Genomic DNA, 144,179 nt, shown 5'->3' with positions numbered 1-144,179 from the left:
TTTTTTAATTTAATTATGTCTAATGGAAAAAGCAAGAAAAAAATGAAAAAAAAAATTAGTATTCAGCGAGTTATGTTGTTGTCATTATTATCATGTAAACCAAGTAAAAGTGATCAAAAATTAATTTTTTTTTTAAAAAAAAAGGAAAGAAAAACAAGGAAATGAATTATTTTAATCAAATATTCGACTTCTATTTTATTAAAACAATAATGTTTTTTACGATTATTTTTATTAAACATCTGAAAATATTTTAATAAAGTTATTTTTTCTAAAAAATTATTTGAAGGCACTTTTATACTTTATAATAGAAACTCATTTAAGTTACAATTATATAATTATATTACTCTTTTAGTTGTATAAGCAGAATTATTTTTATAATGTGTGTAATGACTTGGAACTTAAAAGCAAATAAATTATAAATTGAATGCGGAAGCGAAATAATAAAGTTAGAATTTATATTTTTTTACACAATAATTTAGAATACCCAATAAAATATGAAAATGACATTTCTAAGAGAACAAACGAAAAATTAAAGAAAGAGATGGAAAGTAAACAATTGGGGCATCCTTGATCTGAAATGGTTAATAAAAGAGTGAATTACACTAGCCTAGTAAGAATGTTACATTACTCATCGATACATAAATGAATATTGGTAAAAATCATAAAAATAACTAATGGAACTCTTAATTTAAGTAAATTCATTTATTATAAATAAAATCATTTATTACATATTTACCGTAGCGAGATTTCTAAAAACGACCTATAGAGGTAATAATACAAACAACATCATAATCTCATATTCAATTAATCAGAACAACAACTTTTCTTTTTTATCTGCTTACTGGTATCCATTAGGGTCCATAAGGATGTCCCCACTATGCGTGAACCCTTATTCAACATTGTCAATTAACTGGTGGTCCCTATACCCCGTCCGGTATGAGCGCCAAAAATATTATTCCTCAATACACCATCCGATATGAGGGTGAACCGGGCCCATCTCTATACCTCGTCCGATATGAGCGCCAAAATATCAATTCTCGATACCCCGTCCAGTATGAGGGTTAGTTCACGGTTGTGTTCCCTATGTACTCGATATGTCCACCATCTCCTAGGATATCCAGTAAGGATACCATTCATTCATTCATTTAATCAAGCAATTCTCCGTTTACATTTAATTTTCGGTTTCACAATTTAACTGAAAATCACGTAAAACAAGCAATACATGCATCAAGAAAACACAACTGAATTATCTTACTAACTCTAGCGTATTATCATGCATTTAAAACTGTAAAATCAATCGATTAGTTAAAACAGGATAAACAGTGATAAATAACTGGTTCCGGCTCCATTAGTAACCTGTAATTAATTATCGAAATTTTTAAAATTACGCAAAATATCGTATTATTTATAATGAAACTTCAATTCCATAAAAAGGAATAAGGTGAAAGATTCTTATCCAAATCGGTGTTCGAAACACTAAACTCTTAACTACGCTTACTAGCGGTCCTCGGATAATTGCGACAAGTCCTCAAGGTGTGGATAATTGCGACAAGTTCTAAGTCATGGGTTATGTAGTTTTTCTCGTAACTCATCGACTTCCTAGACCCATAGGCTATGATTTTCTCATACTGTATCAGAACACAACTCAAACCCAGGTAGGAGGCATAACTATAAACTATATATCCACTTGTCCTACTCGGCAAAGCCAACACAAATACAGTAGTCAACTACTTCTTTAGTTCTGAAAAACTCCTTTCACAGTCCTCGTTCCACTCAAACTTGATGTTCTTCTTTGTGAGCCGAGTCAAAGGAGCAGCTAGGCTAGAAAATCATTCCATAAACTTGTGGTAATAACCTGCCATCCCAAAAAACTACGAATCTCCTTGATCGAGGTTAATTTTTCTCAGGCGAACACTTCTACAACTTTTTCGGGATTCACTAACACTTCATCCCTTGATATGATGTACCCTAAGAAGGTAGTCTACTTGAGCCAGAATCCACAGTTATTCAACTTTGCATACAACTTCTTTTCTCTTAGAACCTGCAAAACTTGAGTTAGATGGTGAAATGTTCCTCTCTGTTTTTTGAATAGATTAGGATATCATCGATGAATATAATGAATAACTGATCTAAAAATTATCTAAAAATCCTATTCATCAAATCCATAAAGATGGTTGGTGCGTTGGTTAGTCAAAATGGCATGACAAGGAACTCGTAGTGTCCGTACTTGGTTCGAAAAGCTATTTTGGGAATGTCTTCTGCATTGATCTTTACCTGATGGTAACCTAAACGTAAGTCTATTTTGGAGAAGACCTGGGCACCCTATAACTGATCAAAAAGGTCATCGATCCTGGAGAGGGGGTACTTGTTCTTGATCGTGACCCTGTTCAATGCTCTATAGTCAATATATAACCTTAACATCCCATCTCCCTTCCTTACAAATGTGACTCTGGCATCTCAAGGGGACAAACTATGTCAGATAAATCCATTATCCTACAATTCATTAATCTGTTTCCTCAACTCCTCTATCTCAACCCGATTCATGCGGTAAAGGACAACCGAAATAGGCTAGGCGTCTGGCTAGAGATCTATAGTGAATTCAACTTCTCTATCCACTGGTAGTCCGGGTAGTTCATTCGAGAACACATTCAGGAAGTCTCAGACTATCAGAATCTCTTGAATATAAATTTCTTTCTTAGGTTCGCCTAGTTAAAGAAAACAGCCAAGTTAAAGCACTTGATAATAGAAACAATTGCCATGAGGGAATAATATTTAAAGAATTTTATTAATTTATAAATGACTCTTTATTAGGAGGGTTGAATACAAGTTTCTTATGAAAATAATCTACGGTGGTATAATACGTCGTTAGCCAGTTCATTCCTAGGATTACATCAAATTTTTCCGTGTCAATCTCTATTAGGTCCATACTTAATTTTTTATATGTTATATCTATGACACATGCTCTGTATATAAGCTTTCCGATTAGTGTCTTACTCCCATGAGTAGATACAAGCAACACATATTCAAGTCTTTCAAGTTTGATATAAAAGCATGTGAAACAAATAAATGTGAGGCACCAGTATCAATCAAAACATGTGTAAGATGATTATAGATAACGTACGTACTATGTATCATGTCTGGGTTGGCTTATGCATCTTACTGAGTGAGGTTGTAAGCTCTGCCCTAGATAGGAGGTCTGGTTTGGTTCTGATTTTTCGGGTACTCTTTTGCGTAATGCTGGGCACTCCCACATATATGACAAGTTTTGTTGAGGCGATATTAGGGTCGGTCCCCATGATCCTTACCACAGTGTTGGCAAGTCTTACCGCATCTTGTTGCTGGAATCTAAGGAAAAGCCTGAGTCATTGGCCTAGATCTCTTATTCTGCTGAACAGGTGCAGTAGGTGCTGGTCTGCAGTGTGAAACCATGGGCCTGAGGTTTCCTACTGCTGAAGGAAAAATGCAAAGGTTTCTCACCACTAACTGTGCTTTGGCCAGAACGGGCGAGTAAGTACTGAGCTCGACACATACAGCTGCTATCTAATATTAGGACGGAGGCCCCACTCAAACGTTTTTACCTTTTTGCCTTCATCCATCATGCTCTTAGGGGAATACCAGCCCAACTCTAGGAACTTTCGGACATATTCTGATACAGTCATGTCACCCTGGACTAGGTGTGCAAATTCTATTTCCTTCAGATGTTGGAGATGCTCTGGGAGGTATTTTGCATTGAAGGCCATCAAGAATTATTCCCAAGTGACTGGAACGAGCAGAGTGGCCTATTTGAGTTACCATTAACGACCTGTTTCTCCCACCAGCATGTAGGTGGCAAGTACGACGCTCTATTTGGGAATCACCCCAAGAGTCGTGAAGGTCTTTTCTGTCTCAGCTAACCAGTACTCGCCCTCTTTAAATAACGATCCCCCTACAAAAGTAGATGAGTTTAGTCTTTTATATCTCTTAATGTAGCATGGGTCCATCATGGGAGGAACTAGGTCCCGTGAAAGAGGAACTGGATTATGCTAGGGATGGACTGGATGGCTCTGTGGTGGTACTGGATGATACGATGGAGGCATTGAATTGTATTGTGGTGGTGCCGGGTGATGCGGTTGGGGCACCGAGCTATACTATGGTGGTGTCAGGTGATGCGGTTGGGGCACCGGATCATACTGTGGTGGTGCTGGATAGTATTGTGGACGAGCAAAGTCATACCGGGGTGGCTCAGGATCCTCCCACTGCAGGGGTGGCTCAACCTGTGGTAGCAGGGGAGGGTCAGGTAGCTCCCTCCTTTTCTCCCTTGCCTGTTGGGCAGTGATGAGTCTCTCCAGCATTTCGAATAATCAGTCAACATCCTCTCGAAGCGAACCCTCCAGGGCTGTTCAATTTAGTGGGGGTCTTCCTCTCCTCATCTATCTGTATCTATGTTTCATAAGGAATGGATGAGTGATAATTCATTTTTTTGGTGTTTCCTAGGGTTTTTATGTAAGGAATGGTTTCGATGAATGCGACTCTAATACCAACTGTAACGACCCAGAATGTAAAAGGAAATAAATTATAAATTGAATGCGGAAGCGAAATAATTAAGTCAAGGTTTACATTTCTTACACAATAATTTAGAATACTCAATAAGCCTACGAGAATGATCTTTCTAAAAGAATAAAAAAAAATTAAAGAAATAAATAGAAAGTAAACAACTGGGCATCCTATCGCAACCTTCTTGTGGATTGGGATCTAGATCTTGATCCTCTTGATCTAAAATGGTTAATGAAAGAGTGAACTACACTAGCCTAGTAAGAATGTCACACTTGTAATACCCAACTTTTTTTTTATTAATTATTATTGTATGAATATAATTGTTATTTATGTAATTTTATATTGAATTTAATTTAGTTAAATTTATTTTAATGATAATAATAATAATAATAATAATAAGGGGTAAAAAATTGTTATGGATTTAATTGAAAATAATTTTGGGAAAAATTGGTGAAAATTTAGATTTTGGGGGTATTTTTGAAAGAAAAATCAGAAACCAGATGTCAAAACGTAATTTAGAAAAGTTGTGCCATGTCAGCTGCCCGGTCAGCAACTCCGGCCAACAGGACGCGCAAGGTGGCAGAGACATTGACGCGGGAGAGAGCCACGTGGGCGATCCGCGTGCGCGTGATCGAACGACTGAGATCCGTTTTCCGCGCGCACGAATGATCTAGATCAAAAACGCGCACGGACAGCCCAGATTGCATCGCGCACCGACGGTCCAAATTGAATCGCGCACAGACAGCCCAGATTGAATCGCGATGAACGGTCTAGATTCATTGCCTATTTAATTACGATCGGACGGTCCAGATTAAAAGCGACAGATGGCTCAGATCAAAAGTGGATGGGTATAAATAACCTCATCCGCACCCAAATCCTAACCCTAGCCGCCAGAGTCCCTCGCCAGAGAAGATAGCTCGGCCGCCGAGGAGTCGACCGCCGCCACCCACCGTCGTACTTGAGCAATTTTCGGCTACCAAATGAGGTAAAAATTCTACTCTTTGCTCAGAATTTGATTCTAAACACACCTATGGCCAAATTGGAGCGACAACACCGACCAATTGGCTAGAAAATGCCACTGAAGCTTAGCGACGCCGCCGCGGGGTGTCTCGATTTTTACCTCCGATGAGACACTTTCCAATTCCCGTTCGATGTGATTTTTCTACCGTTGTGATCATCGTTTCCTCCTCTACAGGTTGATCGGAGCAAAACACCCAATCGCGACGTGAGCCAGAGGAGCCGCCGCACTGGAGAGCCACTACGCTAGTAAGTTTCAATTTTCTGTATTTTTTTTGGCCTACCGAGGGCTCTAAGTGTGTTTTCTCACAGCGACCGATGCAAGTTTGGCTGAATTTGGCTGAAAATGACCGAAAACAGCCAACTCGAGGCGGATCGCCGCCGCTCACAAAGACGCCATCGCCGGAGCACGGGGGAACCGCAGTGCCAGAATTCTAAAATTGGCCGAGTAGGCCCTGGGTTTGATTTTTAGGTTATTTGGGACATGTGTAGGTACCGTAAGCGCGTTTCAGTTCCCGAGAAAAAATTCAGGGAACCGTGGGACTGCCCGTAGGCACTGTGAAAATTTAGTTTTCGTCGTCAAATCAAGTAAGGATCCCTAATCCTATTTCCTATCATAGAATTGAAGTTTGAATAAATGATAATACTGTATTTTGTACAAATTAAATAAATATGCATAATTAATTACGGTTGCTAATGGAACTCGAACCGAACATTATTCTCTGTCGATTCCTGTTTGATTTATTTTACAGTTTAAATCCATTATGGTATTTAGTTTATCTATTCTATAGTTTTAAATGTATGTATCACTGCTTAGTTCACTACTGTTTGATTTTGGGAATTTAAAATATGTTTGTTTTGTTGGATGCACGTTACTTGTTTATGTATTTATGTTTGAGTTGGTAACGGAGACTAAGGACAAATAGGAATGGGATGTGATTTGATAAATGGATAAGATGACAGCCTCACTAGATATCCTGGGAGATGGTGGACGGTCGGGTTCATAGGGAACCCTACCGTGAACGTTGTCTCATATCGGACGGGGTATGGAGACTGTCATTTAGCGCTTATATTGGACGGGGTATGGGGACGACCCGCTTCACCCTCATACCGGACGGGGTATTGAGATTTATTATTTTGGCGTTCATACCGGACGGAGTATGGGGACGGCCCTGGAATTAAAATTGTTAAGGGAAATAGTTCACATGTAGCGGAGATCCCTATAGATCCCCATGGATACTAGTAGGCTGGTGAAAACGGAAAACGGTGATAATCAGTTATTGTTAATGAGTACGGATTTATGATATGTTTTATGTTATTGATTATGCATGAAATTGTGATCTGTATGATATTATTATCTCTATAGGTTGTTTTCATAAATTCCACAATGGTAAGAAAAAGGGTAAATGGTTTTATTTTAAATAAATATATTAGTTTAAATCTACTGTTCCATTGGTTATTTTAATTTTCTACCAACCTTTGCTTCTGTGACGGTGATTAGTGTGATGTCCTTACTGGGCTAGTGTAACTCATTCCTTATTTAACCATTTCAGATCAGGAAGACCTGGTTCCCGAGCCCGATCCACAAGAAGATGGCGAGTAGATGCTAGATACTTTATAGTTGTCTTTATTTTTCTTATTTCTCGTATTTCTTTTAGATAACTTATTCTGTGATATTGTTTAGTACTTTTAAGTTATTGTGTAAGGGATATTAACCTTAAATTTTTATTTCACTTCCGCGCTCAGATTATTATATGTATTTCCTTTTGATTTTTCGGGCCCGTTACAACACTACTCACCGATACAAAAATGAAAATTGGTAAAATCATAAAAATAACTAATTGAGCTCTTAATTTAAGTAAATTCATTTGTCATAAATAAAATTATTTATTACATACTTACCGTAGAGAGATTTCCAAAACTGACCTATAGAGGCAATAATACAAACAATATCATAATCTCATATTCAATTAATCACAATAACAACTTTCCCTTTTTATCTGCCTACTGGTATCCATAGGAGTCCATAAGGATGTCCCCACTACGCGTGAACCCTTATTCAAAATTGTCAACTAACCGGTCGTCCCATACCCCGTCCAATATGAGCGCCAAAAATACTATCCCTCAATACTCCATCCGGTATGAGGGTGAAACGAGTCGTTCCCATACTCCGTCTGGTATGAGCGCTAAAATACCAATCCTCGATACCTCGTTTGGTATGAGGCAATGTTCATGGTAGAGTTCCCTATGTATCTTATCCGTCCACCATCTCCCAGGATATCTAGTAAGGCTACCATTCATTCATTCACTCAATCAAGCAATTCTCCGTTTATATTTAATTTCAGTTTCACAATTTAACTATAAATCACGCAAAATAAGTAATACATGCGTCAAGAAAACACAACTGAATCATCTTACAAACTAAATGTATTATCATGCATTTAAAACTGTAAAATCAATCAATCAGTTAAAACATGATAAATAGTGATAAATAACTGGTTCTGCCTCCATTAGTAACATATAATTGATTATTGAAATTTTCTAAATTATGCAAAATATCGCATAAATTTATAATTAAATTTCAATTCTATAACAGGAAATAAGGTAAAGGATTCTTACCCGAATCGGTGTCTGAAATACTAAACTCTCAACTGCGTCTACTAGCGGTCTCCGGATTCCCTGAATTTTCTTTTGGAGATTAAAACACGTTTCAAGTATCTAGAAATACCCTAAAAATCCAAAAATCAATGTCAAAAACTTTTTTCGGTCAATTTCAGAATTCTGGCACGGTAGCACCGTCGTGTTCTAGCAATGGTACAGCGCCCACAGTGGCAATTTTCCTCAAACTGGTCATTTTAGACTTATTTTGGCCAATTTCGATCGATTTTATACTCATCTCTGTGATAAAACACGTTAAGGGGCCTTGATTGGCCCAAAAAAATTGAAAAATAGAAACTTACCGGCGGTAGGATTTTTCGATGCGACAGCTCCACCGACTCACCTTCGAGGTTGGCCATTTTGCTTCAGTCAACCTGTGAAAAACAAAATGGTGAATACAATAGTAGAAAAATCGTACGAAACAGGAATCAAGAAAGGCCTCATCAGAGGTATTTTTGGTTTTTCTTGCGGCGGCACCACCGGACTTTACCTGCAGTTTTCGGCTCATCTGCTGGCCCTTTTGCTCCAATTTGGCCATGGGGGTATTCAAAATCAAATTTCGAGTGAATGAGAAAATTTTTACCTTTTTTGGCAGTCAGAGGTGGCTCCGACACTACGGCGGGTGGCAGTTGGCTCCATTCTCCGGTGACTGGCTATTTTTCTCCGGTGGAGGGCTGGCAACTAGGGTTAGGGTTCGGTGTGAAGTGAGATATTTATATCCGTCTCCCTTTAATCTGAGTCATCTATCGTATTTGATCTCGACCGTCCAATCACGTTTAAAGAGAAAATAAATATGGACCGTTCATCGTGATTTGATCTAAACCGTATGATCGCGTTTAAAGAGAAAATGAATTCAGGTTGTTCATCGTGTTTAATCATGACTGTCCTATCGTGCCTGAGGAGGGATCGAATTTGGACCATCCACACGCGCGGGATCAAATCCGAACCATTCGATCGTGGGCATGCAGATTGCCAGCGTGGCCTCCTGCGTGACACCAAGTCAGCGTGTCTTACCACACAGTGCGCTTTGATTCGTCGGGGCTGCTGATTGGGCGGTTCTACGTGACATATTTTTCTTAAATTGTATTTTGATACCCAGTTTTTGATTTTTCTTTCAAAAATACCCCCGAACCCAAATTTTTACCTATTTTTCTCAAAATTATTTTCAATTTCATCATACACTTATTTTTTTCTAATTTTTACATTAAATAAAAATTTATAAATTTAAAAAAATATATTTTTATATATTAATTTTAATTTTTAAAATTAGTCCTGAGCCAAATTTCAAGACTGGATATTACAATATGTCTCACTACAATTCTTTGTTTACTTAAAAAAGATTATTAGTATCCTTGCAAGAATTAAAAAAGATTATTAATATGGTTACAAGAATCCTCTCGTCCAATTTGAATTCAGTATTAAAATTTCAAATTTTAAGTTGATTTATATCAATGTAAATGTAATATATATAATTATATAAATCTGATTACAACTTGTGGAATTAGCAACTAAAAAATAATCGATAAATAAAAAATTCGGCTGATAAATTCATTTAAATGTTATTTTTGTAAATTCGTTCTATTTATATTTTTAATTAATTTTTTTATATTTAATATATATTAGCATGTTAGAATTGAATTATTATTAATTTTATATTTTTAGTTTACGTTTAAATCTGTTATACGTATAAAAATGAAAATGAAATAAGCTTATTTTTGGAATAAATTGTAAATTTTAAAATAAAATATTTGTATTATATTTATTAGATAATTATTTATTTAATATATACTCAAATATAATATTTAAATTATTTTTTATTTTCTTATATTATTTAAAATATAATATTTATATTATTGTTTACATAATTCTATTTTTTTTTTCTAAAATTATATCTTTCCTGTAACACATGCTAAAAATCTAGTTTCGGATTAAGATTACGATTTTATTGTCTTATATTTAGTTACCTAAATGACGTAACTAGATAAATTTGCCTTATAATGTTACGAGAACGAATTTATTCCTTACTTTATCAACTTTTGTGATTCTTGACATCTATTGTAACGGCCCCGGAAATGTTAAAATGAAATGAGTATTTAAACACATAAAATGCGGAAGCAAGATCAAAATTTCAGTTAACATCCCTTACACGAAAACCAAAAACGTACTTAAAATATAAAAGATTAAACTAACTAAAAGAGAAACTCGAAAATAAAACTATGAGTATGACTACAGAGTCTCTAGGCATCCCCTTCGTCGTCCTCCTGCGGAACGGGCTCGGGAACCATGTCTTCCTAATCTGAAATGGTTAAATAAGGAGTGAGCTACACTAGCCCAGTAAGAACATCACGATATCTCACCGTCACGGAGGTAAATGTGGGTAGAAAAACACAAAAGACCAATGGAGCATGATTTACAACAAATCCTTTTATTTGTGATAAAACATTTACCATCCACTTACCTCGGTGGAATTCATGAAACAATATAAGAAAAACAATAACATTATCACAATCATGGAATAATATAAGCTGTAAAACGTAGCACTTATCACGCCTTTTGTAATTCAATCATTATACAACATATCCTTTTCTCATTTACCAGCCTACTAGTATCCATGGGGGTCCATAGGGGTCCCGCTACCCGTTAACCTTTAACATTCATAATCAGTTTCCAAGGCCGTCCCCATACCCCGTCCGGTATGGGCGCCAAAACCATAAACCTCAATACCCCGTCCGGTATGAGGGTGAAACGGGCCGTCCCCATACTCCGTCCGGTATGGGCGCCAAAACCATAAACCTCAATACCCCGTCCGGTATGAGAGTGAAACGGGCCGTCCCCATACCCCGTCCGGTATGGGCGCCAAAACACATAAGATCTCCATACCCCGTCCGGCATGTGAGACCACAATCCTGGTAGGGTTCCCTACGGACCCGGTCCGTCCACCATCTCCCAGGATATCTAGTCAGGCTGACCCCATCATACAATTATCAGTCTACACAATCTTTCATTTTCCTCTTCCTCAGTAAGCATTATCAATTCACATTTTAAATAAGCAAATCGTAATTCATGCCAAACAGACAACATACGGTATCAGTTTTTCAGTCATTCAACCCATAACCAATAAAAACGTAATATATGCACACGAAACTATAAAATAAACACATCAAACCTCATACAGCATTTAAAGCTGTAAAACAGGCCAAATAACAGTAAATCATCAATCACACTAGACTCGGGCTCCATTAGCAACCTTAAGCAATTTCACACATTCATTAATTCAAGAAATACCGTTTTATCATTTTGAACTTTAATACCGTGATAGGAAATAGGGTGAGGGGTCCTTACTTGTTTTCGGGATCCAAATACGATTCACAGTGCGCCTACAGGCCATCCCTAATTTTCCCTGAATTTTTCCCGGGGAACTGAAACACACTAACGGTACCTGCACGTGTTCCAAAAAATTTCAAATTAGGCTCAGGGCCCCTTTTTCGCCAATATCGCAACTCTGGCACGGCGGCTCCGTCGTGCTCCGGCGACAAGCGGCGGCGATTCACCTCGGGTTGGCTGTTTTCGGCCGTTTCTGGCCGAATTCGGCCACACTCGCATCGGTCCCTGCGAGAAAACAACCCTAGGGCCCTCGGGGGGCCAAAAAATCACGGAGAAGCGGAGCTTACCGGCGGCGGCGCTCTCGGGTGCGGCGGCTCTCCGGCGAGGTTCGGGGTTTGGTGATTCGGCTCCGGTCAACCTGTAGAGAAAAGAATGGTGATCACGGTGATATAAAAATTGCATCAAACGGAGGCCGGGAAGGGCCTCGTCGGAGGCAAAAACCGAGAGGGAGCGCGGCGGCGCCGCTGGTCTTCGGCCGCGTATTCCGGCCGTTTGGCCAGGATTTTGGCTTCGATTTGGCCACAGGAGGAATCAGCGTGGAAAAACAAGTCGGAGGTATGAAATTTACCTCGATCGGCGGTCGGAAATTTCCCCGGTCCGGGCGCTACATCTATTTCTGACCATAAAACACAAGAAAACATTTTTTTTTATTTAGTTTAATCCTATATTGTCTTCTTTATATTTATGAGTAGAAAAAGTTATTAACTTCTTGTGTTTAGAAGTAGTGTTTATCGATTTAAAATCAAACTAGATCAAATTGGGTTGTGCAAAACAAAATAATTTCTATACGGATGAAAGATCGAAATCGTGATTAATTCAATATGAACCAAACATGACTAGTTTGGATGGAAAATTGGATTTTTTTTTTGGTAAAAAAAATAAACTTATAATAAAAAATAATTAATAATATTAGTAAAACAAATTATACATTCCAACATATAATGAATAAAATAAAAAAAAAAATTATTTAATCTTAATATAAATTCATTCATCTAAATCAAATCCATAACTCTAGCCAAATGATTCACTATAAATTTAAAATCACTTATTCAATCTATAATGTTTAATTTTAGCCCAAAATTCATCAAATAGGACTATTAGTCCAACATCATTTATATGAACTTGTTTAGAGTTAGAAGGTCGGTCTTTAGTTTAGATCGTATTAAATTTTTTTACATTTTTATCATTTAGATGGAAGATTAGATTAAACACAGTATTATTTAATCTCATCTAAACTGTTTAATTAATCAAATATAATTTTGAATCTCAATCAAATTCAGGGATATTTCTTTTAGTTATCTTATTGACCATCTATATGGTTGGAATTTGAACTAGGTCTCCCAACAAAAAAAATAATAATAATAAAAAAAAAATTTGACCATTCAATTAGCCTATCTCTATCCATAAGATGGTTAACACTTTCCACTGGGACAAGGTTTGAGTCAAAATTAGATATTTTTTCATTATATATATATGTATATATTAATATGACTTGATTCTGATATATTTTATCTATATTTTAAGATATATTTTAATGTATATTATAAAAGAGATTTTATATTTATCATAAAAAAGATTTTGTATTTATCTTGAGAATATTTTATGTACATTTTAAAAAAAAATTTGGAAAGAAAACTCTCATAATTTGAAGGACATACAACCCTATTGAAGATTTACTCTCAAATTATCATAGTGAAAAATATTATCGATTTTACCCGTATATATAGACATACTCACCGAACTACGTTATATTTTGTATTTTTTTTTTCTTTATGCTCTACTTTATTGTGATTATGTGCATTTGGGGATTAATTTTACTATATCAGGTCCATGCTATTAGTGGAGATCTCTATTGTTCTCCTTGATAGAGATTAAAACGATAATGTATGATGAAATTAAAAGTCTAAATGTATGTGTGTAAATTATAATTGAAAGTTATAGTTGTAATAAGTGAATTGTATCATATTGTACCATTAATATCATCGTATTGAAATTATGATTATAATAATTAATTATATTGTACTATATCGTACCGTATCCGAAATAATTTGAAATGGTTGCATTGAAAAATATTGTTATTTCTCTTATGGTATAAAAAGCTATATTATCTTTGTAGACTATGAGGGAGAAAGTTAAAAAGAAAACACTTATATGATATCGTTAATGGAGATTGTTAGAATTAAAGACTAAATATACTAATTTAATTTAATAGACATAAAAATAATAATAATAATAATAAAATAGAGTAAAATTATTTTTGGGATTTAATTAAAATTGATTTTGGAAAAAAAAGAGGTGAAAATTTGGATTCTGGAGGTGTTTTTAAAAAGAAAATCGAAAACTAGGGGTCAAAACGCAATTTAGAAAACACCGCTGAAGTCCAGCGGCGGCGCCGTGGCTTCTCTCGATTTTTGCCTCTGATGAGGCCCTTTCTGGTTCCCGTTCGATGCAATTTTTACACCACTGTGATCACCGTCCTTTTCTCTACAGGTTGATTGGAGCAAAACATCAAATCACGACTCGCGCCGGAGAAGCCACTGCACTCGAGAGTTCCGCCGCCGGTAAGTCTAAGTTTTTCGTGATTTTTTGGCCCACTGAGGGCCCTAGGATTGTTTTATCGCAGGAACCAATGCAAGTTTGGCCGAATTCGGCCGAAAACGGCCAACCCGAGGCAGATCGCCACCGCGAGCGGCGGTACCATCGCCGGAGCACGGCAGAGCCGCAGTGCCAGAATTTTGATATTGGCTGAAAAGGGGCTTGGGTCTGATTTGGGGTTTTCTGGGACACGTGCAGGTACCAGTAGTGTGTTTCAGTTTCTCGAAAAAAATTCAGGAAATTTAAGGACAGCTTGTAGGCACAGTGAGAGTCACATGTTTGGGCCGCCTGACAGTCCAACCCGAGTTAATCCAAAGAATAAGGGAAGCTCAGTCAGTCGACCCCGCCCTGGTAGCCCGCAAGAATGATGCAGAACAGGGAGTGAGCTCAGAATTTCGAATCTCTGCCGATGGGTTACTCCATTTCTAAGACAGGGTGTGTGTCCCAGACAACAGTGAGTTAAAGAGAGACATCATAATAGAGTCCCACAGCTCGAAGTTTGCCATGCATCTCGAAAGCACCAAAATGTACCAAAGCATGCGACCCCGGCTTTAGTGGAATGGGATGAAAAGAAACATAGCTGACTTTGTATCCAAATGCTTGGTATGTCAGCAGGTCAAGACAGAGCATCAGTGCCCAAGTGGGCTACTTCAGCCTTTACCGATCCTGAAGTGGAAGTGGGAACACATCACCATGGACTTCGTAACGGGATTACCCAAGGCACGTTCAGAACATGATGCCATCTGGGTAATCGTTGACCGGCTTACCAAATCTTCTCACTACCTAGCCATCAGGATGACCGACCCCTTGGACAAGTTGGCAAGAACGTATATTTGGAAAATAGTCAGATTACACGGAATTCCAGTGACAGTGGTATCCGACAAGGACCCCAGGTTCACTTCTTGATTTTGGAGTAGCTTTCAGCAAGCTATGGGAACAAAGCTGTCTCTCAGTACTGCCTTCCATCCTCAGACTGATGGACAATCAGAAAGGACAATTCGTACACTTGAGAATATGCTTCGAGCTTGTGTCCTTGACTCCGGGGGCCATTAGGACGACCATCTACCCCTGATAGAGTTTGCCTACAACAACAGCTACCAAGCGAGCATCGGCATGGCTCCATATGAGGCGTTATATGGGCGCCAGTGCAGATCACCGATTTGTTGGGAAGAAGTGGGCGATAGAAGATTGTTCAGTCCGGAGTTGGTAGAGGAGACCACGTTTAAAATAGTTAAAATCAGAAAAAACATTCAGACGGCTCAGAGTAGGCAGAAGAGTTATGCGAACACCCGAATGAGAGATCTAGCGTTTGAGAAAGGCGACCGGGTGTTTCTTAAGGTCATTCCTTTCAAGGAAATTAGTAGGTTCGGCAGGAGGAGAAAACTGAACTCCTGATTTATTGAACCTTTTGAGATTTTAGACAGGATTGGTACTGCTACCTATAGACTAGCACTACCTCCAGAGCTCTCCAAGGTCCACAACGTGTTCCACGTATCCATGCTACGTAAGTACAACCCGGACCCTTCTAATGTCTTGGCTCATGAACCGCTTCCACTCCAAGAGGACTTATCTTATGAAGAAGTACCAGTCGGTATCATGGACCGAAAGAGCAAGATTCTCCGAAACCGGGAAATATCATTTGTAAAGGTCGTGTGGCAGAACCACACGCCAAGGGAGGCTACCTGAGAGCTAGAATCAGACTTTAGAGCTCAGTATCCCCATTTGTTCAACCAAGAGTAAGAGGCAAATTTGGAGGACCAAATTTCTTTAAAGCGGGGAGAGTTGTAACATCCAAAAATAAAAAATTATTATTTTTTAATTTATATTAGAATCTTTTTATTTAATTTTTTACTCTATTTTAATATTTAATTTATAAGGTTTTAATTTAATTTAATAGAAATAAAAATAATAATAATAATAAAATATGGTAAAATTACTTTTTGGGATTTAATTGAAATTGATTTTGGAAAAAATGGGTGAAATTTTGGATTCTAGAGGTGTTTTTGAAAAGAAAATCGAAAAAGGGGGTCAAAACGCAATTTAAAAAAGTTGTGTCAGGTCAGCAGCCCCAGCCAACCAGAACACGCCGCGTGGCAAGGACGCTGATGCGGGAGGCCACGCGGGATGAAGCCACGTGGGCGATCCGCGTGCACGCGATCGAACGGTCCAGATCTCACGCGTATGGATGGCCCAGATCTCACGCGCACGGATGGCCCAGATCTCACGCGTGCGGACGGTCCAGATTGAATCACGCACGGACGGCCCAGATCGCATCGCGAATGACGGCCCAGATTTATTCCCATTTTAATCGTGATCAGACGGCCTATATTAAATCGTAATGGACGGCTGAGATTAAAAAGGGAAGGTTATAAATAACCTCACCCACACCCGACCCCAAACCCTAGCCGCAAGTATCCTCGCCGGAGAAAAAGAACCAGTCACCGGAGGAGCCGGCCGCCGCCACCCGCCGCCGCACCGGAGGATTTTTTGATTGCCAAACGAGGTAAATTTTTTCCCCTTGGCTTGTTTTTCGATGCTGAATCTGCCTATGGCAAAATCGGAGCCAAACCACCGGCCAATCGACCGAAAAACACCGCTGAAGTCCAGCGGGATGCCTCCGATGAGGCCTTTTCTGGTTCCCGTTCGATGCAATTTTTACACCACTGTGATCACCGTCTTTTTCTCTACATGTTGATCAGAGGAAAACATCAAATCACGACTCGCGCCAGAGAAGCCACTGCACCCGAGAGCTCCGCTGCCGGTAAGTCTCGGTTTTTCATATTTTTTGGCCCACTGAGGGCCCTAGGGTTGTTTTATCATAGGAACCAATGCAAGTTTGGCCGAATTCAGTAAAAAACGGTCAAAAACTGCCAACTCGAGGCGGATAGCCGCCGCGGGCGACGGTGCCATCGCTGGAGCACGGCAGAGCCGCCGTGCTGGAATTTTGATATTGGCCGAAAAGGGGCCTGGGTCTGATTTGGGGTTTTCTAGGACACGTGCAGGTACCGGTAGTGTGTTTTAGTTTCCTGAAAAAAATTCAGGAAATTTAGAGACAGCCAGTAGGCGCAGTGAGAACCTGATTTCAGACCCCGAAATAAATAAGAATTTCTCACCCTATTTTCTATCTGGGTATTAAAGTTCAATAAATGATAAAATAGTTTTTTTGTGAATTAATGGATGTGTATAATTGCTTAAGGTTGCTAATGGAGCCCGAATCTGGTGTATTTGTCGGTCAGTTGTTGTTTCATCTATTTTACAGTTTAGAATGCAGTATGGTATCTGATGTATTTATTTTATGGTTTCGTATGCATGAATCACAGTTTCGTTTGTTATGGTTTGAATTATTGTGAACCTGTTGTTGTCTTGTTTGGTGTTCATTACTGTTTTACGTCTTTATGTTTGATTGGATAATTGAGACCAAAGAAAATGGAAAAAAGGTTATGTGAATTGATAAATGGATAATATGGACAACCTAACTAGATATCCTAGGAGATGGTGGACGGACCGGGTCCGTAGGGAACCCTACCGGGAACGTGGTCTCTCATACCGGACGGAGTATGGAGACCTTATGATTTGGCGCCCATACCGGACGAGGTATGGGGACGGCCCGTCTCACCCTCATACCGGACGGGGTATTGAGGTCCATGGTTTTTAGGCGCCCATATCGGACGGGGTATGGGGACGACCCTAGAATTAAGTTATTAATGTTAATGGTTCACGTGTAGCGGAGGCTCCCTATGGATCCCAATGGATACTAGTAGGCTGGTAAAAGAGAAAATTTGTTGTCTGATTATTGAAGTGCAAAAGTATAGCATGTGTTATGTTACAAAGTGTATATGATTTTATGATGGTTATAATGTTATTATTTTCATATGTTATTTTCACAAATCTCACCGAGGTAAGTGGACAGTAAAGGTTTTTATTATTAATAAATGAGTTTGTTATAAATTATGCTCCATTAGTCGTTTTTGTTTTCTACCAACCTTTACTTCCGTGGCAGTGAGATAGTGTGATGTCTTTACTGGGCTAGTGTAGCTCATTCCTTACTTAACCATTTCAGATCAGGAAGACGTGGTTCCCGAGCCCGTTCCGCAGGAAGACGTGGTTCCCGAGCCCGTTCCGCAGGAAGACAGCGAGTTAGATGCCTAAAGATTTTATAGTTCTATTTATAATTTTCATTTCGAGTATTTCCTTTACTTAGCTTATTCTTTCATACATTAAATACGTTTTTGGTTATTGTATAAGATATGTTAATCAGAATTTTTATTTCGCTTCTGCACTTAGAATTTTTACTACATGCATTTTCTTTTAAATTTTCGGGGCCGTTACAACAACAATAGACATGTTGGAGGAGATTGTTTTCATGTGTAAAACCTTCTTTTCTTGATGAAAATGGCAAAAGCATATTGATTTGGCACCATTTCCTAAGAGTTCCATTTGGTGAATTATCTATATGTATTATTCATAAACTAAACATTTTCTATTCAAACTAAGCTTATTTATGAAGATTCCATAATATCATATGAATGATTGTATGTTATTTTATCAAGTTATTTTTTATAACTAGCTCGGAACTTTGTGTGTGAAAAAAAATCTTTGTTTATTCTATAAATGTCTAAATTGAAATTTGCGGAAAAAAAAAGGAAATCTCATCATTACATCTTATTCTTTGCCTTAATTAAGGTTCTACGAAAAAATTATGCTTATAGCTTACAAGGTCCTAAATTGCGAATAACAATAAAAATATTTAACTATCTACCTAAAAGAGTTTAAACTATGTATTACGAAAAAATTAACTCATAACTTAATTTCTTTTAACAAAGATTACTAAATAAACCCTATATTTTTATTATCAATTTAAAATAAATTAATTTACTTTTTAAAAGAAATAAATATATAATATTTTTAACAAAATATTTATAAACAATTTTTATAGTTTAGAAGTTAATTATCTTTTATAATACTATTAATTTTAGAAAAAAAAATTATGTTAAAGATTTATCTGAGTTAAACAATATATGTATGCTGAAAATAATAAAATAGAAATATAAAAAACTAATAATTTTATGTAAAATGAGATCTCAAAAAACTATGATTATTGAATTACTATAAAAAATTAGTATAAGATTGAATAAGATTAAATCACAATGGATGAAATTGTACTCTTGCTCTTTGTTAGACATAGGCTTAATTCCATTTTGGTTCCTCTATTATTTGATTTTATTTTATTTGGTCTTTATATGTATATTCTTTAAATTTTTAGTCTCCATGCTTTCAAAACTTGTTGATATTAGCCCTTATTTATTAATTTATGATAATAACGTTAACACATTTATCACATGTCACTAGATTTGGCCTATAATATTATTTGATTATACACTTTTCTACATCAGATACTATGTGACATATTGACATAAAAAATAATCTAATTTTTTAATTATTTTAATAAAAATGAAATAATATAAATATATATATATATATAAACTCTATTTTCCATATTCCTCTCCCCTTCATCACTACTTTCCTTTACAACCATAACTATCAACATATGCCCCTTAAACAGGGCCACGTGAATTAACAACTTTTCTTTCCTTGAGAAGCCCCTTATTGGCATATGCTTCCTCCTTCTAGTGGGCGTCAATTCAATTGGGTGCAAGCTTTTGCTCACACAAGTCCTCTAGGAGCTCTAGTACTCTTTTATTGCCTCTTCCTATGCCTCATTTTCTATTTTTACCAGCCTCTTCTTTTAACATTACATTTTGTTATCCCCATACTAGCCCATCTTTTGGCGCTTCAAGTAAGATTTTGTCTTATCTTCTCTTCTTTAATAATGTCTGCCATGAAATCTTGGATTTCTTTGGACCTCATAAAGTTCTCGTGATCTATTGAGACTATTGCCTCTGCGACACTCTCAACATGTATTATTTTCTTAAGAGATTTAAATTTTTAAATATTTTATTTGAGGTACAAGTAATAGATAAGCAAGAACATGATATGAAGGCATTTTAATTTTTCTCAAAAAAGCTTGCATTCTCAAAGTCCTCCACACTTAATTTTTAATGGGGATTAAGATATCCCAAATGGAATAAACATAAGCTAGAGAAAGAAATGGAGATGATGATGTTAGAGTGGAGAGGAGGCAGAGAATGCTGGTTTTCATTTTTAATATTTTTATTTTTTATTAAAAATAATTAAAAAATTAAACTATTTTTTTTATGTTAAATGTGATATGATATATGACATAAAAAAAATGTGGGATCAAATAATACCATATGTCAAATCTAATGACATGTGGAAAATATGTTAATACTATCAATAAAAACTAACGAATATAGAGTAATGCGAATAAATTTTTAAAATAGAAAAACTAAAAGAGCAAAAAATTGTATAATGACCAAACCAAATAAAATAAAATAATACAAAGACCAAAATGGTACTTATTTATAATTTCGAAAAAAAAAATATATATGAGTCTACTATCAATCCTAATCTACCCTGCTATATTTCATATATGTTATCTACATTAACTATATTTCCATATATAAAAATATGTAAATTATATTAATGTATTTATTATAAACATACCCAAATTGATTTCTTACTTATTCATGTGAAGGTTTGTATATAGACCTATGGATGCACTCTAAGTAATTCAACCTCCATCTCCACCTACTAAAAGCTCTATAAAAGATCCATGAAATCCTCTAAAATCCCTAAACCAACTCTTCTTGCTCTTGATATCTATTCAGCAATATTACACCTTTTCCTAATACATCTCCATGAGAGATCACTCATATCCTTTCCGATCAAGTTGTTTATTGTTAAATTAAGTTTCAAAAGGTACGTATGTTCGAGTAAAATCTATAATTCTGATATCAAATTTTTTTCTCTAATTTCAAAAGGTACGAATGTAAAAAGGTGTTTGGTGGTCTTTGTCTTGACTCCACCTCAATTTCGTGATTAGATTTACTATAGTTTTTATTTTATATATTACTTAATTACTTTTATATGTGAATGAGTTTAACTATATCTATATCCATTACATTTATAGTAAATCTAATTTGTAATATAATGCTTGTTAATCTCAGAAACTAATCCCTTTATTGTTTGTTATCACATTTGATTTTTGTTTTTAACCCAATAGTGGTGGTTGCTAGCATCCACCATATCTTGGTCGGAGTTGTTCGCACGCATTTAAGCATAAGCTGGGAGAATGCTTTAACTCACCATTGTTTCAGGGAGCATTGTAGTCTAATTGTCTACAAATTATTAAATTTCTTTTTGTTTATTATCAACGTGTATATATATATATATATATATATAGATTTGTTTATCTACTTAGATAAATACATGGATAGATACCACTAATTTTAATTTTATGATCCTCAAATTTCTTTTGTTTATAATAAATCTAATAATGCTAGTTGGCCTTGGAAAGTAATTCCTTAATTGGTTATTATCACGATCGATTTTTTTTTTTTTGAACCCAATAGTGTGTTTGTTAACATCCACAATATCTTGGTCTGACTTCAGCATGCATATAACAATAGGCCATATGCAGATTTGAAATTAGAAGATGATCATTTATACCTCTTCATGTTTTAATTTTCTTTTAGTTTGAGAATTTATATTCCAACTATTGTAATTATTATTATCGTTGTTGTTATCATAAATATAAATATCTAAATTAAGAATATATATGTACATTTAATTACAATTGAACCTTTTAATTTAGTTTATTTGTTATATACAAAAGAAAAAGAATGTCAAAAACTGATTCTTTTTATAAAAAAAAAAAAAATTTAAATTATTATTATTATTTTTTATCATTTTATGCAGAAAGTACAAGAAGAAAGATATTGCAACCTTACCCATTGGTGTTACCGTTGTAATCTTCGCTTTGCAGGCCAAGGCCAACTACCTATTTGACCTAGCTGCAATGGTAGATTCATAATGGGAAGCTAACTACTACAACCAACTTTTTGAGCCATTTGTTCGAGCTTTAACTTCCAATAATGGTGTTAGAAGAAAGAGATCAAGACTACAGTTGTTATTGATGCTTTCATACAAAATGTTATGGGTTTTCCAAATCCAGCAGACATATAACGACCTGTGAACTTGAAAGGAAATAAATATAAATTGAATGCGGAAGCGAAATAATAAATTAGGGTTTACATTCCTTACACAACAATTGAAAATACCAAATAGGCTTTACAGGAATAACTTTTCTAAATAAATAACTAATAACCAAAGAAATAAATTAAAAGTAAACAAACTGAACGTCCTACTCGTAATCCTCTTGTGGATCGGCCTCTGGATTCTGGTCCTCTTGATCTGAAATGGTTAATGAAAGAGTGAGCTACACTAACCCAGTAAGAATATCACACTACTCACCGACACAGAAATAAAAGTTGGTAAAAATCATAAAAACAACTAATAGAGCTTCTTGATTTAAGTAAATCCATTTGTCATAAATAAAATCATTTACCACATACTTACCGTAGCGAGATTACCAAAAATAACTTATAGAGTCAATAAAATAACACAACACATATCATAATTTCATATACGATCAATCGGAACAACATTCCTTTTTATCAATCTACTGGTATCCATAGGGGTCTATAGGGATGTCCCCACTACGCATGAACCCTCCTTTTTATATTTTCAACTAACGGGTCGTCCTCATACCCTGTCTGATATGAGCGCCAAAAGATACCATCCCTCAATACCTCATCCAGTATTAGCGTAAAATGGGTCGTCCCCTTACCCCATCCGGTATAAGCACCAAATTACCAAACCTCGATACCCCATTCGGTATGAGATAATGTTCATGGTAGGGTTCCCTATGTACCCGGTCAGTCTACCATCTCCCAGGATATCTAGTAAGACTATCGTTTCATCCATCTACTTAATCAAATAATTTTCCTTTTTCCTTTAGTTTTCAGTTTCCTAATTCAACATAGTCACACAAAACAAGCAAAACATACATCAAAGGAATATAATTGCATCATCATACTAATTTCAGTGTATTATCATGATTGTAAAATCAGGCAATCGGTTAAACATAACAACAATAGTAAATAACCGATTCTGATTTCATTAGTAACTTGTAATTAATTATAAATATTTTCTAAATTTTACAAAATACCATATTATTTAAAGTTAAACTTCAATTCCATAACAAGAAATAAGGTGATGGATTCTAACTCAAATTGATTTTCGAAATGCTAAACTTTTGACTGCGCCTACTGGCGGTCCTCCAGTTCCCTGAATTTTTTTTCGGAGATTAAACTCAAGTACCTAAAAATATCTCAAAAAATCCAAAATCAGTGTTAGGAACCCTTTTTGGCCAATTCCAAAATTTCAGCATGGCGGCTCCACCATGCTCCGGCGGTGGTTTGCCTCGGGTCAGCTATTTTCGGCTATTTTTGGTCAAATTTAGTTGATTTTATACCAATGCCTGCGAGAAAATACATTAAGGGGCCTTGGTTGGCCCAAAAAAGTCAAAAAATCGAAACTTACCACTGGCAGGGTTTTCCGGTACGGCGGCTCCGTCAGCTCACCTTCACGGTTAGATGTTTTGCTTCAGTCAACCTGTAGAGAAGGAAATGGTGATTACAATGGTGGAAGAATTACGCAAAAAGGGAATCAAGAAGGGCCCATCAGAGGCGATTTTTACATTTTCCTACGGTGGCGCTGCCAGGCTTTGCCCCTAGTTTTCGGCCAATTCGCTAGTCCTTTTCCTCCAATTTGGCCATGGAGGTGTTTAAAATTGAATTTCGAGTCGGTTGGAAGTGGCTTTGGCGAGACGATGGCAGCGATCGGCTTCCTTCCCGACGACTGGGTCTTCTTCTCCAGCTGGGGGGGGGGGGGGGGGTGGGGTGGAGGGATAGGGGGGAGGGGGTCTGGCAGCTAGGGTTAGGGTTGGTGTGAAGAGGGTTATTTATATATGTCTCTTTTTAATTTGGGCCGTCCATCGTGTTTAATCTGGACCGTCTTATCGCGATTAAATAGAGAGTGAATCTGAGTCATTCATTCTGATCTGATCTAGATCGTCTGATCAAATTTAAATAAAAAGTGGATCTGTACCGTTCATCGTGTTTAAATACGACCGTCCGTTTGCGTATGGGGAGGGAACGGATCTGGGTCGTCCGTGCGCGCGGGAACGAATCTGAACCGTCTGATCGTGGGTACGCAGATCGCCAGTGTGGCCTCCTGTATGGCACCGTGTCTGTGTGCCTTGCCACGCGGTGCGCTTTAGTTCGTCGAGATCGCTGACTGGGCGTTATACGCAGTAAAATTTCCTTCAATTGTATTTTGACACCCGGTTTCTGATTTTTCTTTCAAAAACACCAATAGAACCCAAATTTTTACCAGTTTTTCCTAAAATTATTTTTAATTTCATCCTTCAATTAATTTTTTTCATTTTTACATCAAAATAAAATTCAAAAAACTAAAAAAAATATATTTATATATTTTTTTTAATTACATGAAAATTAATTAATTAAGGGTATTACAAGACATGCGCCTACATATCGGTCCTGCACACTTCTTTTTGGATCGTGAACATGATAACGATAATAATAATGGGGTTATAACTAATACTGGAGCGAGTACAGATGATGATCAAGAGCCTTTCACTATTGGTTATGTGATTGATACGATAATAATAAATCGTGTCTTGAGACCGCTATCGATACAACACTAGTTATCAAGATAAGCAGTGGACGTCTCGAGGGTGACGCATACTCCCATTGTCTGGTCTGTAAAGAACTTGAGTTGGGGATAGAAGCAAGGATGATTCCCTGTGGTCATCTCTATCATGAGAATTGTATTCTTCCATGGTTAAGGATACACAATACTTGTCCTGTATGTCGATATGAGCTTCATGAGAATGACAATCGTCTAGCTAGGAGTCTGAGGGCCAACAATACTTCTGTTAGAGGACGGAACAATAATAGGCGTGGTTGGAAGAGATTGTTTTCAAGTGTGGGACCTTTGTTTGGTGCATTGAGTTCTAGTTCTTAATGAAATTGGTAGGAGCAGTTGATCTAGTACCATCTAAAAGAGTTCTGTTTGGTAAATTATTTATATGGATTGTTTATGAATTAAACATTTTCTATTTAAACTAAGCTTATTCCTAAAAGATTTTATAATATCATATGAATTATTGTATCTTATGAAGTTATTTTTCTCAAGTACGATTTCAACTTTTCTGTGTGAAAAAATCTGTGTTTATTCTATAAATGTCTAAATTGTCTTTTGCAACAACAAAAATCTCACCATCACAACTTATTTCTTGTCTTAATTAAGATTCTATGAAAAATTATACTTATAGCTTACAAGATCCGAAATTGTAAATAACAACAAAAATATTTCACTATTTATTTAAAAGAGTTTAAACTATGTACTATTTCTTTTGACATAGATTATTGACTAAACCCTATATTCTATTATCGATTTAGAAGAAGTTAATATATTTTTTGAAAGATAAATATATAAAAATAATTATCTTATATAATACTATTAATTTTAGAAAAAAAAAATTATACTTGTTTCAATTTTTAAAGATTTGTATGCAGAAATTGTGTTAAACAAAAAATATATAATATTGAAAAAAATAAAATAAAAGTATAAAAAACTAATACTTGATGTAAAATGAGATTTTATAAAACCATAATTATTAACTTACCATAGAAAATTAGTGTAAGATTAAATAAGATTAAATCACAATGGATGAATTGTACTCTCGCTCTTTGTTATACATAGGCTTAAATTCCATTTTGGTTTCTCTATTATTTTATTTTATTTTTTTGGTCTTCATATATATATATATTTCTCAATTTTTTAGTCTATGTGCTTTCAAATATTATTCATATTAGTCTTTATTCATTAGTTTTTATTAATAATATCAATGCATTTATCACATTTTACTACACTTAATACGTGGTATTATTTGATTAGACACCTTGCCATATCTAATACTATATGATACACTACATAAAAAATAATTTAATTTTTTAATTATTTTTAATAAATATAAAAGAATATAAATATAAATATAAAAAAAAACTCTAGTTTCCATATTCCTCTCCCTTCATCACCACTTTCCTTTACGGAAACAACATTATCCTTCTCCTCAGTTGCCACAACTGTTGACATATGCCCCTTGAACAAGTCATGTTAATTAAAAACTTGTCTTTCTTCAAGAAGCCCCTTATTGGCATATGTTTCCTCCTCCTAGTGGGTATCATGTAACGACCCGTTTTTCTATTGAGAAAGGAGCGCTACTCCATGTACATAACCTGATAAATTGCGCAGTAATATACTAAAATTCAAAAATTAACTATACATCCCTTATTCAAAGCTACAATTCATGAGTCTCACAAAATTCCTAAGTTACATTACTATAATACATTTAAGTCAACTTTATAAAATAAATTTCTAAAAATCATAAAAAATTCTTTAGAGTCTTCATTTGGCCTTTAACGTACTCCTAATCTAAACTAATCTACATTGAGGGAGGTGTGGATTTGGGTGAGCTTCATGGACTCAATAAGGAAAAGGGGCAGTGCTCAGAACAAAGACACGTGCACACCCAATCACACAAGATTTATAAAACAAATGCATATTTTCTTTAAAACCAATTCCCACGCAATACAGTATCCATAATTTAACATATTTCAATAATTTCCTCATTCACATATGATTTCATAGATATTCTGACATCACATTTATATAAAAAAGTAATATTTTTTATTGGTTTCATAACACTTGCACTTACACTTTCTGACAATCACTTGCACTTGTCACTGAATTACTTATCATTACATATGTCAATATCGCTCTCACTTTACATTGTTCACTTGTTATTTCTCAGTTATATTTTTATTAAGGTTTATAATTTCTATTTTTTGTTTTTTAAGAGTTTCATCGCGCAATATCATTTTCACCGGCATCAATAAAGCCACTAAGGATCCCCTTTACTATGGGGATACATCACTTATCATTTATCACTTCCCCAATGCACTGGAATACAGAACAATTATATGTTGGGTATCACTTATGACTTTCCAAATACACCTGAATACGAAACAATTGTGTATGAGACTTTCCAACCACGTCTGGCTGAGACTATATCCACAAGTAGGGTTCACCATATTTCACTTACCAAAATAGCTACACACACCCTCCCCCCATTGATACGGGTTAAATAAATTTTTTCGTCTTTTAAATATTCTTATATTATTCTTTTACTAATCAAATATATTACTAGATGACCTACTCATGCATGCACCTACATATATATCATATATATTATACATAAACATATTTATAAAATATGCATAACATATATATCTTATAGCACAGTCATCGACTTAAATATATATATATATATATATATATATATATACAAATACAACACATGCAATATAGGTATTCTTGCATATTTACATAAGGCATATATATATTTCATAACATGCACATACAATTTATTCACTCACATCCACTAACAGTATACATACATACGTCATACAACATATAACGAAATATATATATATATATATAAGCATTATGCACACATACAACTCAGTAACTGGATTGTAAAAAATCTACATAAACACACTAGTAACAATATGCTACATGAACGTAAATCATACATAACATCATAATCCCTAACCATATACAATTGTACCCACACACAAGATAAGTTTGCAAAAATCACGTTAGAAAACTTAAATAATTTATAAGGTATATAAATAATTCATTTTAATATAAAATAAAGTTTTATAAAAATATGAGTCTCTAAATGAGACTAACCCAATCCCTTACCTAGAATATGATCAAAGAAATGTCATAATCCTCATTGGTTCTGATTTACGGTCATCTTCTCGTCCTTGTTATTACCCAAACATTTTTCTTGTTTACGAACAAAAATTACGTGCATTAAATGATGAACACTTAGAAAATAACTATAATATAAAGGGAGATAGATCTTACCATTAACGTGCAGTTCAAGTCACCAGGGTCACTGCATGCTACCGTATGGTCGACACGCACCTCCATGCATTGCCATGCTCTTAGACACGCACCACTTGCTGGACCACCACGCACCACTGTAGGAATTGTTGTTCACTATTGCAACTTGATTGACAACCACCACAGAACGCTTGTGCATGTAGATCCAGCATGGATCTGGTAAAATCATGTCGAAAAACACCATGGACCCATGGAATTGCATGATTGGCCACCGCGTGCAAGTCTTCTTCTCCTGGCAGATCCACCGCAAGTCACATTCTTTATTGGTTGTGCATCGTGTCCCTTTATTTTCAAGATTTATGCTGCTATCAGTCACATAGATCCGGTTACAACACACACTAGACCTGCCTTGTTGCCGGTCTGGTTTGTTCTCTCCCTTTCTTTCTCTCCCTGAGTTATTTTCTCTCTCTTCGTGACCCACTCTCTCTCTACCTGTAACACCCAAATTTTTATTTTTATTATTATTGGAATTATTTTGATTTTATTTTATTTTAATAATTAATTTATTAGATAATAATTATATGGTTTTAATTTAATTAAATTTAATTTAATAGAAATTAAAATAATAATAATGATAAAAAGGGGTAAAATTATTTTTTGGATTTAATTGAAAATGATTTTGGAAAAAATGGATGAAAATTTGGATTCTATGGGTGTTTTTGAAAAGAAAATCGAAAATTGGGGGTCAAAACGCAATTTAAAAAAATTGTGCTACGTCAGCAGCCACGTCAACAGCCAGTTAGCAGCCCCGGTCAACCAGGACACGCCGCGTGGTAGGGATGCTGACGCGGGCAGCCACGCGGGACGGAGCCACGTGGGCGATCCGCGTGCACGCGATCGGACGACCCAAATCTGTTTCCGCGCGCACGAACGGCCCAGATCTCACGCGTGCGGACGGTTCAGATTGAATCACGCACGGACGGCCCAGATCGCATCGCAATGGACGGCCCATATTTATTTCTAATTTAATCACGATCGGACGGCTCAGATTAAAATGTGATGGACGGTTTAGATTAAAAGGAGAATGTTATAAATAACCTCATTCACACCCAACCCCAAACCCTAGTCGCCAGAACCCTCGCCGGAGAAGACAACCCAGCCACCGAAGGAACCGACAACCGTCACCCGCCACCGCACCGGAGCACCTTTCGGTTGCCAAACGAGGTAAAATTTCTCCCATTGGCTTGGTTTTCGATGATGAACCCGCCTGTGGCTAAATCGGAGCCAAACCACTGGCTAATTGGCCGAAAAACACCGCTGAAGCCCAACGGCACCGCCGCAGGTTTCTTCAGTTTTTGCCTCCGATGAGGCCCTTCCCGATTCCCGTTCGACGTAATTTTTACACCACTGTGACCATCGTCCTTTCCTCTATAGGTTGAACGGAGAAAAACACCAAACTACGACTTGTGTCGGAGAAGTCGCCGCACCTGAGAGCTCCGCCGCCGGTAAGTCTCAATTTTTTGGATTTTTTTGGCCCACCGAGGGCCCTAGGGATATTTTATCACAAGAACCAATGCAAGTTTGGCCGAATTCGGCCGAAAACGGCTAGAAACTGACCATTAGGATAAAGAAGGGTGAAAACGACATTGTTTTGATGAAAGAAAAAGGAAAAAAAGGGGACAACCAGAGGCGTGTACATCTTTGACAGCCAAAAAAATGAATAAGAAGAAAAGGCGTGCAGGACTCTCTGTCCTCCTGCCTATTATACAAAAAAACAAAGAAAAAATTAGGAAGTAGAAAGAGAGATAAAGCCAAAAGGGTAGTGTAACGACCCCGGAAATTAAAAAAAAATGTATATATTTATTCTAAGTACGGAAGCGAAATAAAATAGATTATGATTTATATCCCTTACACAATAATCAAAACGTATTAAAGATATGAAAGAATAAACTAATTAAAGAAAATACTATAAATGAATATTATAAGAAAAACTAATAAATTCTTAGGCTTCTACTCGCCGTCTTCCTGCAGAATGGGCTCGGGAACTAAGTCCTCCTGATCTGAAATGGTTAAGTAAGGAATGAGCTACACTAGCCCAGTAAAGACATCACACTATCTCACTGTCACAGTAGTAAAGGTTGGTAGAAAACAAAAACGATCAAAGGAGCATAATTTATAACAAATTCATTTATCAATAATAAAACCCTTTATTGTCCACTTACCTCGGTGAGATTCATGAAAACAACTTATGAAAACAATAATATTATAAACATCATAAGATCACGCACACTCTGTAACATAACACATATCATGCTTTTGTATTTCAATCATCAGGCAACAAATTTTCTCTTTTATCAGCCTACTAGTATCCATTGGGATCCATAAGGGGTCCTCGCTACACGTGAACCATTCACATTAATAACTTAATTATAGGGCCGTCCCCATATCCCGTCCAGTATGGGCGCCAAAACCATAAACCTCAATACCCCGTCCGGTATGAGGGTGAAACGGGCGGTCTCCATACCCGGTCTGGTATGGGCACCAAAACACATAAAGTCTCTATATCCCGTCCGATATGAGAGACCACGTTCCCGATAAGGTTCCCTATGGACCCGGACCGTCTACCATCTCCCAGGATATCTAATGAGACTATCGACTTATCCACTTATAAATTCACATACCATCCTTATCTTTCTTAGTCTCAATTACCCACTCAACATAAATACGTAAACCAGCAACGCACACCAAACAAGGCAACACAACATCGGATTCATAATAATTCAAACCATAATAGATTAAACAGTTATTCATGCATACGGAACCACAGAATAAACAATCAGACACTATACTGCTTTTAGACTGTAAAATACATCAAACAGAAATAGACCGACAAATACATCAGGTTCGGGCCCCATTAGCAATCTTAATTAATTATACATATCTATAAATTCATAAAATACCGTTTAATCATTTATTAAGCTTTAATGTCGTGATAGAAAATAGGGTGAGAGATCCTTACTCGTTTTGGAGTCTGAAATCGGGTTCTCACTGCGCCTACGAGAAGTCTCTAGATTCCCTGAATTTTTCTCCGAAAACTGAAACACACTTCTGGTACCTGCACATGTACCCAAAAAACCCCAAATCAGACCCAGGGCCCTTTCGGCCAATTTCAGAATTCTGGCACGGCGGCTCCGCTGTGCTCTGGCGACGACATCGCCGCCCGCGGCGAGGATCCACCTCGGGTTGGCCGTTTTCAGCCGTTTTCGGCTGAATTCGGCCAAACTTGCATTGGTTACTGTGATAAAACTCCTAGGGCTCTCGGTGGGCCAAAAAATTGATGAGTTCTTAATTACCTAAATACTCCAACACTATGGTATGTTTACCTTCCCTCAATTTTCATATGTCTTAAGTGAAAATTATTTGTTATCTGATTTTTAAAAATTACCTTTGAAAATTTTGAAAATATTTTAATACCAAAACTTCCTCTTTTTTCTCAACGAGTCTGGAGTCTAAATAAGTTACTCTTAGTTGAGTGAAATTGTACTTCTAACCCATCAAGGTTTGAATGATTTCCAAGGCACCTTAGTACTTGATCGGATTTTTCTTAAAGTCTTTTTAAGTAAACGATTATGAAATTCATCTTACTAAAAATTATTAGGAGTATTTGATAGTGGGGTCATATAATGGCCTAGCTAAAATTGATTATATTATCTACCTATTATATTCCTTTTATGATTAAGCACTACACCTTTCGCTTCCTAATATTGCAAGTGATTATTCTTAGGTATAACACTAAGATATAACTCGTGGGTTTATCATTTTTTCATTTAGTCTTTGTTGAATTGGAAAATATTTCTTCATATGTTTAATTTTTAATTTGAGAATGTTTACTTTAAAGATCCATCTTGATATATTTGTATAATGTACAAATTTTACATTCCAATTTAAGAATAAGCAAACAATATGCAATAATTATTCACACTAATGGTTTTGTTATTAGAAAATATCGCCACAACTAATGGCTACTAAAGTTTTGGTTGGGTTAATTCTAGTAATATGAATTTACTATTAGTCGTACTATGTTTAAAAATTTTATTTTTAAGAATGTTGGTTTATAGTATCTTGATCAAATGTCAATCTTGTTGGGTATTGGATTTACAATTGTCTTCTTTTTTTTTTCATTATTGGTCATATTCACCAAACATCCTTTTATCAATGGTTGAGAAAATTTAAGGTCTTTTCTAGATGAGAGAGTAGGGAGCTAATTTGTAGCAGTAGTAGGGTTGAGCATAGGGTTTATATTATGCCTAGTTCACTTATAGTGATTCTTATATGATTTAAAGAGAAATCTTTCATATGTAGTGGCTTATGGTCTACACCACACTTTCGTTGTGCCACTCTAAATAGTATTTACTTTGAAGGTTTATCCAGATGTATTGCATTATTTTTGCATTACGTTTGGCATGAGGGAACTATATTCTGAGTTATTATTATACAATTAATGATTTGTGGTTGAAACATGTCCTTAGGATATCCTCTTCTCCCATAGAAATTAAATTTAGGAGGGATAAGGAATTTCAGAAAGAAGAGTTCTAATTAATGCCTAACAGTTTTTGAAGTAGCATCATAACTCCTATATGACATCTCAGTAAGGATTTGGAATGGTTAGAGTATCTGTTCTTCTTAAAAAAGATTAACAAGAAATTTAATATTTTATGAAAGTACCAAATAATTATTTTATCTCCCAAAATGCTTTCTTTTGAGTCTACTTGTTTTAAGATTTTTTTCTTCTTGATCTTTAACGAATGTTGGAAAGACTCTTCCATCTCATAAGAAATCAATTTGAGGTAAATTACCAACTGGCCAAAATATCCACAATAATGTTTATTACTGAAAATAGCAATATTTGAGCATTAAGAACCTAAGTAAATGCAAAAACACTGGTAGGAGAAGTAAGAGATTAAAAGTTGTCTCAATTCAGAAAAATATCCTCTATGATGAAAACTCGAAAATATCCACGTGATAAGTAAATTAAGTAATTAAGTTGTGTCAAAACTCTCTAAAATGATAGAATGGTCCAGACCTCTAAACTCTCTATTATGTCATGATTTTGATGCAGATTATGACGTTATTAGCAATAACAAACTCTTTGGTCCTTTAGTTCATAACATAATAAGTTTATAACTTTAGTACTAATTGTAATCTTATATTTAATTTCCTTATGCAAACCGGGAATTGGTTGGGTGATTGGATATCGTTGGTTAAGAAAGACAAGGATTATCATAAATAACTATGAAGAAAAACATGTCTATAAATAAACATTAATGAAGAAAACTTGAAAGAAATAATTCGACAATGGACTAAATAGCATAACTGTTATAAGCAAATTTAATAGTAGCAAAAATCTAAGCCCAAAGAATTGGTTCAAAAGTGCATCTAAACAGGTCCTCAAACTATAACTAGATCTACCTCTTTAAACACATTATCACATTCCTAAAAAGAAATGGTTGGGAACATATCAACATGTTCTAAGTGCTAGACACTTCTTAAGGTGAAGTAGTTGACCTCAAGGATGAGAGCAAGTTTTTATCCTTTCGGACCTTTAAAATATTTCAGTAATTATCTTATTACATAAGAGGGTTTTTTCAAGACCCACTTACTTGAGAGGTTTTCCCATACTTAGGAGAATTTTCTCTTACCAAAGATTGTTCTCCCATTCAAGGGACTTTCTTCTCGTTTTGGGAAATCTTCCCCTTTTAAAATTTATTTCCCAACTCGAGGAAAATTCATGGTCCTTTCAAAAATTTATTCACTTGCTCCTAATAGGTAATTCCTTTAGTACTATTTAAGCTTTCTATAGTTTCATGTAATATGATAGATTATGGTTGTTGCTTATTCACCATCTCTAGTTGGCTTCGGAGTGAAGTCCTAATTCTTTTATCTCTAGATTTATCACATTCCAACCTTTATAACTTCTACTTTTTCAGGTTTTTGGAACTATCATCTTACTTCTTTACATCTGCAGATGTTTTAGAGGAAGTTCTAAAACATTTCATAAGGTATGTATTACCTAATATTTTTTTACTCTAAACCTCATAAGAATCCTAAGCCTCATCATATAAAGGATGGTTTTGAGGAAAGTGGGGTATGATACCAATTGTAACGAACTGTTTTCTCCGTTGACAAAGGAGTGCTACTCCACGCTCATAACCTGATAAATTTGTGCAACAATATACTAAAATTCAAAAATCAACTATACATCTCTTATTCAGAGGCAAAATTTATGAGACTCACAAAATTCCTAAATTATATTACTAACATTTAAATCTACATTATAAAATAAATTCCAAAAAATTATAAAAAATTCTTCATAGTCTTCATTTGGCCTTTAAAGTACTTCTGATAAGAACTAATCTGCATTAGAAAAGGTGCGAATTGGGGTGAGCTTTACAGGTTCAATAAGGAAATGGAGCAGTGCTCATAATAAAGACATGTACACACTCAATCACACCAGATTTATAAAACAGATGCATATTTTCTTTAAAATCAATTCTCGAGCAATATAGTATTCATAATTTCACATATCTCATTCACATATGATTTATGGACATCACAGATATTCTGACATCACATTTACATAAATAAATAATATTATTCATTGGTTTCATAACACTTGTACTTACACTTTCTGAAAATCAGTTGCATTTGTCACCGAATTACTTATCATTGTATATATTAGTATTGCTTTCACTTTATATCGTTCACTTATCACTTCTTAGTTGTACTTTCATTCTTAATTATATTTTTATTAAGGTTTATAATTTCTATTTTTTCGTCTTTTAAGAGTTTTATCATGCGATGTTGTTTCTACTAGCAGCAACTAAAGCACTAAAGATCCCTTCTACTATATGGATACATTACTTATCACTTGTTGCTTATCATTTATTACTTTCCCAATGCACCCGAACACAGAATGATTATGCAATGGATATCACTTATCACTTTTCACATACACTCGAACATGAAACGATTGTGTATAGGATTTCCCAACTACATCTGGCTAAGGCTGTATCCATAAGTAGGGTTCACCACACTTCACTTGCCAAAATGGCTACACATACACCCTCCCCTCGTATATACAGGTTAAATGAATTTTTTTATCTTTTAAATATTTTTATATTATTCTTTTACTAATCAAATCTATCACTAGATGACCTACTCATGCATACACCTACATATACATCATATATATTATACATAAACATACTTACAAAATAAACATAATATATATATCTTATATGCACAGTCATCAACTTATACATATGTTGCATGTGTTGCATGTATGTGTATATGTGTATATGTGTATATGTGTATATATATACACATATACACATATACACATACATGCAACACATGTAATATAGGCATTCTTGCATATTTACACAAGATATATATGTATTCCACAGCATGCACATACAAGTTATTCACTCACATCCACTAACAATATATATACATATACGTCATACAGCATATAATTAAATATATATAAGCGTTATGCACACATACAACTCAGTAACTGGATTGCATAAAATATGCATATACACACTAGTAGCAATATACATACATAAACATAAATCATACACAACATCATAATCTCCAATTATATGCAATTAGACCCACACACAAGATGAGTTCGCGGAAATCACGTTATAAAATTAAATAATTTGTAAGTTATGTAAATAATTCATTTTAACATAAATCCAAGTGTTATAAAAATATAAGAGCCTTTAAATGAGACTAACCCAATCCCTTACCTAGAATATGATCGAAGAGATGTCAAAATCCTCATTGGTTTTGATTTACGGTCATCTCCACATCCTTGTTATTACCCAAACATTTTTCTCATTTATAAACAAAAATTACACGTGTTAAATGATGAACACTTCGAAAATAACTATAATACAAAGGGGGGTAGATTTTTACCTTTGACGTGTGTTTCAGGTCATTGGGATCACTGCTGTCACCACATGTCCAACACGTACCTCTAGACGTCGTCGCACTCTTAAACACGTGCCACTTGTCGAACTACCACGCACCACTGTGATAATTACCATTCACTGCCGCGACTCGATTGAAAACCACCACAAAATGCTCGTGTGTTCAGATTCGACATGGATTTGATGGAATCACTCTGAAAAACACCATGGACCCACGGAATCGCATGATCAGCCACTACGAGCAAGTCTTCTTCTCTAGGAAGATCTGTCGCGGGTCACCTTCTTTATTGGTCGTGTGTTGTGTCCCTTCATTTTAGGGATTTAGGCGGCCGTCAGTCACACATATTTGGTTGTCGCACGCACCAAACCCACCTTGCCACCAATCTGGTTTGTTTTTTCCCTCTTTCTCTCTCTCTCCCCGAATTGTTTTTTCTCTCTTTGCAACCCACTCTCTTTGTACCCTTTTGACTTTGTCTCTCTTTCTTTTTCTCAATTTTTTCTTTTTTGTTTTTATTTAATAGGCAGGAGGACAAAGAGCTTTGTATGCCTCTTCTTCTTTTTTCTTCGGCGTGCAGGTCCAGGCTTCTTCTTCATCATCTTCTTCGGCTGCCAGAGGTGTACACGCCTCTGGCTGCCCCCCTTTTCTTTTCTTTTTTCTTTCATCAAGATGGCATCGTTTTGGAGTTTTCTAAAACGATGTCGTTTTGACCCTCTTTATTCCTGATGCCCAACTTCAAAATGACATCGTTTTAAAGCATGAGGTTATCCCTATTTCCATGAGCTGGGGTGTTACACATCCATTTAATTGGGTGCAAGCTTTTGCTCACACAAGTCCTTTAGGAGCTTTTCCTTAATTTTAATTACTTTATGTCATTCTTGAATCATAATCACAATCATTCCCTTTTTTAGTCATATTTTCTTAATTTTTTCTATATTCGATTCCCATGCATGAAGTCATGTGGAAGCTTTCAGGAGTAAACTAGGTCATTGGTGAAGAACAAACTTGATCATCCATAATAAGTAAGATTCTTAGTGCTTATAAAAGAAAAAACATGACAGAAATTATTTTTCGTAATAGTAAAAAATATATCTTGCTATTGAATTAATCACATATATGAGAACTATAAAGATAAAATATTGTTCCCTTGGAATCATAAAGAGAAAATTTAGGTTTGATATCATTATAAGACTTTAATGAATTTCTCATCAACAGGTTAATGAATAAAGCAAAAGAAAAATAAAAATGAGAAAAAAGAAATAAAAAATAGATTAAAAAAAAGAAAAAAAAAATATATATAAAAAGGGGAAGTTGAGAAAAAGAAAGAAAAAAAATAGAAATACAGCAAGGAGAAAAAGAGAGGAAAGTGAAATTATGGATTCCAAGAGAAACAAATATTTGTAGTTTATTATAAGAATAATATATGACGAAGATCGAGAGTTAGAAGAAAAGATAAATATGAGATTAATGAAAGGAACTTTATTATATCTTAGATAGGTAGAAGATGTTCTAAAGTCTAAGGCAAAAATTGAGACCGAGGCAACCTAATCCCCTTCACTCATCCTAACTTGCGCTACTTAGATAATCATTTGCATCACTAAGTAGGTTGAATGAAAATGCACATTCCTTCTCCAATTATATAAAAAGGGTTGTGTGAATGCGCTCAGATATGCATTATCATTTCATGAAGTAGGTTGTGAAAAAATGCATACCACTTCTCATACATGAAATAAGTGGTGTCAGTATACTCAACTTCTCATTTACATCATCACAAAATAGATTTTGTGAAAATGCATACTACTCCTCATATAGAAAAGAGTCGTATGAATATGTTTAACTCTTAGTTTGCATCGTCACACAGTAGATCTTGTGAAAATGCACATTCCTTCTTTAATTATATAAAAGGTTCATGTGAATATGCTCAAGTCCTCATTTGCATTATCAGGAAGTATGTTGTGTGAAAATGCACAATGTTTCTCCAATTACATGAAAAGGGTTGTAGAATATTTTTGATTCTTCATTTGCATTTCTACAAAGTAGGTTGTATCAAAATGCATACTGCTTCACTAGTTATATTAAAAGGATCGTGCAACTATATTTGCATCATCATAAAGTAGGCCGTGTGAAAATGCACACTACTTCTCCAATTACGTTAAAACGATCATATGAATATGCTAATTAATTATATTAAGTTATTATTATCATTGTTATATTTTTTAATAATTAATCTAATATATTTAAATAATTTTCCTAATTTTATCATTAATTTGGCTCTCTACATGATCAGGCAAAATTGGTTTACCTGCCAAAATTAAGGTCAAAGAAGAATATGGAGATCTACCACTCCCACAACAAATAATACATTGTGAGAAGGTAATATCCAAATTATTTTCATTATTTCTAAGAAAAAAAATTATTTTCATCATTAGCTAATTTAATCCACAAATACAATCTGTTCATTTGTGTCATTTTGTATTAATTTAAATTTTAAAAAATATCAATATTCATTGATTACTACATAATATCAAAATTAGTCAAATATGTCACTTTCAAATAATATATTGAATTATTTTTTACTAATTTAAATTTTCATTTTACAGGCATAACTTTGTTTTCCTTTTCAGAATTTTGAAAAACTCTGGAATCCATTAATTTTAAAAAAGGAAAATTACTTGAATGAATTCTGGAAAGTGAACAAGGGAAATACATACACATGTTATTAATAGTAAGTGTTGATGAAAATGAGATTGGTAAATACAAAGCTGATCATATATATATATATATATATATATACACGTATATAATACTTACAGTATTCCATGCCAGAAAAAGTCAGGGGACTCATCTGGAAATTCAATTAAGTTAGGGGTATATTGCAAATTCAGATCATCGTTATTAGTATTGACCCAGAAATTAGATTGCTGGTAATTACTACCAAAATCATTAGTGGCGTAATTAATATTAGTGAACCCACTAATATTATCACAGCGTTGATGATCAGAACCCTCTTCGCTTATCTTCCGTTTCTGGCAACGATTATTCCAACTGGCTGTAGACGATGTCGGATTTGGATCCTCTTCTTTTGATTCCTTACACGACAACGTTTTGCATGCTCCTTTCTTCACACCAAGTCTTTTGCTCAAGCGAGTGTTCCAGTGGTTCTTCACTTGATTGTCTGTCCTCCCCGGAACCCGGCCAGCAATTAAAGACCACCTATTATATATGCATATGTATATATGTGTGTGTGTGTGTGTGTGTGTGTGTGTGTGTGTGCATATAGTTAAAAAGAGATATCAGATTAAGAATATGTACACGTATATGTATAATGGGTGTGCATCAATATATGTATATACGTCATACATATATGATTTAGGATAGATTTGTTATCAATAAAAAGTTAACATGATGAGTACGTAATATGGGTTGTCAAGCACCAAGGTCAGAGCAACCAAAACGACGAAGTATAAGTATTCATGCAGAAAAACCAGAATTTAACTGGAAAAGGATAAAAGCCAAATTGATATATGCAAGTAGGGTTTTTGGTGATAAGAGATAGTGCTATATAAATGTGTGTGTTTCGACCTACAATTTGTCTTTCTTGTGCTGTTCTTATTAAGAAGAAACGTATTTCCTCTATACGTTTGAATATTGACATATATTATTTATGTCTTTTAATTAATCACGGAAAGAGCCAATAAAAATAGCTAAAGTTCGTGTGTGTGTGTACCTTAGTGTAAGTATTACAATATCATTAAGACTGATTTAATTAATTTTAAGTTATTAATTTTAATTATGTATTTAATTAATATAAATCCAATAAATATAAAAATATTCATAACATATAATTAATTTAATTATTTATATCTACTAGTCTATATGTACACTTAATGAATATATAATTAATTTGATTTATTTATATAGATTAAAATAAATATAAACATATTTATGATATATAATTATTATTTATTTTTTAAATAAAAATTGTACATTCGATATATAGAAGCTAATTAAAATGCAATAAAATTATACAACCTTTAAATGAGGACCAACATTTATATTTTATATATATATATATTATATACATTTCCTATTAGTTAATGTATTAATTGTATACTATTATACCCTTAATTATCACATGTTTAATAATTATTAGAATAGTTATTTTACTTAATATATTTTATTTATTTTGTTAGAAAAATGCATATTCGAATTCATAATTAGTAATATATACATTTATATCATATATGGTATTTTCTTTATTGTATATTATAACTAAAGCTATTTTAGTTTATGTAGAATAAAAACATGAATTAATAATGATAAAATAAATATAGGTAACTAATTTATATTATTTATATTCAACAAATATAATTTGTTATTATTTTTAGATTTTTTTTTCTATAATTATTCAAAAAAATGAAGATAAAATGGAAGAAATATATTTAATATAATTATATTAATTGTATATTTCATCGAATGGAAAAACAAAAGAGAACATGCAGAGCTTCTGTCACAATGCTAATAAACATATGTAGGCAGAAATTAAGAATTAAGAAAGAAAGAAAGAAAGAAAGAAGATACGAGAAGGGAATCATTAAAAAAAGATGTATGATTCAGAAAATGATACATACATATTTATATATATATATATATATACACACAGACAGAGAGAGAGAAAGAGAGAGAGACAGAGAGAGATAATACCTATTTCCTAGAAGGTTATGGAGGCGAATGATAAGATCTTCTTCTTCCTCAGAGAAATCTCCACGTTTAACAGTAGGGCATAGATAATTAAGCCACCTTAACCTGCAGCTCTTGCCGCCTCTCTTCAATCCTACAGGCCCTTTGCATTACTTAATATTGAAACAGTCTATGTTTTTTCTAATCAGAAACTAATCATATATATATATATATCATGAAACAAATTAATTATCGAATATCTAACCATATTAATTAATTAATTAAAAGATTATATATATATATAGATATATATATATATATACCTGTGAGTTTAGCAATGCGACTCCACTTGCCTTTGCCATGCAGGGTTATGTAATCGATCAGAATCTTGTCTTCCTCCTCGCTCCATAACCCTTTCTTATATTCACTCTTCCCGTCTTCCATTCTTAATTCTTGAAACTTCTCCTCTTCTTCACTTCAGATATTTACAGAGAGAGAGAGAGAGAGAGAGAGAAATCCTAGATAGTCTGAGAAGCTAATTGTCTTTGGAAGACACCGTTGTATCATACATACATACATATATATATATATATCATCATTATACTGATATATAGAAGGAGAGAAATAAGATTACAGCAAAAACTTATTAGGCACTCCAAAACATATATGAGTTGGCCCTGGTATACTTTTAAGTTTTTTTTTTTTTTTTATATATATTATTCTTTTAACGAAAATTTGAAATAAACAAATTACATTTATGAATTCTGTCGATTCAACTGGAGCACTAAGACGCTTTATAATTACTTTAAACGCAGCAGAAGTTTAACTAGTTATAACGTGGTTAAGTACAATACTCTTTTAGTATTTGTAGAAGTTTAACTATTAATTAATCAACATAATAACCATATATAATTGACAATTAACCGAACAAAAACAATAGTTATAGAATAACTACAGTGGGTAAAAATATAATAAAATTAATTAATTATAAGATTAGTTATATATATGATATAATTTTAAGAACTAATAATACTTTTTTTTTTTTTATACGTAATACGTGATACCCACCAACGTTTCACTAGAAATAAAGTAGGCTCAAATATGGTGCTATTAGTTTGCAAGATTTTAAAAAATAAATAAATAAATGGGGTCATATTATAAATAGTTAATTATATTTATTTAAAGCCTTTATCATATATATTTTTAAAATTAATGCATAATTCATATTATGATTAATTAATCCTATCTAAAAATTCAGCTAATATTTATCGTGTGTGTGTATATATAGCTACGGGGTATGTACCTGAGTTTTGGATATGTTTCTGGTTTTTGGTAATACACAGTGAAATTCAGGACTACAAGTCTGTAATATAAGTTAAAACTAATTTATTACGATAATGACCAATTATCAAAGGGCTACTTACACGAATGCATGTTTTACCAAGGAGACTATACATTATAAGATACTAAGAATTTACCATTGAAGGTATAATTTTTAACTCTAAATTTATAACGTTTTCATCTCTAATGTTATAAACAAAGTATGATTTATCGTGAATTGAATTGTCAGAATTGACTGTAAATTTAATATGATTCACTTGATTCTATAGAATTCATACTAATCTAATCAAGTATTTAAATTATCTACTAATAAAATAATTTTTTTTTTTTTTTTTTTTTACAAAATACAACAACTAATGCAGCATCTATTTGTTATCATTCTTGAATTTTTGTATCAACACCAATTTTGTAGTAATCACAGCTAGTACATATATACCAACCCGATATGATAATTAATTTTCCCATGAATATTACTCTCTCTCTCTCTCTCTCTCTCTCTATATATATATATATATATATAGATTGTTTGCCTTGTCTTATAAAAAAGAAATTACTTTGGTATATGACAGAAAACATATTTGTAATATATATTAAGATCTGTTAATAACAGCTACGTCTCGTGAATCATCAGTAACTTAAGTAAAAAAACTAGTGATTGCATGTATGTGTGTGTGTGTGTGTATCCATACAAAATAACATGAAAAAACACAGTCAGGGTGATGATGCAGTGCAAATTAAAACCCTGTAACTGATGATTGGAGGATGAAGAAAGAGATTGAAAAAGAAAGGTATAGGTAGGGTTGATCTTACTTGAGTTATACCAACCTCACATGCAGCAAGAAGCCAAGGTAACCCGTGATAACGTCATATTCAGAACCATCATCAATGCCATGCAAAGCTTTTGCGTACTTTCGTCTCAGAAAATGGATATAAGATATATATGTGTGTATTATATGTGCGTGCAATTAATAGTGGCTTAAGTGTAATTGTAGGAGTAACCTTCACATAAAACAAATCCCATTTAATGGCTGTTATGGACTAACCTTAATCCAAGATGCTCGTGTACATCACCAATATTAAATGCACTGAACTCATACCCATATATATATATACAAAGACACATATATACAATATCGTACATCAATGAATATCTTAAGAGTAATAAGGTACAAAATCTTGGTGTTACCTTATTAGAGTACTATATATATATACACACACACACACAACATGATCTTATACAAGTAATGCTCCAAAAATTAAAGCGTCAGCAATTGTTGTTTTTAAGTATGAAGAGTACGATATGAAACGAGTCTGGGGGTGGGTTTCCAGCTGAAGTTAGTAATTAATTGTACGAAACCCTCAATAATGCAGTCTTAAAGAGAGTGTCTAGGATTGCCTGAGTTGAAGAAAAATTAACTCATTATTTTTTTAATATTTATTATAAATAGCTGATTACTTGTATGTATGTATGTATATATGTCGTCAGGTGCTGATTTTTCTACTTTTCCCACCAATCAAAATATACTTTTTAATTAAAATATTTTTAAAAAAAAATTATATATTTTAGTATAAAGAAACTATAAATATGTTTTGACTCACATTTAAAATTGGTGAAAATGACAGAAAGTTTGGTCAAAATAGACGTCTGAAAAAGTCTTAATAATACATAAAGCTCATTTTATTGTGTTTTTTTTTTCTTTTTTTTTGCTAAACAACCTTTTTTGCCCCCTCTAAATATATCACTTTTTATCTTCTTATTTTTAAATAACAATAAAAAGGTAAACTATACTTGCGGACTAATTATAAAAGTTACAGTTCAGTCAGAAAACAAATATTACTTTATCAACTCAATCCAATTAATCAAACAGATGTTAAAATCGATAACTTGCCTTTTTATTCTCAAGAAAACACACAACAAACCCTCTGAGAAACATTAAGAGATCTTTTTAAAATGCAAATGCAAACTCAACACACGAATTATTGTGCATTTAAAAAAGATGCTTGACAATTTTCATCCATTGCATACAAGCATGCACGATCAACCAAACACTCCCAAGTTCTTAAGTCCAAACCAAGACCAAACAGAAAGACTCAAATAGAAAAATCACGGTACAAGTATGTATAAATGGGATGCAATATAACATTTGACATGTAGTAGTATAAAATGGAATTCTTTCATATGAATATAACTGATACTAGACCACCTATTTAGTTACTTATATGCTTCTAATCTTGTGAGAACTCCTGACCCACACACCCCCTTCCTTCCTCCCTTTATCACCAAACAAGAGGTCCATTAGGCTTCTTAGTTCTAAAGCCGAATATCAGAAGGATTGAGGAAAATTAAAGAACTCGAAACTATTTCCAGAGGCATAAGGAAATGAGATCAGCCCATCATCAATCTAATATTCTGGTATCTCTATACCTCGTCCAAGTAACATCTGTTTTTCCTCAATATAGCATCCTAGATCCTTTTTCCTGCATTGTGCAAAATCACAATTCCACTTGAGATATTGAAAGACTATGTTTCAAATACAGAGAGAACCATAATCAAATAATTCATTCGCAACTTATCAAGGCCAGTAAATAACAGACCTTTCTTGAGCAACTTCAACCTGTTATTTTATCCAGTAGTTTCTTGACCATGATTCTCTGCTGCACCCCACTCAAAGATTCAGAATTCATTATTGCATTAGCAACAATAATGGTCGTACGCGGATCAACACCTTTCACCTAAAACAAAAAGAAATATAAAAGTCAAAGAGGTATAATATTAGAGAGCATTCCATTTATTAACAAAATTTATCAAAAATTCAGAAGACAAAGTTGCGAAAAGATTTTAGTTTTGCAGGTCAGGCAAATAAAGACGCTGGCAAGAAATAGATATGGCCAAACATTTAAAAAAAAAAAAAGTATTCTGTAAGTGCCGCTTCAGAAATTATACCCAAACCCTGCCATTTAAGCCTACTGCTATCTCAAAGGAGAGTTTACTTCCAAGAGCCTCTAGAACTGGACAGCTTGGTGAACTCAGCAGCCTAGACAAATCAAGAATCACAAATTTAAAAACAAAAGAACTCAAAATGGTTTAATATGCATCATAGAATAAAAATCTGCTCAAATGGTACTTTCAAGCGTAGGAAAGCCAAATACTTTACATTCTTGATAGACCAGTAGAAGTTTCAAACATGAATCCTTCTTTAAGAGGTCCAAATTCTGCTGCTTTTCCACTGGCTGTTAAGAAGAGTATGTAGTCAATGCTAGTGATGAAAAAAAAAAAAACTGGAAATAAGCCATGATAACTACCAAAAATTCAACTAACCATCTGTGCATGATAACTCTGGATTAATTCCAGTGGTTGCCTTCACAACTCGAGCATATAGCAGAGTGCCTACCTGTCTAAAAAAGATTAAATAGAGAACCAGAGCTAAAAACACAGTCCATCTTTTGCTAACGGTATCGCATGGTCAGACGAAAATACAATATGGGTAAGTTTTCAGGCAAAAACTACCAGTTGTAAAAAGTTTGATATGTCAAAAGAACATTTATGAAGGCTACACACTTAAGATTTTAATGAACTACCACCTTTTTGGGTGAATAACTGACCCTTCTGAATACGGGATGTCACACAAGGAACTTTTCTACAGAACACTTCAAGTGGTTAGAAAGCTTCACCTTGTAAAATCACACGAGTCTACTCTTCACCTTTTGATAGTATAGCACTAACAAGGAGTAGGCAACTCAAAAATTATGGACGATCAGCACAGCATACTTGTCTTATTTCTGTCATCTCCCTCTTAAAAGTATGACAGAGATGAAACAAGTAGAAAAGAAACTGCCTATGGAAGAAGAAAAGGAAACAAAGATAGTAAGTTTAGGTCGACAAAAATGTCGAAGAAAAAAAAAACAATGGAACTGCTCTCTTAAAGAATCAGGATTCTGCCAAGACACTTCAAGAATTTACAGAAGCATCAGTGAACTCCCTACACTAGGCATTCCTGAACTATTCTTCACAAGGGTACATTTGGATGAAGGGCAATGGAGAAAAGTTATTCATCTCTCAATTTCCCCTTACTCTAATAAATATCTAATTCCCTGAATTAGGATCAAATGAAAGTAACAATAAATTTGGTTAATAAAAAGACCTCTTAATGCTAATAAACATAAAATTTATTTATTCCTGAACATGCATGAATTATTTATGTATATGAATACACACATGTTTTACGTTTACAGAAATGCATATAAATATACAGGATACATATACAAGATAAACACACAAGATTGTGCACATTCAGAAAATATGTATACTCATATTATACACTACATATAAGTTTGCGAACTGCATCACACCGTTTATACACTTTGCATACATTGCATATATAGTGTGTTTATATAGCGTACATATACAACAAAACTATGTACACTGCATATATACGGCATAGATACAATGCGCATCATATATACTGCATGTGTACAATGTACATTCACTGCATATATATTTTGGATGGCGGAACAATTCCTAAAAATCCCATCCTTGAGTTATTTCTGGGCTTTTTATCTAGACAGCCATGCTTCTGGTAATTTTAGATACTTCAGTGTTTTTCTAGGCATTTCAGACACTTGGGCAAGTGTACGGGTCGTTCAAGTGCTTGTACATGTTTCTAGACAATGCATAATTACATGATAATATAAATAAATAATTGGGGTTAAATAATGATAATGGTAAATTAGTAAAAAAACACAATTTTCATTTTTTTCCACCCAGTGACCAACATGGTAAATTGTTTTTATCTGTTTACTTTCCTCAATTTTTTTAGCACCAAAACAAGAGGACATTTCAATATTTTTTGCCTTCCTTTTCCTCCATTTCATTTCCTTGCCCTTCCCTCCCCTTCTATCTCTCAAACACAGCCGAAGGATACTGGAAATCCAAAGTCCGTGTCCTTGAAAAGATATTTTATCAGTAATTGATCTTTCATCATCAAGAAAAGATCATTATATGCATGGTTTATTATCTGAGTGCAAATCACAAGACATGCTGTAAGATATATATTTGTACGTATTTATATTTATATTGAAAGGGACATACTGCACAATCCCAAACCAACAAGAACATATCTCTAGCTATGACATACATCACATTTAAAATAAGTAAAAAATTATAAAACTCGAAGCAGTAGGCACCTCAAACTTTGGTATGTTTCTCCTGGTTCCTCCTTCAAAAGCAAGCACAGGCAAAAATGCAAGTTGAGGCCCTTTTATGTCCACCAGAAAGTTCTGTAATCAACTAAGGTATAAATAAAGCTGAAACAGATATCCTCATTCAACACAAATTGACATGCAACAAGAAGGAAAAGGAAGCAACTAAATTTTTATACATGAAAATATTATACAACATTTTCCAACACATTATGCTAAATGCCACAACTCATGCACTCATTGAAGAAATTAGAAACCACTGCAAAAGCAGTGATTCTTTGTCAGTTCTATTCATTTTTAAGTAACGATTGAAGAAATAATAATAATAATTCTTCATAAGAACAGGAAAAAAAAACCATCTATCCTCATGCATCTCTTTCTTTCTCATTCTTTATACTTTTACCAGAAAGGAAATTCGAAAATTTATTAGATTAAGATACACGGGATAATACTTCTGAGGCTTAAAGGCATCATCTTCTCTGACAATGTCATGCCTTTTCAGTCAAATAACAATTAAGTGCCACTAACCATTTATTTTTAAATCTCTGTAATCCTAATATTATCCATTAACCCTCCTCCATCCTATAAATATACCATTAGCATGTAACTTTTACTTTACAGTTTATGAAGTTATGGCAAGAAAACTCTCTTTTAGCATGCCCATAGGAATTGGTACGAACAAAGATGAGGGAACTGATTTTTACTTTTTAACGCCTTTGCTCACAAGAGAACAAACTATTAGCTCAGATAATGCAGCAATGCACCACTCCGCAGATTAATATCATGTACTTCCATACGGCAGAAAAGAATGACAAAATAAAAATCCATCTAAATTCAGACCAAACTTAAACTCAAATAGGAATTATCACAACACTAAACTGAAATTTTGTATGAGAAAAATATCAAACTTCTTACATCTGCTCTGGTATCCACCACAATTCCAAGAACGTGATCTTCTACACAGGGTACGTACTGTAAAATAGTGATAGAATATCAGAAGCTAGAGTAAAAAAACAAATAAAGAACATGACCTCTCTGACATACAACCTTACTGCAATTTTTTCAAAACTAAATACTAACAATAACACCATTTGAAAACTAGTGAAGTAGGCATAACTTGTTACTCACCCTTTTCTGAGAGTTTTCAACCCAGTATTTGTTTGGCTTCGAGTACCTAAGTTTTCCAGCCTTCATAACAGATATTGCATCACAATCCTGAAAGTAAGCAATACTGATTTTAATTACTCTATCATCGGTTCTAAAGAATGAAATCATCAAGCAATGTCTCTGACTATATTTGTTTTGCCTTTCAGTCTTTGTTTAAGAGTTAATGATTTCAGAAAAAGATGTAAAGCATCATGTATAAACAACTGCTTATAATCATATTCTTAAGGATGTATCCTCCAAAAAATCATCCTTGATGAAGCCCTTTCCTGAGCGTATAAACTATATTTTACACAGAAAAAGAAACCGCCAATTGACTCCAATTGACTCCCACAAACAACCCCCCCTTTCCCCATGGATGCGTGGAAAGTGAAGGGGAAAAAGATTCAATGACATAAAAGTTTACACACATTTGCAAAAAAAAAAAAAAAGAGATGGAAAAGCTGCTAATTTTTATATCTTAGAACCATGTAATGAAGGATAGAAAAATTTAAATAGAACCAAGAACCCAAGACATTAAACTGGAGAACGGGGATACTGTATGCAAAGATAGACAAAAACCAAACGTGCAAACACACACAGATAAATAATAGAGAGAGAAAAAGAGAGAGAGAGAGAGAGAGAGAGAGAGAAAGAGAGAGAGAAAGAGAGAGACCTGACGTAGACCACCACCAAGCCTGATGATCTGGTTAGTCATCGTTGAAAGGTCAAGTACAACATCTCCTGGAACCTAACAAGATTTTGCATAGGAAAATAAAGAAAATAAAGCTACGATCAAAACCATCTGGAGCTTTAAGCAACAGATAAAACCCAATTGAAAGAACAAAAAAAAAAATGGCTGAGGAAGTATACTTACTACTGTCTGATCGATAAAGATGGATAGGGGACTAGAGAGCTTATTTTCCATTTGTTATGCTCTCCGCAAAACAAACCAAATCTCAAGTTTAATATGAATCAGTAGAGGGTGCAGCTTCTATTGAGCAGAGAGAGGAGAACCCTCATTAACTGATTACCTGAAAGAAAATGGTACCCTTCTGTGTAAAAGCTCAAGGATGAATATCAAGCAGACAGGTAGAATGAGATCCAATGCTCCACCATCAATGAAGGAGTTGCGTTTGCAAAGAAATGAGTGTATCCTACTGATTTTTGCGAATGCTACAGAATCATGGCATAACTAAAATTACAAATTACGGCCAACATCATTGTAGCACTACCCAATTGAGTTTCACCCAAACTACATAATCATCTTCAAAGAATCAGACACAAAGGCCTCACCACATTCCCAAATCTAGGCAATATGAATAGTTATAGAAACAATAAATTTACCACAATAACATGAATTCAGCAGTCATTTAGAAATTGAATACAAGTTCTTTAATTTACAAAATTTTAAAAGCAACTTCACTTTATCTTGCAATTCCACTGTTCAGCTAGCCACGAAAAATGGTTATGCTTGTCTCTTCAGCCATGGCAATTTGACCATTACAGTTAACATGACTGAATAACCAAGTAAAAACAATAAGATAACTAACATCCCACTTAGTTCATTTCCCATTAAATTACTAGCTAATTTCATGTTATAGTCATCATAATAGCATTGCTATGCACATTCAGAACATGACATTTGGCAGCTGGGTTACCTCACCCCACCTTCAGGGTGGAGAGCGAACTAAGGGAACCTAACGGTATACACCGTATCCTAAACAAATAAAGCCACTAAATTTTATAAATATAAATAGTCATATCTATTTGTATTCCGCAAGAAAATCAAACAAAAAATGGACTTTTACCCCAAAAACAGGAAACAATGACCGACCACAATGGTCCAGTTAGTCTTATTTGGTCACCGTCATTTGTTTCAGTTTTCTCTGTATTTAATCCATGAAAAGAACAGCGGAAATTTACTGAAATGCTCGTCATGTGAGCAACATCAAACCATAAAAGTGCAGAGCAGATTACCAAACTAGCAGCACCTAAGTCAAACAAACATAATCATTTGAAATCATTTTAAACCAAAACAAAAAATCCAAAACACAACGGGGTAAAATGGCGCTGTCCAGACCAGAAGATGACGACGTCACAGAGAAAGCCGGAGGATCCGAGGGCGAGGCAGCGGCGCTGTGAAAGAACCAATGAACCAAAGATAAGAGTATGTGAGCAGTTTGTTAGCAACGACTCCCACGCTGCTGTTGCTGAGCGAAAAAGCAGAGACAGACGGGAGATAGTGGGTATGAATCAGAGCTGATAGAATTGAGAGGGAATTGGACTTGCTGCGGCCGTCTTGCGAGACTGAAATACGACCACCAGAGAGAGGTTAGGCATTAGGGTTTTTAAGTGATGGGCTGAGTTTCTTAATTATACAGGATGGGCTGGGCAAAAAAGTGAGTGTTCATATTCCGGTTCAGATGAAAAAATTAAATTGAACTAACTTGTTTGGTTTCATCCTGGATTCATGTAAAGGAGGATCAAAATATGTAATTCAATTTCTAGTCTGAATTTAGATAACCCGAAATACACCGGATTACCAAAAACAAAAAAAAAAAAAAGCATCTTTTATTAAAAAAAAATTTGAAGTTTAAAAAACAAAATTCGATTCTAATCAGTCTCAACCGTTTCTATCTAAACCAAAATTAAAACAGTGCGATCTTCAATCCCGACTCCTATCTTATTCAGTCATTCATCTATTTTATTCAATTATCGATCTAATTTCTTTTCGTTTCAAACTGATAAGCAGCTCACGACAAATATCGGGATAAATGAAGAGCAATTATAAAGTGTTCAAAAGGCAGATTAGTAATTTGCAAAGAGAACTTATGTTCTAAATTTTGTTGGAAAATTATATAAACAGAAGATATTTAAAGTGTTTAATTAAATCAAGTTTTGTGCTCCTATAACATTTAATAAATGTCCATTGATTAATGGTTCGATCTTCTAAAAGAAATCAATTGATAAGTAAAATTTTCCAATTCTCATTATTTAGGAAGTATCATCGTGTTTGGCTACATCAAAAGTGATACGATACTTACCCGTATACCACACGATACCCTTCATTTTTAAGCTCTAGGGTTAAAGTTTCTGTCATGGCATTTATCTCCTGTGACTGCGAGTCTGAATTATCACTAGCGACAAATATATGAAAAATTATTATTAACTTCAACCCAACTGCAACCCACCTGCTTTTCAAGTCCCAAATTTTTTATTTCAGACATAATTCTAACACTTCGATTCAATTTTCCAAAATCTTCGTATAAATTAGCAAGAAGGAGATGATAACCGGTGCTAGTAGAATCAAGTTGGAATATCCGACTAGCCACAAGTTCTGCCATCTTCTGATTTCTGTAAGTTCTACATGATCCAAGCAATGAACCCCGCCCGCATGTGATCATCAGGGACAAAAGGCACGGCCATGATCAGATTATAAGCTTCATTTACATGGCCAGCTCGGCTTAGAAGGTCAACCATACATGTGTATTGCTTCAGTTCAAGCTCAAGTTTGTATTTTTGAACCATATCTTCAAATAATTTCCAGCCCCATGTCCACTTTTCCAGTGTGACTACATGCAGACAGCAGAGCTGTAAAAGTTACACTGTCAGGTTTCACGCCTGCGTCTTTCATATTTTCAAATGAAACAAACATATCTTCTGTGAGACCGTGTATCCCAAACCCCAATATGATTGAATTCCATGATAGTGCATTTCTTTCAGGGCTTTTCTCAAATATTCTCAATGAGCTTATTATGTCACCGCATTTGGCATAGGCACCTATCAGAGAATTGCTTACTAGAACATTGGTCTCTAATCCTTGCCGGAATAAGTAACAATGAAGCTCCTTGCATAGTTTCATGGCTGACATCTGGGCACAAACAGAGATAACACAAGAAGCTGTTATGTTATTTGGTCTAATTTGTTCAGATTGCATATCATGAAATGCTTTTAAAGCTTCATCACGAGAGCTGTAATGTAAAAATCCAGATATTACAGCATTCCATGAGATCAAATCCCATGATGACAACCGAGAAAAAACTTTCTTAGTCGATTTCATATCTTCACATTTAGCATACATATCAACTAAGGCACTGCCAACAAAAGTATCAGATTTGAGTTTCATTTTCACTTCTAATCCATGGATTTCCTTACCTCTAGTCAGAAGACTCAAGAATGAACATGCCTGCAATACAGCTAAAAGGATAACAGAATCTGGGGAACCCTTTTCTAACATAAATCTACGGAACAATTCTAGTTTCCTAGCAGGGTAACCGTTCTGAGTACAATTGGATAGTACTGCACCCCACATGACCAAGTTATGATTTACAGACCTTCCGAAGATGTTAAAACCAGTTTCAGGATCACCAAATTTAAAGTACATCTCCATGACGGCAGTTTTAACTCTTACATCATTTCCAATCCCAAGTGCTAAAACAAGTTTATGGATTTGCATTCCAAAAGTTAAATCTGCTAATTGTGAGCAGAGAACTAAAGCAAACACAAGCGTTGAAGAATCTGGACTTATCCCTAATTCCAACAGCTCGATTAACAATTTGAATGCTGATTGAAAAGACTCATTAGATATATAGCCCGCAATCATCACGTTCCATATTACTATGTTTCCCCTGGTCAATTCCCTGTCAAGGTCGCTCTTAAAAATAAGCTCAGCACTTCTAGTATCTCCACAACCCATGCACATTTCAATCAATTGGCTAACTGAAAACTCATCAAAGTCCAACCCACTTTTCAAGAGAAATGTATGAATTTCTTTCCCGTGAATCAATGACTCAATGGAAGAACAGGAAGAGAGCGCTGACAAGCATGAAACGCGATTGGGATACACACCATGTTCCTCGATCATCCTGCTAAAGATCGTCAACGATGCAATATAATACTCTTGATTGGGAAAACCCAGATATCATGGCATTCCACGACACTATATCTCTCTCACGCATTTTCTCAAACACCTTAACGGCATCAGCAACAGCCCCGCATTTCCGGCAGATACTTAAAAGCGCATTCATAATGTAAATATCATTTAAAAAACCTAATTTCAAGACATGTCCATGAATCTACCTGCTCTTATTGACATCAGAAAGCCCACCAAATGCCTTAATTAAACGAGAAAAGCATCGGAATTCCTCGACCGGGAAAGCATATTCAAGCATATCAATATAAGCCACTACAACACCTTCAAATAATCCGCAATCTGTGGATTCTGTAATCATCTTGCAAATCGATGAAACATTGGTTTCAGGATTATTGCCCAAACACCCATCTCGAATCACCGATTTTCTAGACGGGTTTCCAACATATTGTGTCAAAGTAGAACAGTTCTGAGAAATGAAAGAAACTGAAAGCATTTCAGGGCAGTAGAAATTAGCATTGGGAGTGTGAGGTGCCTTACATAACAATGGCAGATCTGATCGATCTTTATAGTGAAAACATGGATGAAGCGAACGTAAATTTAGTAGCCTGGAAGTGTCCATTACTGGGATGGCAGGAGTCGGAATGCGGGAATCGTCCTTAAACTTCCTGCTTTTGGGTCCCGGCCATTGCATCCTGAAATCATGTGGGCACTGAGTCAAACGATGTCGTTTCGCACTCCGGCGGTTTTTTAAATTTTTTTTCCTCTCGTTTCGTTTTTTTAATGGTAGAAAAAGTTCATCATGTTTGAAGAAATTGAAACGAATCTAATCATAAAAAATAAAAAATCAAATATATACTCTTCAGTATAGAATTTTAAGAATCCCATCCATACTTTTGTGAATAACAGTTCATCCTATTTTTTTTAATAAAAAAAAGGTTGAAAGAAGGAATCCATTAAAGAAAAAAAGCTAAGAGGTGGAGAACACTTCCATATACGTAGCACCATATTAACAAATGAGTTATGGAAATGAATCTTTACCATTCAAAAATATATATTAACTGTAACGTGCCACTGTTTTAATACAATAAATTTAGGTGTAGTACATGATAAGTTACGGTATACAGCAGAAAAGAACAAGTACAAATGAATAATACAGCCAAATCTCAACCCGCAGTTACTTCATTCACTGCCAAAGCACAAATCTTAAGAACAAATCCACACACCTATCCCGTTTTCCATTTTCTTTCTCTTTTGGGAGCCGTATAGTCCAATTCAATCTTAAATATATGTATATATAAACGATCACCCGTATCATACCCTAACGCTGTCATTGTTTATAATGTGAGAATTGGCATCAAGGAGGGTCTCTAATGATTTTGCTTTTCTGCTTCGTACTCTGCCTGCCTCTTTCAATAACTCAGATAACCTCCTTTTCTCATCATCCACATCTGGATTTGCTGTCCCAAGCTTTTCCTCCCTCATTCCAACAACATGCTCCAGGATTTCAATTGCATCATCCAATCTATATTTGAAGCAAATAGCAGAAAATCAATAAGAAACCAATAAATAATTCTGTTATACAACTAACAAGTAGCCTCTATGTCAAATCTATCAGTGGTAATCGAATGAGTTAGTAGGAATGCAGTAAAATGTTTATGCAGGTGTCAGTCTAGGGCTTATTCTGGTAAAAAAAAAATTTATAATTTTGAGATCAAATATACCTCCTGCATCTATCTGAAATTTACTGGCACAGAAAACATGAAGAAAGAGAAAACACAAGATATATGTTTCCATGTGCTCACATAGCACCTCAACTGACTTGGTTGAAATCTTAACATCTAGGCAAAGGAAAGAAATCATATATACAGTTATAACATGCTACATAATATAGGCCAACCAAAAATAGTAGCGTAGATTTTTGGTTACATGGAAAAGAAGCACTTGGGTAAAATCAGAAGGAACCCAGAAGAGTTTGCTTGAAAGAATGTCAGTGGCGTAAGACTCAAGAAATGAAGAAAGAATGGTATACATTGCATACCTTCCAATTGCATCATAAGTGCCAGCTAGATTGCTATACACTCCGAGCGTGTCAGGATGATATGGTCCATACTCTTGCTCCAAGATACTCCTGGCCTCTTCAAACAAACCAACAGCCTCTTGTATGGCATAGCGTTGAACACAAGCCAACCCCATTTGGTTAAGAGCAATGCCAAAGAAAGCAGATTTCTTCTCTCCACTAGCGCGGAGCTTCGAAATGGCTTTATCAAAGCAGATGTAAGATTCAGAATAATTTCCTAACATGTAGTGGAGGACCCCCATCTGGGCTTCAATTCCAGCAATGGTGCTTTGCTGACCAGGGGCATCATCGTATGTCTGCAATGCTTTTTGTAATAACTTGATTGCCTGCTCAAGCTCATTCAGTGATTCATAGATGGCCGAGACATCAGTGAGACCACTAGCAATCTCTTCTGGAGGGATCCCAGGTAAAGGCTTCTCATAGATTCGAAGGGCATTCTCACAGTAAGACTTTGCATCTCTTACTTTCCCTGTCCTGTTGTACAAGTCTGCCAACCGAACAAACACAGAAGCAACAGTGGGATGATTCTCTCCCTTGGTGGTCTTAAAAGCTGTGAGTGCTTTCTGGTAAGCAAAAACAGCCTCATCATATCGAGATAGAGATAAGTACGTGTCTCCAATGCTGCAATCAACAGAAGCCACCTCTGCCTCCTGACCATTTGCTACCATTGCCATACTGGCTAAAACAAGATGCTCAAGGGCAGCTTCATGATTTCCCTTTGCTTCACATATAAGACCCATGAGCCTCCTATCTGCTGCTTCTTCAAGAGAGGCTGGTGAACCATTTTCTCTATGAATATCAAGAGCCATCTGACATAGCTTTTCAGCCTCATCAAATCTCAGTGCTTGAACATGAGCTTCAGCCAGATATCTACAAGTTTCACCAACTCTTGAATCTGTTTCACCTAGAACATTTTTCTGGACTTCCAACCCTGTTGTATAACACATTATTGAATTCTCAAGCTGGCCCAACATTGCATAAGTATCACCTAACTGCATATGACCAGCAAATTTAGCAAGGGCATGTTCTTGACCTTTCTCAATCACTGGAATTTGAATTGAATGCTCAAGAACTGGAATTGCCTCACTGTATTGGCCTAAGCTGCAGTATATTGCTGCGGTGACATGCAAGGACATTACAACATCCAAATTGGGTTTCCCATTTGAGCATTTTTCAAATGCATTTGCTGCTCGAAGAGCTAATTCAAGAGCTTTCTGCAGATTTTCCCCTGAAGAAATCAAATCCCTGGTTTTCTTGAGCAAAAATGGCCCAAGATCTGGATTTTCTAATCCATCTGAATCTTCATGTCCATTTGGTAACTTTGATCCTCTGCGTTTCTTCAAGGAAACGACTCCTCCATGTGCTTTTTTTAGATTCTTATCATTCCTCTTATCAATAGGAGGTTTCTCAGGACTCTTTCCCTTGGGGCTATTTTTCAATGATGGGCTATTTCTTGGTGATGCCTCTGAGTCCAAATGCAGACGAGTGGTTTTCTTTGAGTTCCCTGTAGAAACAGATTCTGTACCAGAAGATTGAGACTTGTCCAACTTCCCTGACTCGTTACCCCCAGATGAATTTCCCTTCTTAGGAGAGGAGATACTACCAGTATCATCTTCTGGCTTATCCACCTCTTCCTCCTCCATGATTTCAACCTCCTTCATCTCTCCTCCAACAAGATGACGCAACTCAGAATCAATCCTAGATTCCTCACCATACGATCCAAAGCTCTGCCTTGACTGTGACTGATCAGTACTCTGCATGTCACATACATTCTCATAGAGCTGCTCAATTGAAGTGTTAACCACCCCATCAACGGGAACATCCGGATGCATGCTATGAGGGCTTTTTGGACTCAATGTGCTCCTCGGAGACATATTGGAAACCGAATTTTCCTTAACAGGTGTAGAATTTTCATTAACTTCTTTCACTATCCCTTCTTCACAGATTTCATCCACGACAATTCCAGGCATCTTAATTTCCACAGACCCAATAAAAAAACTCTGAAAAGTCCAAGAAAGTGTCTGCAACGAAAGTCTCAAATACCTAACACACAGGATTACGAACAAGCAACAGTCATTACAGATCTACACAGAAGTAACATGTATTTTTTACAACCAAAGCAAGTACACGCACGAGCTGCATAATTCAAATTTCAACTCCAACCTATTAGGAAAACGAAACAAAAGCAAAGCAGAAATACAAAAACAAAACCTGACGTGCAACCCTCGTACAAATCAAGAAACAAGCTCGGCCGTGAAAATTAAAAAAAAAAAAATTTCCTCCTTGATTAGGTCTTCCAAAAACAAAAACGAATGAAGGTACCATTTAACTCCCCATAGAGTTAAACAAGCCGATTATGCAAATCGATGCAATGGAAAAAGAAGCACCAACGCCCATAAGAAAAGAAAAAAAAAACAGAGTATAGAGAAGAATCAAAACAAAATGTTATCGCAGTTGACCTCTCAAAATAATCCGATACAGATTCAAACAAAAGAAAAAAGTGGTATAAAATGCGAAAACACAGAGTTTCAGCATAGACAGAAGCAATACCTTAAAAATCAACCGTTAGATAAGTCATGAAGGTGATACAATCTTGAATAGGTTTTATATACAACTAAAAGAAACGAATACACACACAACACACAAAGATAAGATGGACGAAAATTCTACGATTTGGTGGAGTAGTATATATATTGAAGGGCGGAGGAGAAGAGAGAATTTTTTTTATAAAAAAAAGAAAAAAAAAAAAAAAAGAAAGGAATTGAGGGAAAGAGGGAGGGCAAAAAGGGGAAATGGGAAGGTGGAGGTGTGGAGATTTTTTGTTGCAGAGGTGGAATGTCAGAGAAGAAGGCGACTTCTCCCCCCAAATCGAACCGGGCGCGGCCTGCAACTGCCGATCCGTACTTTTGTCTTCGTCCTCTTCTTCACTTGTGTTTTGGATGCAACTCGCCACGTGGCATTCGGTGAGTGGGCAGGATGATGTAGAATGACGATAATGTCCCTTTTAGAATTAATTTTAATGGTGGTCAAAATTGAAAGGGTTTGACTTTTCCGGAAGTTTGGGTAGAATGTTAGATTTATGTGGACAGAGTGTCGTATTCATCAAACTTTGCTCTGTCTTCTTTTTAAACTTGATTTTGATTCCTAATCTTTTATTTATTTATTTATTATTATTATTATTATTTAATGAAGTAATTTAATCAACTTAAATTAAATTCTTCTTATATATTAAATTAGGGACGAAATTATCTTAAATTTACATTTAAGTTGATTCCCAAGATCTTTGGAGTTAGAAGAAAGTAGTAATTCATTCATTATGAATACTTTTTAACATAGAAAAGAATTAACAACTTTAATTAAGAAGAAGATAATAATGAAGTAAAAAAGCAGACAAGTTTTGGAGGATGTAAAATCAATAATTGCATTAACCCCTTCATCAAAACTTAGTGTCGGTGGATTAATTCCAAAATCTATTCATATAGATATAGATATTATATATATATATATATATATATAGAGAGAGAGAGAGAGAGAGAGGGTGGGAGGTCAAATTTCTTTTAGTATTATGAAATTCATTTAATTATCTCAAGTTCAAGTGATTATTTTAATTATTAAAAATCCTTGTTACCCATTTCAAAACAAAACAAAAATTCATTATGATTATATTAAGTGTAAAGTTAGATTATTAATGAGAATTAAAAGATATAATTATTGAAGCATGTAGTATCCAATGATAATGGATGATTAAATTTATATATTAATATTTATTTACTTATAGAAGATATTAACCATTCAATATTATTGTTATTAACAAAATCACAGGCTTAAAAGTTTTTGTTTTTATTATTATTATTATTTTTTATCCATTGAAAAATAAATTTTATTATGTGGATATCAATTTTGATTTGAGAGAATTAAAAAAAAAAAAAGGGAATATTAGGTGACTTGTTTAATCATAAATTAAAAATCAAGATTAATCAAATTTTTTAGTTTTTATTTATTTTTTTTATTTTTTTTACAAACACCGTATACTAAAAACATATTTTAAAATTAAAAAAAAAAGTTAGAAAATTTCATAATGAACAATAAAAAAAATATATGTAAGTTATAAGAATACCTAATGGCCTAATATTATAATTTATTTATTCACAATTAATCTATTATAATACTTAAAGTCTTAAATCTTACAATTTATTTAACAAATTATTCATTGGTTGAATGGGTATTACTTTTATATTTTTAAAGAGTACTAAAATATACATACATACATATGTCTATATGAAACTACTCAGAATTATTTGCCCATCAAAGTTGGCGAGGACTACTTGAGAAGCCCAAAATGCTTGCATTACACTTCAAGAGATGTGTACTTGTTCTCAATACCCAATAATCACTCCTCCTGTCAAATGAACATCAATGGCCGACCTTACAAAACTTCTGCACTACAAAGAACATGAAATGATGATACATAACAAACTTTCAGCTCTTCAGCTTCGAGCCAAATAATCATCTCTAACATCTCCAAAGAGAGAGAGGGCTCCTGTTCGAATCCTGCATAAATTGCAAGTTCAGATAGTTTTTCATTCATTCACCATTGATTTGAGCAAAGTGATTTTTTCTTTTTTCAAGAAAAATGAGTTAACTACAAACAAAGAAAATAAATTTCTTTCCAATATATTCAACACAAAGAAGGAAAATATTAAAGCCACTAAGTGGCCAATGTTTCAATCATCCAAGTCTACAAAACCTACACAGGAATATGATACACTTAAGAATCTCACACAAGCATTCCTAATTAAGCTTTTAAAGGAGAGTGCTGATGGCCACCAAAGCAATTTGGAAAGCATTTTAAAATGGTATACTTGGAGGAAGGTTTATATTTTGAGAAAAAATCTGGATCCTGTTCAAGAGACTCTGCATAGTGTTCCAAAATTAAAACTATCTCATCAAAATGTGGTCGTTTATCCGGATTGCTTGACCAGCATTGGTTAATCAGATGACTAAATGCTGAAGGACAATTGGAGGGCAAAGGAGGCCTTGCGTTCTGCACGGAAAAGAAATAAGCAATCAACTAATATGTATACGAATGAGGAATAAGAGAAGAAAAAACAAAATTCTAATTTCAGTATAAACCCTTTAGCAAGAAATATCAGAATGGATCTGCAAAATGGCAGATAAACATCTAAATATCTGTATAACATACCACACGCACATCGAACTGTAGAAAAAGTTAAAAGGGAACGTAAACATGGACTCTTTAAGAGAATGCTGCATAGGCAACAAGCTGACCAATGTTCTGATTAAAATTATCAGAGACATAGCAACTGTACCAGGAGCCATGTGCTGTCTCATCGCCAAAACAAATTAGGGAAATTAACATGAATGTTATCCATTAACTGGTATAGCTTGGATGAACTTGCTGAGGAAGAAAATGAAATCACATATGAAGAATATGGAAAATAGCAGGCCCTTGCAATGAGACAAGCCATCATTGGATATAAAACTAAGGAGATTTTAGAGCAAAGGTTGAGCCAAATGGGAAAACATGTAAATATATCAGCCAGCCTTGTTTACCGAAGAGCTGTGAGGCTGAATGACCCTTAACCACAGCCCAGCCCTGAAGGTAAGCATGTCAGGGATCAGACAAAAACCTGCTCTCAAACACCCACAGACCAGTAAATGTACAATATAAATTGACTGCATCATCTTGGAAATCAATAGACCAAGAAGCAATTTACCAATAAATTGGGATTAGCCAAGAAAACCTCCATCAGAATCATACTCTTCTTTGAAGCTATTCTCTGTCAAACTAAGAGAGGTCATATATTCGTTCTTAACTTCAATCCAGATCCCTCCTAGCCTTATACTACATCGAACCACTTCTGTGGATATATGTAACTAATGCCATCTGAGGCAGTGGAAATACTCCACCCAGCGTTCTATCAGTTAATAATTACTATTCTAGAGTAAGAAAATTGTAACTTACACACTGTTGGTCCAGGCCATCTGATGCAATGGAGTAGTGCATCCAATATTCTACCACTCAATAATCACTATTCTAAAATAAGAAAACTGTAACTTAGATATTCTTGGTCTTGGCAAGCCTAAACACCCAAATAAAGCAAGAGCATAGTTTATCTTCCCCACCTTTTTTGGACTAACTGACAATGAACAAAACCATGCCTTGATAATCTCCAATTTGTTAGATATAAAAAATAGTAAAGTTTGAATATTTTTCTATCAACTAAACTTCTGGTTAATTGGTTACTCAAACTAATTATTACATGTTCAACCCGATTCTTACATCTAATATCGAAATCAAGGTTGACGAGTTTCAATCTTCCACTAAGATGAAATTTCAGCCCAAGATACAATGGACTAGTTACTTCTCCATGCTTTCCACTTTGTAGACTTGCAAGCAAATAGTGTATGGGAATATAAATAGTAAATTCGAGTAATTTTATATCATCTTATTTTTTTTCAGATAATCAGTGACCAAACATTATTATTTCACACTATTAAAGCTAGATGAACAAAAATACTGGAAAAATTCGGGATCGACCAAGCAAACCTTCATTGTAATACTACTCTTATTGGGAGATATAGAGACGTCATATCTTTCTTCTCAACCTCAGCCCAGATTTCCTCTATCTTGGTACGCCATTCAAATGACTTTTATAGACACATGCAAAATAATGGCATCCGCTGCATTTGGAATATAGTCCTTCAAATATCTAGCACTCAATTATTAGTATTCCAAAATAAGAAAATTTAAATGTTCTTTGTCAAATCCTTAAAGCCTGTCTCCAAACAAGTGCAAGGTTCATTTTATTGGACTATCTGAATGGTCAAGAAACAAAAGAATACCTCACACACTCATATTTACTAGGATGTAAATAATAAAGCATTTTTTCTATCTACTTAAGCTTTTCAAATAATAAGTTATTTAATTTAATTATCTCACATAGTATTAGTTATTCCAATCTGGTCATCTGGCGGCTTGCATGCAAGAAAATATGTTAGAGTATCTATAATAAAAAAATTGAGTCATGTCTTGTTAAGTTAAACTTTTCAGATAATTGACATCCACCTTAGTTAATCATCACTATTAAAGAAAGTAAACCAAATAATCACCGGAATATTCTTCAATGTTATGGTTAAGTATCACGTTTCTTTCTGTTGGAAAACATAATCAATTTGCATTTGCATTTGCATTAGGCTCTAGAAACACTTCGTACTAGACCGCTTCAGCCATTTATATGACTGCAGTGGTTGGAATTCAAAGTATAAATCTATCAGAATTTTCAAAGATGCATATAATTCAATGGCACTAAGCCACTGTTTTTTTATTAAGTCATTTCCATATCCATTTTTCTCACAGTTTAAGAAAACCAGTAGTCAGGAGAAATCATGCCTCATATGCCAAAAATCATGTAATTGTAGCACGTGAAATTCATTATAATAAAGAACAATCATGCAAAAGATGAATCAGGTTGACTCTACCTTCTCAGAGACTGCAAATGCTGCCTGTTCAGGAGTCATGTTCTCGAATGGCGTCAATGCAGTTAAAAGCTCCCACAAGACAATGCCATAACTGTATACATCTACCTTCTTTGTATGGTGCTTCTCTCTGATCATCTCAGGGGCCATCCAGCGATAAGTGCCCGTAAATCCCTTTGCACTACCACACTGAGATTCTAAGCATGAAATACCAAAGTCTGCTACTTTGACACACATATCTTCTCCAAGCAGTAAATTTTCGGATTTGAGATCTCTGTGGAGTATACCTTGAGAATGAAGATATTGCATTCCACGTGCAATGTCAAGGGCTAATTTCAAAACTAGACTGAGTGGAATTGAATGTGGCTCTTGTTGATGAAGATATTTTCTTAAGGAGCCCCCAGCCATATACTCTGTAATAATACAGAACACTGGAGGTTTCTTACAGGCTGCAACAAACTGCAAGAGAAGAAGTGGAAGCTATAAGTCAACAAAACTTTATCCTGCTCCAAGACCCATTTAGGCACTCTCCTTACACAAACTCAACAAGGTCAAAATATAGCAACAACTTCCGCCATACCCATTAAAACAAATGAAGTCAAAGCCACAAACAACTCAATATGCAATAGTAAAGAAATAAAAAAGAGGCGAGATATAAAATAAACATGGTCAAATTTAGTGGAAGTGCAGCAATTTTATGACCCAGTAATTAAAAAATAGGTAGCAAATGAGTTATGGTAGCAGAAAAAGAGTTATGAAAGAACAAGAGTTTAGATAAGTCCAAAGTTACTAAAGTCAGAAGTCTCGCCAATGAGTCATAAAAGAGTAAGAACAATAAATATGCACATGTGTAATGGGTAGCAACATAAAGGGTATGACGAACATGTCTCAATAAATGCTTGATGGAAGTAGTTCAACAATGCAACAAAGCAGAATACCTGGGTAGGTAAGAAAATTGCTAGTAATCAAAGAAGAGAAAAAAATATAGGTGCAGAGACCAGGCTTTTTGATAAAAGAATCTATTTCATGGAAGCAGCAGATAACAAAGACACTAGAAATTTATCTTTTTAACTATTTAACTTTCAGTAAAAGTCTACAAAAATGCAAGCAAGAAACAGTAAAAATCCTTTAAAGAAATTAAGGAAGAACTTACGGTGATGATATTGGGGTGTCTCAAACGGAAAAGCAAAGCAACCTCTGAGGTGAACTGGTTCTCAAGAAAATTAGCCAAGCTCTCATCTTCCTCAGGTTGGCTTATAAGCTTAATTGCAACGTCTCGCTGCTTATATATCCCTCTATAAATCCTACTATGCCTACCCGAGGCAAATTTACTTCCAATAAACAACTGTGACATATCTGCACTCCATTCGCCTTCTCCTTCTCCCTTTATGGCCGCACCAGACGACACCAAGTACTTGGACCAAGACACTGCTCTCTTGTATTCTCCAAGAGAGAGCCTTCTCTCGGACTTGACATTGTTAGAGATTTGCGCAAACCAGGGAAATTTCTTCATGGCTCGGTGCCAGAATTTGACAAAATCATCAAAATTTTAAGGTCCCAGATCAGGCTCTTAAATCCAATGTGCACCCAGAATGCGGTTGACAATACCCAGTTGGAGGAAAAGTACAGGCGTAAGCTTGAAAATGTTGCACTACATAACTACATCTCGAAATTTTCAAGATTAATGGAGTGAAAATAGAGAAATGACAAAAAGCTGGCTAAAATCCGAATGAAAGTTGTATGATTAGCAGAGAATGGAGCAAGGAGTTTTCAGCTAAAAACACCAGAGCATTTAGAACCGAAAGTGGGTCGAAAAAGAAGCGGGTTTTGATTGAAGAAAGATAGAAGGACGGAGTTAGGGTGTGTAGAGATGCAAAGAGGACCTGGCGGTTTTAGTGTCTTTCTCCACCTCTCATCCATCAACATTCATAACGTGCGAAGATCCGCTTGGGAGGAGACAAACCGGGTCTTGTTGATTATGACTCGTGTTTCTTTCTTTTCCCTTTTTGCCCTTATCATTTCTCTCTATTTTCCGTCCACCCTTACCATCTTTTATTTTATACTTGCATATAAAATAATTGAAATTGTAGTTTGCTACTTCTCTCCTTTTTATAAAATATTATAGTTTCCATTTAAATTTTATATTTTATTTAATAATATGTATGTATATATATATATATATCAATTAGTTAATAAAATGTATAAATTTTAAAAAAATAATAATAAAAATTAAGTGTTAAATTTTTTATAAAACTTAATTTATAAATTCAACAATTTGGGTGGCACGAATTGGGACAACTAGTGAACATTTTGTTGTGAAATAAACAAATAGTCTCTCTGGGTTGGCAAAGAATTTTTGGTAGGGTGATGGCAAAAATCAATGACCGACCGAGGGTAGAATGGTAAAAACACAGCTCGAACGCAAAACCCATAAAAGGGTAAATATGTAATTTCAAAATCTCAGAGGTTAAGCCTTCAACTTAGGGGGGGGGGGGGTAGGAGAGAGAGGTTAAATTAAATTAAATAAAAAGTTAAAAATAGGGAGAAAAATGCATTGAATAATATAATTATAGTAATTAAGTAATTTTTTTTTGGTTAAAAATGTTCAATAATTAGATTTTAAAAATTGTAATTAAATTAAAAAAATAAAAGCAGTTATTGTTGGGAGAAGAGAAAGAGTGTGGGACCCGGGGGGTGGTGTGTCGGACAAAAGCCGTATGGGTATGGTCCTCTTCCGTATACGGTCTATACCTTCTCTCTTATTTCCTATTTTTAATATTTTGTTTTCTGACAAATGACAAAAGCCATTAATTAAATAGGTCTGATCTGAGTAAGGCCCACCCGCTGCTTCTAACGCGTGAAGCACGCTCCATCACCCTTTAGCTGTGTTCCCGCTGGCAAACCCCATTTCCCCTTCTACCCACAACAATTCTTGCTCCATCATCCATCTATATTTGTATCTATACATACATGCACGTATACACACACACACCCCACCCCCACAATAATCAAATTAGGTTCGATAGAGAAGGAGAAACCAAATGTAATCATCAGGTTTTTTATTTTTTTTCTCATTAATCTTTACATATATTTCCTCCACAAAAATATGTTCTACAATTCATATAATTACATTTTTTTTTTTTTTACTTTTTTATGTTTCGTTATTAATAAACTTAATAATATATAAAATAAAAATATACTGATATTTTATCATATTAACTTATCTTACGAGACAAAAAATAAATTATTAATGTATAATAAATTTATAAATTTGTGTCCAAACAAAACAAAAAAGTATAATTTCTTTTTATTCGAAAAAGAAATACTTTTGCATGAAAGTATATATGAAATGTTATATATTCAATAATTAAAAATTGATATGATATACACATGTGACAAATAAATACGTAACAATGAGATACATATTATCTACTGATTAAATATAATATAATATTTTTTACATCATTAATTTATTAATCGTTATTTTTTATATTATCGTACATTTTATAGTTATTCTCTATTAATTATAATTTAATATTTTTAGGGATAAACTCAAATTAACAATCATCATATACCATTTAAAATAAAATAGAAATAATATATTTTCTCAATTTCACTCTAATTTTTCGTACTTTTTATCTTCATATTATTCCCTTATGTATTAGAATTAATAATATTAAGTTTATATCATAACATAGCATATTCCAATCTTCAATATGAAATAAAACTTAAATGTCAATGTTTATTTGCGTGAGAGCTAACCTCATAAAAAATTTTAATTAAAACTTTAATTATGATTATGAGTATATCTAAATGGTTTTGGATACATCAAATTAATTTAAATATAAACTACGTGATTTCAATTTAATGTACACAAGACAAAAATGTGCAGCGTATCCCACGCGCGACGCCTCAAGTTAGAAGTGAGCTTTAGTTAAAATCGTCCGTACCGCAGTAACAATTCCGTGATCTTAATTTAAATTAATTAAGAAAATTATTAATTTAATTAACCAAAAGTAGGTACTTAATTAAGAATCTAGAGATACTCCTGGCATAGTCAGTTTTTACCTAAAATACCAGTCACATTAAATTAAATTATATTTAAAATTAAAAATTAATTAACAAAAAACCTAGTAATTTAATTTTTCTGAGCAAATATTTAATGGTGGTAAAGTCTTTGTCACCGGTCTAATTCTAAAACCCAACAAATTATTTATTTATTTAAAAAAATTAGTTTATCTTTACACTAATTAGAAGATAATGTTAAATTAATTAACAATTATTTATTTTTTAATGTGTTGAAGCTGAAAGTTAGTTGATGAATCAGGTTATATGATCTCATCGAGTCCATGAAATGATTTCATATACATGCACATGCACATGCACATGACCCATGGCCATCCAATATTTTTTGGCATCCCAATAAATGATTTCTACTAATTACATACTAATCAAACCTTAATTAGGTTTAGATGAATGTAAATTAATCAAGAGTACTTAATTATACTCGCAAAATCAAATAAAGGTGGTATCTTGTGTTGTTATTGATTGATTATATAATTAAACCAAATTATTTGGTGTCGAATCATGATTTGGATTTCTTCTTGATTGGACAACTTATACGGTTGATGGGTATCATATATTTATATATATATATATATACATATAATTAAATAAGAAGAAGATAAAAATAAAAATTATTGGTGGTGGATAGAGAATATTTTATAATGTATGTAGTTCAGATTTAATCCCTGCATGAACATGGGTGATGGAGGACACCACGTGAACCGTTTTGTATGCTTTCATGTAAAGCTACAGATGATTTTTTGGGTACTTGTCAGATGGACATCATTGATGGTCTGCCTCTCCTCTTCTTTCGACACGTGGCGAAACCCCATGAAATCGGTCCGTCCATAATTAAAGGTAGGCCCAGTATTACATTATATCAGCTGCCTAATTTTGATGGTATGGGGATGGACGGTGGATGTTTTGTAACAAAAATGAAAAAGTAAAGTTCGTCTTTGGGATGCGAGCACCGTACGTACAGCAACGAGAAGCTCATAAGGTAAACAGGAGGATAAATAACTTTTATATCTCCTATATATATATATATATATGGATATAAACATGTATAACTTTTTCATACATCCTATACTTGTCTATTACAAAAGTTCATTTGCATATTATAACTAAATAAAACAAAAATAGGTATAAATTTATTCTTTTTATTCAAACAAATTATTTTTTTTCATCATGTCAAAGTTATGAATTAAATAACTCATTTTTCTCAAAAAGAGTAAGTAATTCAAGTGAATAATATTATACTCTTTGGATAAGATTATTTCCCTTTCCCAATTAGTCTTCATTAAAGATGAACCATACAGGCGAACTTAATCATTATATAGGAAATTTTTCACTCTATGAAAGTTTAAAAAAAAAAAGTAAACTAAATGTGATTTATAAAAAACTTTTGATAAAATAAAATGAAGTTTCTTAATTATAGTTTTTACGGTTATTGAGTTTTTTAAAAAAAAATTATATATTTATTCACTTAATGATTTCGCACTATATTCTATCAAATTATATTAAATGAAAAATTTATTAAAGTTTTTTTCTTTAATAATGACACATACAAGGAAGATCCTTTATCCCTATATTTATTTACCATTAGCATTTGTTCCCTTATCCTAACTTATTCATCAAATCAAAGCAAAACACCATATTCAGAATTTTAAACTCAAAATTGTCTGAACCCCCCTCTATATTACACTTATTCTTTGGTGATGATCTTATCTTTTTTACGATTGTCACACAAAATCATCTTTAAGTATACATGAATATGCTAAAAACTTCTTATGAGTGATTTGAATAGACTCTTAATCCTTCGAAATCCTTTATTTATTTTAGTGATAATACTTCTCAATTTATCCAATTACATTTTAGACAAATAATCTATCTTTCCTTCACAATAAAGACCCAAAATATCTTAGCTTACCACTTAGAATTAATAGGAAATCAACTCAGCTATTTTCTTTGATTGTGGAGAAGCCAAAATCTAAATTGGTATATTGAAAAAAGAATATTCTCTTATGTTAGAATAGTAATGTTAACTCAAAGCTAAAAGCGGATTAGAATTCTTAAGACTACCTGACTTCAACTTATCCCTCTTGGTTTAATTGGAATAATCTCTCATTAAGTAATAAAATTATACCCACTTTTGGACTCAACTATTGCATGTTAAATATTATAAGGGTGCAAGTCTCTTTTGATTACACTCTTAAGATAAAGGACTTACTCATTTGAAATGATGTATCAGAAAATAGGAAAATACTATTACGATGGATTTTTAAGGATATTAGTTCTGGATGCACTATATATATCGCAAGGGATCCCTAAAAATCATCTTTTTATCCATACTTTTTGCTACTAGAATATCACTATTATCAATCAACAATTCCCTCATAGTTCAATTAGAGTTATTTTTTATCTTTCTCTCCTCATGCCACTAGCGCAGAGTAATGGATGTAGAAATCACAACTCTCTTAAACTTGTACTACACACATTCCATATACACTAACTGTATTTATATTTAAGATTTATAAGTATCACTCTCTATTTATGCTTTGAAAAATATTATGAAAATAAAATATATTACGCAGATATATGTTTGTATAGTGGAGGTTCATTCATTGTATTATACTAAGTGTGACTTTAGATTCTTCTACTCTTAATATTTCCTCATACAGGTTATGTTACTTAGACAAAAACTTCTATCAGTATATACTCCTATAATTTTTACTTATTAGATTGGTACAATTTATTTTCTCTTAAGAGAGTTAGATTACCTGCTATTCATCAAATAACAAGACAAGTATTCAAAGACCTATTTATAGGAAAAAAAAAAAAATTATTTAATGTGCTAGTTATGCTAGACTAAATCTACATATAGAGAAATCAAAGTAATTGTTCATAAACACACAATGTTTCAAGCGATAAGCCATACGAAAGTACTACATAGAGACTACCATTACTACATCAAAACCTTGTTTATAAAGGAGTTATGTTTATTATCATCCTAGTTCACATAGCAAGATTAATGTGATACCTTATAAAATGCATAATCTACGTAGCTATATATAAGAAGTTGGAAAAAAGATCATGATACTTACTCTCATTACTAAAAAAAAAAACATTACCATTGTGCATTCCTCAGCATTGTTTGTCATAAGTATATATATATATATATATATATATATATATATTGATTCGGACTTAGTTCTTGGACCTTTTAATTTTGTAATTGAATCAATCTCGTCTCATAGGCCTACAGTTTTTACTTTGTATCTAAATTAACGATCATTTTGTCACTTGATCCAGACGAAAGGAAATATATTGGCTCGATAGCTTCTTCTTTCGACCAGTGTCTAGGGTTATATAAGTACAATCTCATTTCCTTGAAATGTAATACTAAATTCATATATATACATATATATATATATATATATATATATATATATATATATATATATATTCTACACTATCATCAATAGAAAAGTGTACTCTGCATTAAGTTTGTATCAATTAGTATAATAATAAAAGTAAAAAAATCAAACGGTGATAATTATTTCAAATGTCTATGTAATAATTAATCTAAAATAAATAGAACCAACTATATTCTTAGATTGCAGAAAAAAAAGGTTAAGTAATAATTGATCTAACTTTTGTTTTATAAATAACTAATTTTTAATTATAATACCTTCATGTTTTACAAAAGCAAACCAATTGGTAATTTCTTCTTCACTAAATTTGTCTTGTACGACCAAATTTTTCTAAATCCATTATGATATAAATAATTATAATTCATACACATTATATTACCATTAAACTTAAATTTATAGCAAAATAGATTATAATACAAGCTATTAAGAATTATGAACACGTATTACAATTACAATATGCACATGTATATATAAATGTATCGAACAGCCGAATAAGATAATAGAATTTATCTTTTGTCAATAACATTTTAGTTATTCTTTAATCATATTTCAATATATTTTTATAGATCTTATGAATCTGTGATAAATAGAAGCCTAAAATTTTCTCATTTAACCTTTAAAATTTTTTAGTAGTAGTTTATAATTTAAAAAATTGATGTAATAGTTAAAAAAAAAAAAAACAGTAACCCAAATTAAACTATAATAATTTATAATGACCCACATATACATATTAGGCATATATGTATGTATATGTAAGATATTTGATTAATATATGTATATAAAAAATTAGGTTGCTAGGAAGCATTAAAAGAGAGGAGAGGAGGAGGTAAAGGGACATTGTGGACCGGAGGTTGTCGTGTTTGTGCGGTGTAGTGCACAAGCATTAGAGTTGGTGTGGTGGCAGAGACAGTGATGAAGAATTCGTGTGTGTGATTGGATTGTGTATGGTCCGTGCGATGTACATAATTGCATGTGATTTTTATATTTATTTTTTAATTTGTTATTTTTAATGTTTTTAATCCATGCATGGTTTATTACCCATATCAACTTTATTTACCAATAATTAAATAATTTTCATGTTATATAAAAAATTATATTTGTAATGTATGATAAATTGAAAAACATTTTATGAAATCCATTTTAAGGTACCCTAATATTATTTATATATTGGGTTGGTGGGCTATGGATAAGGTCTTACTAAAAATATGATGAGACTGCTATTAAGACCAAAACTCAAAATTAAGAGACTCCAATTTTGAGAACAGAGTAAAATACTTTTTTTTATATAAATTTTATTGGAAATTTACAAACCTAGATAATGCTTACATTATTATAAAGGAAAAATTTATAAAAAGAAAATTTTGGTTTTAAAAATATATTTCTGTACAAAAATAAAATTGATTTTCATCATCAACATAGCAATTCACATTCCTCTTACCAACCTAAAAAACACCGGAGATCACATTGAGTCGCGAGTACAAAGACTGTAACCAGAGATGAGGGAGCTGATGGCAAAGGCAACGAAAGCCAAAAACGCCATTGCAACTGAAGCACTAGCCATTATTGTGAACTCATCTTTCCCCCAATTAGATTGCCAATCATCAACTCGTGTGGCTGCCGCAGATGAGGCCGATATCAATAGATATGCCAGTATCTGTTTTATAAACAAATGATACCAGCTCAGCAAACAACTAAATGATCCAATTCGTTTCTGTTATGATAAAAAATTTCGACCCCCAGCACTCAGTTTAACACTGCTTTCACTTAAAAAACAAGTACTATCTGCAAAATGCAGGTAGCAATATAGTAAACTGTATGGTGGGTTTGAGCATTAGCTCAAAAAAAACATATGGTAACTGCAAGTTGGGCAGGTCCAAGCTTTATATTTTACAGAAAGCAGCGGGAGGTGTTTGATTCAAGCAGAATTGATTCCAATTGATTCGATTCTCAAATAGTATATAAGACAATGGTGTCGAAAGCCATGCCAATTCAAAACTGAAGCCAATATAGCCAATCAGTCATGTGCAGAAGAAGGATATTATTAGAGTTGAGAACTGCCAACAGAAAAGTTCAATATTCATCTGCCATAAACAAGTATCAGATGAATTGGTACGTTAGACTCCAATGTCAAATGGTATAGTTTTTAAGACAAACCCATTTGAACAAACATTGAATCTATATGGATACAGTGGTGTTGTTAAAAGGTGTAAAGTTGAAGAACTTGCCTGATCCATGAAGAAATCGAACGGACGACAGAGGTGCTGGTGGATCAAATGCTTTCCTTTGCCCATATAGTACGCTAGGCTATATGCTTGGAATCCAGAATATACAAATCCAATAATATTGACAGATAAACAATACCTACAAACAAAAAACTTCCATTACCTTCATTAAAGAATGAAAAAGATGAAAAGTGAAATACAAAAAACGAGAACAAAAACAAACTGCTCTGCACGGATTAGGACATTGAAATTAAACTTAGCCCTTGATCAAGCAACATTAATGCAATGAAATTCCAGTAAGTTTATATTAACTTTCTATAAAAAGTATGAAAATAAAAGATGAAGTGTATCAAAATTTATGGGCCTTTCAACTTTACTTCGTGCTTAATAATTTCTCATGAATGAAACTGGTCAAGTCTGTACTCCTAAAGAGTCTTAAGCATTAATCAATAATCTTTATAAATCTTAATTTAAAGATCATAACAGGAGAAGAAAATTTTACCTCTTGTTTTGGACAACGTCAAGATTATTCATTACCATCTTAACTCTAGAAATGGACAGTACTGACCAGAAAAAACAAATTAAGCAAAAAGAAAAAAATGGAGAATAACAGAGGAGAAATCTAACAAACCTGTATTCTTTGTAGCGATCATAGGAATCCCCACTCCATCCCTGCGTCTTATCAGCGGCCATAACAGAGAACGAAATAAGGCACAAAACAAACTCGCTTAACCTAAAACCTAAGGCGGCCATCTTCACCGTCTCCCCCATTTTCGACCTCCTCAGAATCGAATTCATCGAACCTGATCCACCGACGGATGCTGGCCCCACTTTCGTCGTTCCTTGGGGGCCATCCTCTCTCACCGCTCGATTGAACAACACCACCGGCGACGGAGACTTGGCAGCCGCCGCAGCATTTTCCGGCAGACGCGGTTGCAACGGAGACGGGGAGGGAGTGAACTGAGTGGACTTGTTGACGGCTACTATAGCCTTGCAGTTGTCCGGAGGAGGCTTCTCCGGCGAGCCGACCGGAGAGACATAAGGTGGGGTCTCCGGAGGATCACCTTGGTCGGATCGGAGAGGTGAGTGGAAACGGAGAGGGGAATGGGGGGAGTCGAGGTGAGTGTGAGCATCGGAGTTGGATGAAGACGATCTCTTCATGGTTGGGGTTTGGGTTTTAGTTTCCATTAATTTCTTGCTCTTTCTCGGGATTTAAGGAGGAGAAGGAGAAAAAGAAAAGCAGGAGACTTTAATTGCGTGTCTTTGATGGTGGGGCCCACGAACACGTGGCATATTTAATTTCTTACTCAAAACTACGGGAGTATTGGGAAAATACATACATGTTTATTCGCTCATATTATAATATCCAATAAAATATAGCCACGTCATGGGATAGATGATATGGCGGTGTATGATTCGTTGGTTTTGGTGAATATAAAGATATTGATGTACAAGATCAAATGCTTAGTCTAATGACACTTCACTTTTCCTCTTTTCTTCCTCAATAAGAGAGCGTGTTTTTTTTTTTTTTTGGGGAATTTTTTTATTTCTTTTGTTACATTTACTAATTAGGAAAGTATTTATTTATTTATTAATATTTATTAACCTTAAAGTTTATTAATATATACCTAAGTTAAATTTATAGATTTCATACATATCTTTAATTAAATAACTATTTTTACTAAGGATTAAAAAATTAAATTTTCTTGCCAATATAATAATTACTAAAATTCAATATATTTTACTAAAACAATATTTATCATTTTCGTTTTAAATTATTTAAAAGGTGTCTATTTATATAAAAAATGGTTCATGATATTTTCTTATTTTTTTTTAAATTTATATATTCAGATTTTAAATATAAAAATAAAATTATCGTGAAAGTATATATAATAAATATTAATTTTAATTTTTAATTAATTACAAATTATGCACTGTGTAACTTGTAAATATGAAAATAATGTTGATAATGTATATAGGAGTTATCTATTTAAACTTTTTAAATATAAAAATAAACTTTAATTTTTAATTAACCACAACATATATTGTGTAAATAATTTTTTTTGTTGGAATATTTTTGTTATCATATTTTTAAAACTAAACTTTAAAAGTAGGACAAATGAGTTGAAGCAAATTTGCATCATATACTAGAAATTATGAATAATAAATATAAACACAATAAATACCAAGCAACTTTAGATTCTAAGGAGTTTCTGATTTTGTGATTTTGTTTTTGTTTTTTTTTTGGAAATTATATGAATGGTGGTGTTTGCCAAAAAGAAAAGAAACAAAGAAAGAAAAGACAATACAAAACAAAAATTAAAAGTCATAACGTCCAAGAAAGGTGTCAAAGGATTCTAACAGTGAAAGTTCTTTTGAGTTTTCTTTATGAGTGGGCTATTCTTTTATCACCATAAAGCTACAAATTCTTCCCTCAACTTTTCTTCATCTTCTGCTACAAAGATTCCTTCCAACACCATATGCCAGAAACAAAATATACATACATACACACACACACATATATATATTATATATATATACATCTCATTAGCTCTATAATACAAGCCTTGATGTCTCTAAACTACAACATGAAATCCAAGTTGTTGGTTCTACAATGGGACCAAAACACAGTAATACGAAGTCATCTCAGTCAAATTGAAATTGTTAACTCTATAATGAAAATATCATTGCAAGAGTACCTTGCTCATCTCTTCAGAACAAATTAAGTTCTAAGCTTCAAAAGAAATATACCTAAAACACCCATGTAAAGCATCCCCGACTTGCTTTCTATCCCAGTTCATGTTAAGGATTTTATGCAATCAAATCTGCCTTCAATGGCTAAATTAACAAAAAGAAACCCACCACCATTCTTTGCCTCTCTTTACTTTTTAGGACAACTGGAAATTTTTATGCACACTTCTTCAATATTGATCACTTCTAAGCTTCATATGTAGGGCCATTTATCAATCTAATCGATGATCTTCACAGCTGTTGTTAGACAATCACACGAGCAAAACTGGTATGTCAACAAAAGTTTTGAGCTTGAACTTTCATTATAATGGAACAGAAAGGTGAATAGAACTGGCAACAGGAGAATCCATCAAGCACAAAATGGGGATTTATGACAAAAAGATCCGGCTATAAGAATACTAAAAAATTATTGTCAGAAAAGCAACTTAAGAAAGACCTGCATATCATGCAAGCCTTTAGATCCTATTACAAGTGTATAAAGAACTTCACATCATAAAGTATACGTCTATACAACCTATAAAGGAAATAAAGCCATAATGCTATACTTTGCTAGGTTTATTTGCTAAATTCTCAAAAACAAACAAACAATATACACAGTCAGTAAAAGCGGGAGAGAGAAGGAGAAAACTCAGATGTAAAAAGGGCATAGAAGGAAAAATGCCAAACACCAGCCTCCCACCACCAGATGAGAAAAGGAAAATCAAATGGAACACCAAAAGATGTACCCTAATAATTGTGGACAGATAAGAACCATCGTGTCATAATGCTTGAGCTCTTGTCAGGTAAAACCCTTAACAGTATTAAAGTGACTTAGTCTGGTAGTCTTAAACGGTTGAACAGCACAAGGAAACTCTGTTCGGGGACGATGTAAAGGAAACCAAGGTCTGCACCCTTGACATATGGTCCCATTCCCTAAAAGGACATCAACAGAGACAAAACATGTTAAAAAACAAAAGAACAAAACATCAGTGGCCATTAAGGGTGGGCTTGTACCTAGAACAGCTGCTAGCATAGATGCTGAAAAGTTTCATTACCTTGCCATTGAGTTGTAGAAGCTCGCCATCTACCCATTGGGGATTTCGGAAACCAAATTCAGCTATTCTTCCTTGGCCTTTGTAACTTGCAACCTGGACATTGAGATCTTTACAATGAACTGAGAGTCCAAAAAGTCTAAAAAGATCAATTGATGAAACTAACAGGATATCTACAACAATTTGAGGCAGTTGATCTTAGGGGGTACTTCTAAGGTGCCTATCCAAAGAAAGTACAGTTAATAAGTAATACTCATGTGGACATAATAATAGTTGAATGATGATATGCCGTGCACAAAAATTCGCAGAAGATTGTCAAATAAACATGTATATTAAAATAAAGATTTTTCATTTAGTTGCCTATTAGTTTTTTTCAGTTACCGAATAGTCTACAAATAAGAATTAAACTAAATAAAGATATTATAAAAAAGTATAGAAAGAAGAACTAAGAGCATGAAGACAGCATAATCAGTGATTTGTGGTTTCCAGTTAGAATTTGGTAGTCTGCATGTAATTTACAGTCTTGATCCACCCGTGCAATATTCAATAACACTGAATGAGGCTACTGTTGGGAGGACATAAAGAAGAGTATATTAGGTAGAGAGTGAACTCCCTCACTATAGGTGTGGCACAGATGTGAGGGGAGTAATCCACGCTCATCTTGCTCCACTATCATTCTTAATTCAGGTGGACACATTATAATGTTGATATATAATGCTTTATTTGGATAAATCAGCTGTAAAATTGGCAAAAATAATGGAGAAGCTTATAATTGCAGTAACAACAAAGCATGGCATGAAAGAATGAAAATACGTGCTTGCATGTGAATGATTGCATGTGTAATTTAAGCATCTCCAGCTTATATTTTTAGGAATATGCGAAAGCAATTATCCTTCATACTGTATCACCAAAATTTCTGTTAGAAACTTCTTGTTTGCATTCCACAAATGTGAATAGCAAGCCCTCCACAACACAGGCAAGGGATCTATTTGTCTCAGTAGTTCTCAAGTTTTGGGATTCTGAAATATAGAAGGCGTGTAGAGAGAAGGAAAAGAAGGCAGGTGTGTTATTCAATTAAATTTTTTTTAAAAATAAACTACTAATTTTTATTACATGTTTTATTTACATTTAAAAAATATATATAAACTGATTATTCTTATTCTATTTGAACTCTAATTATAACATATAATTATATTATTAGAACTCTAAATAATATAATATTCTACTTATCATGAAATCCTTATCAACACTCCTCTTCAAGTTGGCGCAAAGATATCACACATGCCCAACTTGCAAATTAGGTTCTGAAGAGATTTGTTGTACAATCCTTTAGTAAAAATATCAGTCACCTGGTTACCAAAAAATACATGATATAAGTATAGAGAGCCACCAACCACCTTTTCTTTTATGAAGTGTCGATCAATCTCAATGTATTTTATTTTATCATGTTGAACTGGATTATGAGCAATATTAATTGCAGCTTTATTATCACAAAAGAAGGATAGTTTCTCATCTCTAAACAGTTTTAACTCCCTCATTAGCTTTTGCAACCATAGTACTTCACATATTCCTTAAGCCATTGTTCTATATTCTGTCTCAGCACTGGAGCGAGCAACCACACTTTGTTTTTTACTTTTCCATGTAACTAAATTGCCTTCTGCAAGTGTGCTACCTATAGTTGATCTTCTATCATTTGGGAACCAGTCCAATCAACATCTGTAAATTTTTTTATTTTAAAGTAACCATACTTAGAAAAGAGCAGACATTTTCCTGGTGCAGATTTCAGGTATCGTAATATGCAGAAGACAACATGTAAATGAGTCTCATGGGGATCATGCATGTACTGTCTCACAAGATTAACTGTATATGCTATATCAGATCTAGTATGTGAGAGATAAATGAGTTTTCCAACTAGTCTCTGGTATCTTCCCAAGTCAACTGATGTACTGCTGCTATCTGTTTGCGGGTTGTGGTTGCTCTTAATAGGTGATTCTGCCGGCTTGTAACCCATCATCAGTCTCTTCTACTAAGTGTAGGATATACTTCATTTGAGAAATGAAGATCCCTTTATTGGATCTGACAACTTCAATTCTCAAGAAGTATTGCAATTTTTCTAAATTTTTCATTTCAAACTCTTGACCAAGAAATTCCTTCAATAGAGCCATCTCCTTTGTATCATCTACAATCACCACAATATCATCCACATAAACAATGAGAAGAGTAACCTTACCCTCATGATGTTTAATAGGCAAGGTATGATCCAGATTACTTTGTTGATATCCAAAATAGATCATAACTGTTATAAACCGTTCAAACCATGCTCTTGGAGACTACTTCAATCCATATAAGACCTTTTTTAATTGACAAATTTTTTTTTACATCCTCTCATCTTCAAATCCATGTGAAATTTTCATGTACACCTCTTCCTCCCTCTAAGTCTTCATGGAAGAATGCATTTTTTACATCAAATTATTGTAAATCCCAATCAAGGTTAGCTGTGCAATATAAAAGTATCCTAATTGTGTTCATTTTCGCAACAGGTGCAAATGTCTCCTAATAGTCAACCCTATAAGTCTGAGTAAATCCTTTAGCCACCAATCTAACTTATACCTTTTGATCAATCCATTTGTTTTGTGTTTTACGGTGAATACCCATTTGCAACCAACTATCTTCTTTCCCTGTGGAGGTGAAACAAGTTCCCATGTTTCATTTTTTGTTAATGCTCTCATTTCTTCAATCATGACTTTCTTTCACTTGGGATCTCCTAAAGTTTCTTTACAATCCTTTGGAATAAACACAGAGGAAACAGACAAGATAAAAACTTTATAGGAATGAGATAGAGAGTCATAAGAAACAAAGTTAGATATAGGGTGCTTAGTGCAAATTCTCGTTCCCTTTCAAATAGTAATAAGTTTATCTGATAAATCACAAGAGAAAGATAATTCACCAGTATTTTCTGGAACCAAAGAAGATTCTTAACTTGGGACAGACTACATGATGGTTTTTTCAGACTTCTCTCTCCTTCAATACCTTTTCAAGTTTAGTTTATCTAAACATCCAAAATTATTTTTTTGATTAAGACTTTCTGTAATAGAATTCTCCCCCTTAATATGATTCTTAATCGTTACCCAATTAGGTATCACTTGTTCCTTCTCACTCTCCCCCTAAAGAGATGTTGATTTTGAATTGAAGTAAGACTCATTCTCCCTAAAGATAACATCCAAAGTTACAAAGTATTTTCTATATGGTGAATGATAACACTTATAACCTTTTTGGGTAGAATAATATCCAGCAAATACACACTTAAGAGCTTTAAATTCTAGTTTACCCACATTTCTAGCATGAACAAAGCACACACAATCCAAACATTTTTTAGGAAACAATGTAAAAATTTTTTTCTTGCAAAACCTCCATAGGACTTTTAAAATTCAGAATCTACAAAAACATTCTATTGATAAAATAGATAGTTGAGAGAACTGCATTTCCCTAGTAACTATTTGGTAGATTCATGGTGAACTTTAGTAACCGAACTACCTCTAGTATGCGTCTATTTTTTCTGATAATTTTTTATCTATTAACGCCATAACTAGAGATCTCAATTGTAAAATTGAATTTTTTCCTAATCATTGCATATTTCAGGATCTTCAAACTGGGAAGAGGATTGACACTGGTAGATTGTAAGATGACTTTATAAATCAAGCAACCATTGGGAATAAAAAAGTCAATATGGAGATACTACAATAGCACCGACGATTGGGACATCCTTCTTTTTTTGTTTTAGAAAAATTATATCGTAAGTTATTTAAAAAAATTTTTATAGAGTCTTTATTTTGTGATGCATGCGAATTTGCTAACATAAGAGAAGTTCTTATCATTTAAGTAATAATAGAAGTACTGATTTTTTTATAACTATTCACTCTGATGTATGGGGACCTACTTAGAATACCTCTTTTTTTGTTCATAAATGGTTTGTTACTTTTATTAACTATTGTACTAGATTAACAGAAATTTATCTGTTAAAAGCAAAAGATGATGTATTTTCATATTTTCAATCTTTTCATAAAATAATATATACATAATTTGGTGCTAAAGTTAAGATTTTATGAACTGACAATGGTACAGAATATATGGACAGTGAGTTTCGTGCCTACTTGGAGTCAAATAGGATAATTCATCAGACAAGTTGTGCCTATACTAGTGAACAAAATAGGGTTGTTAAAAGAAAAAACAGATAAGACAAAAACTCTATAAGAGGGAGATAGAGAGTTATAGAAAACAAACTTAGATATAGGGTGCTTAGTACAAGTTCTCGTTCCCTTTCTAATAGCAATAGGTTTATATGATAAATCACAAGATAAAGATAGCTCACCAGTATCTTCTGGAACCAAATAAGATTCTTGACTTGAGACAGACTGAATGATGGCTTTTTCAGACTTCTCTTTCCTTGAATACCTTTTCAAGTATGGTTTATCTAAACGTCCAACATTATTTTTTTAATTAAAACTTTCTGTAATAGAATTCTTCCCCTGAATATGATTCTCAATCGTTACCCAATTAGATATTACTTCTTCCTTCTCACCCTCCCCCTAAAGAGGTGTTGGGTTTGAGTTTTAGAAAAACTCATTTTTCCTAAAGGTAACATCCATAATTACAAAATATTTTCTAGATGGTGGATGATAACAATTATAACCTTTTTGGGAAGAAAAATATCCAACAAATAGAAAAAAGATTCAATTTTACAGTTGAAATCTCTATTTATAATACTAATAAATAAAAGATTATAAAAAAAACTAAGCACATGTAAAACTGAAGACAGTGTAATAATAGAAGTACAATTAATGAAACTTGTTCCCGACACAGGAGTGTATGACCCATTTGCTATACAGATATTATCTCCGTCAGTACAAGAAGAATAGGTTAAGAATTCTTTATAAGAGTCTGTCATGTGTCTGTTAGCTCCAGAGTTTATGCTCCAACTATCAAGAGTAGAAATAAAATGAACAATACCTGATTTTACCATATTTGATATGTCAATAGTTGATGGAGAGTTAAGTTGACTCAGAAGGCGCTTCAGATTTTGAATTTCTTCTGTGGAAAAGGCTCCAACGGATGATGAACCAAATGTTTCCCTATCTTTAACAAAATTTGTTTGAGCTCTTATGGCTACACCTCTTCTTTCTTCCCGACCTCTAATTGGTCATGCATGCAACTTCCAACAAATTTCCCTAATGTATCTTGGTTTGCCACAATAATCACACTTCCATATATCTCTGAATTGATCAGACTGAGCAACTAATCCAGCCTTCTCAACTGGTGCAATGTGAAGCATCATTTCTTCTACTCTCTTTTTAATGAACATAAGCATAAATTTGTTTTAATGAAGGAAAAGGATCCTTACCAAGCACTTGGATCCGTATTTGATCATATTTGATGTTCAGACCAGCTAAAAATTATAAATTCACTTTTTTTCTATCAATTTTTGAAATTTGACTGCATCTGCAGGGCACTTTATTTGAAAATCTTGATAGTAATCTATCTCCTGTCATAATCCATTTAGTTCAGAAAAATATTGAGAAATAGTCATATCTCCTTACTTTGTGCCATAAACTTTATTCCAAAGTTTATAAATCTGGGCGTCATTACCCATCTGTTAATATGTAAGAGATGCTGCATTCCATATTTTTTTGGCAGTATTAAGCAACATATATGTTTTGGCAATATAGGTTGCATGGAATCTATGAGGCATACCATTACCAATGAGCTCTCAGAATCCCATCTATTATATTCTAAACTACTAACATCTGCTTTTTTCATCTCATCAATAATGTAACTCTACAATCCTCTAGATTTGATGAACAATAAATAAGATCTCGACCAAGCAAGATAATTATTTCCATCAAGTTTTACGAGACTGATTTGTAATGAAGGATTATCAAAACTAATAATACTCACTTTTTTTACTTATGTAATTTTAGAATGCTAAAAATAAGAAGAAAAAATACCCAGTAATGACAAACGGAGCTCCTATCTGCACCAAGGAGCCAAAAAAAAAAACCAGATCTGGTTTGGCTATAAACGGCTCAGGTTTAGTTTTAAAACAGCTCATATTCGGCTCTAAAACGGCTCAAAATCGGCTTGGCTTGTCTTGTCTTCTCCGGACAGATTTCTAAATGTGCACAAAAAGAGATAATGGTGTGGCTTTTTTTACCGGCATTTGTTGATATGCGGCCGTAATTTTTTACCAGCGCTTGTGGATGTGCGGTTTTAACTTTTTACCAACGTCTCTGAATGTGTGGCTGCATCTTTTTATCAGCTTGGGATGTCCAGCACTTTTTCCGGCGCGTGAGGATATGCGACTACAACTTTTTACCAGCACTTACGGTTGTGTGGTTGTATATTTTTACCGGCACTTTCGGAGGTGTAGCTGCACTTTTTTACTGATGCCCGTGGATGTGTGGCTTCAGTTTTTACCGACGCCTACGAATGTGCGACTTTTTACCGGCGCTCTGATACCATGAAATTTTTAAAGAAAATAAATTTCTAATTTTTATTACATGTTTTGTTTACATTTAGAAGATATATATAAATTAGTTATCTTTATTTTATTTGAACTCTAACTATAGAATATAATTATACTATTAGAACTCTAAATAATATAGTATTTTATTTAACATGAAATCCTTATCAACAATCAGTCCTCAATATCTATTGATTTCAAGGCCAAAACAACATTTTTGGGGAGCTGGAGACAGAGAAGGGAAGAGAAAGGTGATATACTTACCACACCCAATTCATCCGGATACATCCCTCGATTGGGAAGGCGACTTCCTCTGCCAATTTTGGCACGAAATGTCACCTACAATCAAGAAGGTATATCAATTAACTGGACCATTTAGTTCTTATAAAATTTTGCACAGTGGTATATCAATTAGCAACTGGCACATTATATGAATATAAAATTCTGTACAGTGGCTGGTGGCTTCACCATAACTATTATCTGTAAAGACATATAAAAGAAACAAACCTCGCCAGCAGGAACATTAAGATCACCAGTGAGCTTCACAGCCTCAACATATTCAAAGAACTCCATATCAGGAGTTGCCTCACCTGCATCACTCCAGCGACCATATTTGCGCCTCAGCTGCACTACCTCAGTGCCGTATGGACCAAAAGCACCAACGCACAGACCTGCACAGCATCAGTTCAGAACCTGAAAAGGAAATTTTCATTTGCTATGTAGAGTGGAAAAGAATAAAGCAAGATATGAAAGCACACCGACCACTAAATGGATCTAAATTGCCTTCAGAAGTACTAATCCGAGTGAAGGTTGTATGCCCAGATAGCCTGCTCCGTTTTTGTGCTTGACTAGCAGCAAGTTTGATGATCTCCCGCACATCTCTGGAAACCTAGGACAAGATTTAAATTCTTTCATAATTTTTAATCAATTATTTTCAGAGAAGCACACAGTTGGAACCAACAGTACCTAGATTTGCGTTAGGGAATGGGAGGCAGGACTATTTTCAAGTTTTTCAAAACACTGCACCATTTCAAGCATTATCTATCTATAGATAAGTGTATATTGGGATGTGGACCTTTTATGCATGAAATCATCTTTGTTACTTTTTCCTTTATATGAGAAGATGACCATTTTTATTAAGACTAGAAGAGATTACAAAAAGAGAGAGGATAAGTAATCCTACAGAAACAAGACGAAAAAATGGAAACAAAAGAAAAGAGTTAGTGAAAAGAGCCATCCGATCCCTCTAAGTACAAGAAAACGTTAAGTCTTGGAAGAAACCAAATATTTACAAAAATATATTAAAATTTCAACAATCATCTACCACCAAGACAGACCAGGTTGATGCTAAAATATATCTCAATTTCAATGATATAGAAATTTCTATTTAAACTGATAAAACATAAAAAACATACAATCAACCAGACATTAAAATTTGTAAGTAGAAAATAAAGGCAAACCAAAAAAGTCAATTTGGCTTCTAATATTTGATCTCAAGGGCCTTGCCAGCAACACAAGTATTAAACATGTATTAATGGAATCTCAAAATCCAAATCATCCATTTTCCAATCAGATAGCTCAAAATTAACCTTACCTTTGAAGAAGCCTTGTCGCCGCTCCAAAATGCCCGGGCAACCTCTGGAGGCATAAGCTCAGAAACACCTTGAGCTGCTATAGCTGCTACTTTCACCGTAGGGACTTTACCTTCTCCACTTTCATAATCCAGACTCTTCTTTGGAATATGTAGCACAAAAGAATCTCTTTCAATATCTTTAATTTCCGCTGGAAGACGCACGTACTCATCCTTTGCAAGAGTATCCTCACTATTATGTACAACCCCACCAATAAAAAGCTTGGTATCCAAATCCTTTCCCTCTTCTGCTATAGCACCATCATCTCCCAGAGCAACCCCTTCAGGCTGAATCTCTTCCAAATTATCAGTTTCATCATCAGATTTCTCACTAGAACTCAACTTCTCATCATCTTCTTGCATCAACTGCTGCACTGAATCACTGTCACTTATGACTTCACCAGTAACATTGACATTCATGACTTTAACCTTCAATCCTGGAATTTTATCTTTCAGAAAGTTTATTACGCTTTTTATCCCTTCTTCAGTTGCCCCCTCAACATTTATACCTTTCTCTTCATTCCTTTCTGATATGACCTCATTTTCTTGAACATCTACTGCAGGTGGCTTCTCAACTGCAGAACTGGATGGAGATTTTGTGGGCTTCAAAAGTGAACTAGCAGTATTAGTAGAACTTCCTTTGCCTCGTTGCAAGTATACAACCTGTCAAGAGAAACAATATAGAAGTGCTTCATCGAAACTGCATACTAATATTTGGAGGACCTAAAGGATTAGCAGAACCCTCCTTCTAAGAGGAACTAAAAGAAAGTGGAACCTCAAGCATGTAGAATTTTATCCTAAAAAAACTTCGAGCAGATAGAAACCATCACTATTTTTAGGCAACTGAAATGGTAAAGAAGAATACTCAAGACTCATATACTATTACATGGGTCAAAAGGTTGCTATTGACTACAGTAGGGTGTCTCTTTTGTCCAAATCAGTAGGCTAAATCTATGTTATTGGCTACAGCTGAGTCCTTATTCATTCTAAATGATGCTTAATGCATAAGTTACACTACAATAGTCACCCAATCTTTTATTACAAGAAATGCAGATTCTAATTTCAACGAAGGCAGAACCTGAGTCCAGATGAGGATTAAGTAATAGGATCTGCATCCGCATATAGATTTCCTTATCAGAACCTAATAACCAGAGCTAGTAACAACTTGCCGCATCTGAATACCTGGTGTGTTCTACTCAACTGTTAATCTAGATTTACTAAACTTTCAAGATGTAATCCTAGGAGTTAATTAAACACAAAAGCTTGTCTTCAAGTACGTTGGGATGTACCTGCATACTCAAAAAGCTGCATATTGGTGCTAATTATATTGGGATAATCAAAAGTTAAAGCAAACAAAGTAGCCATTTCATGTGTGTCTGTACTTGGAGGGGAGGGGACATGCAGGTGGGGGTGGGAGAATAATCAGCTCATTCAATTTAACATATAATCCAAAGTTCAGCCAGCCAACTGATTTAAGGTGCTTGTGAATTTGGGCAGTAAGTACTCTGAACAAGCTGCATTGCCAAGGAAGTCTCTATATCTCACCTGCATAACATATGTTTCCTCGGCATCTTTGATCACAAAAATTTCAAACAGAGGAGTTCCAGGAGATGCAGTGATCAATTGCCTGCAGCAAACAGTCATTTGCTAAGACTATCCCATAGATAAAGTACTCATCATATTTTCAAGTCTTCTTACCTAGGACTGTAACTCCTGCCAACAAATCTGCCAACACTGGGCGTTATACGTACTAGTCTGCCAAATGGATCTTCAGAATCTTGCGAATAGCCAACCCACCAACCTACCTGCCAATACAAACAAAGAATTTCATGAACACCAATAGAGACTTCAACCCATCAAATCGAAATCCAAGTAATGTTCATAGCATATTGAGATTTGCATTATTTTTCCAGTTTGCCTCCATGAAATCTGGGGGAAGAACAAAAACAGTACAACTGTAACTAAATAAATAATTATGTTAGAGAGAAAATTAAGTAAAAATTAATTGACATGTTCCTTTACTAAAATTATGTAACAAAGTGTTTATCTTCCTTTAGGTCCATTTTTACGTTACAGTCTATAACTTGAAGACTTTCACACACAGACACACACACACAAAAATACTATCTTGATACTCCTTTGATGTGAGACCATTTATCTTACTACTACAGAATTGCTGCGATAACTATTATATTTTAGCAAGAGTTTTATATCTATGAAGATTTTATTTCTTATATAGTTGGTAGTCTTATTCTTTATTATCTTCCTACCTAAGGATTCTAGTCATATTAGGTTATGTAAGCCCTCTATAAATACATGGGTAGTTCATTATTCTTAATTAGATTGCTTATAACAAAACCTATTGATTTTCTCTCATTTAATTGAGTGCCAAACAACCATTCATTGTGTTTCTGACAACTCTATGATTGTGATTGTTAGCAATCCCTGCGATAATGGATTATATTTATCTTTTCTTTTCTTCAAATTTTCTATCCTTCAAAACACAATTCTGTTGTGATGCATTAATTTGGTATTAGAGCTAAAATTTTATGACTTTGTTATTTTCGAGAGGTTTGAGGGTTAATTTCCAGCAAATTTGGCTATCAATGTGCTGGAAATTAATTCTCCAGATCCTCCAACAGTTCCTTCCTTCAATCTCATGTGCTCTTAGACTTATGCAGTAAACCTCATCTTGCAAAAGATCGGAATAAGTTGTTTAGTATTCTTGTAATTACTCAGGAGTGGGTTTAGCTAACATGGTTTGTAAAGATAGTCCCAGTGTGGTATTATTTAGCCGTATATTCTGCAAAGTTAGAGGCACATTGATGCAGAATGTGAAGTTCTTAAAATAGAATTTCAATAATGAGAAATATGAGACAGAATCAGTAAAGGAGCATAAACGTTTTGGGAAGTAAACTAAAATAAATATGAAGATTTCATTTCCTTTTCTAAGTTAACTAAATGGAATAAGAATATTTAATTTCATTTAATTTTCTTTTATTTAATTTCCTTTTATCAGTTTTGGAAAGTTTCATAATAGAGGAAAATAGGATGCTTTGTTTTCCTATTTCCTAGATTTCATATTTTTCTAGTCCTTTCTATTTAACTTATTCTCCTACTTATTAGGTTTTCTAAATTTCTTATTTTTGATGTATTTTGCGCCTACAAATAACATAACTAGTTTAGTTATTAGTAGACAATTGATGATTATCATTCATATATTGAGATATTATTTTGATTATTAAGATCCAAGATCTCAAGCTTTATCCTTAATAAAAGTTCTCTAAGTTTGTATTCAACCTTTCTTTGTCCTACATCACGCAAATTTTGCTTGTGATAAGAAATTTTATGTTGCAGTAAAAGTGCCTTGATCAAGGGAACGTGACTTCATACCTAGGAACCTTATTTTATATTGAAACCATTTGACCAAAAAGTCCTCCTATTTCCAACGAAAATTGCATCACAGTCATGATAAGTGGGTTAATTCTCTAGCAATTATCCTTCAGCTCTTAAGAGTTGTTCAAGTTTTCATGACAAGTTTGATGATGCATTTAACAGGACAGCCAATTGTAGCTTACAGCTTTTATTTGGGTCAAGGCTGGGTTAAAACAAGATAATTGGGAATTAATTGTTATCATTGTTAAGTTAGCTTATATCAATTATTTTATTTAGTCAACTGGAACATGCCCTTTCACCTTTCTTCATGGATATTCATAACATTTTTTTTATGTAAATGGATATTCACCACATTTACCTATTGATTTGATAATTCTTTTTCATATTGCATAGGGAGGATGTCATATTTATATTCTTTTTCATTCACATGCACCATGGGGTTGCAAACCTATGTACAGTGTTATTTACAAATTGATCAAAATGTCAATAATGTTCCCAAAGTCCTCAAGCGAATAGAAGGGAGTTACCTATAACCAAAAACTTGGGATCTAGAACCAAATATATTTTACCCTAGCAAAATCATTTTCCACGATCTCAAAAACTCTCTTGTGTCTTTCTTTTCACGCCACCCAAAACTTAAGTAGCAAGAGGAATGAAACTAACACCTTTTCATGCCCACACCACTAACACCTTTTCATGCCCAAATTTCTTTCCTCACCAAACCAGCCATCACCCAATTGATACCCAAGAATCCATAAGCAATGATCTGCAATTCATACACAAAAGGAAACCACAGTAGGATATGATTACACAACTTTACCTCCTTTTGGTATAAGAAATACTCATTCACCAAAATCCTCCCCCTCTTGATCAGCTTGTCCAAAGTCAGAATACAATCACTACCAGCCTCCTAAGCATAAAAAAAAAGAAGCAACTCTAGATGGAGCATTAACCTTTCAGATTTGTCGAAATGGAAAATTAATACCCATGACTTCTCTTTTAATCAAATGATTGTAGAAAGATCTCATAGAGAAAGTCCTCCTAGCATTGAGCCTCCAAACTAGTTGGTCTCGACTCCCATTAACTCTAACTCTAGCAAAGGCTAGAAGAAGAACCTCACGCTCCCTAAAATTCCTGTCATTGAGATTTCTTGTGACCTCCACAATCTACTCTCCCTCGCTCATAGCGCCACTATAGGACTCATGAACCGAGACACCATTTTGCCAAGCAATAGCATAGACCTGGGGGTCTCTAAGTGTTCCAACCTCTAACCAAGTATCATGCCATAAGTTGATCTTATCCCCAGTGCCACCCTTGAGTTGATATAATCCTGGAAATCACTCTTTTTCATATAGATTTTTTTTCACATCCCATTCCTGTGGGTTCTAGATGAGAATCTGGTGTACCGTCCTTTGTCCATGGTCTCAAACTTCGCCTAAATCACCCTCCACAAAAGGCTACCAATTTTGTTCATAAACCTCCAAAGTTATTTCCCCTAAGAGACATATTAACCTCAACCAAAGATCTCAAACTCAAATCACCTTGATGTATAACCTTTTAACCTCATCCCACGCCACAAGGTGATCCTTTCTTCTATCTTCCATGTCTCCCAAAGAAATCTATACTGAATTGATTCCAATCTTTTGGTCACACTCGCAGGAACTGTCTTCAATATGACATGTAACGAATATGAATGTTGGTCATAGCGCTCTTATTAAGTGTGAGTCTCCCCCCTTTAGATAAAAGGCTCCTATTATATCTAGCCAACCTCTTTTCAAACCTCGCCACCACCAAGTCCTAAGTTGCCACATTTTTATATTTAGCATTTAACGGAAACCCCAAATATTTGATTAGTAGATTGACACTCCTGCATCCCAGAATCCTAGTCAACCTATTAAAATCCTTGCCATCACCCAATCTCACCAACTCAGACGTGCCTAGGCTAATATTGAGGCCATAAAGTACTTGGAAACTCAGCAAAATGCATCTGAAATGAAGAAGAGCCTCTCATTTGGTTCGCTTAACAGCGAAGTATCATCAGCAAAAGATAAATGATTTACCTCCTCTGTATGCTCAGCATCGCCCACCTTTAATCCCTAAGACATCTCAAGCTCTATAGCTCTCAAAAGTATTTTATTGAGAGCTTTCATTATAATGATAAATAGTAAAAAGATAAAAAATACCCTTACCTAAGACTTTTGCAAGCTCTAAAGAAATATTATGGACACCTATTAACCATAACAGCAAAAAAAGTCATAGAAATTCAAGAATTGATCTATTTGTGTCATTTTTTCCCAAAACTCAATCGCTTCAACGCATAATCAAGAATGCCAAATTCACATGATCATAGGCTTTCTACATATCTAGTTTGCATAGGACACCCCCCATATCTTCTGAACTAGTTCATCCACAATTTCATTTGCAAAAAGGGCTGCGTCCAAAATCTGTCTGGCCGCCACAAAAGCATGTTGACTCTCACCCACCACCTTCTCATCACCTTAGCAATTCACCTTGCCAAGACTTTGGCAATGAGCTCATACACACTTCCTACTAAATTGATAGGTTTGAAATCCTTGATGTTTGTCATTCCCTTAGAAAGAAGAACCAGAGAAGTAGAGTTTAAACATCTAATGTACAAAATAGACTCATGAAACTCATTAAAAAACTCAATAACGTCATCTTTAATCACATGCTAAAATTCCTTAAGGAAGTCCATTTTAAAACCACCAGGTCCAGGAGCTTTTTTTTAAGATAAAAAGTATAGTCAATATATAAATGCTATGGCACCAAAAAATCTCTCCTATTTCTCTCTTTTTACACCACCTAAAATATTGTGAAAGGAATAAGTTTTATAGATTTTTTCTTTTTACAACCACCCCCCTGCCCCACCCCCCCAACCCAGATCTCCTTCTTTACTAAACCCACCCCAACCCAACTAATACCCAGGAGACTATAGACCATAAACCATAACTTCTATGCTATAAGACACCCATAAAAGGAGATGATTGCAAGTCTCAGTCGCTTGTTTACATAAGTAACACGCATTAACCATCACTCTGTCCCTCCTCATCATGTTGTCAATAGTCAGAATGCAATCCCTCCTTACCTCCCAATCGAAAAAAACAATTCCTGTCGGAGCTTGTACTTCCCATATCTATTTAAAGGGGAGATCCTCCAACCCAGGTTCATTACTACCCATCAGCATTTCATAAAAAGATTTTACAGTGAATTGTCCATCTTTCTTGGGTTTCCACAAAAATTTGTCGCCATCCGAATTCACCTGAACACTAGAGAGAAGCTGAAGTAAATTCCCAACTGCCCTATCATTGAGGTTCTGCAACACATCCACATTCCAAACCCCACTATCTATATTGCATGAGGCCCTCTAAAATCTTCTCCTTGGAAAACTTTCTCTCAAGAGATTCACAACTTTGATAATCTAGGGACATAAAATCCAGGTCACTCAACTTAGGCCTCCAAGTGAAATCCTCATAGTATAACCTGCTGAAGAAATCTTTGACTCCTCTCAACTGCTCGTTCTCCTTCACCAAGCGGTCATCAACAACTAACTCCTCCACATAATTGATTCTCCCGTGGTTGACATTCATGTGGTTGTGGTTGCTACCAATCTGTGTAATTGTGGATTGGATTTTTTTTTTCTTCTTTATTTTCTATCCTTGAAACCTTATTTCACTGTGTCTAAATCTTCTTTACTAGTTATTTCACCCTATTAAAAAATTTCTAGATCCATGCTCCAAATACAGTTTTGAGGCTAACATCAAATTTTCCTCTCAAGCCAAGCCAGGTTACTGAAACCCAAATGAGCCCTGTAGATGAAGATAGGAAGATTACCAATCCACTTCCTGTATCTTTACACAATCTTGAAGCATCATGGTACCGCTCTTCATCTATTGCAATCTGCAGAAGAAGAGAATATATTAGTAACCAGAATTTAAAGCATCTAAGGTTCAACTTCCAAGGAGCTCATCTACAAACTAACCTTCAACTGAGACATGATTTCTGCTACACTGTCCTTTGAGGAAGCTTCTGAAATAGCCATTTTCAGTTTTGCTGCTTCTTGGAAGTCTTCTTTCTCAATTGCATCTTCAAGTTGAAACTGCAAATAATAGAAGCAATTAGAACAAAGGGCATGGAAAATTGTGTTTGTACAAACTTGAGGACGGATATTCTCTTTATGGTGATTTCAATTCCTTCTATAATTACTTTCACCCCCAGAATGAGAACGCACAAGTGATAAAGATGATGAAAAATTCCTCAAAATGTACGGAAAATGGTTTCCAGATCAGGTATATGTTTCAAATTCTCACTGCTAGTAATGAAGTCATGCTGCATGAAAGATAGAAATTAGTTAAGGGAAGTAGCAAATTCATGCACTCTGAAAACCTCTACCACTTGAATAATATAAAAAGTGATTTTCTTCAATGCAAGTGAAAAGGCTTTTACTTTTCCAATAAACTACAATCTCCATTCTCATTTCCACAATTGCTCCAAGTTTGTAACTAAATGAAGCATAAGCTTAATCTTGCATATTTTCAATGCGTCATGAACTCATTCAAGCCACATACTAGGACAAAGAAACAACAAAACAACAAAATATACTAAAGTTCCTTGATTATTATTGAGATATGTTATGAAATTAAGGGGTTGTTTGGGTTTAGTTGAATCAAAGGAGTTTATAAGCTTTTTAGCTGCTAACCTGTTTGATTAAAAACAATAATAATTGAAAAAAAAAAATATGTTTCTTAAAACTTGAAATATTCAAATTTAAGGATAGTACTAATTGGTAAAAAAACACCAGCTTATTCTGCTAAACTTAAAAACCTTCTAAAAGACAATCCCTCCAGCTTGTAGAAAATGTTATTGCAAGACATAACACCATATTTTTTAAGTTCTCAGAGAGCTTAGAAACTTACTTTTGGTAAAACCAATTAGCTATGCCAATCAACCCTTTAAATTTATTTATGCCAATTTTCGCCAGGAAAATCCCTAATAGACCAAAAGTCTATCATCTAATTAAGTAATGCCTGCAAGTGGCACCCTCCGTCGCCGAAGGAAATCCCAAAATAGAAAGGAAACTGAAACGCTAACCTAAATTTAGGCAACTATAACCAATTATATGGAAATTAAGAATATATAAATAACCAAGTTAAATGGAAATTACAAGTTTACAAACTTCATAAAGAAACAGGAAGTACCTTGAGAACAGAAGCGAAGCTCTCAGCTTGTTCAACCTCGCAGAAATAGCGGGTCCATCTATTCCAATCCCAGTCAACACAAGAGCTGATGTTGCTGTCATTGTTGTTCTGGTTTCCATGGCAGCACAAAGTTGAGCTCTTCCGGTTCCTAATAATCGAAGAAGAAGAAGACGGGGAACCGAAGAAGAAACCGAAATTGGTAGACTTGTTGGTAGAGGTAGTAATAGAACAAAGGGGCCTAAAGAAGTGGGGCGCTGATACTGCTTGGCCAATGCCCCATGAAGCATTTGGCACCGCCATGTCTCTCAAGTTCTGATAAAGAGAAGAGAGAGAGGCATTTTGAGAAGAAGAGTTTTTGATACAGAGTGGATAGAACCACCACTGTCGGGCTTAAAAATGAGGAATGGATTATCCGGATCCGCCATTTGCTTACATTACATGGGACCCACTCTTGATTTTTTGTTTTTTTAACAGTTTTATTTGCAGTGTGCATATAAAATTACAGAAAATTTGATTATTTTGAGAGAAGAATTTTACAGTGTTAAATCGTTGGCGTTGTTAAATTTTAAGTTGCACAGATTGTGCAAAATAATATGATTGGCTATCTTCATCCAGCCACTTTAAGTTGGTGAATGAATGAACCAAATCACTCTAAACATGCAAGTGGAGTATAAAATTGCAAAGCAAGTACCAAATTCTCATTTTACCTAAAATAAGTGAACCAGAAATTCTTGCACTATATTTTCTTCATGTACCGAGTTATTTGAGCATTCTGACACCACTCAAGTTTCCAAAAACTACTTTTCTGTATGTAGAGTTCCATTACATTGAAAATGTCTTGCTTTAGGATAAAAATTCAAATATAAATAAAGGGTATGAAGAGAAAAAACAGCTTAAAAATCCAACAAAAAGCCAGTACTGGGTAATAATTTTCAGCATTGAATCTACAACTCCATGGAAATGGGCATTCGACATCATTCTCCTATTTTTGATGTATTCAATATTTCAAACAGAGTAACAGAGAGAGAAAGTTGCGTAATTCTACTTGTTCCCAAATACACAAGGTATTGTTACCGTATTTGTTCTCAGAACACCACCAGCTATGGGGATTTTTGGGTTTGATTAATCTTTCAGTTACAGTGAAGACACTGACAAAAGCATTATGCAAAATCATTTACAATTTCATATTAGCTTCTCTCAGCTGTGTCAGAAAGTTTTGTAATTTTGTCAGCAAGACTCCAAGAAACAGCTCTGCACTATTTCAGCGTTGTTGAGAGATGGATATGGATTGACCAACAGAAGGAAATGACTCCGAACCACCAGGATCATGAGTTACAGCAGCAACACTACCTCCATTTTCAGCAGTTTCCAAAGCAATATCTGAATCACTGGGTGCCCCAGTATTTTCCGTACGAACTGGGCGAAGAAAGCCCTGCAATCTCAACAGATAACTCTGGCTGGAAGGTTGGCTTCTCACATATCGGGTTGCCGTCGCAACACCGGCACTAGCAGACGATCTTTCAGAATCAGCACTCCGGAGGTTTGACAAGGCACTAAGGTCCAGGTTCGGGAAGACTGAGCAACGACACCGAGGACATTTCACATTTAGCCGAAGCCATCGATCAATGCAGGGTACATGGAAATTGTGAGCACAAGGCAAGCCTCGAACCTACATTCACATATTAGAATGCAAATTGTGATTATGTTCCATTACCATAAGGTATGTCAATCTATTAGTGCTTGGGCATGTTAAGTCAGGGGCAGAAATCCTTATAGAAAAAACTTTCCAGATTTGTTATTCTCAATCTGACCACTTCATCAAATTGCAAAAGCTCAATTTGAAACTCCAAGTGTATTCGGAGTAAAGGGCTCTCTTTAGAGCAAACAAGCATTAGAGGACAATCCAACTAGATAGTTGGAATGTAGTTCAGTCAGTTAAAACATAAAGAAGTTTCTGTTTCAGGAAGGCAAATTTTTTATAACATGACAAATGTTACAAGGCCAAATGAGAAAAAAGTAAAAAAATGGTAATAGTTTGCAACTTTGCATAGAAAAACCAACCTCATTTCCAACATGAAACTCTTCTAAGCATATGGGGCATTCATTACACTCGGTTGGAACAGCCTTCAGCACGAACTTAGGAAGTTCCTGAATCAGAGCCTCCACTGCTTCTCTCTGCAACCAAAACAAGACCCACAGATCAGCATAAAGATTAACAAGGATAACAATTTCACCTGTAAAGGGTGAATTTTATCCACCCCATGATCCCCTGCCAATGCTGACATGTCTGAGTTGGATTAGGACAGGACTCACTGGTCCCCCCCAGCCCAAACTATAATCCAAATATAGAAAAAGTCTTAAATTATTAAATTTGACTGGGATACATGTACATATAAACTTAAATGTATTTGGATACATACCATTTACGACTTCAGTATTATTTTTTTCTCAAAATTCTCCAATAATATTCAGAATATAATGAAATGCTGTTTATAATCACATAGGATAATATAATCTTTAAATAGTTTTTCAACCTATAAAAGGTCAAACAATATTAAACAGATATATCCATCCCCACCCTGCCTCCACACCACACTTTAATTCTTCCTAGCCCTAATTTTTAGCAGTGCAGGAATATAAAATGAACTCTACTTCAACTTGCCTGTTCCCACCCCTTGTATAGACATAAAACTGTTCAAAGGAAACACTCGTTTGAGAGACTAAAAATGGCATGGAAGACTTATAACTAACACGACCCTATATGTGGTGATATCTGATACATTGTTATAAGAAACCAGATACCAGCACATGCACAAAGCTAATTGTGCGTACATTCATGTGTGCGCTTGCTCATGCATGTATCTGATAAACAACAGGAATGGGAGGGAGTCCAAGCTTAAAACTTTTTCTAACATCTTGTATTTTCTTAAATGTCTAAAATTATTACTTAAAATGCCAGGCTACATCTAAAGTTTATTAAATTTCCAGCATCACTTTTTCTAAGTCATTTTTTATGAGCAAAATTACTCTCAAACACCAAGAAGTCGTGATATCTTTATGTCTATTTACGTATGTCCTTGCCTGAGCTGGGGTCAAATAGAGACCAGGTTGAAATGCAGCGGCATCTTGCCCCATGCCTCTCATCTCCTGGCCTGCTGCTTCAAATGCCCAATCTGGTACCCGGATCATGTCAACTAAAACCTGGATGATAATAACAGTAGTAATGGGAACCATAAAAAATAAGCGGTGGATAATTCTGAAAAAAAAAATTCTAAGGATGTAAGTCACTAAGCTTATGGTGCTGCTTGTTTGGTGTCAAAAGTATCCTATCAAAGACCTTGTAGAGTTTTTAACTTTCCTTAATTAAGGTAAAGGATCATTTATAACCAACTTGACAAAGTACGATTAATTGCAATGACCCGTGCCAGCATTGCTTATTTTGTTGCTTTTGTGTTGGAAATAGAAAAAATAATACTCAAGAAGAAAGAGATACTAGAGCTTACCCCATATTCTGAAATAGGAATTCCCTGCTGAGCACGATGCATGTGTGCTTGTCTTCGTGTCAACCACTGACAAAGATAAGTTCAAAAGAAAAAATATAAGCAGGATCACCTAACAATGATAAAAAAAGAAAAAAAAAATTGCAACATATAGGGTGGTAGGCAAATTAGATTATTTTATATAAGCACTAACAGTGGAAACATGTTCACTACTATACATGCCAAATTCAAATTACTTAGTCATCATTGGATCCAATGAAAAATGACACAAGGCATACAGCAAAAGATACTAACCTTGCCCATAGACATGCAAGCAATGCAAAGAAGCCCACAGTAGCTGAAAAGCAACCAAATAAGGAAACCCCACTTTTGACCTTCTTCTGGTAGCTGTCAACGTTAAACATTACCTCCAGCAATAAGACCACATTTGCAAAACAAATATTTCACATAAAGTATGAAATATAAAATACTTACACAATCTCTTGCACTTGTAAACCACAAGGTACCAATTATAGTCCAGGCCCAAAGAAATGGATAAAGAAGCAGAGATAGGATTGAAAGAACAACCATTCTCCCGCAAAAACGAGCATATCTCTGCTGCGGTCCAAAATCTCTGAAAACATACAAGTAAAGATATAATCAGGCATTACCCAGCCAAATAAGAAAGCTTTCTGGAACCGCAGATAAAAAAAGTAAATAATAGGAACAGTTGATCATGTAAATTGCAAATCAAATGACAGCATAAAATTAAGTAACCATGTTGCATTTTCCTGCAGCTGAGCTAGAGTAGAATCATTAATTGCAGATAAAGTTATGCAACAACACTCCAGTTGACGGAGATCCGGCAAAACGCTAGAACTCTAGAATGCAATAACATTGTGATACAAAATAGGAAGATTCTAAAGTGGGCATATTTCAATAACAAAATATATTTATGCAATTGTAATGTTTATGTCCCATTTAGGTACTTAGTTTATTTAGAACTAGTGTCTATAGGCTTATTAATGGCATAACATTATTATTTCCGATTAATTAGCTTGCTTTCCTACTTAGAGAATTCCTCGATAGACTCTAATACTTATAAAATATGGTATTCTAACATAATTATTTAGTAGATTATTCATATGATTATTATTCAAAAATTGAGTTGTTGATTTGATTATTGAGGTCCGAGATCTCTAGTCTTGATTCCTAATAAATTTTCTCAAATTCTTTTTCTCCTACATCACATTGATTTGCTAATTTCTAACCTAAAGCTAAATGCCTTTACCAGATTGATGAAGAAAATATGGACATAACTTTTTTTTATAGGCTCTTCCTTTGAAGTACTTTATCTGAAGTTCAAATTGGAATGAACCAGTAGACTTCAGTCGTGAAACAGCAATAAATCTTGCTATCAAACCAACTGTTACCTCACAAGTTAAAGTTAAGACCTTGCTTTTAAATAAAATGTGAAAAATATTCAAGAGCACCAAGGAGGTGCAACCTGTATACAAATTTTTACAGATCTATCAATATATCTTTCAAGTCCCCAAGATTCTGGCTAGAATAAATGCTTTCGCATTCACTTGCCATGAGTCTTAAATATCTATCAAGTGAATAAACTCAAAAGCATTCAAAACTGGTTAATGCAATAACCAATATAAAAGTTAAGTTTAAGACTTACAAGCCCATTCCTGCAGCAAGTCCATTATCTATGAACATCAGCAAGCGGAAAACAAACACCGTAGTGTAATCAACCTGAAACAATGCAGGTAAGAATTTCATAAGCAGAACTTCCTGAAATTCAAGCCAAAAGAACAGATGATTAACCAGTCTTAAATGCTTTTGAGCTCAACTTACCACAATCCATATGTGCAATGGGTATGTACAAAGATGATAGCGCTTCCAGTTGATGGCAACAATGATTCTAATAGCAAAGTTGTTAAAGAAACTTAGTTCCTGAACTGATTGCTCCACTCTGCGACCTCAATAAAAGAAAAGATAAATTACATGGGACAAGCACACTTATAGTAGTCCATTATTGTCCAAAAGTTGTCATATTACTGTTACAATAATTTGAAAGAAAAAATACCCATTGGTTTAGATTCCTATTCACTATAAGCGCTGGTGCATACTCTCTACTGTCACTGTTACTTTTTTGTCATCTGAACTGAAACTCGAGCATATTTTTCATGTTTCTTTCAAATACATTGCTTACTATGTTGTTATTTTTGTATTTTATAGCCACATGATTAGCACATGAAATATGGAATATATTTAACAATCATTTAAATTTGTTGAAGAGACAGAACAGAATTATTACTTTTAAAAATAACAACCGCAATTATAATTATAATTCCTCAAAGGACCCCTTATAATTTACCCTGAAAGACGGATGGGGTTGAATTATGAAACTGCAAAGATAAACATGTTAAAAGTCATACTCTCCAACATTTTCTTACCAACCTAAGAGAATTAAACAAGGATCGAGATTCAAATCAAAATATGTATGGTCATATGCGCTTATAACAACTAAAGCATAAAGTCTTTCAGTGAGAATAGAGAGAAACCCGCACATTACGACTACTTAGTTGAAAACAATATCAGATTAGCTAAAAAGAAAAATCACAACAAGTGTCAGCTTAAAAATATCAATTCAATTCAACGCTATCAAGCTAAAAGGATACACACTTGTTGCGAGCATCGATAAGAAGAACCCATCATACCTGCAAAAATCCATTTTTCCATTAGAAATCCATCAGTCTCAATACAAATTTTATACAGTTAACATCCATAAAACACACGGATGGGCATGTATAAAATTAAAATGCATACTGATATAAAACTGTATCAACCTATGTAAAACCCACTGCAATAAAATAGTGTAACTAACCACTTGAAATCGACACCTCTCAAAGCCATTGAAGAAGAAGAGGGAGGAATACTGAAAACCCTAGAGAGAAAAAGAAAGGTTACATCCTCATTTCAAATGCATGACCAAAGAATCATAGTCCCCAAATCGAACTCGACTCTCTCATGCGAGTACCGGTGGAGCCGAATTGTAAAACGCAATCCGGCTCAGTTCTCTAGATTTTAGAAAGGCGAAGTTCAGAGAGAGAGAAGCAAGCAAAGCTTTTGGCAGAGAGGAGAGAGACAGGAGCAGGTGAGGTGAAATGGGGGGTAGGTGTGTGTGGGAAAAGGAGAGGAGGGGGCAGTTCTGTACGGAAACTGGTGGTTGACGGGAGTTAGGCGGCGTCAAGTGACGGCGTCGAGAGAGAGTGAGGGTATAATGGTAATTTCACCGAGAAAAAAGCCTCCGCCGTTGTCGGTCCGAACCGGAGTAAAACGAATCCAGTCCAACACAAGAAAATAAATTTTATAAAGACTGAGGTTCTAAATGAATTAAAACTGATTTTTTTTTTTAATTAAAAATAAGTAATTAACTTAATGAAAATTAAAACAAAAAAAAAAAATGTTCTTAATTAATAAAAAATAATATAATCTGCCTCAGTCTCATGTAGTAAAAATCAAAAGCGAACCCCAATAGCAGACATCTCTCTGGCTCGCGTCTCTCCCATCCCTTGGGAAGAAGGCAAACGAGGAACACCAAAACGGTGCCGTTTTTTTATGAGTGTTTAATGGGGGCTTCTTTCTCAGTGGGTCTGGGTGTTGGGCTAATTTGGGTTTAGCGAAGAGTTTAAACACAAAATTAAGAATACATAATAATAATAATAAATTTTCTAAATTATCTTTTATTTCTTAGAATTTATTATTATTATTATTGAAATTTTAGTGAGATGAAAATCAATTAAAAAAATTTTCATTCCCTCTGGCATTTGGTGGATCAACTGCATAAGGTAGAATTGAGAAAGAATGGCAGATTAATATTTATTAAATGTTAATTAATTAAATTAATGTCGTTGGGTTTAGGTAGGAATATGGCCGTTAATGTCGTATGCTGATGTTGGTGAATATATTAATCCACATGCTTTGCGAGATAATAACTACGTCTCTCAATTAGCCTATTAATAAACAACAAAAATGTATAGATAGATAATTAAACATATTTTGTAAAAATGTATAAATTACCGATCAAAAAATTTCAAACTAAAACAATATATTTATATATATATATATATATTATATATCAAACCTACTGGTTGCACACCGTCGAGGAATCCATTTCCAGTCAGATGCCGCTGTTTTTGTAGTTTGTTGAAGAGAGTAATGCACCTAATAAAACCTCCCATCCACCAACCCCCGTCTAATTAATAGTTTCAATCTATTATAACATAACAAATAACCTTATTAATTTGCAAGATGCTTTCTCTTTTTCATAACTTTTTTTTTTTTTTTTTTTTTATAATAAAAACAAGTTTTAATCTATTGCTATTATTTCAAATAAGATTAATTTTCCTGTAAAACATAATAAATTCACCGAAACTTAATTTAATTCGGTTATTGTGATCTTACCAATACACTCTTAAATTTAGACATTAAATCAAGTATTAAATATCAACTAACATCATTTCATAATACACTCACCATGTAGTAGTTCTCATAACTTATTTCATAAATGACGATGAGCATTCATAACTTATTAATTTGCAGTCTAAGGATTTCAGGAACGGCTATATCCATCATATAAGAAACTTGTGACATTGAAGGTTATAATAAGATGGATTTAATTTACAAAGCACAGATAGGCCTCAAGCTAAGGCATGAGATTGATTATTAGAGAAAAATTCATCTCATCTCTATGTTTGTTTTGTAGGTATATCAAAATTATCTAACCTTCTTAATGTCAGTTAGCTGCCCTAGTTTTCGACATCAACAGATTCTACTGCAAATTCTTCTTCTACATCATATAAGAAACTTGTAACATTGAAGGTTATAATAAGATGGATTTGAATTACAAAGCATCGATGGGTCTCAAGCTAAGGCATGAGATTGACTATAAGAGAAAAATTCATCTCATCTCTATGTTTGTTTTGTAAGTATATCAAAATTATCTAACCTTCTTAATGTCAGTCAGCTGCCCTAGTTTTCGACATCAACAGATTCTACTGCAAATTCTTCTTCTACATCATATAAGAAACTTGTAACATTGAATGTTATAATAAGATGGATTTGAATTACAAAGCACAGATGGGCCTCAAGCTAAGACATGAGATTGACTATAAGAGAAAAATTCATCTCATCTCTATGTTTGTTTTGTAAGTATATCAAAATTATCTAACCTTCTTAATGTCAGTCAGCTGCCCTAGTTTTCGACATTAACAGATTCTACTGCAAATTCTTCTTCTACATCATATAAGAAACTTGTAACATTGAAGGTTATAATAAGATGGATTTGAATTACAAAGCACAGATGAGCCTCAAGCTAAGGCATAGATTGACTATTAGAGAAAAATTCATCTCATCTCTATGTTTGTTTTGTAGGCATATCAAAATTATCTAACTTTCTTAATGTCAGTCAGCTGCCCTAGTTTTCGACATCAACAGATTCTACTGCAAATTCTTCTTCTACATCATATATGCCACTTTGTATACGGCAAAAACTAGCAAACTGCAGAAAGTATTCAGGATTATTTTTCTTGGATTCTGTAACGGTAACAAGAAAAAAATATGATTTTCATCTCATCAATCGTCAAGGAGTATGAACAAAACGATGAAAAATATTTATACCAAACGTGCAAAGACCCAGTTGAACTGATGTCTTTGATATTCAGATGTACATGCAGATTCATTGAAGAAATTATTTTAGTTACATTTTGGTGGGTTTAAACATTTATATACAGCAGATGCTGGTTGTTTGTACTTAGGTATGCTACTTGCATCAACAAATCGAACTTCTCCAGGGGCAAATGAAAGATCACTATGCCTGAAATAACAGATGAACAAGAGTCATAGACAATTATTATTTGAGGTGTTTGTCTAAAGCCATGTCCAAAAGTCCTTGATGAGTATATGTCAGGAACTTAAGATTGGGAATATACCTTCGGAGGTCGAGTCCAAGGAGACCAGCTTGCAGGATTGTCAAATTGTCAGAATCAGGTGAGACAATTATCACGGTGTCCTCAGAGTACTGAGTCTCAAGAATTGACATGAGCTGTGTCACTCGAACAAACACATCAGAAACGCTTTCATTTGGGGTACCGTCATCTATGGGAGGAGGCTTAATTGTCGGAGAGAGACTGTCCGATGCATATACCTGAACCATTTGAAACTAGCAACTATAGATGCTTGAAAACGAAGATGGATCAACACATGTTAAGAGAGGTTTCATTTTGACAGTATAGCTATAGCTTAGAAAAGCAACATATGGAATTTTACTTGGATATTTGATCATAGGTCCAATGCTTGGTGTAATTATTAACTACTAATGATATATACAGAAATACACTCTAGTCCCTAGCTCCACCTACTGGCGGTATATGATTTTTCTGATTCCAATATATGTAGAGTACTTGGACTTGAACAAAATCTGAATGTAACAACCTACATATATAATGCCAGAATTTAAAAATAAAAAGAGAGAATATTACTTCTGAAATGGTTTCCAGTTTCTTGCCTTCATAAGCCCCCAGTCCTCTAGCATCAAGGAAGCTATATTCAGGAACTATATAACTGCAACCAGCATAGCATAAGGGTTTGACCAACAGGCAAAAGCTAAATCATATTATACCAAAAGATACCCACAACTCCTTCATACTACAATGGCCTTCCAAAACTTGCAAAAATTCCATCCTTTCACCATTGGATCACTAATACATGCATAAAATTGACATATAAGTCCAGTAATTAACTGAAACAAAAGAAAAAAGAATAACAGAAATTAAACCAATGTGACCATAATGGTATAAGAAACAAAGGAATTAGATAATATCCACATCTTCACTTTTTTTTAAAGAAAATCACAAATGATATCCACAAATTCACTTGGTGCAAAGAAATTCAGAGTAAGCATTGAAGGTTGAGTTCGCACATCTTTTGTTTCATAATTTTCTGTTTTCCCTAAATTGATAATCTCAACAATGTTCCTATTTTGTACTGACAAGCCTGATGTTTATCCATGGTTCCATGTTCAGTACTCCAAAAACCTACATCAATTCATGAATAATTCTTCCCAAAAAAAGGAAAGAAGAACGTGATTTGCATACCTACGACTAACTCCATTGACGGCAGCAATAATCTCGGCAGCCTGATAAGCTCTTTGAGTGATAGAAGGCCAAATCCAACAGTTCCTATCGCAGGCCCCCATTGCCTTCAAGTCAAAAGCAGCGTTTACAGTCTGCTTCTTCCCCTTCTCCGACAACCCACTATCAACCGAGGTTTTGGCAACTGGATTCGTGTTGATTATACCCAATCTCTCGTATTCAGATTCCCCTGCCCTCACCAAATAGTACCTTTACAAAACCCCAGAAAACAGAAAAACCAAAGCAAAAAAAAAAAAAAAAATGTAAGACCCTCATACCTCTTCAAGTAAGCAACGCATTACATCAGGGAAAACCCTTGTTTTCTGTGTGGAAAATTTTGGAAACAGATAGAAAAAAGTAGATAGGGAAGACGGAAGTGGGGTTTAATAGAATTACCGGTTGGTGAGGCGAGAGGGCGGCATCTGGAAGAGGCCGCGGGCATTGGCGGGTGATGGAGAAAGTGGGGTGAGGCAGAAGGGGAGAAGGGTGATGAGGTGGCGGCGTCTGATTGGGTGGAAGGAAGAAGAATGATTGGAGTTGGGAGGAGATGTGGGGGTGACGGTGGTAGTAGAGAAGGAGGCAGGTGGTGATAGTGTTAGCATTTTGGCGGGTTCTTTACGGTTAACCAACAGCTTTGTTTTATTTTATAGTTTCCTTCTAACCATTATTATTTTTTCCCTCTTTTCAAAGAGGCGTGGGTTACTCGAAAATATATATTTTAAACCATTTCTTTTTTATAAATAACAAAATGATTTCAGTCAAACGTCATTTTAAGAGTGCCCCATATATTATATTGTACTTGAAAAATAATTTTTTATTAATAAAAAAAATAAATTCAAATTTCAAAAATTAAGTAATTGTTGATGTTATAACATTATTAATCATGTCATCAATTAACAATTTTTACATTTAACTAAATATTGAATTGACACTTAATTTTTAGATCCAGTGGTACCTCTTCACTTCCTCAAATAGGAAGTTTGATATTCAACTCTTATCTATCATATATATATATATATATATATTACTTTGTATTAAGAAAATTAAAATATTAAATTTAAGGGTAAAAATATTTTTTTCATATGTTTTAATTTATATTATCTATATTTTTCCTTTAAATTTTTATTTTTTAAATCACATTAATTAAGCATTTTACTTGAAGAGACTTTTTTTTTTTTTTTTTTTTTTTTTTTTCAGGTTCATAGTCAATGCTTTTTTGTTTCTTTGTTTGATTTTTTTTGGACAAATTCGTAAGCCATATAATAAAGAGAAGAACACAATGCAAACAATTACATATCAAGATAAAAAAAGTTCATAGCACCTAGAAATTCTAGATAAAATGACTCTTCAAAATTATACTTAGCAATCCATTTTGGGCATGCATATCAGTTTCTCTTGGAACCTAGTTCCATACACATTGAAGCTCAGTCTACAGATACCCAATTTACTTGATAATAGGCCGAATACTCTAATTAAGAATTAGGTTAAAATTGTTTTAAGGGATAAATAGCAAGCAATGAGCCGTTGTAGATGAGTCCTCTAGAAAACCCTAAATTTCTAGCACTTTGGTAGCTTTGAGGAGGGCTTTAACTTCCTCATGAAGAGGGCTAGGAAAAGCGACCTTTTTAACCCAAGCATGATCAGGGAACTGACAAGGCCGAATAAAACAATTGTAGGAAAAACATCTTCATCCTTGGCAACTAATCACAGGTAATCTTCCATTTATACCCATCTACTTGAATCATGTTGGACCACTTTTGCTTTGTGGGAATGAGGATGTTATCTACCCTATGAAAACTACCTTTAATCTTAGCAATGCATGCAATGAGACTGATTTTATTATCATCATGAATAGCTTTATTTCTCTAATAACAAACCATATTAATTATATTGGAAGCAAAGAGAAAAAGTTGGTTCCAAAAGGCACCAAAATTTATAGAGGTGATGATTAATTAAGTAGTTAAACTACTTTTCAATAGTGCCCCAGACATCATTTTAAGTAACATTTAAGAAGCACATATTCGTACATATCTTTGTCACATCTATTTAAGAAACATAATCTAATATCTTGCATGGATTTGATAGACGAACATGATAGACTTCTTTGTAGGGATCTCCACCATATAAGCTTGTGACTTTCTTGAATTTTAATTTCTACAATAACTTCCATCTTTTAGTATAAGGGCTAGTTCTCGAAGAAATGACTGTATTATATTCGTTGTCATACTCTTATGAAGCTTTTGTTGATACTTAACTCTATGGGAATGATAGTATTTCATTATATGATGTTAGTAAGCAACAAAACTAAAAGAGCTAAAAAAAAAAAGAACTTTCCAAAAAATGGAAAAATATAGGAGAATTTGATGAGTAGGGGAAAAACACAAACAATGAATAATTCTTCTCAGAAGAAGAATTCAAAGGCCATATCAAAATATAGAGTTGAGAAAGCAAGCTGCTTGAACTTAGGGACCATGGTCATTTTAAGAGAGATTGTTCTAAATTGAGAGATAAAAAAGAAAAAAAGCAAAAGAATTATATAAAAAATTATTGATATTGATAATTCTGATAATAGTGATAAGTTCTATTAAGGAAGTTTTATCTATAAGTTCGAATGATGGAAAAAAAATTTTGGGTCCTTGATTCTAGTATTACATTCTATACATATCCACACAAGCATTGGTTTCTTATTTATAAACAGATGAATGGTACCATGTGTATGAGTAATAATAATTCGTTATTTGTAGGTGGGTTTGGTAATATCATATTGAGAATGTTTAATAGAGTTGTTTGAGCTATTGAATGCTGACACGTTCTACAAATAAGAGGAACTTGATTTCTCTTTCTATACTTGATTTTTATAGTTACAAATAACATGCAGAAAATGGTATTCTCAAAGCTTGCAAATGCTCAATAGTATTCATGAAAGACAATTTGAAGTCTACACTATATATTCTTTAAGATATTATAGTTTTAGGGAAAATTATTATAACATTAGAGAGTAGTGATCAGAATCATACTAAGTTGTAGCATCTATATTTGGGTCATTTGAGTGACAAAGAGTTATATATTTTGAGCAAATAGAATTTGTTAAACAGGTATAAAAAGAAAGCTACAAATTTTTACAAATACTGTGTGTTTGGCAAACATACCAGAACGAAGTTCAATAAAAAGACAATGCATAAGACCGAAGATAAGTTGGATTATATCTATTCTGATTTATGAGGTTCAAACAGATTCCCTCTAAAAGTGGTGTTAGATACTTCATGACTTTGATTTATGATTACTTTCGAATGGTTTGGGTGTATATTATAAAATCAAAAAATGAGGTATTTTCAACATTTGTCCATTATTAGATCATGATTGAGAAATAGACAGAAAGAAATGTCGAGTGTCTTAGAACTAATAATAAGTTAGAATTTTGCAATCATACATTTACTGAAGTAAAGAAAATATAGTGAGACACTACACTTGTATAGAAACATCACAAAGTGGTACCGTAGAATGCATGAATAAAATACTTTGTGATATGATACGAAACATGCTGTCACATTCAAGTTTGGGACAGGAATTTTAGGATGAGACTGTTAATACTGCTTATTTTTAGTTAATAGATCTTCATTTATAACTACTGAATGCAAACTCATTTTGCGGTATAGTTTGCATCACTTACTGATTATTTTTAGTTGAGAGTATTTTGTTGTCCGACTTATTCTCATGTGATAAATGGTAAGCTTGGCCAAAGTCAAAAAAATAGATATTCCTAGTGTATACATATGGAGTGAAAGATTATAGGTTATAGTGCAATAATCCAAAGTCTTCATAATTAATTATCAACAGATATATGACCTTTAATGAATTTATTTCATTATGCTGTAAAAAAAAGCAATAACATAATAAGATCACAGTATCAGAGAACTAGTAGAGTTAGATATTGATACTCTAGCAGTTCAGTCCAATAATATAGAGAATGAGGTGAGAGATCTTCATCAATAAGGTGTGATGGTATATTTAATTAACAACAATCATATAGCAGTGCAACAGATAGAAAAAGAAGATAAATTAGACCATCCTAGAGGTATAGAAATCTAGTTGCGTAAGTCTTGTTAGTTGTAGAGACAGTTGACTTATAGGAACTTGATAGTTATAAGGAAGTTATTTCTAATTTAGATGTATATCAATAGGTTAGTGTTATGGGTAAAGAAATTGAGTCACTTCAAAATAATCAAACTAAGGAGCTTATGCCATTGCTAGAGGGATAAAAGGTGGTAGGCTACAAATGGGTTTTTGAGAAAAAAAAAAGATAATCCAGGGGTAGAAGTGTAAAAGCCCAAAAATAGGAGAATAAAATAATGTTGAAATTTATTAATTAGCGAAAACAGTTTAGAGTCTAGAGTTTACATTTCTTTCACAGTTAAATCGGAATGCCCAATAGGGCTACATGAATGCCCCCTTAAAGGATATTATTGAAAAACTATAAGGTCGACCTCCGCATTGCAACTCTGATGGGAGATGGGAAATAACCTTTATTGGCTACCTTTCTTGCTATTCAGGATCCGAATATTGGACGTCCTGATCTGAAATGGTTAAATAAGAGAAATGAGCTACACTACCCCGGTAAGAATATCAAAATTTAACAACCGATACAGAAAATTAAATGTTAGTAAAAATCACAAAATAACCAACGAAACCATTTTTTCTTTTTTGGTAAACTCATTTATTTTTTTAAAATATAATTCATACTCACCTTTTAGGTTCTAAAATACAACTTGTGAGGGCAATAATCAAGATAACAATTCACTAAAAATTTTAAGAGATAACAAAAATCAAACCATACCTTTTCACTTACTTACCGATATCTTTGAGGGTCCATAGGGGTTTTCCCTACACATGGACCCAATATCCAATCTACTAAATAATCGGTCGTCCCCATACCCCGTCCGATAATGGGTGCCAAACGTACCACCGTCTCAATACCCCATTTGGTATGAGGGTGAACAAATACTTCCCAACCTCTTTCAATATGGGACTTCTCAACCCCGTTCAACTAAGATAATGTCCACGACAGGGTTTGTCCAATGTATCGGGTCCGTAAATCCTTTTCCATAATACCCGATAAGTCTTTCACATACATATCCTCATTATCAACTAATCATTAATTACACACAAAAATCTTGTTTCATAATTCCAGGACATTATAACGACAATTAAATGACAATATAATTTTGTACTTTAATCACTAAGAAAACGTTGTAGAGCATTTATTTCATACCAATTAACAAATATGGATAAAATAATTGAGTAAGCTAATGAACGAGAAGACAATTAAAATTAATAAATTAAAGCACATAATGTAACAGTAAGAAATTTAGGCAACATAGAAACAAATAGGCAACACAAATAAGCTATACACTAACCAGTTATTGGCTCTATCGGTGACCTGTATTTCGTTAATAAAAGGTTGCCAATATTCATAAATTTAACCTTTATTATTATTTAAAATTCAATTAACTGTAACGGGAGAAAGGGTGAGGGATTTTTACCATAGGTCGGTGTTCGAAACACCACATTTTCACTACACTTATCAGTAGTTCCTGGATTTCTTGAGTTTTTTCTGCGAAAATTGAAAATACATATCACATATCCTAAAATACCAAAAAGGCCAAAAATAAGGATTTTAAAAATTTTCAGCCAGTTTAAGGTTCTGGCACGGTGCTGCGACCGTGCTCCGGTGCCGACGCCATCGCCCATGCATCGCCCATGGTAGTGTCTCCTTTCGATCTGGCCAATTTCTGGCCGGTCCTGTGCAAAAGCCTACAAGATTTGAGGTTAGGTGGCCTCTGTTGGCCGAAAAAAGAAAAAAATTGAAGCTTACCGGTGGGGTGATTTTCTGGTATGACGATTATGTCGTTCCTTTCTCGCGGCCAAGGATTTTTTTGGGTTGTCCTACACCAAAAAAGGGTTAGGAATTTAATGGTCAAAAAATAAGAGGAAACGAAAAGTGGGATCAGGCTCACTGGAGAGGTTTTGGGTCACGAGTGCGGCGACTTAGCCGAGCTATGCTCTCGATTTATAGCTTCCCTTTTGGCTTTTCGGTGCCGATATAGGTGTGGGGAGGCTTAGAATCAAATTTTGAAGCAGAAAAGGGGAAAAAACGGTGTCAGCGGCGACTTCGATGCGGGCGGTGATGGTGGTCAACTTTCCTTCTGGCTGCCGTTCTTCTTCTTCTCCGACGAAGTCAGTTGCAGCTCAGGTTAAGATTTTATGAGAAGAGGAGTTTAAATACTCTTTTTCATTAAATTCAAGCTGTCCATTCGAGGAGATGTGGCCCATTCCCAGCCATTGGATAACTTTTATTTGAGGAACAAGTATGGACCACACGATTGGATTAAATATAGTCGTTCGATCGCACTTAAAACGAAAACAGATCTAAGCTGTCTGTGTGTGCAGGAGGAGATCTAGGCCATTGGATCTGTTGGCACGCGGATTACCTACGTTGCTTCCTGCATGGATGCGTGTCCGTGTGTCTATCACGCGGCGCACAACAATTGGTCGCACTGCTAACGTGACGGTCCACATGGCCACTTTTCTATTATTTTCACTTTTGTCCCATTTTTTCATATTTTCTTTCAAGCATGTCCTCTCTTATATCTAGTTTGGCCCTGATTTTTAAAATTGCTTTCAAATATACCTAAAATACAATTTTCTTCAAAATTTTAAATAAAAATTGGAAATTAAATTTTTCTAAATTATTTATTGTTATAATTTGATTATCCTGGGCCTAAATTATGGGTTCGGGTATTATAAATCTCCCCTCTTTAAGAAAAATTTGTCCCTTAAATTTATCACTCTCTCACTAGTAAAGCAATTGAGGGTATTAGGCCCTAAAGTCTTATTCCAACTCCCAAGTGGCCTCATCCTTTGAGTGATTTTGCCATATTACCTTGACAAAGAGAATTTCTCTATTGCGAAGCACAGCTCTTCCAGTCAAAAATACCAACTGGTACCTCTTTATAGGATAGATCCTCCTGAAGTGAAAGTGGCTCATAAGACAAGACATGTGAGGGTCCGGGTTGTACTTGTATAGTATAGACACATGAAATATATTATGAACTCTGGATAGTTCTAGAGATAATGCTAATCTGTAGGCGGACATACCAATCCTGTCTAAGATCTCAAATGGTCTGATGAATCGGAGATTCAACTTTTCCCTCTTTCTAAACATGCTAATACCCTTAAATGGGGTGACCTTAAGGAACACTCAATTGCCCTTCTCGAATTCTAAATCTCACCTTCGGATGTCTGCATAACTTTTCTGTCTACTCTTGGTTGTCTGAATGTCCTTCTTGATTTTAACTATCTTCATTGTGGTCTCATCTACAAGGTTTGAGCCAATCAATTTTCTATCACCCACCTCTTCCTAACAAATCAATGATCTACAAGGTCGGTCATACAATGCCTCATACGGAGCCATACAAATACTTGCTTGATAACTGTTATTGTAGGCGAACTCTATCAGGGGTAGGTAGCCGTCAAAATACCATTTGAAGTCTAGAACACAAGCCCTGAGCATATCCTCCATCGTACGAATGGTTCGTTTTGATTGTTCATCTGTTTGAGAGTAGAATGTTGTGCTAAGGGACAGTTTCGTCCCCATTACTTGCTGAAAATTTGTCCAAAATTGAGATGTGAACTTGGGGTCCCTATCTGATACCATCGTTACTAGAACTCCATGTAACCTAACTATCTCCCAAATATAAATTCTACTTAGCTTGTCTAAGGAATCAATCATTCTTATGGCAAAAAAATGAGATGACATAGTGAGTTGGTTCACAATTACCTAGATTGCGTCATGCTCGAGCGTGCCTTAGGTAATCCTATTATGAAATTCATGGTGATATGTTCTCATTTCTATTCCGGTATTGTAATGGCTAAAGTAGCCCGTCTGGGCATTGATGTTTTTTCTTAATCTATTAACATACAAGACACTTGGAGACAAAATCAACAATTTTTCTTTTCATCCCGCTCCACCAGAATCGGGATCGTATGCTTTGATACATCTTAATACTTCCAAGATGCATGGTGAACCTTGAACTGTGAGCCATTATCATGATATCATTTTTTAGTTCACTATCATTTGGAACATATACCCTGTTCTTGAATCTGAGCAACCCATTGGTAGAGACTCAGAATTTTGAATTTAAACCCCATCTTGTATCCTTTCTGAGAGCTGCTAGAGTGGGATCAGTCAGTTGAACTTTTTTTATTCTCTGAATCGATTCAGGTTGGACTGCTAGATGGGCTAGACATGTGGCCCTTTTCCAATTTTGGATCTGTATCTACTGCATAACATTTATTACCCCGCATACAGAAACCATTATGTGAGCCAACATACATGCACTCTTCCTATTGAGAACGGCGATTACTACATTATCCTTACCCGAGTGATACAAGATTTTAAAATCGTTGTCTTTAAGGAGCTCTATCCAATGCCTCTGACGTATGTTGAGATCCTTCTGGGTGAATATATGCTTTAAGCTCTTATGGTCTGTATAAATTTTAAATGTCTCCCCATATAAGTAGTGGCGTCAGGTCTTCAAAACGTGAATAATGGCAGCAAGTTTCAAGTCGTAGGTGGGATAATTCTTTTCATGAGTTTTTAACTGTTTAGACCCATAGGCTATGATCTTTCTGTGCTGCATCATAACACAAACTAGTCTTTAGTAGGACACATCACTCTATATTGTATATCCACCTGTCCCACTCGGTAGAGCCAAAACTGACGTGGTAGTCAATTGTTTCTTGAGTTCTGTAAAGCTCTTTTCACATTTATCATTCCACTTAAACTTGACGTTTTTCTTCGTAAGTCAGGTCATGAGGGCGGCTAGGCTTGAAAACCCTTCTTCAAATCTACGGTAATAACTTGTCATGCCCAAAAAACTTCGAACTTCATTAACCAAAGTCAACTGCTTCTAACCCATTACTACATCAACCTTCTCGGGATTCACTAACATCCCATCCTTTCATATTATGTGCCATAGGAAGGAAGTATGCTCAAGTCAAAACCCATACTTATTCAATTTTGCATATAGTTTCTTTTCCCTTAGAACCTGTAAAATCTGAGTCGGATGTTGAACGTGTTCCTCTCTACTCTTTGAATAGATCATGATATCATCAATAAATACTATGACGAATTAATACAAGAACTACCTGAAAACCCTGTTCATCAAGTCAATAAAGATGACAGGTGCATTGGTTAACCTGAATGGTATGATCAGGAACTCATAGTGCCCATATCGGGTTCTAAAGGCCGTCTTGAAGATATCTTCTGCCCTAATCTTTACCTGATGGTAACCCAAACATAAGTTAATCTTCAAGAAAACTTAAGCACCCTATAACTGATTAGAAAGATTATCAATCACGGGGAGGGGTTACTTGTTCTTAATGGTGACCCTGTTCAATTTCCTATAGTCAATACACAACCTAAAACACCCATCATTTTGCTTGCGAACGTGACTCCAGCACCTCCCAGGAGATATTATGTGTCGGATGAACCCATTATCCTATAATTCATTGATCTGTTTCCTTAGTTCTTCCATCCCAACATGACTCATTTAGTAGGGGGCAACTGAAATGGGCTGGATGCAATGCCTCATCTATGCAAATTCAACTTCTCTGTCTACCGGGAGTCTTGATGGTTCATCGGGAAATACGTCCGAAAAACAAGGATCACAGGAATCTCTTGAATGCAATTTTCTTTCGTAGACTTGCCTAATATAGAAAAGAATAGCTAAGTTAAGACATCTAATAAACAATACGGTTACTATGAGTGAATAATATCTAAAACTATATTAATTTATGAAGAACTCTTCGTTAGGAAGGTTGAATACAAGCTTCTTATAAAAATAATCCACGGTAACGTGATATACTGTTAACCAATTTATTCTTAGAATTACATCGAAATCTCTCATGTCTAGTGCAATCAGGTCTACACTTAATTTTCTACATGCTATTTCTACGATACAAGCTTTGTATATAATATTTCCTAATAGTGTCCCATTCTAAGGTATAGATACAAACAGCACAGAATCAAGGAGTTCAAGTAACAAATTTAATTTTTTTTTACAAAAGCATGTAAAACAAAAGAATATGAAGCACCAATATCAATTAAAACATATGTAAGGTGATTACAAATAGTATATGTATTCTATATCACATTGGGGTTAGCTTTAGCATCTGACTAGGTGAGGGTATAGACTCTGCTCTGGACTGGAGGTATGCCCTAATTCTAATTCTGCAAGTACTCTATCGCGTAGTGTTGGACACTTTAACATATGCGACAGGTGTTGTTGAAGGGATAGCAGGGTCGGTCCCCATGGTCCTTGCCACAGTGCTGACAAGTCCTGCTGCATCCTGTTGTCGGGGCCTGAGGAGGAACTTGAGTTACAGGCTTAGGTCTCTTATTTTGTTGAATCGGTGCAGTAGGTGGTGGACTGCGATGTGGAACTAGAGGCCTGGAATTGCCCACTATTGGAGGAAAGATGCGGAGGTTCCTTTCTATCAGCTTTGCCTTGACCAAAACTGCTGAATATATGCTGAGCTCAAATACATATAGTTGTTCCTTAATCTCATGATGGAGGCCCCACTCAAATTTTTTCGTCTTTCTACCTTCATCCTGCTCTCAAGAGAGTATCGGCCCAACTCCAAAAATTTCTGAGCATACTCAGACATTGTCATATCACCCTGGACCATGTATGTAAACTTCATCTCCTTCAAATGTCGAAGGTGTTTTGAGAGGTACTCTGCATTGAAAGCTGCTAAGAATTATTCCCAAGTGATCAAAACGGGTAGGGTGACCTATTTCAGTTGCCACCAATGCTCTGCCTCACCCACGAGCATGTAAGTGGCAAGTATGACCTTTTGTTCAGGAACCACCCCAAGAGTTGCAAAGGCCTTCTCTTCTCTGCTAACCAGTACTTAGCTTCTTCAAAAGTGAATATCCCTGCAAAAGTAGATGAGTTAAGTCTTTTGTACCTCTCAATGTAACTTGGGTCCATCACATGTGGAGTTGGGTCCTGTTGAAGAGGGACTGGATTATATTAGGGAGGGATCGGATGACCTTGTGGCGACACTTGTTTGTATAGTGGGGGCATCAGATTGTACTGTGGTAGTACCGAATGATACGTTAAAGGAGTAGAGTTGTATCGAAGTGGCACTAGATCCACTCGTTATAGGGGTATGTCATACTATGGCAATGGTGGAGGATCAGACAGCTCCTTCCTCTCTTCCCTAACTTGCTGCGCAAAGATGAGTCTTTCTAGTATCTCGAAAAATCGATCGACATCCTTTCAAAGCAACCTATCTTGGGTTATTCTGTTCAGTGGGGGTCTTCCTCTCCTCATGTTTTTGTACCTACATTTCACAACGAATGGTTCAGAGTTGGGTTGTATTGAATGATTCTAATTTTTGTCAAGGAATAGATTCGAGGAATGCGACTCTGATACCAACTGTAAAAGGCTAAAAGTAGGAGAATAAAATAATGCTTAAATTTATTACTTAGTGGAAGCAGTTTAGAGTCTAGAATTTATATTCCTTGCACAGTTAAATAGGAATACCCAATAGGGTTACGGAAATGCCCCTTAAAGGAAATTAAAATAACAAAAATAGAAATATAATTAGAAAACTATAAGGTCGACATTCGCAGCGCAACTCTGATGGGAGACGGGAGGCAACCTTTAGTGGCTAACTTTCTTATTGTTCAGGATCTGAATTTTGGTCGTTCTGATATGAAATGATTAAATAAGTGAGAATGAATTACACTAGCTATAACACCTGGGCACAAAAATTTGGCTTGGGATAATTTAATATTAATAAAAAAATAAATTAAAATAATATAAAATTTAATTTTTATGAATTTTTTATAAAAATTTAGTTTTGAATGCATTTGAAAATATTTTCAAAAATCAGGGTTAAAGTAGAAATAAGAGAGGATCTATCTGAAAAGAAATATGAAAAACTAGGGTAAAAATAAACTTTTCAAAAGTTTGGCCATGTGGATTGCCACATCAGCAACGCGACCAGTCTCAATGAACCACGTGGCTGACACATGGACACATTCCCACATGGGCGATCTGCATGCTAGCAGATCAAACTGCCCAAATCGCATCTCGCACGCACGGACCACCCAGATCCGTATCCTCTTTATACACTATCGGACGGCTAGATTTGATCACGATAGACGGTCAAGATTTGCACATGGATCAACCTAAATGGGCTTTGAATTGGATAGCTCTCCTTGCTTTATGTCAACACGAATGAACGATCAGGATTAGGGGAAGAGAGACTTTCAGTCGGCTCTCAAAACCCTAGCCGACACCTCTGATCGGAGAAGAAGAAGAAGGGCGGTCAGATGAAAGCTTAGCCACTTGAGGGGCATTGTCGCCGCCGTATCAGAGCCATTGTTGACGCCAGAAAGGTAAATTTTTCCCCCCCTTTTCTTGAAATTGAATTCTGAACCTTCTCACACCCATATCAGAGCTGAAAGGCCAATGGATGAGCTGGAAACTGCGAGCAGAGCTTAGCAAAAAAGCTGCGGTCGCAACCTGAAACCCCCTTTGATGAACCCCTTTCTGTTTCTCATTTTTTTATTTTTTGACCATCGTGTTCCTCGTTTCTTTTTTATGTAGGTTACTAAAGAAAAACCCCGACCGTAAAGAGGAATGGAAAAGCCGCCGTACAAGGAGACCCCTCCGCCGGTAGGGTCTCGGTTTTTATCTTTTTTGATCGACAGAGGCTCCCTAACCTTGTTTTTTATAGTTTTCCATGTAAAATCAACCAAATCTGGCTGAAAAATAGCTAGGCTAAGAGGAACCGCTGCCGTGGGTGATGGAGCTGGTGCCACCGTGCCAGAATCCTAAACCAACTGAAAAATTTTAAAAACATTTATTTTGGCCTTTTTGGAATATTTTTGAATATGTGACGCGTATTTTTTATTCTGCCGAAAAAATTCAGAAAATTCGTGAATCGCCAGGAGAAGAATAGTATTTCGAACACCGATCCGGGGTAAGAATCCTTCACTATTTTTTCCCGTTACGGTAAATTAAAGTCTAATAATTAATAATCGGTGTGTTTTGTAAAAAAATAGAAATTTCTAAATTAATTACAAGTCAATAGTGGAGCCAAAATCGATTAATATATATTTGTCATAGCTTGGTTGTATATTTTCTTCTATACTACCTAAAATGCTTACTGTTACATCGTGCGCTTTAATTTATTGATTTTAATTACTTTCTCGTTTATTTAGTTTATTACCCGTGTTGTCCTCATCTGTTGATTGGTTTGCAATAAATGCCTTAATCATGTCTCTCTTAGTTGTTAATCTATTAATTTATACTACTTGTATAATTATCACTATATTGTTCTGTAAATATAGAATGAGTTCGTTGCGCGTTATTAATGGTTGGTGAATGATGTGCATATATATGCTAAAGGGCTTATCGGGTACCTGAGTATGTGTGTACGGACCCGATGCATAGAAAAACCATATCATGGATATTATCTCAGTCGAACGGGGCTGAAAAGTCCTATACTGGAATGATTTGAAAAGTATAAATTCACCCTTATACCGAACGGGGTATTGAGGTGGTGGTATATTTGGCCCTCAATTTCGAACGGGGTATGAGGACGGCCGGTTAATTTATAATTAGATATTAGATTCATGTATAGGGGCATAACACTATGAATGCCCAGAGATACTGATAAGCAGGTAAGGAGGTAAGTTTATTACTATTGTTCCTTTAAGTGTGAAATAAAAATGTTATTCGGGTTATTGTCCTTATAGGTCGATTTTAGAAACTCATAAGGGTAAGTATGAAATAACGATTTTTAAGTTAAACGAATTTATTTAAAAAGAAATAATGGCTCCATTGGTTGTTTAATAATTTTTACCAACCTTTGGTTTTCCGTGTCGGTGTTAAGTGTAATATTCTTACTGGGTTAATGTAGCTCATCTCCCTTATATAACCATTTCATATTAGAAAGACACAGATCCATATCCTGAATAGTCAGAAGGTTGTAAATAAAGGTTGCCTCCCGAATCCCATCAGAGTTGTCCGATGGAGGTTAACCCCATAGGATTTTTAGTTATGTTTTCTTTTATTTATTTATTTTGTTATTTGAACTTCCTTAAAGAGACATTTTCGTAGCCATATTGGATATCCTGATTTACTGTGTAAGGAATGTAAACCCTAAACTCTAAATTACTTCCGCCATTCTTTTATTAATACAATATATATTTATTTTCTAAAAATTTTAGTTCTTTACAGTTGGTATCAAAGTCGTATTCCTCGAAACCATTCCTTGCACAAAGATTTGAATCATTCAAATACAACCAGACACTCTATAACACCCAAGTAAAATAAAAATTTATTTTATTATTTTTATTTTTATTTATTTGATTTTTATTTAATTTAATTTAATTTAATGAAAATAAAAATAATAATAATGATAAAATTAGGTAAAAATATTATTTAGATTTAATTGAAATTGATTTTGGGAAAAAGGGATGAAAATTTGGATTCTGTGGGTGTTTTTGAAGAGAAAATCGAAAACCAAGGGTCAAAACGTAATTTAAAAAAATTGTGCCACGTCAGCACCCACCTCAGCAGCCACGTCAGCGGCCCGGTCAGCAGCCCCGGCCAGCCAGGACCCGCTGCATGGCAAGGCAACGTTGACCAGGGAACGGGCCAAGTGGGCGATCTGCGTGCAAGCGATCGGACGGCCCAGATCCGTTCCCGCGTGCACGGACGGCTCAGATTGCATCGCGATGGACGGTCCAAATTTAATCCCAATTAAATCGCGATCGAACGGTCCAGATTTAATCTTGATGGACGGTTGAGATTAAAAGACAAATGGTATAAATAACCCCACCCACACTTGACCACAAAAATCCTAGTCGTCAGTGCCTCGCCGAAGAAGAAGAACCAGATGCTGGAGGAGCCGGCCGTCGCCACCTACCACCGCACCGGAGAAGTTTTCGACCGCCGATCGAGGTAAATTTTCTCTTCCTGGCTCGTTTTTCGATGCTGAGTCCGCCTATGGCCAAACTGGAGCCAAACCACCAGCCAAACGGTTGGAAAACCCAGCCGAAGCCCAGCGGCGCCGTCGCGCCCCTCGGTTTTTACTCCGATGAGGCCCTTCCCGGCCTCCGTTCGATGCAAATTTTATACCACTGTGATCACTGTTCTTTTCTCTACAGGTTGATTGGAGCCAAACATCAAAACACGACTCACGCCGGAGGAGCTGCCGCACCCGAGAGCACCACCGCAGGTAAGTTTCAGTTTTTCGTGATTTTTTGGCCCACCGAGGGCCCTAGGGTTGTTTTATCGCAGGGACCGATGCAAGTGTGGTCGAATTCGACCGAAAACGGCTAACTCGAGGCGAATCGCCGCCGCTTGCGGCAACGCCATCGCCGGAGCACGGTGGAGCCGCCGTGCCGAAATTTCGATATTGGCTGAAAGGGGCCATAGGTCTAATTTGGGATTTTTTTGGGTCACGTGCAGGTACCGGTAGTGCTTTTCAGTTTTATGGGAAAAATTCAGGAAAATTAGAGACAGCCCGTAGGCGCACTGTAGAGTCAATTTCAGACCCCGAAACAAGTAAGGACCCCTCACCCTATTTCCTATCACGGTATTAAAGCTAAATAAATGATTAAACTGTATTGTGTGACTTTATAGATGTATAATTGATTAAGGTTGCCAATGGAGCCCAAGTCTGATACAATGTTGGTATGTTATTGTTTGATTTAATTTCCAGTATTAAATGCAGTATGATGTTTGATGTAATTATGTTATGGTCTCGTATGCATGAACTATGGTTCCTTTTATTATGGTTTGTATTATGGTGAACCCGGTACTGTATTGTCTTATTTGGTGTCAATTACTGGTTTATATGTTTTGTATGATTGGATGATTGAGATTAAGAAAAAAGGCAAAAGGGTTATGTGAATTGATAAGTGGATAATGTGGACAGACTGACTAGATATCCTAGGAGATGGTGGACGGACTGGATCCGTAGGGAACCCTACCAGGAACGTGGTCTCTCATACCGGACGGAGTATGGAGACCTTATGTGTTTTGGCGCCCATACCGGACAGGGTATGGGGACGGCCCGTTTCACCCTTATACCGGACGGGGTATTGAGGTTCATGGTTTTGGCGCCCATACCGGACGGGGTATGGGGAGGGCCCTGGAATCAGGTTGTAAATGTTAATAGTTCACGTGTAGAGGGGACCCCCTATGGATCCCCAGGGATACTAGTAGGCTGGTAATAGAGGAAATCTGTTTCCTGATGATTGAAATGTAAAGGTGTGATATATGTTATGTTATAAAGTGTGTATGATTTCATGATATTATAAGGTTATTGTTTTCATATGTTGTTTTCATGGATCTCGCCGAGGTAAGTGGACAGTAAAGGTTTTTATGTTAATAAATGAGTTCGTTATAAATTATGCTCTATTGGTCATTTTTGTTTTCTACCCACCTTTACTTCTATGGCGGTGAGGTAGTGTGATGTCTTTACTGGGCTGGTGTAGCTCATTCATTATTTAACCATTTCAGATCAGGAAGACATTGTTCCCGAGCCCGTTCCGTTGGAAGACGGCGAAGGGGACGCCTAAAGACTCCATAGCTATATTTATAGTTCTTATTTCGAGTATCTCTTTTAGTTAGTTTGTTCTTTCATGTTTTGAGTACGTTTTGGTTATTGTGTAAGAGATGTTAATCAAAATTTTTATTACGCTTCCGCATTTGACATTTTTAATACATATATTCTATTTAAATTTTCGGGGCCGTTACAGTTGGTATCAGAGTCGCGTTCCTCGGACCCATCCCTTACATAATAATGCTTATAGAAATATTCACCGATAAACTGTTACTCAACCATTCCTTATGAAATGCAAGTGCAGAGAGATGAGGAGAGGAAGACCCCCGAGATAATTCACTTCGGGAGGATGTAGACAGGTTATTTGAGATGATGGAAGGATTCATAGCTGCCCAGCAAGGGCGAGGGGAGAGAAGAGAGTTGCCTGACCCTCCTCTACTACCGCAAGTTGAGCCTCCGCTACAGCAGGCTGATCCCGAGCCACCTCGGCACGAGCCTGCTCCTCCATAGTACCACCCGGCACCACTGCCGCAGTACAACCCGGTGCCCCAGCCACGGTACTACCCAGCACCGCCACAGCCCGACCCAGTGCCCCCAGCATATCAGCAGGTGCCACCACAAGACCCCTAGTCTATCCCCAACCGGGTCCAGTCCTTCCTCTACGGGACCCCGCTCCTTCCTTGATCGACCCGGGCTACATAGATAGGTACAGGAGACTGAACCCCTCCATCTTTGCAGGGGTATCCTCTTTTGAAGAGGCCCAGTACTGGCTGGCGGAGACTGAGAGAGCTTTCAGGATCTTGGAAGTAGTTCTTGAGCAGAGAGCCGCCTTTGCTTCCTACATGCTGGTAGGGGAAGCAGGACGTTTGTGGGAGCTCAAGCAGACCACCCTGCCTACAACAGTCACTTGGGAGCAGTTCCTAGCGGCTTTCCATGCGGAGTATCTCCCTGAGCACCTCTGACACCTAAAGGAAATGGAGTTTGTTCAACTGGTTCAGGAAAACATGACAGTATCAGAATATGCTCATAAGTTCCTAGAGCTGAGCCGATACTCCCCGGAGACATTGATGGATGAGGGCCGAAAGGCCAGGAGATTCCAGTCGGGTCTCCGCCCAGAGATCAGGCAACACTTGTTAGTACTAGAGCTCAAGACATATTCAACAATCCTAGCAAAGGCACAGATCGTGGAAAGAAGCTTTAGCACCCGTCCTCAGCCAGGAGGGAGTTCTCGACCCTCAGCTCCGTTTCGCAGGCCAGCACCTACTGCGCCTGCCCAACCAAATAAGAGGCCCAGACCAGCCATCCAGGCCCCTCCTCAGGCTCCAGGGGCAGCACGTGGGAAAATCTGTCAGCACTGCAGCAGAGATCACGGGGACCGACCCTGCTACCACCCCAACAACACTTGTCGCATTTGTGGCAGTGCCCAACATTATGCCAGAGAATGCCCGAGGAACCAGAATTAAGGGAGGCCTCCTATCCAGGGCAGAGCTTACAACCTTACCCAGCAGGATACCGACGCCGACCCGGATGTAGTACAGGGTATGTATACTATCTGTGACCATATTGCACATGTTTTATTTGACACTGGTGCATCGCACTCTTTTGTTTCACATGCTTTTGCTTCCAAAATTAATGTATCACCTGATAAACTTGAATCATTGTTGTTTGTGTCTACTGCCGGGGGTGAAACACTACTAGGGGAAGCTATCTATAGGGCTTGTGCCGTGGAGATAGCAAATAGAAAACTGAGTATAGACCTGATAGGGTTAGACACGGGAGATTTTGATGTAATATTAGGAATGGATTGGCTAGCGGCATATCACGCCACCATAGATTGCTTTAACAAGAAAGTTGTATTTAATTCTCCTAACGAGGAGCCATTTATAAATTAATAAAATTATTCAGTACGTATTCCTTGATGGCAAGTTTTCTTAACTTCTAGTGCCTTAATCTTGTTGTTTTCTCTGACTAGGCAAGTCCAAGAAGGAAATTTGTATTCAAGAGATTCTGGTAGTTCGAGACTTCCTAGATGTGTTTCCGGATGAACTGCCCGGTTTGTCAGTGGACAGAGAGGTCGAGTTCATTACAGACTTACAACCAGGTACCCAGCCCATTTCGGTTGCTCCTTACCGCATGAGCCGCATTAAGATGGAAGAGCTGAGGAAACAGATCACTGAATTGCAAGACAATAGTTTTATTAGACACAGTGTCTCCCCTTGGGGTGCTGGAGTCACTTTTGCAAGGAAGGGAGATAGAACGTTGAGACTGTGCATTGATTACAGAGGATTGAACAAGGTTACAATCAAAAACAAGTATCCCCTTCCCCGGATTGATGACCTCTTTGATCAGCTGCAAGGTGCACAGGTCTTCTCATAAATAGACCTACGATCAGGTTACCATCAGGTGAAGATAAGAACAGAAGACATCCCCAAGACGGCCTTCCGAACCAGGTACGGACACTATGAGTTCCTAGTCATGCCATTCGGGCTAACCAATGCCCTAGCAATCTTTATGGATCTGATGAACAGGGTCTTCAGAGAATTCTTGGATTAATTTGTCATCGTGTTCATCGATAATATCTTAGTATACTCAAAAAGCAGAGAATAACATGCTCACCATCTGGCCCAAGTTTTGCAGGTCCTTAGAAACAAGAGGTTATATGCGAAGTTGAGTAAGTGTAGATTCTGGCTTGAGCAGACCGCCTTCCTAGGACACATCATATCGAAGGAAGGGGTATCAGTGAATCCCGAAAAGGTTGAAGTGGTACTTGGCTGGGAGAAGCTGACATCAGTTAAGGAAATCCGTAGCTTCCTAGGAATGACAGGTTATTACCGCAGGTTCGTTGAAGGATTCTTCAGTCTAACAGCTCCTCTAACCCGACTCACAAAGAAGAATGCTACGTTTGAGTGGAATGAAGACTGCGAAAGAAGTTTTTCAGAATTAAAGAAGCGGCTGACCACTGCACCCATGCTGGCTTTACCGAGTGGATCGGGAGGATATACAGTTTATAGTGATGCCTCCTATATGGGCTTGGGTTCTGTCCTGATGCAGCATGGAAAGGTTATAGCATACGGGTACAGACAGTTAAAGAATCATGAGAAGAACTATCCCACCCATGACTTGGAGCTTGCCGCAATCATTCATGCCTTGAAAACCTGGCGCCATTATTTGTACGGAGAGACCTTTCAGATCTATACCGATCACAAGAGTTTGAAACACATATTCACTCAGAAGAATCTCAACATGCGTCAGAAAAGGTGGATGGAACTCCTTAAGGACTATGATTGTGACATCTTATACCATCCGGGTAAGGGCAACGTGGTAGCAGATGCCCTCAGCAGGAAAAGTGCAGGTATCTTAGCCCATTTGATGATTTCAGAATACAGACCAATTGGGGCCACGCAACAGGTTCGACTTCATGATATGAGGAGAGTCACATGTTTGGGCCGCCTGACAGTCCAGCCCGAGTTAATCCAGAGAATAAGGGAAGCCCAGACAGTTGACCCCGCCCTGATAGCCTGCAGGAAGGATGCAGAACAGGGAGGGAGCTCAGAATTCCGAATCTCTGCCAATGGATTACTTCGTTTCCAAGACAGGGTGTGTGTCCCAGATGACAGTGAGTTAAAAATGGACTCACGATGGAGTCCCATAGCTCGAAGTTTGCCACGCATCCAGGAAGCACCAAAATGTACCAAAACATGCGACCCCGATTTTGGTGGCATGGGATGAAGAGAGACATAGCCGACTTTGTATCTAAATGCTTGGTATGTCAGCAGGTCAAGGCAGAGCATCAGCGCCCTGGTGGGTTACTTCAGCCTTTACCGATCCCAGAGTGGAAGTGAGAACATATCATCATGGACTTCGTATCGAGGCTACCCAAGGCACGTTCAGGACATGATGCCATATGGGTAATCGTTGACCGACTTACCAAGTCTTCCCACTTCCTAGCCATCAGGATGACCGATTCGTTGGACAAGTTGGCAAGGATGTATATCCGGGAGATACTCAAATTGCATGGGGTTCCAGTGACAGTAGTATCCGACAGGGATCCCAGATTCACTTCTCGGTTTTAGAGTAGCTTCCAGCAAGCTATGGGAACAAAGCTGTCTCTTAGTAGCCTTCCATTCCCAGATTGATGGACAATTAGAGAGGAGAATTTGTACGCTTGAAGATATGCTTCGAGCTTGTGTCCTTGACTCCGGGGGCCATTTGGACGACCATCTACTCCTGATAGAGTTTGCCTACAACAACAGCTACCAAGCAAGTATCGGCATGGCTCCATATGAGGCGTTATATGGGCGCCCGTGCAGATCACCGATTTGTTGGGAGGAAGTGGGCGATAGAAGATTATTTGGCCCGGAGTTGGTAGAGGAGACCACGTCCAAGATAGTTAAAATCAAGAAGAACATTCAGACAGTTCAGAGTAGGCAGAAGAGTTATACAGATACCCGGAGGAGAGACCTAGCATTTGAGAAATGCGACCGGGTGTTTCTTAAGGTCACTCCTTTCAAGGGAATTAGTACGTTCGGCAAGAGGGAAAAATTGAACCCCCGATATATTGGGCCCTTTGAAATCTTAGACAGGATTGGTACTGCTGCCTACAGACTAGCACTGCCTCCAGAGCTCTCCAGAGTCTACAACGTGTTCCACGTATCCATGCTACGTAAGTACAACAGGGACCCTTCTCATGCTTGGCTCATGAACTGCTTCCACTCCAAGAGGACTTGTCTTATGAAGAAGTACCAGTCGGTATCACGGACCGAAAGAGAAAAATACTCCGCAACCGAGAAATATCATTTGTAAAGGTCATGTGGGAGAACCACAAGTCCTGGGAGACTACTTGGGAGCTAGAATCAGAATCTATAGCCCAGTATCCCCATTTGTTCGACCAAGAGTAAAAGGCAAATTTGGGGGACCAAATTTCTTTAAGGGGGGGAGAGTTGTAACACCCAAGTAAAATAAAAATTTTATTTTATTATTTTTATTTATTTGATTTTTATTTAATTTAATTTAATTTAATTTAATTTAATGAAAATAAAAATAATAATAATGATAAAATTGGGTAAAAATATTATTTGAATTTAATTGAAATTGATTTTGAGAAAAATGGGTGAAAATTTGGATTATGGGGGTGTTTTTGAAAAGAAAATCAGAAACTGGGGGTCAAAACGTAATTTAAAAAAATTATGCCACATCAGCACCCACCTCAGCAGCCACGTCAGCGGCCCGGTCAGCAATCCCGACCAACCAGGACCCGCCGCGTGGCAAGACAACGCTGACCAGGGAACATGCCACGTGGGCGATCCGCGTGCGCGCGATCGGACGGCTCAGATCCGTTCCCGCGCGCACGGACGTCCCAGATTGCATCGCGATGGACGACCCATATTTAATCCCAATTAAATCGTGATCGAACGGTCCAGATTTAATCTTGATATACGGTTGAGATTAAAAGGCAAAGAGTATAAATAACCCCACCCACACCTGACCACAAAAACCCTAGCTGCCAGTGCCTCGCCGGAGAAGAAGAACTAGACGCTGGAGGAGCCGGCCGCCGCCACCCGCCGCCGCACCGGGGAAGTTTTTGACCGCCGATCGAGGTAAATTCTCTCCCCTTTGCTCGTTTTTTGATGCTGAGTCTGCTTATGGCCAAACCGGAGCCAAACCACCGGCCAAACGGTCGAAAAACCCAATCGAAGCCCAGTGGCGCCGCCGCGCCCCTCCTCGGTTTTTGCCTTCGATGAGGCCCTTCCCGGCCTCCATTTGATACAAATTTTATACCACTGTGATCACCGTTCTTTTCTCTACAGGGTGATCGGAGCCAAACATCAAAACGCGACTCACGCCGGAGGAGCCGCTGCACCCGAGAGCACCGCCGCCGGTAAGTTTCGGTTTTTCGTAATTTTTTGGCCCACCGAGGGCCCTAGGGTTATTTTATTGTAGGGATCGATGCAAAAGCCGAATTCGGCCGAAAACGGCGAACCCGAGGTGCATTTAATTTTCAGTATTAAATGCAGCATGATGTTTGATGTAATTATGTTATGGTCTCGTATGCATGAACTATGGTTCCTTTTATTATGGTTTGTATTATGGTGAGCCCGGTACTGTATTGTCTTATTTGGTGTCAATTACTGGTTTACATGTTTTGTATGATTGGATGATTGAGATTAAGAAAAAAGGCAAAAGGGTTATGTGAATTGATAAGTGGATAATGTGGACAGCCTGACTAGATATCCTGAGAGATGGTAGACGGACCGGGTCCGTAGGGAACCCTACCGGGAACATGGTCTCTCATACCGGACGAGGTGTGGAGACCTTATGTGTTTTGTCGCCCATACCGGGCGGGGTATGAGGACGGCCCGTTTCACCCTTATACCGGACGGGGTATTGAGGTTCATGATTTTGGCGCCCATACCGGAAGGGGTATGGGGACGGCCCTGGAATTAGGTTGTAAATGTTAATGGTTCACGTGTAGAGGGGACCCCCTATGGATCCCCAGGAATACTAGTAGGCTGGTAAAAGAGGAAATCTATTTCCTGATGATTGAAATGTAAAGGTGTGATATATGTTATGTTATAAAGTGTGTATGATTTTATGATATTATAAGGTTATTGTTTTCATATGTTGTTTTCATGGATCTCGCCTAGGTAAGTGGACAGTAAAGGTTTTTATGTTAATAAACGAGTTCGTTATAAATTATGCTCTATTGGTCATTTTTGTTTTCTACCCACCTTTACTTCCGTGGCGGTGAGATAGTGTGATGTCTTTACTGGGCTGGTGTAGCTTATTCATTATTTAACCATTTCAGATCAGGAAGACATTGTTCCCGAGCCCGTTCCGCAGAAAGACGGTGAAGGGGACGCCTAAAGACTCCATAGCTATATTTATAGTTCTTATTTCGAGTATCTCTTTTAGTTAGTTTGTTCTTTCATGTTTTGAGTACGTTTTGGTTATTGTGTAAGGGATGTTAATCAAAATTTTTATTACGCTTCCGCATTTGACATTTTTAATACATATATTCCATTTAAATTTCCGGGGCCGTTACACACTCAACCTTTTATTGTGAAATGCAGGTACAAAGATATGAAGAGAGGAAGGCCCTTACTAAAGGAATGGGTTGCTTCGAGAAGATGTCGATAGACTCTTCGAAATGCTTGAGAGACTTATCTCTGCCCAACAGGCTCAGAAAGAGAGGAGGGAGCTGTTTGACCCTCCACCACTGCCACAGTATAAGCCACCCCTGCAACGAGAAGATCTAGTGCCACCCCAATACAACCCTGCTTTTCTACCGTATCATCTGACACCGCCATAATATAATTTGGTGCCCCCACCTTATAACCAGGTGCCACCACAAGGCCACCCGACCCCTCCCCAGCATAATCCAATCCCGCTTCAACGCAATGTAGAGTACCTCTCAGAGCATTTTCAGCATTTGAAGGAAATGAAGTTTGCACACCTAGTCCATAGTAAGATGACAGTTATCGGCTCTATTGGTGACCTGTATTTTATTAATAAAAGGTTGTCAATATTCACAAATTTCACCGTTTTTTATTATTTAAACTTTAATTAACCATAACGAGAGAAAAAGTATGAGATTATTACCCTAAGTCGGTATTCAAAACACTGCACTTCCCAATGGTTCCCGAATTTCTCAGTTTTTTTCTTGTAAAAATCGAAAACACGCATCACATCGCTCAGAAATACCTAAAAAAAGCAAAAAATAAGGGTTTTAAAATTTTTCAGCCGATTTAGGGTTCTAGTACGCCATCGCAGCCGTGCTCCAGCACAGGCTCCGTCGCCCACGGTGGCGTCTCCTTTTGGTATGGCCAGTTTCGGCTAGTTCTGTGTGAAAATCTGCAAGATTTGAGATTAGGTGGCCTTTGTTAGCCGAAAAAAGAAAAAATTGAAGCTTACCCGCAAGGTGGTTTTTCAGTGCTGCGGCTCTGCCATTCCTCTCTCATGGCTGGGAATTTTCTTCGGTCATCCTGCATCATAAAAGGGTAAGGAATTCAATGGTCAAAAAATAGAAGAAAACGAAATGCGGGATTGGCCGAGCTCCACTCTCGATTTTCAGCACCGATATGGGTGTAGAGAGGCTTAGAATCAAATTTCAAAGTGGAAAAGGGGAAAAAAATCACCTCTTCAGTGTCGGTGGTGGCTCCGGTGCGGTGGCGACGGTGGTCAGCTTTCCTTCCGACCACCCTTCTTCTTCTTCTCCGATGGGGTCAATTGTGGCTAAGGTTAGGATTTTTTTATAAGAGGAGTTTAAATACTCCTCTTCATTAAATTCGAATTGTCTGTTCGAGGAGGTGTGGCCCATTCCCAATCATCAGATCACTTTTATTTAGGGATAAAATCTGGGCCGCACGATCAGATTAATCTGGCCATTCGATCACACTTGAAGAGAAAATGAATATGGACTGTCTGTGCATGCGGGAGAAGATCTAGACCGTTGGATCCGTTGGCACGCAGATCGCTCACGCGATTTCCCGCGTAGACCCATGTCTGCGTGTCTGCCGTACGACACATGGCGACCTTTTCCGCTGCTAATGAGGCAATCCACGTGGCCACTTTTACGTTATTTTCACTTTTTTCCCAGTTTTTCAGATTTTCTTTCAAATAGGTAATCTCTTATTTCTACTTTTGTCCTGATTTTTAAAATTATTTTTAAATATACTCAAAACATAATTTTCTTCAAAATTTCAAATAAAAATTGGAAATTAAATTTTTTAAAATTATTTATTATTAAAATTTGATTATCCTGAGCTCAGGTGTCACAAAAAGCACCTTGATACAACGCTTGGTTAGTACTAAAGGCTTTACTTAAAGGCTGGGGATCGACATTAATGAAATATTATCTCCAATTATGAAGCACAACTTTATCAGGGTCTTATTTATCATGGTAGCTCTTCATGACTTAAAGCTTGAGCAGTTAGATGTGAAAATTATTTCTTTTTTTGCACGACAAGTCGGAAGAGAATATTTGTGAGTTAACCCAAGGGATTTATCATTCCAAGTATGGAAAATCACGTTTTCTTACTTAAGAAATCTTTTAATGGCTTGAAACAATCACCTTGTAATACCTGACCTCATAATTTGATCCGGGATTAATTTTCAAATTTAAAAAATGTATAAAAATATAATATTAAAATTAATAAATTTTTATTTAATGTAAAATTAGGAAAAAAAATAGGTTGATGATGAAATTGAAAATAATTTTGGGGAAAAGGGGTGAAAATTTGGGTTTGGATGATGTTTTTGAAAGAAAAATTGAAAATTGGAGGTCAAAACGCAATTAAAAAAATTGTACTACATAGGACCGTCCAGTCAGCAGCCTCGACGAAGCAGAGCGCACCGCGTGGCAAGGTACGTTGACTCGGTGCCACACGGGAGGCCACGCTAGCAATCCGCGTGCCCGCGATCGGATGGCCCGGAAGCGTTCCCACGGGTGTGGATTGTCTAGATCCATTTCCTCTTTATGCACGATCAGATGGTCACGATTAAACGCGATGAACGACACATATTTGTTTCCTCTTTAAATGCGATCAGACGGTCGAAATCAAATCACGATGAACGAACTAGATTTATTTTCTTTTTAAATGCGATTGGACGGTCGAGATCAAATATGATGAATAGCCCAAATTTAAGCGAGACGGGCATAAATATTTAGCATCAAATCGAACCCAAACTCTAGCTGTTAGCCTCCCGTTGGAGAAGAAGAACCAATCGCCAGAGAAGGGAGCCAACTGTCGCCTACCGATGCGCCAGAGCTACTTACAACCATCAAAAAAGGTAAAAATTCTCTTATCCACTCAAAATTTGATTCCAAGCACACCCATGGCTAAATTGGAGCAAAAGAAATGGCGGATGAGCTAAAAATCACGGGCAAAACCCAGTGGCACCGCTGCGGGCAAAACCTAAAACCGCCTCCAATGAGCCCATTTCTTTTTCCCGTTTCATGCAATTTTTCTACCATTGTATTCATCGTTCTGTTTTCTACAAGTTGACCGAAGAAAAATGCACAGCCACGAAGGTGAGCCGGCGAAGCCGCCATACCAAAAAATTCCGCTGCCGGTAGGTTTTTGTTTTTTTATTTTTTTGGCCAATCGAGGCCTCCCTAACGTGTTTTCTGCAGGGATGGGTATAAAACCGGTTAAAGCCGACCAAAATTGCCTGAAAACAGCCAGGCCAAGGTAAACTGCTGCCGCGAGCAGTGGTGCCGCCATGCTGGAATTCTAAAATTGGCTGGAAAAAGTTTTTAAGACAGATTTTTTATTTTTTTAGGGTATTTTTAGGTACGTGAAGCATGTTTTAATCTCTCTAAAAAAATTCAGAAAACCTGAGAACTACTAGTAGGCGTAGTAGAAAGTTCGGTATTTCGGATATCAATTCAGGTAAGAATCCCTCACCTTATTCTCTGTTATGGAATTGAAACTTAATAATTGGCAATATGGTATTTTGTATAATCTAAAAAATTTTGAGAATAATTACAGGTTGCCAATGGAGTCGGAAACCGGTTAGTCATTTATTTGTTGTTCTGTTTAACTAATTATTGAATTTACTGCTTTAAATATATAATGATTTACTGGAATGGTTAAATGATTCAATTGTACTTGCTTTTATATATATATATATATTGCTTGTCTTGCATGATTTACAGTTTATTTGTGAAATTAGTAATTAATATGCAAACGAAAAATTGTTTGGTCATGTGAATTAATGAATAGTAGCCTTACTAGATATCATAGGAGATGGTGAACGGACTTGGTACATAGGAAACTCTACCGTTAACCTTGTCTCATACCAGACGGGGTATCAAGGAATGATATTTTTGGTGCTCATACCGGATGGGGTATGGGGACGACCCCGTTCACTCTAATACCAGACAAGGTATTGAGGGATGGTATATTTTGTGCTCATAACGGATGGGGTATGGGAACGGCCAGTTTGTATATAATGTTAGATATGAGTTCATGCATAGTGAGACATCCCTATGGGCCCCCAGGGATACCAGTAGGTAAATAAAAATAGAAAGTTATTATTCTTGCTCACTTGAATATGAGGTTGGAATGTTATTGAGTTATTATCTCTATAGGTCGATTTTTGAAAATCTCACAATAGTAACTATATGCAATAAATGATTTTCCTTATGATAAATAAATTTACTTAAATCAAGAGCTCCATTGGTTATTTTTATGATTTTTACCAATCTTCAATTTATGTATCGGTGAGTAGTGTGATATTCTTACTGGGCTAGTGTAGCTCACCCTTTCATTAACTATTTCAAATCAAGAGGATCATGACCCAAATTCCGATCAACAAGAGGGTTGTGAATAAGTTCACCACCCGGACTCCCTTCAGAAGCTAGTGAAGGTCGTCCTAGAATGCTCAGTTAATTACCTTTTATTTATTTCTTTAATTTTCGTTTGTTCTTTTAGAATGGACATTTTCGTAGCTCTATTGAGCATTCTAAATTATTGTGTAAGGAATGTAAACCCTTAACTCTATTATTTCACTTCCGTATTTAATTTATGACCTTATTACCTTTTAAGTTCCGGGCCTCTACACACCTAGACAGTTGTATAAGAGGTTTGGTACATTTATGATATAATGGTTTTACTCGTAGTGCTCATGATAATTGTGTGTGTCATAAGAGGCTATTAGATGGTTTTTTTTTGTCTATTTATTGTTGTATGTAGATGACATGTTTATTGCTACTAAAGGCATACCACACATTCATATTATAAAAAAATAATTAGATAATAAGTTTGAGATGAAAGATTTGAGTGTTGCAAAGAAGATATTAATAGTGAAGATTTCTTGGGATATGAGTGTTAGAAAACTTTTCTTGTCTCAGCAATCCTATGTTGAGGAAGAACTGCAATAGTTCAACATGAGTAATGTTAAACTCGTGACTGTTCCATTTGCTACCCATTTCAAGTTATTTGTAGACATATCACCAAACAGATGAGGACATGGAGCATATGTCTAGTGTTCCATATTCAAGTGTTGTAGGTAGCATCATGTATGTCATGGTTTGCATTCGTCCTGATATTTCACATACAACTAATATGGTCAGTAGATACATAGCGTATCTTAGGAAACAACATAAACAAATAGTGAAATAGATTATGAGGTACTTAAAAGATACTACAAATATAGGTTTGACATTTAATAAATCCAAGATGGATGACTTAGTTGTAGGCTATGTGGATTTAGACTATACAAGGGATTTCAATAGGAAGAGATCTCTAATAGGTTACTTGTTTACTCTTTTTTGGTAATGTTATCAATTAGAATGCAACTTTATAACCTACAATTATCTTATATATCACAGAGGTTGAGTACATGGCCCTAACAAAAGCATCAAAAGAGGTTATTGAGCTATAAGGTTTGGTTAGTGATTTTGGGTTACCACAAAAGAAGCCTTCAGTTTTTCCTTACTGTCAAAGTGTCAAACATCTCACCAGGAATTAAATGTACCATAAGCAGACCAAACATGTTGATGTTTGCTATCACTTCATTCGGGACATTATACTATGGGATAATATAGTTATGTAGAAGGTGTCTACACATGAGAATCTTGCAGAAATGATGGAAAGTGATCCCAATTAGCAAGTTTACGCATTGCCAAGACTTGTTGGAGTATATAATATTTAATAGTGCCCATACGAGGGCATTTTGGCAAGACAATGCAACGAGATGATTACTTTTCTTTATTGATGTTCATATAGGGAATTCAAACCAAGAGGAAGATTTGTTGATGTTGTTTGATTCTAGCTATATTCTAAGAACATTTTAATATATTCTGTGAATATTTTAGGAAAAATTTTAATATTTTATGTATATAAGAGTTTACAACTTAACTAGTTTGATGTACTCTTATGTCATTATAGTGGAAAATTTTCTTTTGAGTTTTTTATGTGAATGTAGGCATCTCTCTCGAACTATGTAAATTTTATATTTTTTCTTCTTTTACTTGTTACCTTGTGTAATTGTGTACGTGACCTAGATTGATTTTTACAACACTATCATTTTCACTAGAACTTGGAATTATTAAATTGGGTATCAACTTTTTCTTGAAAAAAAGATAAAAAAGAGACATCAATAAGTTCCAAAACTCTTGAAAATAGTCATATTTATCTTAAGAAATAAATATTGATCAGAGATAAATAGACATTTATCTATCAAAAAAGTACTTTAGGAGGTCGAAGGACTTGGTGGCAAAAGAGACTAAAATGGGAGCACCATATTGAGCACAAAAAATAAATAAAAATAAAAATATGTTAATAGAATAGAAATAGATAATAGATAATAAAAAATAAATTAAAAATTTAATAATATAACTATCAAAATAATAATTAAATATAAAAAATAAAAAATAAAATAAATAAAACTAAAATATAGAAGCCATGTGGGCCAAGCTGGAGCCTATTCCATCATGGGATATGCCAATGGGCTGGGTTAGACTATATATATATATATATATAAACATATTTTGATTTTAACTCGTCAATTTTTAAATTTATTTATATGTCAATGTTAATATTTTATTTTAATTATAAACTACTAATAGGTTGTTCTAAAATTTGTGTAGATTACTAATATTTTAAATGTTACATTTATTATTTATATTTTAAAGAATGAAATAAATTATACCCTTAATCCCCTTGATTTCACCGTTCAATTGAAAAAACAAAAAAGGCCCCCTGTTAACTATTAATTGACTTTTTCTAAACCTATTTTATCATTTTAAAATCTTCAAAATTATCCTTAAATATCTAAATTTTTATAAAATTGTATTTACACTTTACTTATAATATTATTTTAATTATCTAGAAATATTCTTGATTTTCTTACTTATTTTGTATTAGTTATAACGTAACACCCCAAATTATTATTATTTTTATTAATATTATTTTATTTTATTTTAATTTTTTTTGTAATTTTTAGATGAATATAATAATTTATTATGTAATAATATATGTTTTTAATTTAGTTTAATTTAATTAAATAGAAATAATAATAATAATAATAATAAAAAGGGATAAAATTATTTTTAGAATTTAATTGAAAATAATTTTAGAAAAAAATAGTAAAAATTTGGGTTCTATGGGTGTTTTTGAAAAAAAAATCGAAAATCGGGGGTCAAAACACAATTTAAAAAACTTGCGCCACGTCAGCAGCCCCAGCCAACCAGGACACACCGCGTGGCAGAGACGCTGACGCGGGAGGCCACATGGAAGGGAACCACGTGGGCGATTTGCGTGTGCACGATCGAACGGCTGAAATCTGTTCCCGCGCGCACGGACGACCCAGATCAAAAGCGCGTACGGACAACCCAGATTGCACGCGTACAGACGGCCCAGATTGAATCGCGCACGGACAGCCCAGATTGCATCGCGATGAAAAGTCCAGATTCATTTCCTATTTAATCGCGATCGAACGGCCCAGATTAAATCGCAATGGACGGCTCAGATTAAAAGCAGAAGGTTATAAATAATCTCATCCACACCCAAACCCTAACCCTAGCCACCAGAGCCTTCACTGGAGAAGACAGCCCAGCCACCGGAGAACCGACCGCTGCCACCTACAGCCGCACCGGAGCACCTTCCAGCCGCCAAACGAGGTAAAAATTCTCCCATTGGCTCGGAATTTGATTTTAAACCCACTTGTGGCCAAATCGGAGTCAAAACACCGGCCAACTGGCCAAAAAATACTGTCGAAGCCCAACAGCGCCGTCATAGGTTTTTTATATTTTTGCCTCCGATGAGGCCCTTCTCGATTCCCGTTCGATGTAATTTTTCCACCATTGTGACAACCGTTCCTTCCTCTATAGGTTGACCGGAGCAAAACACCAAATCAAGACTCGAGCTGGAGGAGCTGCCACATCAGAGAGCCCCACCGCCGGTAAGTTTCAATTTTCGGTCTTTTTTCGGTCCACTGAGGGCCCTAGGGGTGTTTTCTCACAGAAACCAATGCAAGTTTGGCCGAATCCAGCCGAAAACGGCCAACCAAAGGCGGATCATCACCGCTTGCGACAGCGCTGTCGCCAGAGCACGGCGGAGCCGCCGTGCCGAAATTCTAAAATTGGCCGAATAGGCCTTGGATCTGATTTTTGAGTTATTTGGGACATGTGTAGGTACTGTAAGCTCGTTTCAGTTCCCAGAAAAAAATTCAGGGAACCTAGGGACTGCCCGTAGGCGTAGTGAAAATTCAGTTTTCGGTTTCGAATCAAGTAAGGACCCCTCACCCTATTTCCTATCACGGGATTAGAGTCTAATAAGCGATAAAACTGTATTTTATGAATTATATAGATACACGTAATTTATCACGGTTGCTAATGGAGCCCGAACAGGACGTATTTCTCTGTCAGTTCCTGTTTGGTTTATGTTACAGTTTTAAATGCAGTATGGTATCTGTTTTATTCATTCTATGATTTTGAATGCATGTATCACTGCTTACTTTATTTCGGCCTGATTTCGTGGATATAATAATATGCTTGCCTTGTTGGGTGTTCGTTAATTGTTTAAGTATTCATGTTTATGTGGCAAACGAAAAACTAAAAAAAAAGAAAAAGTATGTGAATTGATAAATAGATAAGTTGACAGCCTCACTAAATATCCTGGAAGATGGTGGACGGACCGGGTCCATAGGGAACCCTAGCGGGAATGTTGTCTCATATTGGACGAGGTATGGAGACTTTCAATGTTTTGGCGCTCATACCAGACGGGATATGAGGACGGCCCGCTTCACTCTCATACCGGACGGAGTATTGAGGTTTTATTATTTGGGGCTCATACCAGACGGGGTATGGGGACTGCCCTGGAAATTAAGTTTGTTAAATGAATGGTTCATGTGTAGCGGAAACCCCTATGGATCCCCACAAATACTGGTAGGCTGATGAAAAGGGGGTAACTGTTGTTTGATGATTGAAATATAAAAGTATGACATGTACTATGATACAGACTATGTATGAATTCATGACATTTATGATGTTATTATTTCCATGGGTCGTTTTTATAAATCCCACTAAGGTAAGTGGACGGTAAATAGTTTGATTATTGATAAATAAATTTACTTGAAACTTGTACTCCATTAGTTTTTTCTTTGTTTTCTACTAATCTTTACTTCTGTGACAGTGATATAGTGTGATGTCTTTACTGGGCTAGTGTAGCTCATTCCTTACTTAACCATTTCAGATCAGGAGGACTTGGTTCCCGAGCCCGATCTACAAGAAGACGGCGAGTAGTTACCTAGATGTTTATTAGTTTCTTTTATAGTGTTTCATTTCTAGTATTTTCCTTTAGAGGACTTATTTTCGGTATTGTTAGTACGCTTAAGTTATTGTGTAAAGGATATTAACCAGAACCTTTTATTTCACTTCTGTACTTATATTCTTTATATATATTTCCTTTTTAAATTTTCGGAATCGTTACAGTTGGTATCAGAGCCGCGTTCCTCGGACTCGTCCCTTACACAATGATACTTAGAGAAACACCAAACAAATGAATCATTGCTAAACCTTTCCTTGTGAAATGCAGGTGCAGGTAGATAAGAAGAGGAAGACCCCCACTAAACCGAGTAGCTCGTGATGGTTCGCTTCGGGAGGACGTTGACAGAATATTTGAGATGCTGGAGAGGCTCATTGCTACCCAACAGGGTCGAGAGGAGAGAAGGGAACTACCCGACCCTCCCCCACTACCACAAGTTGAGCCACCACTGCAGCAAGAGAATCCTGAGCCACCTCGGTACAAGCCTGCTCCTCCACAGTACCACCCGGTGCCACCAGTACAGTATAATCCGGTGCCTCAGCCGCAATACTACCCTGTACCACACAGTATAATCTGGTGCCCCCACCATACCAGCAAGTACCACCACAGAGCCCCCTAGTTTATCCTCAGCCTGGCCCAGTTCCTCTTTCGCAGAACCAAGCTCCTTCCTTGATTGACCCGAGCTACGTAGAGAGGTACATGAGATTGAAACCTTCCACTTTTGCAGGGGAATCATCTTTTGAAGATGCCCAGTACTAGTTGGCAAAAACGGAGAAGGCTTTCAAGACTCTAGGAGTGGTTCTCGAGCAGAAGGTCACCCTTGCTACCTACATGCTGGTGGGAGAAGCAGATCGTTGGTGGGAACTCAAGCAGACCACCTTACCTGTTCCAGTCACTTGGGAACAGTTCTTAGTAGCCTTCCATGCGGAGTACCTCCCAGAGCACATCCGACATCTAAAGAAGATGGAGTTTGTCTAGTTAGTCCAGGGAAATATGACGGTGTCGAAATATGCTTGTAAGTTCCTGGAGTTGGGCCGATACTCTCCTGAGACGTTGATGGATGAGGGCAGGAAGGCTAGTGGGGCCTCCACCCAGAGATCAAGCAACACTTATTTGTACTGGAGCTCAAGACATACTCAGCCGTTCTGGCTAAGGCACAGTTAGTAGAGAGGAGCCTCCACACCCTCCCTCAATCAGCAGGGAACCACAGACCCTCAGCTCCACTTTGCAGACCAGCACCTACTACGCCCGTCCAACAGAATAAGAGGCCCAGACCGGTGATCAAGGCTCTCCCTCTGGCTCCAGTGGCAGGATGTGGTAAGATCTGTCAGCATTGCAGCAGGGATCACGGGGACCGACCATGTTAGCACCTCAACAACACTTGTCGCATATGTGGTAGTGCCCAACACTATGCAAGAGAGTGCCCAAGAAACCAGAATCAAGGAAGACCTCCTATTCAAGGCAGGGTTTATAACTTTACCCAGCAGGATACTGATGCTGACCCGGACGTAGTACAGAGTATGTACACTATCTGTAACCATTTTGCTCATGTTTTGTTTGACACTGGTGCATCGCATTCATTTGTTTCACATGTTTTTGCATCCAAATTTAATGTATTGCTGGATAAACTTGATTCAATATTAATTGTATCTACTGCTGGGAGTGCAACATTACTAGGAGAAGTTATCTACAAGGCTTGTGCTATGGAGATAGCAAATAGAAAATTGAGTGTAGACCTGATAGAATTCGACACAGGGGATTTTGATGTAATTTTAGGGATGAATTGGCTAGCGGCGTATCACGCTACCATAGATTATTTTAGCAAAAATGTTGTATTCAATCTTCCAAATGGGGAGCCATTTACTAATGAATAAAATCATTTAGTACTTATTACTTGATGGCAATTTTCTTACTTGTCGAGTATCTTAACCTTGCTATTTTCTCTAAATAGGCAAACCCAAGAAAGAGAATTGTATTCAAGAGATTCCGGTAGTCTGAGACTTTTCAGATGTATTTTTGGATGAGCTACCCGGACTACCAGTAGACAGAAAAGTCGAGTTCAACATAGATCTACAGCCTGTCACCCAACCTATTTTAGTTGCTCCTTACCGTATGAGCTGTGTGGAGATGGAGGAGCTGAGGAAATAGATCATTGAATTGCAAGACGGTGGTTTTATCAGACACAGTGTGTCTCCTTGGGGTGCCGGAGTCACTTTTGCCAGGAAGGGTAATGGAATGTTGAGGCTATGTATTTATTACAGAGGATTAAACAGGGTCACAATCAAGAACAAATATTCTCTTCCTAGGATTGATGATCTCTTTGATCAGTTGCAGGGTGCACAGGTCTTCTCCAAAATAGACCTGCGATCAAGTTACCACCAGGTGAAAATAAGAATAGAAGACATCCCCAAAATGGCTTTTCGAACCAGGTATGGACACTATGAGTTCCTGGTCATGCCATTTGGGCTAACCAATGCCCCAGCCATCTTTATGGATTTGATGAACAGGGTCTTCAGAGAATTCCTAGATCAATTTGTTATCGTATTCATCGATAACATCCTGGTCTACTCAAAAAGCAGAGAAGAACATGCTCACTATCTAGCCCAGGTTTTGCAGGTTCTCAGAAGTAAGAAGCTATATGTAAAATTGAGTAAGTGTGGATTCTAGCTTGAGCAGACTGCCTTCTTAGGACACATCATATCAAAGGATGGAATATCAGTGAATCTTGAAAAGGTTGAAGCGGTGTTCGGCTGGGAGAAATTGACATCAGTCAAAGAAATCCATAGTTTTCTAGGAATAAGGGGCTATTACCGCAGGTTCGTTGAAGGATTTTCTAGCCTAGCGGCTCCCCTAACCCGACTCACAAAGAAGAATACCAAGTTTGAGTGGAATGAAGACTGTGAAAGAAGTTTTTCAGAACTGAAGAAGCGGCTGACTATTGCACCTGTGCTGGCCTTACCGAGTGGATCGGGGGGTATACTGTTTACAGTGATGCCTCCTATCTAGGCCTGGGTTGTGTCCTAATGCAGCATGGGAAGGTCATAGCTTATGGGTCCAAACAGTTAAAGAGCCATGAAAAAAAATTATCCCACCCATGACTTAGAGCTTGCCGCAATCATACACGCCTTGAAGACCTGGAGCCATTATTTATACGAAAAGACCTTTCAGATCTATACCGATCACAAGAGTTTGAAACACATATTCATTCAGAAGGATCTCAACATGCGTCAGAGAAGATGGATAGAACTTCTTAAAGACTATGATTGTGATATCTTGTACCACCCGGGTAAAGGTAACGTGGTAGCCGATGCACTCAGCAGGAAAAGTGCAGGTATCTTACCCCATTTGATGGTCTTAGAATGCAGGCAAATTGGGGCTACACAACAGGTTCGACTTTAGCACTTGAGAAGAGCCACATGTTTGAGCCGTTTGACCGTTCAGCCTGAGTTAATACAGAGAATAAAGGAAACTTAGTCAGCTGATTCCGCTCTAGTGGCCCTCAAGAACAATGCAGGACAGGGAGTTAGTTCAGAATTCCGAGTCTCTGCCGATGGGTTACTCCAATTTCAGGACAGGGTGTGTGTTCCGAATGACAGTGAATTGAAGAGAGACATTATGACTGAGGCCCATAGCTCAAGGTTTGCCATGCATCCCGGAAGCACCAAAATGTACCAAAACATGCGATTCCGATTTTGGTGGAATGGGATGAAAAGGGACATAGCTGACTTTGTGTCTAAGTGCTTGATATGTCAGTAGGTCAAGGCAGAGCATCAGCACCCAGGCGGGCTACTTCAGCCTTTACCGATTCCGGAATAGAAGTGGGAACATATCGCCAAGGACTTTGTGACAAGGTTACCTAAGGCACGCGCAGGACATGACGCCATCTGGGTAATTGTTGACCGGCTCACCAAGTCTTCCCACTTCTTAGCCATCAGAATGACCGATCCCTTGGACAAGTTGGCAAGAATGTATATCCGAAAAATAGTCAGATTACATGGAGTTCCAGTGACAGTGGTGTCCGACAGGGACCCTAGGTTCACTTCTCGATTTTGGAGTAGCTTTCAGCAAGCCATAGGAACGAAGCTGTCCCTCAGTACTGCCTTCCACCCTCAGACTGATGGATAATCAGAACGAACAATCAGTACACTTGAATATATGCTTCAAGCTTATGTACTTGACTCTGGGGGCCATTGGGACGACCATCTGCCTTTGATAGAATTTGCCTACAACAACAGCTACCAAGCGAGCATTGGTATGGCTCCGTATGAAGTGTTATATGGGCGTCCGTGCAGATCACCGATTTATTAGGAAGAAGTGGGTGATAAAAAATTGTTCGACCTGGAGCTGGTAGAGGAGACCACATCCAAGATAGTTAAGATCAGAAGGAACATTCAGACAGCTCAGAGCAGACAGAAGAGTTACGCGGACACCCAGAGGAGAGATTTAGCCTTTGAGAAAGGCGACCGGGTGTTCCTCAAGGTCACTCCTTTCAAGGAAATTAATAGGTTTGGCAGGAGGAGAAAACTGAACCCCCGATTCATTGAACCATTCGAAGTCTTAGACAGGATTGGTACTGCCGCTTATAGACTAGCACTACCTCCAGAGCTTTCCAAGGTCCACAATGTGTTCCATGTATCCATGTTACGTAAGTACAACCCGGACCCCTCTCATGTCTTGACTCATGAACTCCTCCTATTCTAGGAGGACTTATCTTATGAGAAAGTACTAGTCGGTATTGCGGACTGAAAGAGCAGAATACCTCGCAACCGGGAAATATCTTTTGTAAAGGTCGTGTGGCAGAACCACACGCCAAGGGAGGCTACCTGGGAGCTAGAATTAGACTTTAGAACCCAGTATCCCCATTTGTTCGATCAAGAATAAGAGGCAAATTTGAGGAACCAAATTTCTTTAAGAGGGAGAGAGTTGTAACACCCCAAATTATTATTATTTGTATTAATATTATTTTATTTTATCTTAATGTTTTTTGTAATTTTTAGATGAATATAATAATTTATTATGTAATAATATATGTTTTAAATTTAGTTTAATTTAATTAAATAGAAATAAAAAGGGATAAAATTATTTTTGAGATTTAATTGAAAATAATTTTGGGAAAAATGGGTGAAAATTTGGGTTCTGGGGGTGTTTTTGAAAAGAAAATTAAAAATCGGGAGTCAAAACGTAATTTAAAAAATTTGCGCCACATCAGCAGCCCAGTAGCAGCCTCGGCCAACCAGGACAGCTGCGTGGCAGAGACGCTGACGCGGGAGGCAACACGGAAGGGAGCCATGTGGGTGATCCGCGTGCGCGCGATCGAACGGCTGAGATCCGTTTCCGTGTGCACGGACGGCCCAGATTGCACGCGTATAAAGGCCCAGATTGCATCGCGATGAACAGTCCATATTCATTTCCTATTTAATCGCGATCGGACGGTCCATATTAAATCGCGATGGACGGCTCAGATTAAAAGCGGAATGTTATAAATAATCTCATCCACACCCAAACCCTAACCCTAGCCGCCAGAGCCCTCCTCGGAGAAGACAGCCCAACCACCGAAGAATCGACCGCCGCCACCCGCCGCCGCACCGGAGCACCTTCTGGCCTCCAAACGAGGTAAAAATTCTCCCCTTGGCTGGGAATTCAATTCTAAACCCACCTATGGCCAAATCGGAGCCAAAACACCGGCTAATTGGCCAAAAAACGCCGCTGAAGCCTAGCGGTGCCGCTGCAGGTTTTCTCAGTTTTTGCCTCTGATGAGGCCCTTCCCGATTCTCGTTCAATGTGATTTTTCCACCATTGTGACCGTCGTTCCTTACTCTACAGGTTGACCAGAGCAAAACACCAAATCACGGCTCGAGCCAGAGGAGCCGCCGCACCGGAGTGCCCCGCCGCCGGTAAGTTTCAGTTTTCGGTATTTTTTCAGCCCACTGAGGGCCATAGGGGTGTTTTCTAACAGGAATCAATGCAAGTTTAGCCGAATCCAGCCAGAAACGGCCAACCCAAGGCCGATCGCGGCCACAAGCGGCGGCGCCGTCGCCGGAGCACAGTGCAGCCGTTGTGCCGGAATTTCAAAATTGGCCGAATAGGCATTGGGTCTGATTTTTGAGTTATTTGGGACATGTATAGGTACCGTAAGCACATTTCAGTTTCCGAAAAAAAATTCAGGGAACCCAGGGACTGCCCGTAGGCGCAGTAAAAATTCATTTTTCGACTTCGAATCAAGTAAGGACCCCTCACTCTATTTCCTATCACGGGATTAAAGTCTAATAAACGATAAAACTGTATTTTATAAATTATATAGATACACGTAATTTATCACGGTTGCTAATGGAACCCGAACCGGACGTATTTCTCTGTCAGTTCCTGTTTGGTTTATGTTACAGTTTTAAATGCAGTATGGTATCTGTTTTATTCATTCTATGGTTTTGAATGCATGTATCACTGCTTACTTTATTTAGGCCTGATTTCATGGATCTAATAATATGCTTGCCTTGTTGGGTACTCGTTAATTGTTTAAGTATTCATGTTTATGTGGGAAACGAAAAACTTAAAAAAAAAAAAGAAAATGTATGTGAATTGATAAATGGATAAGTTGATAGTCTCACTAGATATCCTGAGAGATGGTGGACGGACCGAGTCTATAGGGAACCCTACCGGGAATGTTGTATCATATCGGACTGGGTATGGAGACTTTCAATGTTTTGGCGCTCATACCGGACGGGGTATTGAGGTTTTATTATTTGGGGTCCATACCGGACGGGGTATGAGGACGGCCCTGAAAATTAAGTTTGTTAAATGAATGGTTCACGTGTAGCGGAGACTCCTATGGATCCCCAAGGATACTGGTAGGCTGATGAAAAGGGAGAACTGTTGTTTGATGATTGAAATATAAAAGTATGATATGTACTATAATACAGACTATGTATGAATTCATGATATTTATGATATTATTGTTTTAATGGGTCGTTTTTATAAATCCCACTGAGGTAAGTGGACGGTAAATGGTTTGATTATTGATAAATAAATTTACTTGAAACTTGTGTTCCATTAGTTATTTTTAGTTTTCTACCAATCTTTACTTCTGTGACAGTGATATAGTGTGATGTCTTTACTAAATTAGTGTAGTTCATTCTTTACTTAACCATTTCAGATCAAGAAGACTTGGTTCCCGAGCCCGATCTACAAGAAGAAGGTGAGTAGTTACCTAGATGTTTATTAGTTTCTTTTATAGTGTTTCATTTCTAGTATTTTTTTTTAGATGACTTATTTTCGGTATTGTTAGTACGCTTAAGTTATTGTGTAAGAGATATTAACCGGAACCTTTTATT

At 35.8% G+C, this 144,179-nt stretch overlaps 9 protein-coding genes across 17 annotated transcripts; all 9 read right to left on the bottom strand.

Moving 5' to 3' along the window:
• Nucleotides 1–38,959: 38,959 nt before the first annotated feature.
• LOC110809358 (transcription factor WER-like) lies at nt 38,960–41,659 on the bottom strand. Its single transcript, XM_022035165.2, has 3 exons — nt 41,169–41,659; nt 40,870–40,999; nt 38,960–39,378 (listed from the first exon to the last, which is right to left on the bottom strand). Exons 1-3 carry the CDS (start codon nt 41,287–41,289, stop codon nt 38,973–38,975), a joined length of 657 nt encoding a protein of 218 aa, XP_021890857.2. The 5' UTR covers nt 41,290–41,659; the 3' UTR covers nt 38,960–38,972.
• A 2,485-nt stretch (nt 41,660–44,144) lies between these two features.
• Nucleotides 44,145–50,969, bottom strand: LOC110809343 (uncharacterized). 3 transcript variants are annotated; one of them, XM_088212004.1, is made up of 12 exons: nt 50,612–50,963; nt 49,564–49,704; nt 49,406–49,469; nt 49,205–49,279; nt 48,514–48,600; nt 48,301–48,357; nt 47,371–47,463; nt 45,506–45,578; nt 45,342–45,417; nt 45,131–45,221; nt 44,782–44,919; nt 44,145–44,664 (listed from the first exon to the last, which is right to left on the bottom strand). In XM_088212004.1, exons 3-11 carry the CDS (start codon nt 49,454–49,456, stop codon nt 44,797–44,799), a joined length of 726 nt encoding a protein of 241 aa, XP_088068130.1. In that variant the 5' UTR covers nt 49,457–49,469; nt 49,564–49,704; nt 50,612–50,963; the 3' UTR covers nt 44,145–44,664; nt 44,782–44,796. The 3 variants fall into 3 exon arrangements, with proteins under 3 accessions (XP_088068130.1, XP_021890836.2, XP_088068131.1); XM_022035144.2 differs by lacking the exon at nt 49,564–49,704 and having other exon boundaries at nt 49,406–49,562; XM_088212005.1 differs by lacking the exons at nt 44,145–44,664; nt 45,131–45,221; nt 49,564–49,704 and having other exon boundaries at nt 44,781–44,919; nt 49,406–49,562; nt 50,612–50,969.
• A 1,094-nt stretch (nt 50,970–52,063) lies between these two features.
• On the bottom strand, nt 52,064–54,095 carry LOC148240128 (pentatricopeptide repeat-containing protein At2g03380, mitochondrial-like). The gene is made up of 3 exons (XM_088212080.1): nt 53,611–54,095; nt 53,446–53,541; nt 52,064–53,396 (listed from the first exon to the last, which is right to left on the bottom strand). The coding sequence occupies exons 1-3, from the start codon at nt 54,093–54,095 to the stop codon at nt 52,064–52,066; spliced, it is 1,914 nt and encodes a 637-aa protein (XP_088068206.1).
• A 327-nt stretch (nt 54,096–54,422) lies between these two features.
• On the bottom strand, nt 54,423–58,380 carry LOC110809348 (protein KINESIN LIGHT CHAIN-RELATED 3-like). Its single transcript, XM_022035155.2, has 3 exons — nt 58,032–58,380; nt 55,443–57,524; nt 54,423–54,926 (listed from the first exon to the last, which is right to left on the bottom strand). Exons 2-3 carry the CDS (start codon nt 57,449–57,451, stop codon nt 54,716–54,718), a joined length of 2,220 nt encoding a protein of 739 aa, XP_021890847.1. The 5' UTR covers nt 57,452–57,524; nt 58,032–58,380; the 3' UTR covers nt 54,423–54,715.
• Nucleotides 58,381–59,691: 1,311 nt separating this feature from the next.
• LOC110809364 (serine/threonine/tyrosine-protein kinase HT1-like) lies at nt 59,692–64,917 on the bottom strand. Of its 4 annotated transcripts, none has more exons than XR_002538807.2 (4): nt 64,135–64,917; nt 62,985–63,440; nt 62,053–62,215; nt 60,387–60,525 (listed from the first exon to the last, which is right to left on the bottom strand). XR_002538807.2 is itself a non-coding variant. In XM_022035174.2 (3 exons), the coding sequence occupies exons 1-3, from the start codon at nt 64,492–64,494 to the stop codon at nt 59,994–59,996; spliced, it is 855 nt and encodes a 284-aa protein (XP_021890866.1). In that variant the 5' UTR covers nt 64,495–64,916; the 3' UTR covers nt 59,692–59,993. The 4 variants fall into 4 exon arrangements, 2 of the variants coding, with proteins under 2 accessions (XP_021890866.1, XP_021890865.1); XR_002538808.2 differs by having other exon boundaries at nt 62,053–62,205; XM_022035174.2 differs by lacking the exons at nt 60,387–60,525; nt 62,053–62,215 and adding an exon at nt 59,692–60,032 and having other exon boundaries at nt 64,135–64,916.
• Nucleotides 64,918–71,733: 6,816 nt separating this feature from the next.
• On the bottom strand, nt 71,734–73,925 carry LOC110809375 (CASP-like protein 4A2). 2 transcript variants are annotated; one of them, XM_022035185.2, is made up of 3 exons: nt 73,334–73,923; nt 72,706–72,841; nt 71,734–72,134 (listed from the first exon to the last, which is right to left on the bottom strand). In XM_022035185.2, the coding sequence occupies exons 1-3, from the start codon at nt 73,888–73,890 to the stop codon at nt 71,940–71,942; spliced, it is 888 nt and encodes a 295-aa protein (XP_021890877.2). In that variant the 5' UTR covers nt 73,891–73,923; the 3' UTR covers nt 71,734–71,939. The 2 variants fall into 2 exon arrangements, with proteins under 2 accessions (XP_021890877.2, XP_021890878.2); XM_022035186.2 differs by lacking the exon at nt 71,734–72,134 and adding an exon at nt 72,141–72,561 and having other exon boundaries at nt 73,334–73,925.
• A 1,916-nt stretch (nt 73,926–75,841) lies between these two features.
• On the bottom strand, nt 75,842–93,629 carry EX2 (UvrB/UvrC domain protein (DUF3506)). 2 transcript variants are annotated; one of them, XM_088210717.1, is made up of 11 exons: nt 93,244–93,628; nt 92,028–92,144; nt 91,880–91,945; nt 86,330–86,436; nt 86,177–86,258; nt 84,596–85,294; nt 83,764–83,890; nt 83,509–83,672; nt 83,266–83,340; nt 76,488–76,580; nt 75,842–76,365 (listed from the first exon to the last, which is right to left on the bottom strand). In XM_088210717.1, exons 1-11 carry the CDS (start codon nt 93,541–93,543, stop codon nt 76,264–76,266), a joined length of 1,932 nt encoding a protein of 643 aa, XP_088066843.1. In that variant the 5' UTR covers nt 93,544–93,628; the 3' UTR covers nt 75,842–76,263. The 2 variants fall into 2 exon arrangements, with proteins under 2 accessions (XP_088066843.1, XP_088066844.1); XM_088210718.1 differs by lacking the exons at nt 75,842–76,365; nt 76,488–76,580 and adding an exon at nt 82,429–82,990 and having other exon boundaries at nt 93,244–93,629.
• A 575-nt stretch (nt 93,630–94,204) lies between these two features.
• On the bottom strand, nt 94,205–100,114 carry SIS3 (SUGAR-INSENSITIVE 3). 2 transcript variants are annotated; one of them, XM_022035170.2, is made up of 10 exons: nt 99,619–100,104; nt 99,413–99,451; nt 98,586–98,652; nt 98,410–98,483; nt 97,218–97,356; nt 97,038–97,130; nt 96,747–96,812; nt 96,325–96,444; nt 95,305–95,418; nt 94,205–94,912 (listed from the first exon to the last, which is right to left on the bottom strand). In XM_022035170.2, the coding sequence occupies exons 1-10, from the start codon at nt 99,645–99,647 to the stop codon at nt 94,505–94,507; spliced, it is 1,149 nt and encodes a 382-aa protein (XP_021890862.1). In that variant the 5' UTR covers nt 99,648–100,104; the 3' UTR covers nt 94,205–94,504. The 2 variants fall into 2 exon arrangements, with proteins under 2 accessions (XP_021890862.1, XP_021890863.1); XM_022035171.2 differs by lacking the exon at nt 96,325–96,444 and having other exon boundaries at nt 99,619–100,114.
• Nucleotides 100,115–102,385: 2,271 nt separating this feature from the next.
• LOC110809335 (Phosphoglycerate mutase family protein) lies at nt 102,386–104,571 on the bottom strand. The gene is made up of 5 exons (XM_022035129.2): nt 104,321–104,571; nt 103,889–104,134; nt 103,274–103,355; nt 102,725–102,939; nt 102,386–102,609 (listed from the first exon to the last, which is right to left on the bottom strand). The coding sequence occupies exons 1-5, from the start codon at nt 104,524–104,526 to the stop codon at nt 102,489–102,491; spliced, it is 870 nt and encodes a 289-aa protein (XP_021890821.1). The 5' UTR covers nt 104,527–104,571; the 3' UTR covers nt 102,386–102,488.
• Nucleotides 104,572–144,179: the final 39,608 nt, after the last annotated feature.

This window comes from Carica papaya, chromosome 9 (genome assembly GCF_054855325.1).
Source record: "Carica papaya isolate Zhongbai chromosome 9, ASM5485532v1, whole genome shotgun sequence".
NCBI lineage: Eukaryota > Viridiplantae > Streptophyta > Magnoliopsida > Brassicales > Caricaceae > Carica > Carica papaya.
The sequence above is the reverse complement of the archived record's forward strand: the minus strand, read 5'-3'. Positions and strand labels throughout refer to the sequence as shown.

Bases quoted from the DNA above. Each gene is read 5' to 3' on its own strand.
- LOC110809358 (XM_022035165.2), bottom strand. From the start codon at position 41,289: ATGGAAGACGGGAAGAGTGAATATAAGAAAGGGTTATGGAGCGAGGAG. The intron at 41,000-41,168 runs GTATATATATAT...AAGGGCCTGTAG, and splicing joins TCGCATTGCTAAACTCACAG to GATTGAAGAGAGGCGGCAAG. The intron at 39,379-40,869 runs GTATTATCTCTC...CATATATAATAG, and splicing joins CATAACCTTCTAGGAAATAG to GTGGTCTTTAATTGCTGGCC.
- LOC110809343 (XM_088212004.1), bottom strand. From the start codon at position 49,456: ATGGAAAATAAGCTCTCTAGTCCCCTATCCATCTTTATCGATCAGACA. The intron at 47,464-48,300 runs GTAAGAAGTTTG...AGTTGATTACAG, and splicing joins TGGTGGATACCAGAGCAGAT to AACTTTCTGGTGGACATAAA. The intron at 45,222-45,341 runs GTAAAGTATTTG...TGATTTGTCTAG, and splicing joins TCTACTGGTCTATCAAGAAT to GCTGCTGAGTTCACCAAGCT.
- LOC148240128 (XM_088212080.1), bottom strand. From the start codon at position 54,095: ATGCAATGGCCGGGACCCAAAAGCAGGAAGTTTAAGGACGATTCCCGC. The intron at 53,542-53,610 runs GTAGATTCATGG...TGCGCTTTTAAG, and splicing joins TCTGATGTCAATAAGAGCAG to TATCTGCCGGAAATGCGGGG. The intron at 53,397-53,445 runs GTTTTCCCAATC...GATCTTTAGCAG, and splicing joins TGGAATGCCATGATATCTGG to GATGATCGAGGAACATGGTG.
- LOC110809348 (XM_022035155.2), bottom strand. From the start codon at position 57,451: ATGCCTGGAATTGTCGTGGATGAAATCTGTGAAGAAGGGATAGTGAAA. The intron at 54,927-55,442 runs GTATGCAATGTA...CTTCAAATATAG, and splicing joins ACTTATGATGCAATTGGAAG to ATTGGATGATGCAATTGAAA.
- LOC110809364 (XM_022035173.2), bottom strand. From the start codon at position 64,494: ATGAAGAAATTTCCCTGGTTTGCGCAAATCTCTAACAATGTCAAGTCC. The intron at 63,441-64,134 runs GTAAGTTCTTCC...CTTCTCTTGCAG, and splicing joins GACACCCCAATATCATCACC to TTTGTTGCAGCCTGTAAGAA. The intron at 60,526-62,984 runs GTAGAGTCAACC...TTTTCCGTGCAG, and splicing joins CATTTGCAGTCTCTGAGAAG to AACGCAAGGCCTCCTTTGCC.
- LOC110809375 (XM_022035185.2), bottom strand. From the start codon at position 73,890: ATGGAAACTAAAACCCAAACCCCAACCATGAAGAGATCGTCTTCATCC. The intron at 72,842-73,333 runs GTTTGTTAGATT...TTTTGTTTGTAG, and splicing joins GATCGCTACAAAGAATACAG to GTATTGTTTATCTGTCAATA. The intron at 72,135-72,705 runs GCAAGTTCTTCA...TTTATAAAACAG, and splicing joins TCGATTTCTTCATGGATCAG to ATACTGGCATATCTATTGAT.
- EX2 (XM_088210717.1), bottom strand. From the start codon at position 93,543: ATGGCGGTGCCAAATGCTTCATGGGGCATTGGCCAAGCAGTATCAGCG. The intron at 91,946-92,027 runs GTTAGTTTGTAG...CTTCTTCTGCAG, and splicing joins AAATCATGTCTCAGTTGAAG to ATTGCAATAGATGAAGAGCG. The intron at 83,341-83,508 runs GTTTGTTTCTTT...TCTTGATTGTAG, and splicing joins TTAATGTTCCTGCTGGCGAG to GTGACATTTCGTGCCAAAAT.
- SIS3 (XM_022035170.2), bottom strand. From the start codon at position 99,647: ATGGCTTTGAGAGGTGTCGATTTCAAGTG. The intron at 98,484-98,585 runs GTAAGTTGAGCT...GCATTGTTTCAG, and splicing joins CATTGCACATATGGATTGTG to GTTGATTACACTACGGTGTT. The intron at 96,813-97,037 runs GTTAGTATCTTT...TATCTTTGTCAG, and splicing joins CTTGCATGTCTATGGGCAAG to TGGTTGACACGAAGACAAGC.
- LOC110809335 (XM_022035129.2), bottom strand. From the start codon at position 104,526: ATGCTAACACTATCACCACCTGCCTCCTTCTCTACTACCACCGTCACC. The intron at 103,356-103,888 runs GTATGCAAATCA...TGCTGGTTGCAG, and splicing joins GTCAATGGAGTTAGTCGTAG to TTATATAGTTCCTGAATATA. The intron at 102,610-102,724 runs GTATATTCCCAA...CTGTTATTTCAG, and splicing joins CTTGGACTCGACCTCCGAAG to GCATAGTGATCTTTCATTTG.